Below are 116,728 nucleotides of genomic sequence, written 5' to 3'. Positions count from 1 at the left end.
GTAATTAGCTTAAAATTTCTAGTGAAGAAACGGGGGCTAACAGTTCAAAAAGGATGAAAGTCTCATGTCCAGAAGCATATATTTCCTAAAGTGACAAGTTTAATGCTTCTTATCTATGGCTATGTGTACCTACGGGATTGTGAGCCAGTATTGTCAAAGATGCTGAGGACACGTGGCATGTATCTTAGTTTTGAACTGCCTTTGGTCTTGAAGCATGTCCAGGTCTGTACTGGGGGCACCGGCAGCAGGGTTTTGCTTCTTTCATCTTACCTTTACCTCACCCTCCTCCTTAGCAATCACTTTGTTTTCTCAACATGTCACTTTGATAGATCATCCTTTTCTTATATGCTGGATTTTTCTGGTGGGGGGTGGGGTGTTCTTAAAGAATGTCCTCCTTTGAGATATTTATGGTGGTTTTGAGATATTCAGGGTGGGAAGAGGTTTACTTAGGTCTGAGTAGAATAAAAGAGCAAGCTGTCAGTTGTACTTTTCTGGAAATGTTATCTAATTAGAGTTTACATTGTTGGGAGTAAATGAGCATTTTACCCCTCTTTAAAAAGGTGCTTTATCCTATTGAAACCAAAAAGATTTTGTCAAAAATGCCATCGTTTCAGAAGCTACTAGAAGTGACTCCTTTCCAAAGTCAGAGTCTGAGAAATATTGCGAGGCCTCTAACTAATTGGTGGGGGCAGCAAACATAATTTAAGATGGCCTGGATAATGGAAAGTGGGAGAGCGCTGCATTGTAGCTTTTAAATTAAGCACCTACTGTAATAACCCCTGAATACAGAAATGTTCTACATCTCTGAACAACAACCTCTGGCTTAAAACAGTTTTTATTTGCATGGCTGTAGTTACATTAACACTGATATTTTCTTCTCTTCCTACCCCTTGGGGTTTGGTAGAAAACACACAAAGGAAACTGAAGCATGTACCATTCGATACTATCATTCCAGAGCCTCATGGACTATTGCCTGTTCTGAAAAATATTTGAAACTGCGCTGAAAGCTGCATCTGTCTGTATCTTCTTTTGTAAATGACCTCACATGTAAATTCACCAAATAAATATTACATTCAAGCTTTTCAATCTATTCTTTAAATAGAAGGATAGGCAGTTTATTCATTTACCATAGTATTTGGTAAATTCATTCTCTTGTGGGCTCAAGCTAACTTTGACATATTGGACATGTTTGTATATGAAACACAGTAAGTCTTGGGTTATTAACGATGGAGTTTCCCATTCTTCCTCCTGGTGAAACAAAAGTTCTAAGGAACAGCTAGTAGAACCAACTTCCTGTATTCCTACCTTTACCTTACTTGTACTGCACAACAGCCTGGAAGGTTACCAGGCAGACCTGAGCCCTGTGGCTCAGCTTATCCTCAAACTGGTTTCACCAGTAAGGGCTTTTTTTTCCCCCCCCCCAGTGAGTTTTGATCAGTCTTCAGACACTTGGTCTTGTAGTCTGAAAAATCCTACCATCCTTAGGTATTTGTGGTATGAATAAGAGATCTCAGTGCAGTACTAAGCAGCTTTGGCTTTATAACACAATTCAGGTAGATGGAAATTCAAATTGTAAATAGTCGTTTTTCCCAGGAGAGCTCAACTAATTGTCATCTTCTTAAGGCTGTTTATAAACAGGAAGACTGCATAATTACCCCCAAAATTTTTTAGTAATAATGAAAGTAGTAATTACCCAAGACTGTCCTGGGTAAATTGAATTGTATGGTCTTTGTATTTATAAAGAAACGATATGGTAATGGGAGAGCTAATAACTAATCAACCATAGCTTTAATTCTCTGCATAACTGTTTGAACAGTTGGGTCAGTTCAGTTCAGTTGCTCAGTCGTGTCCTGCTCTTTCTGACCCCATGAGCTGCAGCACTCCAGGCCTCCCTGTCCAAAACCAACTCCCGGAGCCTACCCAAACTCATGTCCATTGAGTCGGTGATGCCATCCAACCATCTCATCCTCTGTCGTTCCCTTCTCCTCCTGCCTTCAATCTTTCCCAGCATCAGGGTCTTTTCAAATGAGTCAGCCCTTCACATCAGGTGGCCAAAATATTGGAGTTCCAGCTTCAACATCAGACCTTCCAGTGAACACCCAGGACTGATCTCCTTTAGGATGAACTGGTTGGATCTCCTTGCAGTCCATGGGACTCTCAGGAGTCTTCTCCAACACCACAGTTCAAAAGCATCAATTCTTAGGCGCTCAGCTTTCTTTATAGTCCAAACCTCACATCCATACATGACTACTGGAAAAACCATAGCCTTGACTAGACGGACCTTCATTGGCAAAGTAATGTCTCTGCTTTTTAATATGCTGTCTAGGTTGGTCATAACTTTCCTTCCAAGGAGTAAGCATCTTTTAATTTCATAGCTGCAGTCACCATTTGCAGTGATTTTGGAGCCCCCCAAAATAGTCTCTCACTGTTTCCACTGTTTCCCCATCTATTTGCCATGAAGTGATGGGATCAGATGCCATGATCTTAGTTTTCTGAATGTTATTAACTTGTTCTATTTTTAAGGCTTTACACACAGTGACAGAATGAATAGTGGTCCTCCAGAAGATATTCATGTGATCCCTGGAACCTGTGTTACCTTATAGGGCAAAAATGGACTAACGGGTGTTATTCAGTTAATCTCGTGATTGGGAAAATATCCTGGGTTATCTAGGTTGACCCCAGATACAGTTACAAATGTCTCTGTAAAAGAGATTTCAGAAGAGAAGATGGTATGACAACAAACAGAGATCAGAGTCCTGGGCCCCAGGCCAAGGAATGCTGGCAGCCACCAGGAGCTCAAAAAGCAAGAATGGATTCTGCCCTAGAGCAGAGCGTGGCCCTGCTGACACCCTGATTTCAGTCCAGTGAAACCGATTTTGGACTTCTGGCCTTCAGAACTATGAGAAAGTAAGTTTCTGTTGTTTTAAGTCACCAAGTACGTGGCAATTTGTTATGACAGCCATAGGAAACCAATTCTCCTTTTGCTATTCTGTACAAGGCAGCCTATAGTTGAATTATTTTTTGAGTATTGCAAAGTTCAGCATGACCTCACATGCACTTAAAACTTTGGCCAAAGGCATTTCAGGCAGAGTGAAGATTTAGTCAAAAAATGGGGCACTTGTGATGGAAAATCCATGTGATCATGGTAAAATCACCAGGCCAAAGCCTGTTCTTCATGAGGCAAAAAAACTGAGATGCCTCTGCCAGTACCAAGAAATATCAAAAGAAGGATGCTATTTCCAAATGTTTTCATTTACTTTAAGGAGACGGTACACAAATTCTGTTGGGGGTTGAGAGCTTGACCCTTATAGACTACCTTCCTGCCAGCCGGGACTTAAGGGACAGGAACTGTGCCAACCAAAGGAGCGGGGCGGGGGGGGGGGGGGGGGGGGGGGGGGGGGAATTCAAGGTGAGAAGAGGCTGCAGGCAAATATGATAGCTGCCTTTTGGGGGCCAGGAACATGACTCGGTTTCTCCAGTTTTTGTTTTTTTTTTTTTTTTGCTAGCACTGGAATATACCATGAATCTGCAAGTGCTGTCCTAGAGTCCACGGGAGGGTTTGGCAGATAAGGTTTCTATAGCCTAGAGGGGAGGAAGACCACAGTGGAAACAGACTCCTGGATACCATTTGGGGGACTAGAAACTTTAAAGCAAGGGGGGACCGGGTAGAGCAGGTTGGAGTCTCTGCACAGATGACTCATGGTCTAAATTATCCATGAAGCTGCTATATTAGCAAATTTTATCCAATTTTAATTCTCAGAATACCTGCTTTATATCAAGAACTGGAAAGGGTCAGATTTTGCCCTACTAAGTAGTTTCATGAATGCTAGCGAAAGATGTGAGACCCTAGGTCAGAGATGATGGATCTACTTAGAGCACGCTAAGCAGCACAAGCTTCATGTTCGCTTTGCTCCCGCGCCTCATGGAGGTAACCTGGAGTGACCTAGGCGGAGGTCACACGCGGAGTGGGTCTGTGTCACAGCTGAGAAACTCTGAGCTTAGGAAACCGAAATCTTAATGAACTGACCACTTGAAAACCTGCCTAACTTTTGCATCAGTGGGAAACATTATTGTTGTGCTGATTCATAAACAGACCTAATTGTATGCTCCAGAAAGAGACAGTTTCTGTCTTCTAAAGCTGTTTACTTTATACAGACATCTTTGAAAGGGCAGTCTGGAAGAAAAGCTATCAGTGCCTCTGTTTGCAAGGCATGCAGAAACTAAAGAGACCTGTGGAGAATGGACTACTCATCTCTACATGTTTTTAGCTTTTATGACTTCATCTCAAGCTTAACTTTCATGAGTTTAGAGGATTACAGCATCTATTCTCGGCTTCAGCGTAGTGCAAGTAAAAGTATTATTGGCCTGAGCATCCGGTGACTGGTTCTAACTAACACAGCTTTCCACTGGCTGTGTGATCTTAAGTAAATGAAGGTCTAATCCAGCTCTAAATTAGATGAAGCTACCCTATGTCCTGGATCTTCCCAGATTAGAATCTCTTAAATAAGGGGACCACTCCAGAATATGTAGAAGTTACTTCACCCGAAAACTTGTACATGTCATGTACAAGTATAAACTGTAGGAATGAATTCACTTCAACTCAGCACTTACTGAGAACCCATCAGGTGGCTCAAGGAGCTCCAACACTGAGCTCCTTTTATGGCCCAAAGTTTTGGTGCCATAAAATTAGATAAAGTTAAATACACTACAGTATGGAAACACAGGACAGTAATAACTTCTGCTAAGCCTCGAGTAATAATGAAGATTTAGGTCATGAACTTGGAAGATGAGGACACTACAAAACAACACGAAAAACTAAGTGAAGGGATATTAGTCTGAGCTGAAAATAAGTCATCCAAGTTAAAGTTGAGTCCAACAAGATGAAGCTGTTTTTTCTAAACTGGTGAGGAGACACCAATAGTAAAACTACATATGAGGATTATCAGCGTATGGTCTTGAATAGACCATGTATGTAAATGAGATTACATCAGGACAAAAAGTACTAAAACTGGGAAACATTAACATCTAAGGGACAAAGATGACGATGAAAAAGTGGTCAGAGAGATGGTAAGACCAAGGTCACATTGATGGTGTTTTATTTCAAGAGGCCAAATGGACAGGTCTGCAAAGAGATCACCAGTAATCTGACAGAGAAGTGTCACTAGAATGGTGAGGGGGAGAATGTGGCTTCAAGGATCTGAAAAGAAACTGAAAGATAATTAGTGAGTAGAAATGACTCCTTTAAGTAACTAGGTAAAGAACAATGAGTTTTTTACAGATGGCATGGTTTTTGTTTTCAGTGAGAAACTTTGAGAATGATCCTACAGACAGAATATTAAGAGTAACAGCACACAAAGGAATACATTTGAAAAATTAGGTCAAAAAGAGCTAGGATCACAACACTGCCCCTTGCCCACCATATTCCATTCTTCCAGATCCATACTCATTTGGTGAATTATGAACTAGCTACCAAGTAATCATTGAACAGGAGGTAGTGTTCTCACATGTATGTGTTTTAGTAATTTGACTGTAGATCTGGGGCCAAATTTTCTAGTTCCTGATTTTAACAAGACCATTTTATCCCTAAAGTGAATCTTCAACAACTACCTTTTACTTTTCCTCCACTCTCCACTCAAGAAGAAATGAAGGTAATTTGACAAGACATTGGGACACAAAGATAAACAGCATAAAAGGTAAAAGCCCTATTAAGCCTGCTGCCCTGGCAATATGTTTTGGTCAATGCAGACATCACAGAACACATTTCTTTTCCCTTTTCATCTCTTGGCTTATCAAACCCACTCATGACCAAAACCTATATAGCAGTGCTTAAGGAGCAGCATAAAAGACTTAAAAAAAACCCTAGTGCCAGTGTAGCAGAACATTCATTCAGAAACCTTTTTCACTTAGTGTACTTTGCACAGACCTAACCTGTGGCAGCAAGGAGTCCTTCCCTAAATACCCATTTGATGTCACAATATGACTACTATTCAGTCATTTTAAAACATGGGATGTTAGTAATTTATTAATTTGTAACCAATGCAACACCTATTATCTGTTAGCTCTCAACTTCAAACACCTTGGCTAGAGTCAAGTCACATTTGCATGACCGACTGCACATCCTGATTTCAGCATCTGTTATCAAGCTTGTGAGGCAATCAGTTCCATTAGCTAATGTATTGCCTTAACTAAACTTCAAGTGACAGATGTCCAAAATGTGATAGCATACTTCAAAGTATTAACATAAAAAAAGCATCACTGCCTTAACTCATTGAAAGTCAGGGAGTGAAGGAATGACAGTTAACACCTTTTTCATGGCCTTATATTGCAATGTTTTTCCAATTCAGGTGGACCAAGTTCAAGGTTCATTTTGGTCAGATATTTTCTTCAAGGGGAAATCAGAGACTATATTGCCACTTAGTTTCTAAAAATACAAACAATATTACTTCCTAATAGGAGATGCCTACTTCATTCATTTCCTTTCATAGTCTTCAAATGCACCAGAAGGCAAGATGACCTGATAATAATAAAAGGACGATACACGCATTTAGTAATGAAATACAAAATCAAGTTTCAGGATCCATCTGCTACTATCTGTTGTAGGAATCCTATATAAAGGGAAAATGTCTTTTCAAAGAGGAAATCAAGAATACTTCAAGACATATAAAAATAAAAACACAACATTCCAAAATCTATGTGATGCAGCAAGCAAAACAGTTTTGTGAGGGAAGTTTATAGCAAAACAGGCCTACCTCAAGAAGCAAGAAAAATTTCAACCTACATCTAAAAGAATTACAAAAGAACATACAAAGCCCAAAGTCAGCAGAAAGAAGGAATAAAGATCAAAAACAAAACAGAGACCAAAAAAAAAAAAAAATCAATATGCCAAGAGTTAGCTTTTTTTTAAAAGAAAATTGACAAGCCTTTACCCAGGCTCTTTAAGAAAACAGAACCCAAATGAAAGAAACCGAAGAGGAGAAATTAGAACCAGTATCACAGATAAAAAAAATTACATGCAAGAAAACAAAAACAATTATATGCCAAAAGGAAAACCTAGTAGAAACATACATTTCTAGAAATGTACAATCTTTCAAGAATGAATCAAGAAGAAACTGATAATCTAAACAGACTAATCATTACTAGTAAAATTTAATTAGTTATCAAAACTCTCAGCAAAAGTCCAGGACTGGTCAGTTTTACAGGGGAATTCTACCAAACATAAAAAAGAGCTAATATCTATCCACTTAATTTTAAAAAATTTTATGTTTAAATTGAAAAGGAGGGAACAGTCCTCTAAATTCATTCTATAATACCAGCATCACCCTGATACCAAAATCAGACAAACAACACACAAAAAGGGAATTCCCTGGCAGTTCAGTGGCTAGAATTCCACTCTTCCAATGTGGGGTCACAGGTTCGATCCCCGGTCAGGGAACTGAGACCCTACAGGCAACACAGCACAGTCAGCCAAAAAAAGAAAAAAGATATCACATAAAAATTTTGAGGCCAATGTCTCTGATGAATATAGATTAAAAACCCTCAACAAAATATTAGCAGACTGAATTCAACAATATATAAAAAGATCATACATTGTGATCAAGTGGGATTTATTCCAAGGACATGAATTGTTAATTTCATTATGAATAAAAGTGACATTCAACAAGATGACATAACAGCCCTAAATATGCACCTAATAAGAGAGCTTCAGCATACCTGAAGCAAAATGAAAGAACTGTAATGAGAAATTGACAAATCCACAATTATGCTCCAAGATATCAACACCCCTCTGTTAATAACTGACAGAAAAATTAAGACAAAAAACAACTAAAGATACAGAAGACTTAAAAACACTATCACCCAATGTGACTTAATTGACATTAATAGAACACTCTACGTATAACAGCCCCCAAATACACATTCTTTTCAAGGGCACATGGAACATTTACTACGATAGAACGTCGTATGGGCCATAAAACAATCTCATAAAACCTGGAAGTATTTAAATTATACAATGTATGTTATCTGGCCACAATGGGATCAAATTAGAAAGCAAAGATCTGGAAAATCTCAAATATTTCAAAGTTAACATAAATAATCCTTAGATCAAAGAAAACATTAAAAGGGAAATAGGACAGTATTTCAAACTAAATGAAAATATATCAAAGATTTTGAATGCAGCTAAAGCAATACTTAGAGGGAAATTTATAGCACTAAAACAACTCTTAGAAAGGACGAAAGGTCTTCAATAAACCTAAGCCCCACTTTAAAAAACTAGAAAAGTAAAAGTAAATGAAACGCAAAGTAAACAGAAGAAAAAAGAATAAGAGCAAACCTTAATATACTATGGTCAAGTGAAGTTTATCCCAGAAATGCAAGGTTGGTTTACCATTCCAAAATGAATATAATTCACAAAGTATAAACATAGACTAAAGAAGGAAAAAGATGTTTGTCTCAATAAAAGCAGGAAAAGCATCTGAAAAAAAATCCAACATCCTTCCCAGAGAAAAACTCTCAGCACACTAGGAACAGAAAGGAATTTCCCCAGAGGGCATCTTTGAAAGACTAAATGCTTTCTCTAAATCAGAACCAACACAAGTATGTCCATTCATGAGTCTACTCAGAACTGTACTAGAGGTTCTAGACCATGTTACAGGCCAGAAAAAAAAAAAAAACAGATTGGAAAGGAAGGAGCTTATTTATTTTGTATACTGTATTTGCAGACATGATCATCTATGTGAAAAATCATATAGAATACAAATATAAAATGCTGCTAGAATGAGTTTAGCAAAGTTTCAGGATAAAAGAGCACATATAAAAATAAATTCTATTTTATATACTAGCAATGAAAAAACAAGAAATAAGTTTACAAAACAATAGTCCAGCATTATAAAACTTGGAGGCTTTAGGGATAAAATGGACAAAAGATTTGCATTACCTTTACTCTGGAATTAACAAACACTGTTGAGAGAAATTAAGGAAGGCCTAAATAATTGAGGGGTTATCTCATATTTCTGAGTCAGTGATTCAATACTGGTAAGATGTCAACTTTCCATAGATTTAATGCAATTCCAATGAAAACCTGGACAGGCTTATGTTCTATAGAAATTTACAATCTAATTCTGAAGTTTGTTTGGAGATAGAAAGGACTTAGTCTAAACCATTTTGAAAAATAAGCTGAAGGACTAACACTGACTTCAAGACTTAGATTACTAAGTTATAGTAACCAACACAGTAAGTTAGTTCATGTATATATAAGAATATATATGGCCAATTCATTTTAATAAAGATGCCAAGACAATTCAATGGAACAACTGGATAGCTAGAGGCAAAAAAAAAAAAAAACTGGACTCTTACACCATATACAAAAAATTACCATTCAAAATGGGTCATACCTCAAATAGCCAAAGCAATCTTGAGAAAGAAAACAGAGCTGGAGGAATCAGGCTCTCTGACTTCAGGCTATACTACAGAGCTACATTAAGCAAAACAGCATGTTACTGACAAAACACAGAAATATAGATCAATGGAACAGGACAGAAAGCCCAGAAATAAACCCATGCACTTAGTCAATAATCTATGACAAAGGAGGCAGAGGAGAAAAGATAGTCTCTTCAGTAAGTGGTGCTGGGAAAACTGGACAGCCACATATAAAAGAGTGAAATTAGGACATCATAAGGACATTTATTTTGTATACTGTATTTGCAGACATGATCATCTATGTGAAAAATCATATAGAATACAAACATAAAATGCTGCTAGAATGAGTTTAGCAAAGTTTCAGGATAAAAGAGCACATATAAAAATAAATTCTATTTTATATACTAGCAATGAAAAAACAAGAAATAAGTTTACAAAACAATAGTGCAGCATTATAAAACTTGTAGGCTTTAGGGACAGAATGGACATTAGGACATTAGGACATTCTCTTAACATCATAAACAAAAATAAACTCAAAATGGATTGAAGACCTAAATGTAAGACCAGATACTATAAAACTCTTAAAACAGGCACAATACTCTGACATAAATCACTGCAATATTTTCACCTCCTGATGCTGCTGCTGCTAAGTCGCTTTAGTTGTGTCCGACTCTGTGCGACCCCATAGACGGCAGCCCACCAGGCTCCCCCGTCCCTGGGATTCTCCAGGCAAGAACACTGGAGTGGGTTGCCATTTCCTTCTCCAGTGCGTGAAAGTGAAAAGGGAAAGTGAAGTCGCTCAGACGTGTCCAACTCTTTGCGACCTCATGGACTGCAGCCCACCAGACTCCTCTGTCCATGGGATTTTCCAGGCAAGAGTACTGGAGTGGGGTGCCATTGCCTTCACCTCCTAGAGTAATGAAAATAAAAACAAAAATAAACAAATGGGACCTAAATTAAACTTAAAAGCTTTTGTACAGCAAAGGAAACCAAGAACAAAACAAAGAGACAACTCACAAAATGGGAGAAAATACTTGTAAACAATGTGACCAACAAGAGATTAAACTCCAAAATAAGGACCTAATACAACTCAGTATCAAAACACAAACAACTCAAACCACCCAATTTTAAAAAATGAGAAGACCTGAATAGACATTTTCCCAAAGACATACAGATAGCCAAAAGGCACATGAAAAGATCTTCAACATTGCTAATAGAAAAATGCAAATCAGAACCAGTCAGAAGGGCCATCAAAAAGGCTACAGATAATAAAAGCTGGAGAGGGTGCAGAGAAAGGGGAACCTCCTACACTGTTAGTGGAAATGTAAATTGGTGGAGCCACTAGGGAGAACTGTATGGATGGTTCTTTAAAAAACTACATTTGTAATTTACCATATGATTCAAGAGTCCCTTGGACTGCAAGGAGATCAAACCAGTCAATTCTAAAGGAAATCAATCTTGAATATTCATTGGAGGGACTGATGCTGAGGCTGAAACTCCAGTACTTTTGTCAACTGATGCGAAGAGCCGACTCATTGGAAAAGACCCTGATGCCAGGAAACACTGAAGGCAGGAGGAGAAGGGGACGACAGAGGACAAGATGGTTGGATGGCATCACCAACTCCATGGACATGAGTTTGAGCAAGCTCCAGATGGTGAAGGACAGGGAAGCCTGGCATACTGCAGTCCGTGGGGTCCCGAAGAGTCGGACACGACTGAACAATATGATCTTACAATTCCACTCTTGGGCATATACCCAGACAAAACTAGAATTCAAAAAAATACATGCACCCTATTATAACACTACTTACAACAGCCAAGACATGGCAGCAACCTAAATGTCCATGAACAGATATATGGATAAAGACGTGGTACCTATATACAATGGAATATTACTCAGCCATAAAGAAGGATGAAATAAAGCCATCTGCAGTAACATGGATGGACCTAGAGATTATCATACAATGGAAGTCAAAGACAAATGTCACATGGTATCAGTTATATGTGGAATCTAAAAAAAAGATACAAATGAACTTATTTACAAAACAGACAAAAAACTACAGTATGATTCCACTTGTAGATAATTTTTCACTAGTCTGTAGTGACAAAGCTGATCAGTAATCACCTGGGGATAAGAGGAGCAGCCAGAGAGATTATAAAATAGTACAAGGAAGCTTTTAGGGGTGGTGGGTATATTCATTATCTTGACTAATGTAGTTTCATGGACATATACATGTCAGATTTTTCCAAATTGTACACTTATTTTTAAATAGTCATTTGACTTTTTCACTATTGAACCCTTCTCAGTATATACTGCTGGTTTTTCAAAGGTTAAATTGCACTCGATAATGTCAAGTTATTCGTTATTCTTACAGCTAAAGGGATGTGTATTCATGTATTCTTTTGTTTTAAAATCTTACTTTCCAATATGGCAAATATCTCTATACATGTAAACAGCAGTGTGCTAGAGAAGACTTACACCAGCTCACAAGAGCTAATTAGACTTCCAGCACTGTTTCAAAGTGTTAGATTGATAGCTTGAATTTGGCAGTAAGTACACCTTGGAAATTGGGAAATGCTTCCACAAAATCAACTTTCTCAGACTGCTGGTTGTTAAACATCTACCAACCCATCACCAGCTATAACATACATAAAGAAAAGCTCAATGGAATTCTTCAATTTTAATTGTGTAAAAGGATTCTAAAAACCACTAAGCTAAAAACTTGACTTTATCAAGCTAAAAGTGTTCCTAGCTGCTAAGTCACTTCAGTCGTGTCCGACTGTGCGAACCCATAGACGGCAGCCTACCAGGCTCCCCCATCCCTGGGATTCTCCAGGCAAGAACACTGCAGTGGGTTGCCATTTGACTTTCAGACACTCACCCATATTAAGAGAATCTTTTGCAGCTCACACTTCAGTTGCCTTGACCAAATTATGCCACTGCCAGGGGGCTCATGTTTGAAACATTTCCCTTAAAACTGGGGAGGGGTCTTAAATCCTTAGCTCCTCTCTGAATTTGAAGAGCCCTAAGGGTGCCAGGGAGGGCAGAGCTGCCATCTTCTCTAGCAAACACCAAGGATCCATCCCACAGTTACTCACAGACCAAAAAGTGACATTAAGATAACGGCTCAAAGACCACTCACAGACCAAAATGTGACATTAAGATGCTGCTCAAAGACCAAGGTTTCTGCATAATGTATTCCAACTCCAGCAATCAAGTAAGAGGTTCACCACACAAATATACAGGTGGATCAACCATCAAGAATACCAGGATCTGATATTTTAATAACTGCTTGAGACAACTTGAATATGGAAGATTTAGAGCCACACCCACCCTCCTCCTGTTCTTCAGTGCCAGCCCTTTTTGACCATTTTATATGGTGTGGAGAATACCAGCATCAGCCCCATCATCCCAACAGAGCTTCCCTTTTCAGGAAGGGAAAAGACTGAAATTATTTAAAAAAAAAAAATTCCATTAAAGAATTCATAAGATTGTTGATTATCCTGTAGAAACATATCTTCCTGTTTCATGACATGTCGGAAACATCAGGATTTTTTGGCTTCCACTGCATAGAGGTCTGATCGCTTCTGGCTAAAAATGGGGATTTGCTGGCGAATTTCAGCCAACTTCTTCAGGTCTGCAAAAACAGAAAAGTATACTATTAGTAGATGTGATTCCTTACTTGCCAACAGGAACTTCTTCCCCAAACAGCAGAGAAACAACCAGAGCCCCAGCCAGTAATTTACTCATGGGCCTTGTCTGGAGGCACATTCAGCTTGGCACTGCCCCTGGTGTCATTTCAAACCAAACCAAGAAAACTCAGGCTGAGACAGAGCCCAGGGCTTAGCCAGAGAACCAAGGATAAATGAGGAGGGCGGGGCATAAAGGAGTCCCTCCCGGTGTTCTACAGCTGTAGAATCTGGCCTCAGGGCACTTAGGGACACCAGACACCTAAACTGGGCCAGAGTGAATCTTACCTATATCTGCATACACGATCGTCTCTTCAGTGCCAGCTTTGGCAAGGACCTCCCCCCTGAAAAACACGTGGGGAGAATGAGTCAATTCCCTGATGCTTGCTGTTATTTACTATCTCTGTTCTTCCGCCCTATCTCACAGGCCAAATGGGAAGGAATCTGTTTTTAAAACAAGAAAATACGGGCATAAATTCCTATGATGCTTTTGAACTATGGTGTTGGAGAAGACTCTTCAGAGTCCCTTGGACTGCAAGGAGATCCAACCAGTCCATTCTAAAGGAGATCAGTCCTGGGTGTTTATTGGAAGGAATGATGCTAAAGCTGAAACTCCAATACTTTGGCTACCTCATGCAAAAAGCTGACTCATTGGAAAAGACCCTGATGCTGGGAAAGATTGAAGGCAGGAGGAGAAGGGGATGACAGAGGATGAGATGGTTGGATGGCATCACTGACTTGATGGACCTGAGTTTGAGTAAACTCTGGGAGTTGGTGATGAACAGGGAGGCCTGGCATGCTGCAATCCATGGGGTAGCAGAGTCAGACACAACTGATCAACTGTACTGAACTGAACCACTTAAGTAGCTGTGTGGTCTTCTGGCAAGCCATGTCGAATCTCTACTTCCTAATCTATAAAGTGGAAATATGAGCTCTGTGAGGACATAGTGAGAAAATACCTTTTATTTTTTTTTTTTTTGAAATCTTGAAGGAAGGTACCTGTTGTGTTTGATGTTCCTTGCTCTGATAAGATATAAAACTGCTGCAAACAATGCTTCTTCAGAACAATTCCTCATAGCTATCTGAGAAGCTGTCTCTTAGGCTACAGTCCTCAGTTTGGCTTGAATAAAACTTTCCTATTCCTACTATAGATTATTTATTACTTCCACCCTGTCGTGAGTACATTCAAGAGCCCTTTCCAAGGGCAGTCTAGCTCTGTTTCTTCACACCTCCCAAGGCTGCTACATAACCCTGGAGATGGAGAGGGAAGGCTTGGGTCTGCCTGGATCTCTGGCCTCAAGTCTGTGATCCTTGGATCCCTGTGTTAATGGCTTTTGGGTTTGGAGGGAGAGATTTCAACCTTTGAGGCCTGAGTAGAAGTGGTAGAACCATGCCCCAGCAGGAACCCCACACTGGAAACAAAAACACTCCACAAAATCTGAGGAAAAGCTGACTTGGAAAACTATTTCCAGTGCTGAGTGAGTCTCTTGGCCCAAAACAGGCCTTCAAAAACATAGCTGTGGGACTTCCCTGATGGTCCACTGGTTAAGAAACTGCCTGCCAATGTGGGGAATTCGGGTTAAATCCCTGGTCCAGGAAGATCCCCGCTGCTGCAGGGCAACTAAGCCCAGGTGCCACAATTACTAAGCCTGTGCTCCACAACACGAGAGCAGCCCCCACCTGCCGCAACTAGAGAAAGCCTGTGTGCAGCAACGAAGACCCAGCACAGCCAAAAATTAATCATTAATTTAAAAAAACCTTATCTGTGAAATTTTTCCAAAGTACAAAACAAAATGATCCAATACAACAAACAATCTGATATAATAATTGGTTCCATCTAGGGCCACAGATTTTTGGCACAGTAAGCTACAGGCATCATCATTAATGACGTTTAACTGAATCCTTTTCTAGTCTCTTCTATTTTTCCCCCATTTGCCCCGGCATGCAAAGATCTCTATGTTAACCCTAGGCACCTATCACAATGACAAAAAAGCCACACAGCTCCCAACCAAATGGGGGAAATTCTGCAAAGGAAGAAATACAGGCAAATCTTAGGTAACCAACTGTGTCAAAAGCAGCCAGCCTGATGAGTAAGAGTTCACCAGGAGAACCAGCTGGGTGAGCAGAGCTACCCACAAGGTCAGTAAGCTGATCACTAATGTCTACAGAGGAACCCAAGTCAAGTTTGAGAAAATTTTGAAGCCAACTCGATCCTTCCAGCCTTCCAATGCACCCCAGATCCTGATGTACAGGAGGCTCACTGAGAATCTCCCACGGGCCATATCTCCCAAGGCCTTCTCCACCACACACGTTCATCTGTGAGTCCTACAAAGTCAGAAGAGAGGAACTCTGGGAATCCCACAGTGACATGTAAGCCTTTGCAGCCTTGTTACTGATATGTTTATCCTGAAATTTTAGAAACACATATGTGTGTGTGTGTGTCGTAATCATACAGACATACTGAGAAGTAGTATGGAATAAATCTAAGTTCTGAATTCAAAAGTCTTGGATCCAAACACCAATTCTGGCCACTTCATCCTGTGAACTTCAAGTCTACCATCTATTAACTGGGTTAAATAAAGATAAGTCCTTGAGAGCTCAAATTGAGACAATGTGTGTGAAAGTACCATGTGAACTGTACAAATGCTGGTAAGACGTGTCTATTACCATCCGGCTGTGTATGTATCTGGGCAGACTTCCCTGCTGGTTTCCCTAAGTAATAGAATGCTTTACCCTCTCACAGAGGACAAGTTCACAGTTCCTCTTAATTCAACCCATCCTCCACTCTCCTCTAAGTGTTATGCAGGGAGCAAAATCCTTACCCTCAACTCATTCCAGCCGTAGGTCCAGTGACCCAGTCTAAATTTTAACCCAAAGCCAAGAGTTTGGGAGCCTCTTTTACTAAAAAACCACCCACCTGTGACTTCTGCCTCGTTTCCAAGTTTGGTTGACAATGAACGTCACTCAGAAACTCAGAACAAGGCTGAGGCCAATCACTCAGTCAGGAGAGCTGAGCCATTTCTCTCTCGCATGGCTTTCAAGTGGAAGCTCCTCCCACAGAGAGAGCCAGTGACCTGGCAGGCCTGAGGGGAGACGGCAGCGGAGGGAGGCGCAGGACCACCCGGGAATCAGACAACCCACCTGCCCAAGCACCACCTCTCTCAGCTCAGTGAGCCTGTCCCTGCAGAGCCAACTCACCAAGGATTCACAACAGTGCTGTGTCCCCAGGCAACATAGGAGGCCTTTTCATCCCGGGCGGGAGATGCTGTGGCCACGTACACCTGATTATCAACAGCCCTGTAGTCAATGGAGAGAAAAGAGGTAAGTCATACAGTACAGATCTGAGACGTTTTTACCCTAAGTGTCCAGACCCTTCTTTCAAAAACTAGGACAGGACAGGCTAGCTCGGACATGGAAGAAACATTCAAAGCCACAGAACCCTTTCTTCAAAAAAGACCTTGCTGCACAAGCTAGTTCTCCACTGGGGCAATTTTGCCCAGCAGGGGACTTCTGCCAGTGTCTGGAGACATTTCTGACCAAGGGATAGCTACTGACATCGAGGAGTAGAAGTCAGGGGTGCGCAAACATCCTGCAACACAGAGGACGGCGCCCACAACAAAGAGCCATTTCCTCCAAAGTGTCAATAGCACCACAGTGAGAAACGCTGGCCTGAGCCAACCTGTAACAGGTAAAGAGCAGAGCTTCTCTGGTGCATGCAACCCAGGTGACCAGAGAGAATGGGCTGGCCTCGCTGGAACAACACCCCGGGCAGGGCTACAGGGCCCTTCCATGCCAATGGGGCAGTCCCATCACCTCAAATTAGGCAAGAACTAGGAACCGGATGGTAGCACGGCTACACCAAGCCACCTGACCCACAGCCCTCTGGGCTCAAACAACAGATTCGTGCCAGGTCATCCCAGGCTCTCTCCAGCTTTTCCTGCTTTCAACAAAGCAGCATTTATTAATACTCATGGGATCACATACCCCTACCACCTTCCATCATGCAACCAGCCAAACACTCCTACATCCCCTTCCAATAAAAATCACTGTCATCTCCAGATGTGAGCACAGTGGCCATCCCTGGGCAGAGAGAGGAGAGTACTGACTGAGAAGGAGAAAAGGGGAGCATTCCAAGGGGCTAGAAATGTTCTAGATTTGATCCTGATCAGAGGTGAATCCATATGTAAAAATTCACTGATCTGTAAACTTAAAACTAGTACACTTTTCTGTAAGTATATAATACCGCAATTAAAAAAATCTTTTCATGAACAACCCGTCATTTCTGAGCAGCATTTCATGGTTTGCAGAGCACTTCACAGTCATATTCCTGTTCCCTTCTATGTTACACCCACCTCTGCTATTTGCCCTTCACCACTCCTCGGGCGACTAAGGAAAAGTAACTGTCCCATGCGCAGCGCTCAGAACTTAGACGTTAGAAGAACAAGAACTTATCACAAGTGTCTTGGCAGAGTACCAAGACTAGCAGGAAACTCTGGAGGATGGAGGAGGGTAAGCACCCATCTACACAGCACAAGGACTGCTGAGCGTGACCACAAGTCTCTCCGGGCGTCAGACTCAGGAACCCTTGCCTTTGCCTTGGCTCCAGCCATGTACACTCCATGGCTCTCCAATTCTCTGTAAAACCTTCTGGCAACTCTACCAGAGACAGAAATTCTTATCTGAACACAGGAAAACCAAATCACTGCCCACCTGATGGGTGAATGCTCCTGGAAATGCAGACATCAGTCCTCAAAATCCACAAGGCTGGTGCTGGGGCTTCTGAGGAGCCCACAGCAGAAGCCCTCCTTTCGGACTGGAAGACAAAGAGTCACCTTTGGGAACTGCCTCTGGGTGCCAGGGCAGCCTGAGTCAGAGGCAGCATTCCATACGGGGAAGGCTGATGCTTCCACCAAACCGCAAACGTTTTCGCAGAGAAACACGGAGATGCTTTCTTACCGGCCTCGCTGAAGCAACTCCCAGTGGGCTGGCCCGGTGGTCAGATTAAAAGCTCCAGGATATACCAATAGCTGGCAGCCTTGGGGCAAGAAAAGCCAAAGAAGAGGGATGCAGGTGGACACCCAACCACATTAGCCCTCCCTCTGCTCCTTACCTAGTGGGGACCAAACTCAAACTCCCCCAACGTGAATAGATTCATCAGTGTTACAGATGGCTGTGAATTCCTCTAGAGACACACACGCAACACACACACACAAGTACAGTGATCCTGACAACCACTTTTCAAGCAAAGGTGACTTTGCTTGAAAAACATGGAAAATCTGTCATTCAGACTTCTCTCAGCACCATGTGGACAGCTCCCAGGGTCAAGGACCATGTTTTGTGATGTTCATCAACTGAAAGGAGGAGAAGACTAATTGCTCTACTTCTTCCAGCTAAGACTCAACTGAAACAGCCAACCTGGAGCCCTTGCGCCTCCACCTTTTGCTGAGCAGGGTGTCAAACCGTCTGCACCCAGTTCACTTTATAGTGACAGACAAACTAGAGTCAGAGTACCTCTGGCAGTCTAGTAAGGATGCTAGTATTGTTGAGTATCATAAGAGGACCTTCGTAAGTTCTCTGTCTGTAATCCTCACACCTTTCCTATGAGAAAACTGAGACCCACAGTTCTCCAGAGATTAATTTACCCAAAGCACTGTGCCAATTAAGGGGCAGAGCTGGAACCAGAACCCAGGGCTTCTCATCTGACTTGTGCTTCTCGGTTGGCAGGATGGTCCTCTGGACCACAGTGGCGCTGACTGCCTTTTTGCTGTTCCCAACATCTAGGGCTAGTGAGTGGTGCAAGCCACGTGCAGGCAGACCTACTACTGGGGCCCCAGTGCCTCTCCAAACACAGCGGCCGGAAGGGCTCCAACGGCAGAGCAGACGTTTAGTTTAGGAATGTGGCTCCTGCCTTAGCTGTGTGGTGTGTTAAACTACAACCTCCAGAAAACCACACTGCCCATTCCCAGAAGTAGTCTGAGAACTCACACAGACGCGGAGCTTAAGACCTCCTCCAGGTTTTCTGACCAATGATCCCCTCCACCCACAAAGCCCAGAGCCAATCAATCTCCGAGCATCTACATGACCTAACCCAAGGCGGCCTCACCTCTCTGTGCATAGATCTGCGCCAGCTCTGCGAAGCGGATGTCATAGCAGATACCCAGGCCCACCCTGCAGTAAGCTGTTCTCCAAACAGAAAATGTACAAAGTTAATCTCCTGAAGCAGGTGTGGCCAGGCAAAGTCTCCAAGATCCAATGGTCACAGGACACTGACGGGAGTACATTCACGCAGGGCCCGTGGACAGAGAACATGTAAGTTTGCTCCTGCGTGGATTCTGCCTCGTGAGAACATCATTTACATCAGTAGAGCAGAAATGAGAAATTCACTCTAATTATTAATAAATGTTTCTTATCTAAGTGGGAGGTGTTCAGTCATGGCCTAATAGGTATAGGCTGGAAGCTATCACACTAATAAAGGCTGTGACCACTGGAAAAGCACAATCATGTCAAACCCTTAGTTCTCCATTAAATCCCCCACTTTCTAGATCTCTGACCGTTCTCCGCCCTTCTCCCCCTGGCCTTCCAGACAGGTTTTGTAAAGAAGTTGGAAAGCAACATCATGAAAAACAAAGGACTACCTGATCCTCCTCTACTGGTACTGCTAGAAGAGGTGAATTTATCTGGTACGTACGAGTATCAAACGAGGAGAAACTATCACCAGGACTCAATGTTTCAGATTCTTGAAATGTGATTTTCCCAGGAACATCAATGTCAAACAGATGGAGCTGCATCACAAAGAAAGGATTTGGTTACCTCCTTTCCAGCAGGGCTCATGGCAGTAATAACACACACCTTTCCATGGCCAGCCAAGGGGGTGTTCTAAGATCACTTGTACAAAGGGCAGCGCCAACCTGCCCACAACCCACCCCACAAGATGCTGACATCCTATGAAAATGACTTCTAACACAGGGAACTGGAGAAATGCTGCTATAGTTTGTACGATCCTTCTTCCCTTGGTGGTGTGCAGATCAACGTCTAGATTTCTTATGGAAAGTAATTTATATGCCGCTTTTTTTACTCAATATAAATGCTAAATGAAGACTTCTCAGAATCAGAATCAAACTGACACATTGGCAAGGAGAGGTAGAGAGTGGGCGAGTGATCAAAAATAGGTAGTTCTCCAAACCCAATGCAGCAATATATTAAAAAGTAACTTCCAAATTGGATTTATTCAAAGAAAACAAATGTGTCTGAACATTTGAAAAACCAAAGTGACTTACCACATGAACATAATAAGGGAGAAAAGTCACATGATCATCCTAAGAGGTGTATAATGAGCATTTGGTAAATTTCTACATCCATTCTTATTTAAGCCTGGCACACTGCAGTCTATGGGGTCAGAGAGTTGGACACGACTGAGTCACTGAACAACATTCTAATTTAAAAAATAAAAGAGAAAAACTCTTCTAGGATGGGAACCCCTTTAATAAAGAGAATCTGCAAAAAAAAAAAAAAATCTAAAGAAACCTATTTAAAGGTGAAACATTAAAACCCTTCTCCTGTTGAGATCAGAAACAAGGTAAGTATACCTGCTATTCAACACTGTACCAGAGGTCCTAACCAAAGCAATAAGGCAAAGGAAAAGAATACAAAGGGTAAAGATTAGAAAGAAAAAATTAAAAGCCATTATTCTCAGATAATTGTGTACCTAAGGAATGTCAAAGGACATACACAGGTGAATTATTAGAATGAATGAGTTTAAGCAAAGGTATTATATACAAGGTCAATATTTTAAAAATGTGCTGTACGTCTATATACTAGCAAGCATCAGAAAATGAAAGGACATCAGAAATACCATATAGGAATAAATCTAGTAAATGATATAAGACTATATCCAAAAAACTATCTAAAAAACTTTGAGAGAAATTAAAGAAAGCCTAAGAAAATGCAAAGAGAAATATATTCATGAACTGGAAAACTCAATTGTCATAGCCCAGTGCTGGGTCTGTTTCCAGTCACGGCAGAGTGGCTCCTAAAGGACCAGCTTTCTCACAGGTAACCCTGAGCTCTGGACAAAACAAAACAAAAAATACAACTACTTAAAAGCACTTGACAATAATCAAAATCAGGCAAAAATTAGAGAGAAGTCAACTTCCGGAAGACAGGACCTAGTGCTGGGTGTTTCCCACTTGTTTACAACCTTCACTTGGAAGCAAGGCCCAGCTGTGGCTGCGACTGGTGGTCACAACTACCCACCAACACACCAGCCAAGGAATCAAAGGACAGAGCTTCACAGCAGCTGGAGAGTGAGGGGGACACTGAAAAGGAGAAAGCAGAAGAAGGGCCCTACATTTTACATAGAAAACCTGTCCAAATCCCTGACTAAGCAATGCACTAAAGATGTGTGGGGCAGACTCTGAGCAGCCCAGCTAAAGCTAAACTTTGCAACAGGCAGAGCAGCTGCAGTTGCCACCCACCTCACCAAGGAAGGGTCTGGTCTGTGAGTATGCCCCAACTACCTACCTGCTCAAATAAAACACTCAACACTTTTCGGGCGAACGCAACAGAAGTTAGAGTCTCAACAACATATAATCCAATATACAATCCAAAAAACTGGACACACAAAGGTATGACCCGAACTCTTGGAGAAAAAGCAGCAATGGAGCAGACCCAGGAAGACCCAGATGTGATCACTACCAAAGACAATAAAGCAGCTACTGAAACTAACCTCAGGAGAGTAAAGAAATAGATGCTCTTAACAAATAAACAAAGAGGAAACACAGTAGAGAATAAAAGCTGTAAAAAGAGAATGAAATAAAAATTTGAGAAATGAAAAATCCAACATCTGAAATTTTTAAAAATTCCACTGGATTACAGAAGGGAGATTACAGAAGCCTCAGTGAACATAAAAAATCAATGGAAAACATGCAATCTGAAAAAGACAAAATTTTTGTTTGAAAAATAAAAATAAAAAACCACAGCCTTGGTGACCGCGTTTGGTGAACAGTATCCAAATTGGAGTCCCATAAGAAGAGAATGGGACAGAAAAATATTTAATATTTCTTGAATATTTCATTCTAACAATCTCTGCCTTTTAACTAGAGTGGTCACTCTATATTTAATGCTCCCAAGTTTCCCAAATACAGCGAGAAACTAAATTTACAGATTAAAGAAACACAAAGCAGGACAAATACAAAAAAAAAAAACCTCGTATCAGGAATATAAGAGTCAAAATTCTGAGAACCAAAGATTATGAAAAAACCTTGAAGGCAGGGAGAGAAAAACATGAATTACATGCAGGAGAACAATACAAATTACCACTTACTTCATGAGTGTGTGCATGCTCGGTTGCTTCAGTCATATCTGACTCTTTGTAGCCCCATGGACTGCAGCCCACCAGGCTCCTCTGTCCATGGGATTCTCCAGGCAAGAGTACTGGAGTCGGTCACCATGCCCTCCTCTGGGGGATCTTCCCAACCCAGGGATCAAACCAACATCTCCTGCACTGGCAAGCGGATTCTTTTACCCACTGAGCCACCTGGGAACCCCTACTAACTTTGTATCAGGGGGGAAAAAAGAGGCTAGAAGATAACTGAATAATGAATAATGTCTCTCAAACATCTGAGGAAAAAAAGAAAAGTGTCAACCCAGAATTCTATTCCACCAAAAACATCTTTTAAGAATGAAGGCAGAGACTCCCTGCCGGTCCAGTGACTAAGACTGCCCCTTCCACTGCAGGGGGCAGGGGTTCGACCCCTGGTCAGGGAGCTAAAACCCCACATGCCTTTTGGCCAAAAGACCAAAACATAAGCAACAGAAGCTATACTGCAACAAATTCAAAAAGATTTTAAAAAACAGTCCACATCAAAAATATCTTTTTAAAAATGGCAAAGTAAAGATATATTCATAAATAAAGCTAAGAGAATTCATATCTAGCAGATGCTCACTTCAAAATGCTAAAGGAGGTCTTTTTGTTTGATGGTAAACATACCAGACAGAACTAAGGTCTTCAGGAAGAAAAGAAAATAACCAGAAATGGTAAACGGTGAGGTAAACATGAAATATTTCTCTTAATTTCTTTAAAATACAAGTGACTACTGAAATTAAAAATTAGTATTTTGTGGTATTTATAATGTATATAGATGCAATATGCATGACAACCACAGCATAAAGAATGGACCGATACAACTGCAAGGTTCTTAAATTTCACATGAAGAAACAGAGTATTAACTAAGAAGCCTATGACAAGATAAAGTGTGTATACTGTAATTCTTAGGGCAACAACTTAGGGGAAAAAAAGCAAACTACTACTCAACTCAAAAGAATGCAGGCAAGAGGAACAAAGGGAAACAGTAATTCAATGTCCACGTGCTTAAAATCCAATCATAGCAATAATTACATTAAATATAGAGTGAACACTCTAGTGAAAAGGCAAAGATTGTCAGAATGAAAAAAAGCAAGACCCAACTACATGCTATCTGCAAAAGAGGCATTTATATATAAAGAGACATACAGACTGAAAATAAAAGATTAGAAAAAGATGTACCAAACAGTAATTAGAAGAAGGCTACAGTGGCTTTACTAATATCAGAGATAAACGTCAAGACAATCAGTATACCAGAAAAAAAGGACATATCATAATGAGAAAAGGATCAATTTACCAAGAAGACTTAACAATCCTAAGTGTATATGCATGCATTACCACTGCAAAGATATCAACTCTCCCCAAAGTGATCACTATATGTTTGAAGTGAAGTGAAGTCGCTCAGTGGTGTCCGACTCTTTGCGACCCCATGGACTATAGCATACTATGCTCCTCTGTCCATGAGATTTTCCAGGCAAGAGTACTGGAGTGGGTTGCCATTTCATTCTCCAGAGGATCTTCCTAACCCAGGGATCGAACCCAGGTCTCCCACACTGTAGGCAGACACTTACCATCTGAGCCACCAGGGATACCATCCTAATCCAAATTCTTGTAGGTTTTTCCTTGACCAAAATTGATAGGCTGAGTCTACAATTTATATCAGCAGGCCAACAGCCAGGTATAACCACCTGTGCCAACTAATCCAATGCCTGGTGTGTGTACCACAGGATGGGTACTGGGAACTTCAGAGCGAATTCTCAAGAGGCAGTGAGAATTGCCACATTCTCTACTGACCTTTCTGTGCTTTACCAGTAAAGTTCCATCAGGCCCAAACACGGCGCAGGTGTTATATAATTTCCCAGCATCCTTTTCAGGAATGGACCCTTTTGTTGAGAAAGAAACACAGAAAGAGACACAGAGAGACAAAGAAAACATTCTGAATGAAGCATTCTTTTATAACAGGACAAAGGCTTGTTACAGTTTACCATCTTCTCGGGTCCAACAGTAAAGTTTACTGTCTCCTAAGGGTTATTTAATCATGATTCTTTTCTTCTTGAATACAATTTTTCAGAGACCAATTTCAGAGTGTGGGTGAAATGTAATTAAGTCAGAGGCCAAAGAAAGGTTTCAAAACTAATCAAACTATTTTTCAATTCAGCTTTGCTCTTGAGCAACACTTAACCTGAAGCATTAGTGCAACACAGGGAATTCACAGTTGCGCAACTTAAATCCGCCAGGTCCTGCAACATAACTGTATCCAAAAAGGCCTTGAGGTGGGAAGGTATGCCAGTCTTTCCATCACTAAATATGGTGCCTGTAGTTCTATCTCTGCTCTGTCCTCTTTTCTCCACCCCTTATTTATTTCTAATTCTCACTGTATCAGAATACAGAAATAATTTTATTGCATTAAAGAGTTTTACTGTATTTTTATGTAAACAAATAAAACATTTTTATTTAAACAAGCCACATAAATAAAGCTACTTTTAAAAAATTATAGTTGATTTATAATATTACACTAGTTTCAGACATGCAACATGATTCAATCTTTTTTTAGGTTGCACTCAATTTAAGATTATTACAAAACAATGGTTTTATTTCTCTGTGCTGCACAATATATCCTTGTTACTTATTTATTTTATACACAGTTGTTTCGATCTCGTCCCATCCCTAACTCCCCCTCCCCTCGTCCCTCTCCCCACAGTAGCCACGAGTTTGTTCTGTGAGTCTGTTTCTCTTTTATTACATACATTCGTTTGTTTTCTTGTTTTAGATCCTACATGTAAATGACAGCATAAAGAATTTGTCTTTCTCTGACTTACTTCACTAAGCCTAAAACTCTAAGCTACCTTTGATGTCAGCGGTCTCTTTCTGGGGGAAATAAAAAGAAAGTCTTAACACTGTATTAAAGACTTTCAGATATAGTTTCTCCTTCCACATTTCCACCTGCCCTTGTACCCCCAGATAAAATTTTCAGCAATTTGGTGTGTGTCCTTGTACAATATTCACTATGCCTTAATATATAAATACATATAAAAATATACATATAAAATATATAAACATATAAACATATAAAAATACACAGTCTTTTATGTGGATCATTAATCTATAGGGAAGGACCTGTTCATTTCATACCAAACTTGCTCTTCTTCCACCAAAGTGTGTCTTGAAGATCCTTCCACAATCCTGCATAGACAGATCTACCTCATTGTTTTCTATAGCTAATTTGTATTCCATGGTTCAAATGTAACAATAGTTTCTCAGATGTTTTTAATGTTTAGGCCATTATACCTTGCGGGTAGGAAGTTACCTCCAATGACATATACGCTGCACTCCTTTGCCACTTCAGAAAGCTTCTGTGTGGAGTCACCAGGAATTTTCTCTGCATAATCAGGAAAATATTTTGTGCCATATGGAGAATTAAAGCATTCCTAGAATAATGTTGGAAGAGAAAAAAGATGGGGGGGGGAACCCGACTTATTTTAAAGTTCTGCTGTAAAAAGACATAGTTCTCAAAGAGGTAAAAAAATACAACTGATAAGAAAAACACAGACATCTTAGGCTAAAGAGCCTGTGGCCACAGACAGGATTCGGCCCCAGGCTCAGATGGGGCTGGAGTCAGTGTGCTCAACCGGATGCTGGTCACCTTGGCAAAAAGCTGCACTTGTCTCTCCCTGAGTCCACAGAACCACGCCTCCACAGCGTCGGGCACCTGGGACCCACTACCACTGGGCTTGCTCACAGGATTGGGGGTGTTAAGATGAATCCAGACTCTCAAAACTATATTATTAGCTATGTAAAGCAATAAAGCCTATGTTTTTCAAAAATACAGAAGCCGTGAAACCCACCGAGGTTAAGACATTTCCTCACGTATACGGGATACACGAGGGATGTTTCTAAGCTCCCTTCCAGTGCCACCATTCTGATCCTGCAAACTCTCTCACTCCCCTGAATGTGTCTCAACAGCTCTGTGATAAAAGAAAACTCATGCATTTCACCTCCAGTTCATTCATTTACATTCACTGAGACTGCTTGTCTGTGCTAGGAAACTCAAGATCGAGGATCACCAACTTGTAGAAGATACTTTAGCAGGGGACACATGCAGAATTCAAGTGCTTTTGCTCCTGGCTTTTAGGCTCTGACCCCCAGCAGCCTAAACCGACAAGAGGCCATGACTGGATACAAGGAGAGATGAGTCCCATGACTGGAGCGACATTAAGATCTCAAGTGCCCCTGCTGAAGACTCCTACTCACTGGCCTCCCTGGTAAATAGCCCAGAGCCTAGAATATCAATACAAGCTAGCCCTGAAGAGTCTCCAGGGCTTGCTGAGGGCTGCCCCCACCCCACCGCGAGGTCGGGGACGGTCAGGAATAGTTCCACCACTCACCCCTGCAGGCCTCTGCCAGCAGAAGGGGCCGATAGGTGCCTCTTCTGACCAATGTGGGACTGTCCGTGGGGCTGACCCTGTACTTGTTGACAAACAAATGTGGCCCCATCTTCAGCTGATTCTGTCTTAAACAGGTCACCTAGCACACTGATGCAGCATCCTTTGGCTCACTACATACTACAGGCTTCCTAAGTGTTTAACAATTTTCAACAATGTTTTTAAAATGTCGGAAGCTCAGCGCTAAAATCAATGTTCTGGTCTCGTGAAGACTAGACTATGCAAGCAGAGAAGGTAAGTGCCTGAGGCACTGAGTATTTTGGATTTAGGTAAGTCCCTCTGACTCCTGGGCTTCTGAACCGAGCAGGTGAACTAAAGTTAAAGACCTGTCACCAAGCTGGCACGTCCTATCACAAAGATCCTTGCTAGGTCATCTTCCATACAGATGAGGAACCATCCTGGGGTCCAAAGGGACCCTGCTGGCCCCTAAGACCCAGAATGAGCAGACACCACACTACCGGGACAACAGTGCTCAGAAAGGGGTGGCCACCCCAGACTTACTGGCAGGGAGACTATCTGGGCTCCTTGCTTCGATGCCTCCCGGATGAGGCCACAGGCTCGAGTGAGGTTCTCTGACTTGATGGAAGAAACCTGAAGCTGGATGAGGGCCAAGCGGAAAGCTGAGGAGGAAGATAAAAGAGAGGAGCGGTCAGAAGATCTGACTGCTGACTCAGATAGAGCAGCTGTTTTTAATGGAGGGTAAGTCGGACCCCCAAGACACGTGGCAGCGTCTAGAGACACTACTAATGGTCACGACTGCTGGTGTGCTACTGGCATTTAGTGGGCAGAGGTCAGGGACACTGCCAAACATGCCACAAGGCATACGACAGTCCCTGATGACAAAGAATTATCCACCCCGGGTTGGAAAGATTCCTTGGAGGAGGGCGGGGCATCTCACTCCAGTATTCTTGCCTGGAGAATCCCATGAACAGAGGAGCCTGGCAGGCTACGGTCCATAGGGTTGCAAGGAGTCAGACACAACTTACTGACTAAAACAACAGCAGCAAATGTCAACAATGCTGGGGTTGAACAACCTTGAGACAGAGCCATAGTGTGAGCAAAGCCTGCTCCAGGCACAAGAATCTGAAGTGAAGCCAGCAGGGCCAGCCTCTCCCTTAGGAGAGAGGAGACTGGGCTTGACTAGGGAACTACCTCTTATCATGCGACCTCAGGCCCCAGTCCATTCTCAGCCAGGTGCTGAGCACCTTCCAGCACAGCAGGTGAAGTCTCTCTGGCAGTCCCCGCCCCACCGTGAGCCAGAAGGAAGCAGACACACCTAGCTCAGCTTCCCCATCGCCAGCTGGGACACAGTGCACTGGTCCAGCCACTGGGGGACGGGGAGGCTGGCAGCCGATGGGCTGCACATGTGCCACAGAGAGGAACCCTGGGAGGACCTGCACTCACCCCACGAATCTCCTGGTGCCCAGAGGAGCACACCATTAAGTAGCAAATGAAACATACCACGAGAGACTGAAACACTGTGGAAGGAAAACCAAACAGCACTTCTTCCTGCTGTCTGAACAAGGGGCCCCACATTTTCATTGGAGACTGAGTCCCACAAATCACACAACCAGCCCCGCCAAGCAAACCTGCTGTCAGCCTTGGGGCAAGAAGGTCACCGGTTCCTCCAGGCTTATTTCTTTCTTGAGGTTGTCACCACATCCGACACTTGCTTTTCCTGTAGAGCTCTCTTAGCCCTTGCCATAATCATCTTTACTGGTTAATAGTCCTCTAGATAAATTTTTTCCTGTTCAACTGACTAGTGTGGTTTCCAAGTCCCGCCTGGACACTTACTGACACAGTTTCTGCTTGTGGTCTTGATAGAAGGCTACATTAAAGGTTCCCAACCATGTCATAACCCACAAAGCTCTGCAAAACTTCTGAAATTATCTGGAAGTTAATTGGCCTGGCCTTGCTTCCCTACCCCAACTCTGCTGTAGAGTCTAAAATTCCACCCTTAGTGACTTCTCTCTCTGGGTGTTTCTCCTGCACCTGTAAAAACGTCCCCAGAGAAGCAACATTGACAGACCCTGGCCTTTGATGAAGACCTGTTTGGCTCGGGGTTAATCCTAAAAATAGGAAAACTAGATGTCCATTCCTTCTTGTTGTTGTTGTCATTCAGTCGCTCAGTCTTGTCCAACTCTTTGCAAACCCATGCACTGCAGCACGCCAGGCTTCTCTGTCCATCACCAACTCCCAGAGCTTGCTCAAACTCATGTCCATTGAGTCAGTGATGCCACCCAGCCATCTCATCCTCTGTCGTCCCCTTCTCCTCCTGCCTTCAATCTTTTCCAGCACCAGGGTCTTTTCCAGTGAGTCAGCTCTTCACATCAGGTGGCCAAAGTATTAGAGCTTCAGCCTCAGCATCAGTCCTTCCAATGAATATTCAGGATTGATTTCCTTTAGGATGGACTGGTTTGATCTCCTTGTAGTCCACAGGACTCTCAAGAGTCTTCTTCAAAACCACAGTTCACAAGCATCAATTCTTAGGCACTCAGCCTTCTTTATGGTCCAACTATCAAATCCATGCATAACTACTGGAAAAACCATAACTCTGACTATTTGGATGTTTGTTGGCAAAGTAATGTCTCTGTTTTTTAACATGCTAAGTTTGTCATACCTTTTTTTCCAAGGAGCAAGCGTCTTTTAATTTCATGGCTGCAGTCACCATCTGTGGTGCTTTTGCAGCCCAAGAAAATAAAGTCTGTCACTGTTTCCATTGTTTCCCCATTTATTTGCCATGAACTGATGGGGCTGGATGCCATGATCATAGTTTTTTGAATGCTGAGTTTTAAATCAATTTTTTCACTCTCCTCTTTCACCTTCATCAACAGGCTCTTTAGTTTCTCTTCGCTTTCTGCCATAAGGGTGTTATCATCTGCACATCTGAGGTTATTGATACTTCTCCCAGCAATCTTGATTCCAACTTCTGCTTCATCCAGCCCAGCATTTTGCATGAGGTACTCTGCATAGAAGTTAAATAAGCAGGGTGACAATATACAGCCTTGATGTCCATTCCTTGGTTTCTCCTAAATACAATGAGAAGAACTAAACTGAACCTGGAACGCAGCTTGTCAAATAGTTTTAAAGAATGGATGAAAACAAAAGCTGGGATGATTACTTTGGGGCAAACAGCCTGAGCTGTCACCAGAACATCACAGAACATCCCATCAAGTCTCCACTGTAACGGAGAGGTGGGGCTTTGTCTCCGCTTCTGAGGGAGGGTAAGCTGAGATCCCCCAAGGCTCTCTGATGGCTTCCTCTCCCCGCTCCCACCCGGGAAGGAAGCTGTCCAGGACCAGGGTGGGGACTGGCTGACATCGTGCAAAACACCCACTCCATAGAGGGGCCGAGGCAGGACAGTTCCACGGCTGGGGAGTTCCTTGAGGCAGAGGATGAGATACAAGTCACTTCATCTCAACTGCAAATGAACACACTTCTCATTTTCAGGTCCCTAGTGGTAGGTAGTCACTCAGTAGTGCCCATCTCTTTGCGACACCCACAGACTATAGCCCGCCAGGGTCCTCTGTCTGTGGGATTTTCCAGGCAACAATACTGGAGTGGGTTGCCATTTCCTTCTCCAGAGGATCTTCCCACCCCGGGACTGAACCCAAGTTTCCTGCATTACAAGCAGATACTTTACCATCTGAGCTACAGGGAAGTCATCAGGCCCCTGGCTATACTATACTAATCCTTGATTGTTAGATTACAATGAATAGTTCATGTCCCTGGCTATACTAATATTCACTGTAATCTAACAATCAAGGACTCACCAAGGGGAAGGATAAATATCTTAAGCGAAGAGACCAACAGGGAAACAGCATAGGGAACGTGCAGGTCTTTTACACATATAAGCATCTGTGGGTTATCGTTAGCAGTATTTTGTAGATGAATAAATAAGAGGCTTGCAGACGGAAAGGTGCAAGAAACCAGTCCAAAAAGTAACTGGCACAGCCACAATCAAGCCAAAATCTGGACTGCAGACAAGAGGGGCACCATGTTTGTTTCTGGGTGGGTGGGGGAAGTCAGGTAACTTGAAAACACTCCTCAACGGAGTCAGATCAACGCTGCCCTCAACCCTACCAAGAACCACACCTCTTAAGTTCATTAGTCTCTTCTGAAAGATACAGTCACACTCAGAAGGAGGTGTGTAAAAGGACTTCTATACTCCAATCCTGGAGGTTCACTCAGGTACCAGCTTGCACTGCACTCCAGGATGTTGAAATGAAAAACAGAGAGCACTTCCACAAACACTATCACCTTGAGAGAGCCTCACAAGACCTCAGTAGGAACAGTTTATGTTCATTTTAAAGAAGGGAAACTGAGGTCCAAAGCGATCAAATGACCTGTTGACATGGGCTGCGCCAACCCTGTAATAATCCAGGTCTCCAGACTTTTTAAGCCCAGAGCACTCTACTGCCTCGTGTAAAAGAATCAGGCACAGACTTGGGAACACAGCCAGAACCTCATCCCTGGGGCTGATCCTGAGTGGGGATGTGGAAGCAGCACGTGACACATGCGTGCTCAGCTGTGTCCGACCCTATGGACCCCATGGACTGTAGCCCACAAGGCTCCTCTGTCCCTGGGATTTCCCAGGCAAGAATACTGAAGTGAGTTGCCATTTCCTTCTCCAGGGGATCTTTTCCACCCAGGGATCAAACCTGCTTCTCCTACATAGGCAGGTGGATTCTTTTACCACTGAGCCACCTGGGAAGCCCCCAAGAAACATGGTAATACCTAACCTGAAAGTTCAAGGTCCAGGTGCAGAAACAAACTGCCCGTTTTTGTTGTTGTTCAAGAGAAGGCAGCATTTCCCAGTGGGTGTGAGGGGGGCGCACTGTGGAGCAAATTAACGAGTTCACTTACCACACAAGCCCCAGTCAAAGAAAACACGTGCTTCATTTTCACCTGACAGGGCTCAAACCACAAATAATCAGGGTTGGTACCTTTGCAAAACCCAAGTTCAAACCAATCTAAAACTAGCAGCAACCTCCAAGAATCCCACGGGACAGACTCTCACACTTGAGGTATCATAAATACTGAAAGCTTTACTGAAAATGCACAGTCTTCGGGTAGTGGAGCGGGGGTGGCGGTAGGGAATAGGAAAGACCACCAGGGAGGGTGCGGAATTTGCATTTGAAATAAGCACCCTTCCCGCGCCGATGAATCTAGAGCGGAGCGGACCGGCCCGGAATGCTCGTGGAATCTGCCTCACGTATTACAAGAGCCCGCGGGGCGGGGAGCAAGGAGCCGGCGCTTCCGGCGCGCTGACCCGGTGCTCCCGCGACCCCGCTGGCCCGTTCGGAAGCCCAGAGTCCCCGGCGTGCGCCGCGCTGCGCTCCGCGGCCTTCTCCTCCCCGCCCCGCCCGCGCCCACCGCCCTCGCCGCTTGGGCCCACAGCCCCACGACCACCGGAGCAGAGAAGGCCAAGGGCGCGGCGGGGAGAGGAGATGGAGAGAGAGGCTGAACGGGCGAGACGCTCCGCTGGCGTCGCACCCGAAGCCTCTACTCCGGCCCGAACTTGGGCCGCGGCGCTACTTACTGGCCATGGCTCTGCCGGGAAGCACCATAGGTACTGTTGGCGTAGCCCAGGTCTCTGGGCCAAGGCGGCGGCGCCGCGAGGGGCGGGGCAAAGCGGCGCGTCCGGGGGCGGGGCATCATCGCCCGATGCTCCGCCTCTCGCCCCGCCCCGCCCCTGGGCCTCTTGGCAGGGCTCAAAGGTTGTTTTTTTTCTGCTGCTGCTAAGTCGCTTCAGTCGTGTCCGACTCTGTGCGACCCCATAGACGACCTCCTACCAGGCTCCCCCGTCCCTGGGATTCTCCAGGCAAGAACACTGGAGTGGGTTGCCATTTCCTTCTCCAATACATGAAAGTGAAAAGTGAAAGTGAAGTCGCTTAGTCGTGTCCGACTCTTAGCGACCTCATGGACTGCAGCCTACCAGGCTCCTACATCCATGGTATTTTCCAGGCGAGTACTGGAGTGGGGTGCCATTGCCTTCTCCATGTCCTCTTTCAAGCGGGCCTCAAATACCTGTTAATCTCTTGCTGTTTCAGTAACATCCTTGTAGTCAGATACCGAAAGGCAAGGGACAACCTAAATCGGGGTGGTGTGCTAGTAATTATTTAACAACCTATCTCTCCGAGTCTAAACGAAAGGATTGAACCTCTTGCTAGTTGAATCACCTCTGTGGCCAGGGGAGATTACCTTACCTTATACTGATTGTTGTTCGGTCGCTCAGTTGTTCGTGGCCGATTCTGTGACCCCATGGACTGCCGCAGGCCACGTTCCACTGTCCCCTGATCCTGTGACCCCACGGACTGGAGCAGGCCAAGTTCCACTTGTCCCCATCTCTCCTGGAGTTTGTTCAAATTCATGTCTAATGAGTTGGTGATGCTATCTAACCAGATTGCCTTGGGGGATTTGAACAAGTCCCCAAAAGGAGTATAGAATTATCTTGGTTGATTTAGGCACTCTGGGTTTGGAGTACAAGGCTGCTATGAGATCCTGCTGCTGCTGCTAAGTCGCTTCAGTCGTGTCCGACTCTGTGCGACCCCATAGACAGCAGCCCACTAGGCTCTGCCGTCCCTGGGATTCTCCAGGCAAGAACATTGGAGTAGGTTGCCATTTCCTTCTCCATGCATGAAAATGAAAAGTGAAAGTGAAGTCTCTCAGTTGTGTCCGACTCTTCGGGACTCCATGGACTGCAGCCTACCAGGCTCCTCCTTCCATGGCATTTTCCAGGCAAGAGTACTGGAGTGGGTTGCTATTGCCTTCTCCGCTATGTGATGAGAAGAGGGGAAAAGAGAAACTAGGTTCAGACAGAATATCGTCAACAGCAGTTCAGTCCTGCAAGGAGAGCCAACCAGTCCATCCTAAAAGATCAGTCCTGAGTGTTCATTGGAAGGACTGATGTTGAAGCTGAAACTCCAGTACTTGGCCACCTGATGAGAAGAGCTGACTCATTTGAAAAGACCCTGATGCTGGCAAAGACTGAAGGGAGAAGGAGAAGGGGACGACAGAGGATGAGATGGTTGGATGGCATCACCGACTCAATGGACATGGATTTGGGTGGACTCCGGGAGTTGGTGATGGACAGGGAGGCCTGGCATGCTGCAGCCCATGGTGTCGCAGAGTCAGATATGATGGCGCGACCAAACTGAATATGCTGAAATCTGCTAATACTGTTTTAGGATATTTGCTTTTATTAGAATTGATTTTTAATTTGTGCTTTTGTCAAATTCGGGGAATCAAAAAGTAATAAAACAAAAATTTGCTACCTTTTAAAAAATTTTTTAAATAATTTATTTTTGGCTGTCCTGGATCTTAGTTGCTGCACAGGCTTTTCTCTAGTTGCAGCGAGTGGGGCTACTCACTTGTTTCGGTGTGCTGGCTTCTCATTGTCCTGGCTTCTCTTGTTGTGGAGCACTGGCTCTAGGGTGCAGGGTCTTCAGTAGCTGTGGGTCCCAGGCTTTAAGGCTCAATAATTATGGCACACAGCTCAGTTGCCCCATGGCATGTGGGATCTTCCCAGATCAGGGATTGAACAGGTGTCCCCTGCACTGGCAGGTGGACTCTTCACCACTGAGCCACCAGAGAAGCCCAATTTGCTACCCTTTGTGGTCTGGAATAGTTCAAATTATATTGAAATATATCTTAGTTTTTAAAAGGATACTATAAAAAACATTTTGAGGACAATTAAGGGACATTTATTTCAGTATGAACTGGATATTTGTTGCTTTAATGACTTTTATGTGAAAACTGTGATTATGCCGAACAGTCTTCATCTGAGAACATGCATGCTGAAGTATTTAGGGATGAAGTGTCAGAATGTCTGACTTGAAAATGATCAGCAAAAAAGAAAATATGTTCTTAGTAACTATGGGGTTTTTGAAGCTTTAACAGACTAACTGGACTTGGCTTTGCAGCAGGAAGATCTTTAATAACCTTCTAACTCTATGTGCTGTGTGTTTAGTCGCTCAATCGTGTCTCTTTGTGATCCCATGAACTGTAGCCCGCCAGGCTCCTCTGACCATGGGGATTCTCCAGGTAAGAATACTGGAGTAGATTGCCATGCCCTCTTCCTGGAGATCTTTCCAACCCAGGGATAGAACCCAGGAATCCCACATTGCAGGCAGATTCTTTACCATCTGAGCCGCCAGGGAAGCCCAAACATATTGCAGTGGGAAGCCCATCCCTTCTCCAGGGGAACTTCCCAACCCAGGAATCGAACTGGGTCTCCGATTGCAAATGGGTTCTTTACCAGCTGAACTACCAACCACCAAATTCTGCTATTCTTATGGTCTACTGAGGCTCCTTATCGATAACCTCAAGATACACAGATGACACAACCATTATGGCAGAAAGTGAAGAGGGACTGAAGAGCCACTTGATGAAAGTGAAAGAGGAGAGTGAAAAAGCTGGCTTAAAAAATCAACATTCAAAAAACTAAGATCATGGCATCTAGTCCCATCAATTCATGGCAAATAGATGGGGAAAAAATAGAAAGTGACAAACTTTATTTTCTTGGGCTCCAAAATCACTGCAGATGGTGACTGCAGCCATGAAATTAAAAGATGCTTGCTCTTTGGAAGAAAAGTTATGACTAAACTAGACAGCACATTAAAAAGCGGAGATATTACTTTGCCGACAAAGGTCTGTCTGGTCAAAGCTATGGTTTTCCAGTAGTCATGTATGCATGTGAGAGTTGGACTATAAAGAAAGCTGAGTGCTGAAGAATTGATGCTTTTGAACTGCAGTGTTCGAGAAGACTCTCAATTGAGAGTCCCTTGGACTGCAAGGAGATCCAGCCATCCTAAAGGCAATCAGTCCTTAATATTCATTGGAAGGACTGATGCTGAAGCTGAAAACTCCAATACCTTGGCCACCTGATGCGAAGAACTGACTCAATTTGAAAAGACCCTGATGCTGGGAAAGATTGAAGGCAGGAGGAGAAGGGGATAACAGAGGATGAGATGGTTGGATGACATCACCGACTCAAAAGACATGAGTTTAAGCAAGCTTCAGGAGTTGGTGATGGACAGAGAAGCCTGGGGTGCTGCAGTCCGTGGGGTTGCAGAGTCAAGGCATGACTGAGCAACTGAACTGAACTCAGTATTAGCTATTACAATCTGATGAAATGTCCTGGAGTTCAACAGTAGTGATGGTTGCACAACTGTGAATACACTAAAACCCACTGAACTGTAGGTAAACCTAATGCTACACAGACTACATTTCAATAAAGATGCAATTTTTCAAGTTGAAGCTGTTAATGGTATAGGTGAAATATTACTTTCATTACACATTCAACCTGTGGAGTTGAGTCTTCCCTAAGTCAAACTGTCAATTTTAAGTAGAACTGCCAATCTATGGCTCTAAATTTAGTATGTTAGAATATCATGTTAAGAAGTTTTAAAGGTACTGTGTGAAACATATCAGTGGCAAAAAGTGGTTGAATAACCATCAGTAAAAATTTATCATCCCTACTAGAAACATGTGTTATTAATGGTGGGCAAGTGACATCAAATCTTAAGAGGATTGATTTTACACCTTAATAAGCAATACTAATTCCCAGGGATCTGGGAGAGAAGAGGGGTACTCTTTCTTTGCACTAAATTTCTTTGAGCCTTGGTTTTCTCATCTTGAAAAATACAGTAAATACCAAGCTCAAGAGAAATGCTGGGCTGGAGGAAGCACAAACTGGAATCAAGATTGCTGGGAGAAATATCAATAACCTCAGATATGCAGATGACACCATCTGCAGAAAGTGAAGAACTACAGAGCCTCTTGATGAAAGTGATAGAGGAGAATGAAACAGTTGGCTTAAAGATCAACATTCAGAAAACGAAGATCATGGCATCCAGTCCCATCACGTCATGGCAAATAGATGGGGAATTAGTGGAAACAGTGGCTAACTTTATTTTTCTGGGCTCCAAAATCACTGCAGATGGTGATTGCAGCCATGAAATTAAAAGACGCCTACTCCTTGGAAGGAAAGTTATGACCAACCTAGACAGCATATTAAAAAGCAGACATTACTTTGTCAACAAAGGTCCATCTAGTCAAGACTATGGTTTTTCCAGTGGTCACGTATGGATATGAGAGTTGGACAATAAAGAAAGCTGAGTGCAGAATTGATGCTTTTGAACTGTGGTATTGGAGAAGACTCTTGAGAGTCCCTTGGACTGCAAGGAGATCCAACCAGTCCATCCTAAAGGAGATCAGTCCTGGGTGTTCATTGGAGGGACTGATGCTGAAGCTGAAACTCCAGGAGTTTGGCCACCTGATGCAAAGAGCTGACTCATTCGAAAAGACCTTGATGGTGGGGAAGATTGAAGGCAGGAGGAGAAGGGGATGATAGAGGATGAGATGGTTGGATGGCATCACCGACTCAATGGACATGGATTTGGGTGGACTCCGGGAGTTGGTGATGGACAGGGAGGCCTGACGTGCTGCGGTTCATGAGGTCACAAAGAGTCAGACACGACTGAGCGACTGAACTGAACTGAACCAAACTCATAATACTGCAACCCCTGCAATTCTGGAGGGTACACAGATATGGGTATCCCAGAGTGAATTCTAGTTCTCTGGGTATCAGACCAGTGCAGAGAGGATACAGCTACATAAGTGCCTGGTGCAATCAGTGACAAGTATTTTCATTTGATATGCATGAATAATAACTGGGCTATTAAGATGAGCAAATAATTTTAGACAAGTAGTTCAAGGGAGTAATTTACTACACATAGAATGTAATGTCATTAAACTCCCTCTTTCCTCTTACCCATCTGGATGAACACAAAGAGGAATCTAATACTTTCAAACCTGAAATTGGAACACTACAATCCACTGTAAGGATAGCCCTCAATCTCCTAATTTTGTGGTATCTGTAGAGATTTACAATTGGGTGGAAATGGATAAAGAGAGAGAGATACTGTCATTAAGAACAAAGTTTTGAGGACTTCCCTGGTGGTCCAGTGGTTAAGAGGCTGCACTCTCAATGCCTCCAATGCCGAGGGTACAGGTTCTATCCCTGTTGGGGAACTAAGATCCTATGTGCATGTTGGCATGGCCAAACACAAAAACAAAAACCACAAAGTTTTGAGCAAATTGTACTGATTTATTTACAACTGTAATTTATAAAGAGTAACACAAACATCTTTACATTAATATTATGAAAAAAGTCCCATGGCTGAAATGGGCAAAAAATGAGACTTCAGGACGTTTCTAAAAGGGGCACCAAAAGAAGGGGAAAAATGCAATACAACAGTCGTGGGGAGTTATAAATATCAAGTATTGTACCAGGTGCAGTTTCATGCAAATGTCTTCAACCACTCAAACTGTTTTTATTTAGATACGAGAATAAAATATCTTGAACTATGTTGCCTTTTATTCACTTGATTTCCTTTAAGTAAATTAAAATAACTGGCTGTAAACAGGATACATCTGAATATTTCTATCAACCCCTAGAGATAATCCATGACATTTTAGGACATGGCAGGTTGTGAGGACTTGTTACTTCCCAAACAGATTTTTGTAAGCAGTCATTCCATGGCCCCAAATGTGTTCCTGGATTTCTTTCACCAAATGTGTCTAACACAAAACTCAATGAATTAAACTGAGAAAGCTGCAAAATAAAGCAGACCACTTGCAGTTTTGTCATATTAAGAGAATAAAAATCATTTCAAACCACTAGAACTTTAATAAGAAAACAAAAAAACAAGAGAAAAATATTTCATGAAGTGATGATAAAAACTAGTTTATACAGCTCTCCGATCATCTAGCTTTTCTTTAAGTCAGTATTAGTGTGGTCACAGACATAATCTCACAGAAGATAAATCCATGTGTGCTCAGCACCTGTTTTGAAATATCCTAAATCAAATACTCCTCTTGTAATAGAGGCCAATGACACTTGTAAAGGTACAATTTTGTCCCCCAAGTGTTAATTTTAATCTTAACATGCCTACCTACTTATTATAATGCTTTTAACTGCTCCTTAGATACAATTAAGATGAAGTGTAGTATCTAAAGCACTCAGTGTTAAGATTATTAGCTAATGGTACAAAGACGACTTAGAAACTGATGTTTCAACATTTTACTAGCTGGTCTGAATTTGAATTGGCTGGAATCTTCATCCATTTTATTAAAAAGATTTCACTCTTTTCAAGAACAGAAATGGCAAACTAATTATTGATCTATATAATACTTTTTAGTTTCTGATACTGCTCAGTGGGTAAAACTAAATGTAGCAATTAAAGGGGTCTCTTCAGTGAATTCTATCTCTAATTTTCAGTGAAGACATTGCAAATACACATGTGTATGGTTGTTTTTAAATCTGAAACTGATGCATGTTCTCTTAAAACAGCTCTTCAAAACAGAACTGCATTCTGCACCCTTAGTTTATAAGGGCACAGGGTCAGCTACTTTCAAGTCATTTGATAACTGACCTTTATAAGAAATCATTTTACAAAACCAAAAATGCAAAAGAAAATTAAAAAAAAATTTAACTGTCCAGAGATTGATTATAATAATTTATACTTTCTTAGACTTGCTATTTAAGCACCCCCATAAGCAAATGAAAGTCTCCAATTAGTATTCAGTCAGGAAAATATGTCCATATTTCTCTTGGTTGCCTTAATTTCTTTTGAAATAATTTTCGTTTATATTAACTTTCCAAAGCATCCAAAACTTTCATGATCTGTTGTTTTATGGCTTTGGTAGCATCTCCTGCATTTGGAATCAAATACCTATGGGGAGAAAAATATATGTTAATAACACTGCCTTCTGTTGAGGACTCAGATTCCACTTCCAGTGGGGAAGTGACCCACAAACCCAGCACAGACGCCCTCCCATGTACTCCCCCCGTCACTTCTCTCAACATATACTCAAAAGTGCTATTTTGAAAGAAAGAAAATCCAAGTGCAAAATGATTTTTCTTATTGTGTAGAGCAAGGTGGAATAAACTGGAGATCAGGAGTCAGGAGGGCTATATTTGTTTCTAACACAAGCTAAGTGTGAAGATCTGGAAGTCACTCAATCCCTCTGGGCTTCACACTGTTACCTGTAAGATTAAAGATGATTTAGCTTCAACAGCAATGTGGCTACAGCCCTGATGCCAGTCCAAGAACTGTTTGTCACTGGTCCGCAAGAAGGCAAGGAGGAGCCTGTATCAGACTGTTAACTAACTACATCATCCAGCACACTGCTTAGTTCACTGAGACTTTTCAAAACAAGAACTTTTTGATGAAGGAAAATAAAAACAGTGACTTACATTCTGAGAAAAGCTCATTTAATTGCAAAGCAGCATGTAGTGCAGCACTGATGTAGGGTATTCCTAAAGACCCTTCTGTCAAAGTCTGTGAAGTTAGCTATGGCACTTAATGAAATCATGTGCTAATGCCTAATCCATATATTACAACAAATTTGTAAGGAAAAGATAGCAAGAATACCAATAAAAGTGATTCAGGTATCTATTCCACCATCCATTTCCCCAAAGTGAGAAACAAATCATGTTTAATCATGAACTAATTCAGTAATTCAGATAATATCATCCTAAGAAAATCTTACCTTTCGATTGCCAAGATTTCTATTCCTGAAGCGCTACTGTTTCCATACTTGAAGGTAATTAGCTCAGGATGTTTTTTTTTGGATGTTATTTTAACTACAGAATTTAGTGCTTGTCGAGACTGTATATAGGCCAATCCTTTTCGTGAAAGAATCTCCCTTAAACAGTACATATGTGTTGCAGTAACCAACAGATGACTTGAGAGAGACAAAAGATTAAAAAAAGCAAAAAGAAATGTCATTCAGAACAGCTGTTACTTCAACAGTCCCAATTAAAAACATTTTCAACTCCAGATGAAACTACTTTTGAAGGCAAAGGATCACTATTGATTTAAATAAGCTACTTAATAACAGCTTTTAATTTGCCTTTAGTTGTAGGCAAAATTAGTGTTTTATTGACAGATAAATTCTGTAACTATTTAAGAGTAAAGTTTATATTTAATATAATAAAAACTATAATTAGAAATTATTAAAATAATGGATTTTTGGAATCTATTCTACATGTAGTATATTTGAAATATACTACCTTTCAGACTTTTAACAGCAAACTATCCTCATGTGACATACCACAGCATATACTTTATATCAAAGCAATACCTGGACTGCCTTACATATTTAGTAATATTCTGAAACGGGCCCCAAAGACAAAATAAGGATAGAATTATTAACACCCACACCATGCCTTGTGTCTCAGCTCACTTTTAGTATAGTAATAGTACTCACACACTTTTATGAAATACAATAAGACAGATATCCAGAATGAGGGACATTCTGCAGAACACCTGACCTAGACTCAAAGGATTCACTCATCATGAAGAAAAGCGGGCAGTATGATGAGGGGAGCACTACTGTTGTTCAAGGGATGAGACTAAGGAGAGAGAAGGCAAATGCGATGTGTAAAACAGGACTAGACCCTGGATCAGGAAAAAAGGATAAAGACTATAAAAGATACCTTGGAGATACTGTGAAAAATGTACATGTGGTCTGCATGTTACATGATGCTCATTTTTAAGGTTTTTAAAGATGTGACAGTGTTATTGGAATTGTGGAGGAGACTATTCATATTCTTGAGAGATTTATGCTAAAGCACTTGTCATATTTATAAGCTGCTTCTGAGTGGTTTGACAACGGAAAAATGTGTATATGTGTATGTATTTACAAAGATATTTACACAGAGAGATGGGATACTGTGAAAAAAAGTTAAAAGTAGCTGAGTTTGAGAGAGGCTTATATTCTATGTACTATTCAACTTATCTGTTTAAATTTTTCCCAAAAAATTACCTAAAAAATATTTTTTTAAAAACCAAGATATATAATACAAGCTGACAGAAGAAATTCTATCTTACTGTACTTAGATACATAGAATTTCTTTCGCACTTAACCTTCATATCACGACTTCCCTAAATTCAATCTTACTTCTGAAGAAGGCATTTTAAGAAGTACCGAGGGACTTACCTGGGGGCACAGTGGGTAAGAATCCGCCTGCCAATGCAGAGGACACAGGTTTGGTCCCTGGTCCAGGAAGATTCCATATGCCATCAAGCAACTAAGCCCATGCGCCACAACTACTGAAGCCTGTGAGCTCTACCGCTCCAGCAGTTTCCAACTACTACTAAGCCTACATACTCCAACTACTAGAGCCTGTGCTCCACAGAAGAGAAACCACCGCAATGCGAAGCCTGTGCACAGCAACAAAGAGCAGCCCCCACGCCCAGAAAGTCCATGCACAGCAACGAAGACCCAGTGCAACCAAAAATGACATTTAGAAAAAATTCAACTTAAATAAAAAGTACCTAGGAAACATGTGTCCACTTTCTTTCACTTCTTTACAAGGAAAATGATGCTTGACATCTGGCTTGTTTATCCAAGTCTGAATGTTCACAACCTCTTTTCTATCATCATCTGACATTGAAGAACTGTCGATTTCATCTGTAAAGAATTTAAGATGTTAAAAGTGGGTATCACCAACTTTAAAAATGATAGCCTGAAAAAATTTCAGTAGTATTTTAAACAGACAGGTTGAAAAACAAAACAATCGATTCTAACCCAGCTACTGTATTTCCTGTGCCAATGATACTAATATAAAAGTATTATGATGAAACATCACTACATATGGTAAGAAAATCAAGTGAAAATATAACATATATACTTTTATTACAATATTAAACTACCTGAGGAATTTCAACTTCTTTGATTTATACAACGTAACTCTAATCTATGACTAGTCTGTAGGGAGATGGTGGAATTGTCCAATCATTATATTACCACCTATCTTGAGGGCAAAAATGGCTGAGTTCTTTTTCTCTTGCTGGTTTCTTTTCCTTTTTTGTTTATTGAAGTACAGTTGATTTACATAATTAAATCAGTTTCAGGTGTATAACATAGTGATTCAATATTTTTATAGATTACACTCCATCTACAGAATTACTGGCTTCTGATTCTGGGGGAAAATAACAACTAAATAATCCTGGGATAAGTAAGTCTATTTAGTGGGGTTTTATGTGAGAGAAATGTAAGGCATTCCTGTTATTCTGTTTTTCTAATTTAAGAAAGGGAATTACACTCCCTAGAGTTAATTGCAGATGTTCTTCTCTTCACTTTTCAAAAAATCAAAATACAAGAGACATAGTAAAAAAAATGAAATCTCACGTATCTATTCACTTCTAGCTTAAATAAAAATTAAGCCCTCATGGATTTCTGCCCAATCACATCCCCATTTCTTTTCCACCAAGAAACAGTGACTATCTGAATTTGGTGTCACATCTTTAATCAAACAAGAATATTATTAAATAATATACTGTTTTGCATTCTAAGTTAACATAAATAATAGACTGCTCAACTGTATTCTTCTCCAACTGCTACCCTATTCCCAACATTATAAATTTTACCCATGTTGACAATCATAGCTCCAGTTTTCTTATTTTCATTTCTGTGTAATTTTCCAGAGCATAAATACATATGTATAGATATAAAAACATGATATGTGAAAATACACCAACATTTCTTCATCCATTTCCTTCTTTTGTTAATGGAATAACAAATATTTAGGGAAAGACAGACTGATAGGTAACAGGAAAATGACAGAAGAGACAGAGCAAAAAGGAGAAAGGGAAACAATTACAAATAGCATACAGAAGTTTATGAAACAGAAGGTAAGAATAGCTAGAGAAGGTGTTGGGGAAAAGCTATAAAGAAATAAAAGTACAATGTACTGATTATTGTGTTATACTATAAAAGAGAAAATGTACTTTTAGAGTTTTTATACAGGGATATAAAAATATTATATAGAAGAAAAATAAAAATTCTGTGTATTTGCTTCAAAAAAATTACATATAGAAAATTATTTTCCCTTCAATGCAGTTTTCAGGAAGGTGACTGTAATATACACTAAACTGTCAAATGTGAGTCCCTCTAATCTGGCAATCTTACTGGGAATTATTTACCCTCTAGATACACTTGCAAAAGTTCACCTAGATATATGTGAATATACATTCATGTACGCACACACACACACACAAAGATAGCCACTGCTATTTGCAATAGTAAAAAGAACTGGAAAACTACCAGGGTCAACTGGGAGAAGACTGATTTAATTATGGTGCATTTGTATAACAGGAAGTCAGCTGTGGGCTGAGGTGGAAAATACACAATATGTATTACTAAGTGAAAAAAGCAAGATGAGATTTGGGAGTATTCTTCTTGTTTTGTACTTTTATATACAACATATATTTAATATATAGTATATATATTTATGTATTTTTTCTAACTCAACACACATTAATACTAATTATGATCACTTAGGGTAATCTGAGCAGTGGGATTATGAACAAAAACAATAATTTTTTAAAACATAAAGACAATCACGAATTTCCCTGGCACAATATCCCCATCTTGTGGCCCTTTAGGATATTGCCTCCAGTTTCAAAAGGCTCTTTTCAGAGGTCTCAATTTTGAGATTTCCTGAACTTGAGTCCCACAACTCTTAATCCCCTACATGGCTGAATCAAGGGGATTTACGTCCAATCCCATGGACTTAAATACTATTTATACACTGATAATTCCCAGATTATCACTGGCTTCGACATCTCTCCTCAACTAGACTCCTGTAATTATTGCCTACTCAGCATTTCTACTGCATAATTTAAGGCATCTAAAACCAAACTCTTAACAGAAAAACCACAGACTCTCCAATCTCCTCAACAGAATCACTGTGTCTTGCTGGTCCCAGAACGATCTCTACAATCACTCCTGATGCCTGAGGAAAGCAGTCTGTATACAGAGAAGTGTAGTACCACACCTGTGTCGTATTCTTCCTCATCCCCGATGCTGAAAACAGGCTTCACACCACGATAAGGCTTACCCACTCTGTCACTGCTGCTCACATGCCTATAATTCAGAGAATTGTAAGAGGGAAATCATCACTTAAGTTTCTAAAGATTTTCCCCAAGTATCATCTGAATATTAAAATACAAATGTTCTTTGTCCACCCCCTACCTCACCAAGTACCACCCAGTTTCAGGCCAGCTATGTTAAGGAAATTGAAACAAGATAAGGAAATCATGTTAGCAAAAGTGGCACAAGGGCTTGGTGTGCAGAATGCTTTCAAATCTGTAAAAATTATGTTTTAAACAATTTTAATGTTCACATAAACCAATGCACTGGGACATTCCTTAACCTCTGAGCTCTGTGTCCTCAGCTGTAAAACGGTAATGACAATATCTACTCTTCCTGGCTACTGTGAAAATTAAATCAGTTAATATCTGGTAAAGCTCTTGAAATAATGTCTGGCATACAGCAAGTGCTACATACATGTTTCTTAGACACAACAGTTTATGAAACCAAATATTCAAATTCTAGTAGGAGTGCCTAAGGGCTTCTCATTTGGGTACAGATGTCTTAAGGCTTTTCCTCCCATTTTTTGTAATTTCTGTTACTTCTGTCTCAATAGAAACTAAGATGCTACTTCTTTTACATAAATAAACCATGAAAATTCTCAAGTGAGAATAAACCACTTCATTCTCAAGTGGCAGAAACAAACAACATGTAAACTCAAACTTAATTAGTTCTGTAGGAAGTTCTCTTTTTTATATAAAAATCAATACCTTGTTACTTTTCAGGTAATCTCCAATAAACCAAGAAATACAATTAAAATATTTAGACAAAATATTACATGTTTCTGGAGAAAGAGTACTATTTGTAGGATAAAGTTCAGCTAAGATAATCTATGATGAAGGAAAATTGTGACTTGCTTTTTCCCTTGTCATGTTAAGATAGAGTTCAATTAAGTTGTCTTAGAATTCAATTTTTCCCAAAAAACAGAGATCAAATCTATATTTTAAATAATTTCTTAATACATAGCATCAATAAAAATAATGACCTAATTTGGTTAAAATAAGCTTAAATCTTTACTTCTCCCAAAACAATATTCCTTAACAGAAAACCAACAAGAGTTGAGTGTATGACAGAATTGTAAATTAATCAATACACTGCTTACAGTTTAAGTTAAAATCATAAAATCATTTGATTTTTATGCTAAAACATATCTAATGTAAAGTTATCCTATAAATTAGCAAATTTTACTCATTAAAGACAAAAATATGAAAGAAATAATTAAAATAAATCTATGCACTCAGATTCAGCTCTCTAACAAAAGGCAAAGACAAACACAGCTTTATGTAACAATACATTTGTGTCATCTAGAATATAAAATTGTATGAGATTGTGTTATTGGTTCTCTCCTGATATTAAAGCATAATTAAACTTCTATAATATAGAAAATAACGAAGATAATGTTTACAGTAAATGCTTGTACCAGAATGTTTGTATGAATAAAGTGACATCCAAAAAAAAGATACCAAGCTATACATTATTGAGCAAAATGTATAATACAATGCAGTTTTTATAAACAAGATGGCTAAAGATAACTAACAAAGTTCTTAAAAGACTATCAAAAACTGAAACTCAATATCTGGACTCTTTAAAAAGCAGTCTATCTATGCTTTTTTGCAGAAACAAAATCTACAAAATAGTCTGAATAGATTTTAACTTTACTTACTGGGCTCAAAAACAAACCACATTTATTCTAACTTTTCATTAAATTCTATTTTCAAAATGGATATAATCTCTAGGGACCAGAAAAGATAATTTTTAATTTTTTAAAAATTATTTGGGATAAAATTTGGAAGTTAAAAAAAAAATCAGAATAATTTGATGGTCCTGTAACAAGAGAAAACAGAAACATGATTCACAAGTACATTATAATTTTAAAAGAAGCCATCCCCTTTAAAATTATAAAATTCTAATAGAAGCTCTGTAACTGGCATCATACAGGAGCAGTCACAGTAAATAAAATCTCTTATACGTAAGTTGAAAGTAAACTATTGCTAAAAATGCTCCTTCTAATTCACTGAAAACACTGAAATGATCTGCCAAAAAAGTCAACCTCATTATTCCAGAGCTTAACTTACTTTTCAAAGTATGACTAGAACTTCTTTTTAAATGTTCATAGGTATTCCTATAATTGATATTCAAATTAAAATCGTAGAAAAGTCGTGCATATAAAAATGTAAAGCCATATATATAAGGTTCTATTGTTTATCCTAATTGAAGATCCAGTAGATTTCTAAACTTTAAACCTATGGAATTTAATAAACACCCCAATTTTACTGGGATAAGAGAAGAGATGGATTATATATTAACATGTCCACTGTGGCCTAATTTCTTTCAAGGAAAAGCAAAGGCAGAACCCTAGAACTGGAGTTCTTTGGAACTGATTTATATAATGTTGTCTCTCTAACTTAAACACATACATCTTATTAAGAAAATTCTAGCAATATTATCAAATGACATAGTGTACGTGAAATAACAAAAAATTTGAACCGCAAACTATGCTTTTTTTCAGGTGCTACAATTTTCTCCACTGTTAGGGCATGAGACAGAAGTAAATGATCTCCAAAGCTAATAGCCTCCCAACTCTGAGACTATGTATTTTCTTTGTTTCATCTTCCTCTGTCTTAGAATAAAAACATGAAATTTGTTTTATAAAATTGTGTTTGAATGTATGTGATTTTCTGAGGAACAGGAGATATAAAAGGAGAGGCAAGGAAAAAAATTTAAATGATCAAGCAAAAAAAACAAAAGGAAAGCATAACAGCATCACACACTCCTAAAAGCAGAATGAGAAGAGTTCAGCATTTGAGACAGCTGCATGAAATCTGAGCCAAGACAGCAACAGGCTTAGAGACAGCGTGATGCATGCCAAAGGAAAAGGATGGTCCAGTAAAGCTGTGCTACTCGTTGGCTTACCGCTCGGTACATGTTCTGTCTGGCCAAGGAAGATTGAAAGACATTCTACAGCAAATTGAGGCAGAGGACAGAACAATATGATTATTAAAAACACAACAGCTTTAAAACAAAAATATAGTATAATCAGTTCTTCTAATTGTGTATATTAAAAAGAAAATGTTTTGATGATCCCAAGTACAAAGAAAAATGAAGAAAAGCCAGTTTCAAGTGATTATTTAACAAAGAGAATAGTCTTTTCAACTTAGTATTATCACCAGTTCATTTTAAAATAAAATTTTAAGTGTTCATGCTACAAAATGTAGCAATAATAGTACCCTAATTGAGAATGCACTAATTAAAAGTATTTTTAAAAATAAAGCTTTTGAAAGCAGACAGAATTTTAATGAGCAAAAAAAACTTTCAGCCTTGATAAAAAAACTTTTAACATTATTTATCAGTTGCCCATTTTAGACAAAGCATCGTTTTTTGGATTAATGAAAATAACCTACATCTTGTTATTTACTAAACGAAAAAATATATATACCTCTGTATGCATATGTACTTTATTTAATAAAATGAAAAATAGTACATTCCTTATATTCAGTTCTTCAAGTCAAATACTTCAACTCTCCTAGTATACTGCAAGTAAGACATGAGATGAAATTAAATACTATAATACATTTCCAAGATGAGGCCTGCTTAGAAACGAATTTCACACTGGAATTATTAGGTTAGCTTTGAACTCTAAGAACAAGAAAGATCAGTGAAACTAACGTGGAGAAAAAGAAAACATATTGTGCACTCACAGTCCCAGTGAGAAACAATATAATAGACATTCTTAAACTTCCTTATCATTTGTTAGCTGGTTACTTCATTTGTAATTCATGGGAGAAGTGAGGTCACACATGCCGTGAACAAAATTCTATGAAGATCTGAATTCTTGAACTTAAGAAAACGGGGTTCTGCTTTATTTAGTATGACTCAATTTTCTAGGTTTTAAATTCCTGAAGCCAAGAAAGAGATTACTGCTATGACATTACTGCACTTAACAGATGATTCCAACCACGTGACAGGTGGGATTATACATAATAGTGCTGGAATATTTTTTTCTAATGAATGGCTTGAAGGGGCAGAATTATTATTTGCCACCTATTCCGGGCAGTGGAAGAAGAGAGTAATCTTCATAGTCAACCTTTACAGCAATAAAGAACATCTCTGTGATGACAATGAAAACTGGAATCATCTAATAAAAAAATATAATTTACAATCTTTTTTTAAAGCACATTCTATTCAACTAACATTTACTGTAAGATACTTTTCTTCAGCTTGAATTACTCATCACAAATTCATACTGTATAAGTAACTCACCGGTCCACAGGAGTTGATGTATTCTCAATAAAGCTGATAACTTTTTCCCTGACATTAACAGATTTTGTCTTCAAAGCAACAGTCATTTTATTAACTAATGATTTCATTCCTCTATCATTTGAACCATTAGAAGATTCACCCTAGGGGGGGAAAAAAAGAATTTACTGATGAATTAACTGCTCTCCAAATAACTAGCAAGACACACTACTGCTGAAGGTTGTCTCGATGTTATGCACTGAACTGGGTGCACCTCCTACCACAAAATCATATTTTAAAGTCCTAATTACCCAGTATACCTCAGAAAATGACTGTAGGTGGAGACAGGGCCTTTAAAGAGTAAATTAAGGTTAAATGAGGTCATGTAATAGGTAGGCCCGATCCAAAATGACAGATGTCCTTACAGGATAATGGGGAGACATCAGGGACTTACCAGCCCAGAAAAAAGGCCATGTCATCTGCAAGCTGAAGACAGGTGCTTCTGGAGAAATTAAACCTGTCACCCCTTTGATCCCAGACCTTTAGCCTCCAGGACAATGAGGAAATAAATTTATGTTGTTTAAGTCACCTAATCGGTTGTGTTTTGTTAAGGCAACCCGAGTAGACTGACACACTGGGTGAAACCATTTTAGGAACGGAAGGTAGAAATGAAAACTGAGGATATGTACTACACACATAAATGTGTGCGACCTGAAACTACCTTTTATTCAGTAAGAAATGAAGTTATTGACCTCTTAACTCAGATAACTCTATAAAAATAAGTAAAATTACAATCACAGTATCATTCATATAGCTAAATTTTGAAACATTTATTCTTTATAAATTTTTGCTGTTTAAGACATTATTACTTAGGTCTTTATTTCTCAAGAAAAGTCATCTTTATGCACCTAGTGTAACAGATTTGAGTATAATTCTTAGATTGTATATAACTGTTCCTTTACATCCTACTGCAGCGGTTCCCAGTCCTTGTGGCACTAGGAACCAGCTTTGTGGAAGACAGTTTTTCCACAGATGGGGGCTGGGGAATAGTTCAGGCATTAGGGAGTGGCAGAGGAAGCTGCTTTGCTCATTCACCTCCCGCCACTCACCTCCTGCTGTGCTGCACAGTGGGTTTCTAAGAGGCCTTGGACCTCTCTGCCCTACAGGCAAGTTGGTTGCAGATGTCACAAGTTTAAAAATTTGCCTATCTTCTGCCCATTAATTCCTCTTCAGGATTTATGGGAAGGAAATAATCAGAAAATGCCCTAGGATTTAGTCACTAAACTATTTTTTAAAAAGTTTAAAAAACAACCATTTAAAAATATTAGAAAATGCTCAAACGTTCAGTGAAAAAGCAGAAAATAAACCTATTTGTACACTCTGAGCACTACTTTTAAAATATAATACTACAAAAAAGCATTATAAAAGATGTGAAGAAAATATTTCAAAATATGAACAGCTGTTATCCATGGTTAGGTAACAATTAATTTTGCTTTCTTTGTATTTTTAATATTTACATATGATGCTATAATGAAATGTATTATTTTTATTTTTAAAACAAGTCATTAATTAAAATGTATTATTTTTACTTTTAAAACAAGTAAGTCATTAACTAAAATATGTTACTTTTATTTTTAAAACAAGTAAGGCATTAACTAAATAACATAAAAATCATGTTTCCATTTCCATATCCAACTTCAAAACCAAATTATACTGACCATGGAATTCTTTGGTACTTTAGAAGATAACACATCTTTAAGAGTTTCTTTAATAGCCTCACTCATTGCTTTTCAAATCTGAAGATAAAAACTTCAATAGAGAGACTATCCAATGCTGTGGGCGGGAATATAAATTAGAATGATGTTTTTTAGAGGGCAATTTGATAATAATGCAGAATTCTAAGGATTCTGACATGTCATCTTTTGATCAAGTTATTTCATTTCTAGGACAAAATAATGTCATATGCAAACATTAGTACAAAAATTAACAGTAGTGTGCACAACAGAAAAAGACTGGAAGCAATGTAAATATTCAATAATAAGGGACTAACAAAACAAATTATAATATATCCATAGTATTTAGATATTAAAAACGAAAACAGCAAATATTTATTAAATAAATGGTGAGCTCCTAAATATCTAAAAGATCATGCTGAAAACCTAATTCTCAGAGAAGCTTTATCTGCACGATTTGACAATAATTTGCTTTGACTTACAAGACTGAAGATAAGCCTCAATTCATCATCTACTGAGTTACAAAGTTTATCTGAGCCACCAGTGAAGTATAAAGTATGTAAGTGACACTATATAGTATGCAAGTGACAGGTACTACACTTTACGTTCACTTGTACATTTAATTCTCATGTCATTATTATGAAGAAAGTTCTGGTATTATCACCCCTATTTGCACAGATGGAGAAACCAGAGCGGAAATGATCTTGCTGGAGATCATGAAGAAAATAAGTTCTGGAGATAAAACCTGAGTACCCAGGTAAGTCTGATTGGTAAGCTCAGGACTGTATTGGAATTTTCCTTCTATTTCTGATTTAGAGAATGATCATCAGGTAGATAGGGATCATTACTTGTGAAGAAAACAATTTAATGACAGAGCCAGGCTTCAGCAATATGTGAACCATGAACTTCCAGATGTTCAAGTTGGAGGAACCAGAAATCAAATTGCCAACATCCGCTGGATCATGGAAAAAGCAAGAGAGTTCCAGAAAAACATCTATTTCTGCTTTATTGACTATGCCAAAGCCTTTGACTGTGTGGATCACAACAAACTGTAGAAAATTTCAAGAGATGGGAATAATAGACCACCTGACCTGCCTCTTGAGAAATCTGCATGCAGGTCAAGAAGCAACAGTTAGAACTGGACATGGAACATCAGACTGGTTCCAAATAGGAAAAGAAATATGTCAAGGCTGTATATTGTCATGTCAAGGCTGTTTATTGTCACCCTGCTTATTTAACGTATATGCAGAGTACATCATGAGAAACGCTGGACTGGATGAAGCACAAGCTGGAATCAAGATTGCTGGGAGAAATATCAATAACCTCAAATATGCAGATGACACCACCCTTATGGCAGAAAGTGAAGAATTCTTGATGAAAGTGAAAGAGGAGAGTGAAGAAGCTGGCTTAAAGCTCAACATTCATAAAATGAAGATCATGGCATCCAGTCTCATCACTTCATGGGAAATAGATGGGGAAACAGTGGAAACAGTGGCTGACTTTATTTTACGGGGCTCCAGAATCACTGCAGATGGTGACTGCAGCCATGAAATTAAAAGACGCTTACTCCTTGGAAGGAAAGTTATGACCAACCTAGATAGCATATTAAAAAGCAGAGACATTACTTTGCCAACAAAGGTCCATCTAGTCAAGGCTAGATGGTTTTTTCAGTGGTCATGTATGGATGTGAGAGTTGGACTGTGAAGAAAGCTGAGCACCGAAGAATTGATGCTTTTGAACTGTGGAGTTGGAGAAGACTCTTCAGAGTCCCTTGGACTGCAAGGAGATCCAACCAGTCCATCCTAATGGAGATCAGTCCTGGGTGTTCATTGGAAGGACTGATGTTGAAGCTGAAACTCCAATAACTACTGCCACCTGATATGAAGAGCTGACTCATTTGAAAAGACCCTGATGCTGGGAGGGATTGGGGGCAGGAGGAGAAGGGGATGACAGAGGATGAGATGGCTGGATGGCATCACCGACTCGATGGACATGGGTTTGAGTGAACTCCAGGAGTTGGTGATGGACAGGGAAGCCTGGTGTACTGCAGTCCATGGGGTCACAAAGAGTCAGACACAACTGAGCGACTGAACTGAATGCAGATGATACAAAGTACAGAAAACACATAAAAGACTTATTGCCCAAATATTTCCAAAGAAGAACAGAATGGATTTACTCTCACTATTCTCCTGGAACAAACTAATTGGGAGAGTCCTGAGAATCAACTCACTTTAAAGTCCAAGTTAATCACAGGAGTCAGAATTATCTCCGTTGATATTTAAACAGAAGTAGAAAATTGTCACTAAGTGATACCAAGTTGCAGCTGGGGAGGGAGAAGTCTGAATTCAGCAAGGAGACCACCAGAACTCCTGACTAGTTTAACTATGCAGGTTGGCTCCTGTGATTCCATTAACCTCACGACAATATGTGTCCTCATTGTACTTGTTTGAAATATTTTGACTCCATTTCTTTTATGGTGAGTATTTAGATGTTAATCATCATTTCTGAGCATTCATCCAAATCTGGTGACATATTCTACATACACACTTACATCCACAGAAGAATTGATGCTGCTCCTTGAACCTGAGGTGCTAGCAATCCAATGGCCATATCCGTTTTCTGGTCCATCCACATTGATGTCTGCCAGGTGCTGCTGCAGTGCTTAAAGATAAAGAGGAAGAAGGAAAAAAAGTCCTGACATATCAACCCCCCTTAGAAGTCTGATAAACATGTCAGACATGACTTAGCAACTGAACAACAACAGAAGCTGAACGAAAAAGACCCAAGGGCATAATCACAGGTATTTCTTTCACAGCACCTTTGTAAAGAATAAAAGATGCCAGGCTACAGAAAGTTTTCCTTTCCCTCCTCTTTCTTCTAAAGCCCTCTCTCTACACACATATAACTTTTCTTAATTGACCCTAAGGGTGACAGTAACCATATACACAGATTTGATGTCTTCCTCTTTGGAAGGCAATCTTTCAAGTATTAATAAATAATTTTAGCAACATTTTGATGATATAAAGGATTAATGGAAAACCTATGATGGCTTTTGTTTACCATAAAGAGACATCAGTTAATCCTTCCAGTAATAAAGAAGCAGTCTTAGGCATTAACTGCTGTGGAAAGAGAGATTATTCTTGGAAAAGAAATAATTCATGGTTTAAAAAAATTTTCCTAAAACCTAGCCTATCTGTGCTATATAAAATAATGCTTTTCAGACACTTTTGAGAACAATAACCAAGTTTTGTGTTATGCTGTCAGAACTTCCAATAAATAACACTAGGACTTAGGCCAATACTTGCTTAACACCAGTACTCATTAAAAGAAGCCCTTTTTTTATATCACTCTGGGTATGAGCCTCAAGGGTAGTTAGTTATCAGGCCATGATACAAATTATATCCATGATAGGAGATAAAAATTCTTGCCAATATCAACAAAGACCAAGTTGAAATAAACCCTAACCTATCGAAACTTCTAATTTATAACATAAGATCATATTAAGTCAGAACTTAAGCCTGATAAGACTCTTTATGATTCAAACTCAGGATTCTACTGCCTCCAACAAATATTAATTTGATTTTACTATTAATTTTCCTAGTAATTACAGATTCAATATTTGTATATCTCTTTTACTAATGAAAGGCTTTCTTTTAATTTAAATACATTTGACATGCAATACTGTGTAAGTTAAAGGTATACAAAAAGTTGATCTGATACATTTATATACTGTAGCAACAGGGGCACCTCTATCATGTCACACAGTTACCATTTCTTTTTTTGTGGAGCAAATAATTAAGATCTAGATTCTCTGCCCAAGTTTGGTGATTATAATACAATATTGTTGTCCACATTCACTATATTATGCATTAAGTACTCCAGGACTTATTTACCTACTAGTTGCAAGTCTGTACCCTTAAGTAACAGAATTTGTTTAAAAAAAAAAAAAAAAGACAGTCTCTATTTAGAATCTTACCATCCTGACCTACTCCTTTATAAATTCTCAAATATTTGCTGTAGCAACTCTGTCATTTTTCTATCCTGAATTACCAGATTATCTGCAGTTGAAAACATCAGCTTATTTCTTATGCCATTCAGTCAACGTTTTTCATCAGCTAATACTTTCAAGTAATTAAAAAATGAGAACAAAACAAAAAAGCAAATAGTAAGAAGAGTTTACAGTGAAAAATAACCCCTCCTACTCTTGTCTCCCAGTCTTATCTACCCCTCCTTCTTCATAAAAACAAATCATGTGGGCAGTTTTTCACCCATCTTTACAAAAACATTTTTTACAAATTCAAGCTAATTGGGGCTTGTATTTGTAAATATACAATTAGCTTGAATTTGTAAAAAATGTTTTTGTAAAGATGGGTGGCTCAGACAGTAAAGAATCTGCCTGCAATGCAGGAGACCGGGGTTGGATCCCTGGCTTGGGAAGATCCCCTGGAGAAGGGCATGGCAACCCACTCCAGTATTCTTGCCTGGAGAATCCCATGGACAGAGGAGCCTGGTGGGCTACAGACCATGGGGTCGCAAAGAGTTGGACACAACTGAGCAACTGAGCACAGCACAAGTTAAAGACATCCATTTTAACAGTCTTCTAAATATTTTCTCATTGCAACTGCCTATTGTATTTGTCTTTATCTATCTGTTCTGCTGGCCTTGCCTTTTCTGAAAACAGTGATGACTGAAAAGAAAGTGTACCCAATTACTAATTTGGTCACTCCAAATCAGCTCCAGTGATCATATAATTTCCTCTGAAAAGTAGGGTCAAAGGAATTAATAAATTAAAATCTTACCCATAAATCCTCCACTGGCAATGCTCACGTATTCTTTGTTTTTCTAAAGTGGAAAATAAAATTTAAATTACTTCAAAATGCAATTCAATTAAAATATCTTATAGTTCTATAAGCACTGACAAATGTAATAAAAGGTTATATACTAAATTTCTGGATTTTTTTTACATTTAGACTTTGGCACAGAGACGTGCATACATTTATCTTGTATACTGTAAGATCTGGGGCTTGCACAGGAACAAGTGGACAACTTTGCGGCTACTAATGAGACTGTACTACAGTCCCAACGGTGCAAGAAGTCAAACCAAAATCAGTTACACTGTATTTTCCAATGTAATGAAAAAAGCTTTCAAAAATATTTGGGGTTCTTTATTAAAAAGGAAATACAAAAGCAAGTAACACAGCTAATTATGAACAAATGACAGAATGTCAACATTTTACAAACTATTAAAAATTAATGAATCCAAGTAATGATAAAGACACAAGAAAGGTATCTGGGCAGTATTTACTGCCTGAGGAAGTACACACTATCCAAGACTTCCTGCTCCCCCACCCTCCAAAGTCATCTAACAAGACTCTAGGTCTAACCACCAGCTTACGGGAAATACCAGAGATAGAACCTGATAAACACCACTATGTGAATGCAACCAGCAAAATCCAGATTGTGGGTTTTTCCAAATAAACAGATGCAAGGAAAAAAAACTGGAAACAGAGCCGATAAAAAGAGACTTAAAAGATATTAACCAAGTGCAATGTCTTGTTTTAGATCTTGAGAAAATTAGGAAACTTGAATACTCATTAGATTTTTTATAATCAAGTATAGTAGTTATAATGTGATTATATCTTTACAAAGAATTTACAGTTCAATTCTCCCTACTTTTGAATTTGTTTGAAATTTCCACGTTAAAAATTGGGGAGGGAGACGGATTTCTAAATCCATATCAAGAACTCAAATTATTAAAAGAAGTCCACAATATTCCAAATTCTTGCCATCTGACATCCTTTGTAATATATAGCTTGTTTCAGAGCATTTTTAGAATAGCTCAATTAAATTTATAAGTAAAATGAATTTGAGTCCCTATTTCTGTTATTCTGTTTAAAGTAATAAAATATCTTTACTCCAGTAAAGCATAAAATTACTGTATAATCCCTCTCCCAAATACTTTGTTCCCTTTCTGATTTTGTGTTTCAAGGATTGTCCTTTCGACTAATTTTCTCAAACCAGAGTCCCATTGAAGTGGATACAAATTGAGTGGCCTGTGTCTCCTCTCTTCCTGATTTCATAGTTCAGGGTCACACAAAATGAGGACTTTAATATATAAACTCCAAGGAATAACTAATAAACAACTATTTTTATAAAGAGCGAGCTGTCAGTGAGTGAGGCTTTGTAGAAAAGGTAGATGGACAGGGTGCATGAAATCAGTGATACAAATTAGTGTGTTAAAGACAACACTGGAACTCAAAAGGGAAAGGTGGTTAAGTGTCATAGACATATTCATGTATATTTATTCGATTTCAAAGTAAAGATATTAAAAGGAATTATATAGCAACTGTAAAAAGTATTAAGGCATGAATACGCACAGAGAACAAACAAAAGAATAATCCAGAAATGGACCCTGATGCATTGAAGAATTTAGTCTATTGAAGAGGTGGTACTTCAAATTGATAGCATAACTGGTTAGCTATTCAGGGAAATTTTTTTTTTTATTCCTACCTCATTTCTTACAGAAAAATAATTCTAGATGGTCCAGAAGATTTAAACATAAAAAATAAACCATAAAAGCATGTGCGAAAAAAATTAAGGAGACGACTTCTTGGCAAGACACAAACCAATCAAGTGTTTAAAAAAAAAAAGAAATTTAACAAGGTAGACAACAGCACAAAATTGCCTAGGAGAATTTCTTAAAAGTGACAGCAAAAACCAAAGAAAAACTGCAGTAATCTGTCAGCATACCTGTAAAAAGTGTGCAAGGACCATGTTCATATACATGTCTTCTTCCTCTCTGCCACTGCCCATGAAGCAGAGGTGCTCCCCACCAGCGATGGAGCCAGACTCAATGGACTGCTTCTGTGCTTCCAGCAGAGATTTTACAGACTGTGCAAACTCGGATGGATTTTGGAGCATCTGGACAATTAAAAAAATTTAATATGGCAAGCCTGTGTTTTTTATACATCTGCAAAACTTGAAATATTTTCCCCGCAGGCTGGGGAGAGAACAATTTTATACTTCCACCATGAAATTAAAAAAAAAAAAAAAAAAAAGGCTCTTTTTTTTTTTGGCTGCGCTACACAGCTTGTGGGATCTTAGTTTTCTGACCAGAGATTGAACCCAAGCCCTCTGCAGTGAAAGCTCTTAAGTCTTAACCACTGAATAGCCAGGGAATTCCTAAAATAAAGGCTCTTATAAATAAAATCCCTGGGATAAAAGAAATGTATATTAAATGTACCTATAATACATCAGAAAACAAAAGTTGACAATTCATGGAAAGATTAAATTATGCAAAGAAAATACCAAGATAAAAAATGTTTTTGCTGTTTGTTGTCTAAATTTCAGTGTCTTCATGGTATCATGACAAGAAAAGTTTAACAATGAGTGGAAGGGTCCATGACAAAAAATTCATTGAAACAAGCTATATTTTTTAGTCTCCACTTACATGGCAAACCATGTTATTTCTTAGAAGACAGTTAGAAATAGTGGAAGCATTTATCAGTACTTATTCTAGGTACTAGAGATATGACAATGAAAAAATTCATTTCTTACCCTCAAGAAAATAAGCATGCCAATAAATACAAAAATTTGTTAAAACTGTTTTAATAAAAAGCACAGTGAAAATTCAAAAGAAAAATGGACAAACCACAGAAAAGCACTTTGTAAAAAAAAAATTACAAATTAACAGCACACTCAAAAACATATGTGCAGTATCACTAGTAATGACCACTGCTTTCCACTCATGATTCTTGTAAAATAGAAAATTAGTGATGTCTAATAATGCTTATGGTATAAAACAATCATTCTCACAGTTGTAAAGTATAAGTTGATACAGCCTTTTTAAAGGGCAATATGGCAGACTCTAGTAACAATTCTATATACCCACATTCTATATGCCCACATTCTATAGTCTATATGCTATAACTCTTACCCCAACAATTTTACTTTTAGGAGTGTATTTTACAGAAATATTTGCACAAGTCCACAAATGTTAACTACATTAACTACATGTTAACTACAGCATTGTTTTATTACAAGAAAAATGAAAACATTCTAAATGTACATAAATCAGGCGATAAATTGTGGTATATCTATACCATGGATCACTATACACCATTAAAAGGAATGTACTAAAATGAAAAGATGTCCCAAGAAACTGTTAAGTGAAAAATCAAATAGACAAAAAACAGTGAATAAGAAATATGTAAATGTATGTTAAAGGTCTGGATGATTAAACAAGCTGACAGTAATTGTTAACTCTGGAGATACTCTTTGAGCTTTTTAAGAATAATCAAAGTTATTCACAAATGACTTGAATAATAAGCATAAAAGATGGACCATCTAGGTCCTCCAGGGCTTCCCACGTGGCTCAGAGGTAAAAAGCCTGTCTGCCAAGCAGGAGACATGGGTTTGATTTCTGGGTAGGGAAGATTCCCTGGAGAAGGAAATGGCAACCGGCTCCAGCATTTTTGCCTGGGAAATCCCAGGGATGGTTAAGCCTGGCAGGCTATAGTCCATGGGGTCACAAAAGAGTCGGACATGACTTAGCGACTAAACAACAACACATTTAGATCCTCCAAGATGAATTTCATGCAAAGATGGGCTCGATAAAGGACAGAAATGGTAGGGACCTAAGAGAAGCAGAAGATATTAAGAGGTAGCAAGAATATACAGAAGAACTGTACAAAAAAGATCTTCATGACCAAGATAATCACGATGGTGTGATCACTCAACTAGAGCCAGACATCCTGGAATGTGAAGTCAAGTGGGCCTTAGAAAGCATCACTACGAACAAAATTAGTGGAGGTGATGGAATTCCAGTTGAGCTATTTCAACTCCTGAAAGATGATGCTGTGAAAGTGCTGCACTCAATATGCCAGCAAATCAGGAAAACTCAGCAGTGGCCACAGGACTGGAAAAGGTCAGTTTTCATTCCAATCCCAAAGAAAGGCAATGCCAAAGAATGCTCAAAGTTACCGCACAATTGCACTCATCTCACACGCTAGTAAAGTAATGCTCAAAATTCTCCAAGCCAGGCTTCAGCAATACATGAACCGTGAGCTTCCAGATGTTCAAGCTGGTTTTAGAAAAGGCAGAGGAACCAGAGATCAAATTGCCAACATCTGCTGGATCTGCAAAAAAGCAAGAGAGTTCCAGAAAAACATCTATTTCTGCTTTATTGACTATGCCAAAGCCTTTGACTGTGTGGATCACAATGAACTGGAAAATTCTTCAAGAGATGGGAATACTAGACCACCTGACCTGCCTCTTGAGAAACCTATATACAGGTCAGGAAGCAACAGTTAGAACTGGACATGGAACAACAGACTGGTTCCAAATAGGAAAAGGAGTACGTCAAGGCTGTATACAGTCACCCTGCTTATTTAACGTATATGCAGAGTACATCATGAGAAACGCTGGGCTGGAAGAAGCACAAGTTGGAATCAAGACTGCTGGGAGAAGTATCAATAACCTCAGATATGTAGATGACACCAGCCTTATGGCAGAAAGTGAAGAGGAACTAAAAAGCCTCTTGATGAAAGTGAAAGAGGAGAGTGAAAAAGTTGGCTTAAAGCTCAACATTCAGAAAACTAAGACCATGGCATCTAGTCCCATCACTTCATGGGAAATAGATGGGGAAACAGTGGAAACAGTGGCTGACTTTATTTTGGGGGGTTCCAAAATCACTGTAGATAGTGACTACAGCCATGAAATTAAAAGACGCTTACTCCTTGGAAGGAAAGTTATGACCAATCTAGATAGCATATTCAAAAGCAGAGACATTACTTTGCCAACAAAGGTCCATCTAGTCAAGGCTATGGTTTTTCCAGTGGTCATGTATGGATGTGAGAGTTGGACTATGAAGAAAGCTGAGCACCAAAGAATTGATGCTTTTGAACTGTGGAGTTGGAGAAGACTCTTGAGAGTCCCTTGGACTGCAAGGAGATCCAATCAGTCCATTCTAAAGGAGATCAATCCTGGATGTTCTTTGGAAGGAATGATGCTAAAGCTGAAACTCTAATACTTTGGCCACCTCATGCAAAGAGTTGACTCTTAAAAGACTCTGATGCTGGGTGGGATTGGGGGCAGGAGGAGAAGGGGATGACAGAGGATGAGATGGCTGGATGGCATCACCGACTCGATGGACGTGAGTCTGAGTGGATTCCGGGAGTTGGTGATGGACAGGGAGGCCTGGCGTGCTGCAGTCCATGGGGTCACAAAGAGTCAGACACGACTGAGCTACTGAACTGAAGACGAATGAAGGATGAGAAAGGCACACAGTCTGCATTCAGGATGCAAACATGCGAGAATCGCCTTCTTCACCTATAGCACCTCAAACTCTCTGGGTTGTTTTACCTCCATTTTCCATGAACTTCCTCCTGACGCCACTGAGACCTTTCCACATGCCCTTTCAACCTTAGCATCAACTTTTTCAGATAAGTTAGGGACAAAGTTACTCCTCTTACTGTCTTCTCCATTCCTGAGGCTCTAAAAACCCCAGACGGGCTTAAATAATGCCAGTCCCAGTCTTACCAAATGCTCTAAGCATCTCTAACAATAATTACTTCATCTATTCCTTCAATTCAAGTGATCCTAGAACAGTAATTTTAACAACTGAGGCCCTATATGCCAGAGACTACCCTTATTACATATTACTTTATTATATGCACAAGTACTCATGAAAAGGAGGCTTACAGTAAAAACTTTTAGACTAACTACCCAATCATAATAAGAGCTAATATTCACAGAGTACTTACTAAATGCAAGGCACTATGCCGAGTGCTGTATGAGGCAGCTCACAGTAAGAAGTTTAGAATTTACTGACATAACAATGGTAAGCAACAGTAAACCATACATAACAGTGCTCTCATCTACCCTTTATGACGCCAAGGGGGTGTCCGTGGTTAAAAGGAAACCTGAGAGCTATACTTGTATAAAGGCAGACTCCCTCTTTAAGCAGAAAGAAAAACATCCCCAAATCTGGTACATGTATATTTATTCATGGATTAAAGAAAAAAATCCATTTTCTCCATATTTTTTAAAAGTTTAAATCACATTTATACTAACCAGATCTGAATCTAAATGGAAAGCAGTCGATAAATGCCCAGCATTATACTGTTCTGCAGGACGGCAATCCACCACAAAGAACCGGACTCCTTCCTAAAAGGGAAACATTTGACATAATAAAATTTGCCAGGAGGAGCACATTTTACACAATATAATATTAACAACCAAAAAGGGGGGAACAAATGGATTAAAAAATGGATCTCACGTATAGTTAGGAAGTCCCATACAGTACAGACTCAAGAAAATATCCTCAAGATCTTAAAGAGTTGTACTCATTTTAAACAGTAGTTAAAACAATTTGTATATACTGTCCTTGACAAAAAGTCTTAAAATATATAGCAGGAAGAATGTTAGTTTGGGCTATAAAACTAATTTGAATTTAGTAACTTAATGTGCATCATGTTAAACACTTTCAAAAACACTATACATGATATAAACACAGATGTAGATACAATTTCTATTTCTGAAAATAAGCCCACAAACTTATCAACAATGTAATTCACGTAAGGATTAAATAAATGTCTTCTGGGATGACAGCACGTTCTCCAATGCCAATCTGAATTGGAGTACACATGGGTCTCTTTAAACTGGATTACAAGCTATTTTTTTAATAATGGTTCTAATGAGAAAACCACACAAAATGCTTGTTTTAAAAGTATCTACTGTGAAAGGCCTATCTTCCCATGTTCTTTCCTCTTCTCTGCATCTTTGAAATACATCCCACCTTTCAAATATACACACGTAATTAACTGCTGCACTATTAATAATAAAGAACTTATACTGAAAAAACTGGCTCATCAGATTTTCATAAATACAAAAGAGAAAAAATTATGGTATATCCTCAATTCTCCTTTGTAAATGCCTTTTGGCATTAAACCATGTAATTCAATTATCTGCATGCTGCTGCTGTGCTGCTTCAGTCGTGTCCAACTCTGTGAGACCCCATAGATAGCAGCCAACCAGGCTCCCTCGTCCCTGGGATTCTCCAGGTAAGACACTGGAGTGGGTTGCCATTGCCTTCTCCGAATTATCTGTGTTAGTATCTAGAATTTAACTATGAAATAGTAAATTCACCCTTTCAAGTACTTTATATAACATTCAGTAGCCCTGTTAAAATTTAAAATAAGATTTTGCAATTTACAAAAACTAGTGTCAAAAATAATTAGTTGTTTGACAAATAAAATAACACACAAGCTGGCAGCTTAAAAATGAGCATATGCACAGGAGATTTAACACATTAATCATTCAGAAAAAGCAAAACAACTACATTCTTATAGTAAATTAATTTTGCAATAATCAACAAACATGGAGGAGACATTCATTCCTTGCATTTAAAAGGGATCATCCTCTAACAAACAGTGGGGTTTTTTAACTTACCCCTTGAAGCTGATTTGCTTGAAGGATCTCTGACACTGAGATAGCCAGGCAAAGAGCCTGACTCAGATCTGCATCGTCGTCCTTAATTCCCAACAAAGTACTGCCAAACAGATGGTGATTATCCTGTGTGAAGAGGAATTTTTAAAACTTTATGAAGAAAAAAAATAAAATCAAGCTTCCCTCCTAAAACTATTCTCAACAGACCAGATAAAAGGTAAAATAATTATATAACATCTTTGAGTCATATGATTTAACTTATTATATCAAATTTCTAGGCTAAAAGCTATAAAAAGGCTACAAACAAAACCCATGTTTGAGTTCACACAAAATGATAGACTAATTAAAAAAATAACACATTCTACACAGCTATTTTCTATACTATCACATACAAATAGCAAATTTTTAAATGATTACTCACATTTTATGCTTAATTGAATAAAAATTAAAATATGGCATAAATTATGTAATATGCTGCTAATAAAACCTGCTCTAATTAGCAATTGCTAGTGCAGTTTATTTACTATGTCTGAAGAATAAAAATTATTCTCTTAAAAGGCTGGGAAGAAAAGGATAAAAGTTCTTTTTCATCTAGTATCATAACCACTACCTTGCCATCTAACTTAGTCAACACTGTTGGGAACTGAGGTAATCTACATAAGGCAATTATTAAAATAACTGAAATTAGTCCTGAGAAACAAATTTCTTTTATAATTAGTTTTGAGGGAAATGTTCTTAAAAAGTTTCCATCACCTGCCTCCTGGACACACTATACTGAACATAATTTAATCTCATCTTAATATTTCAGGGACATGATAACTTCCAACTAACAATCATGATGGTAGAATGCCTTAAAAATAAAAAAAAACAATAATGTTCTCATGAGCACTTGAGGTCACAAATAGTTTATAAATGGTAATTCCATGCTGCCTCCATTACTAGCTTTAGAATCTAGAGTTTTAGTTTCTAGAAGTTCACAGCACTTGGACTTCTAATCTGATGTCATTTCTCTTGAAAGCACTTGTCTGATCTGAGAAAGGTTCAAGGTCTCCAGGGAGCTTAAGATACCCTTTTTTTGTGTAAAAGACAGCTCAGCATCATTAAAAGTTGGAGTTTTAACTTTAACTCCAGATAAAGAAGGCATAATGATACCTCCTCAGTCAGATTTCTATAACACAATTTTTAAAGTAAGGAAGCGTTAATTTAAGAAATACCTTATAGTCAATTTTCTCATGATCAGAAATAATAATCAGAGGAGAGGTAAAATGGCTCCTAGCATATTTGTATACTATCTTTTTAAAATGTCTATTCCTCTACTAGGGAGAATATTTATAGTGAAAAAAATCACACAAAACTGTACAACACAGAAAGAATGACAACCTAGAGTATTTTAACTGAAGTGGATACAACATAAACAAAAAACAATGCACAAAATGTGAAATACTGAAGCAGGTCATTCCTTGTCTGATACCTTTCTAAATGAAGCTGGTGTTTTACTGCAATAATACTGAGCCAGAGAGAAAAGGTCTTCTATATCTTCTAGATTCAAACTGGATGGAGTATTTTCCAAGAACTCTGAAATAGGATTATACATATATTATAATATTTTCAAGAAATTTTGCTTGTAAAGTATACAACATTAAACATTATATATCAAAGCTGGTTTATCTTAAACATTATAGTTTTATACATGAAATCTCAACAGTGATGCACAGAAAACTGCTTGAAGAGATGTGGATTTTCCTCAAAGGAGCTGAAACTCTTAATATAATCCTGCTATTAGTGACTGATAGTATCTGGCAATCAAATCAAATTCATTAGCCTTGATTGTAATACTGTGATTTATTTAACAAACACAAATGCCAGGGCCCCTGCAAATAAAAAATAACCAAGAAATGATTCCTGACTTAAGGAACTTTGTCTTGCTTGAGAAATATAAAGATAAATCATATAATGTAGTGAAGTAAACACTGTAACACAGACAGTACAGTGTGCTGGGTACTACAGAAAAGAAGTAAATCTGTGAGGGCTGGAGTGGAGAAACCAAAAGGAGGATCAACATTTCAACAATGGAGATACTTACAAGAGTCGGGGATTCAAAGGAAAATTAAGGAAGGAGGGGAAAGGGAGAGAGAGAGGAGACCAGTTTATTTAAACCAAATAAACAGTGTACAGAAAAGAACTGAATGAGTGAAAAAAACATGTAAGGATGAATGAAGGTAGCAAATCCGGGGAGACCATATTTAAGGCCTGTATGTGGACAGTGTGTAAGATTTGAAGGGAACCTCAGATCTTCTAGACTAATCTTCTAAATTCACATAATGGATGAGAAAACTTGAGTTTTAGAAAATAAAGTGACTTGAAAAATGTTTTCTCCACATTAAGTGATACTTACGGATAACTTCTTCTTTGCTGTCAGACTCCTGCCCTAAAATGACTTCTCTGTAAAAGAGAATCACATGAATTTGAGTTAAATATTAACAGAGCACCCTGAGAACAAAGAAGAGAAAAATCCAGCCACCTTGATACTTACTTTGCATTAACAAGGATTATTAACATTAAGAAATAAATAAAAAATGGATCTGCCTGTTGTAGATATCCATCCCATATTGCCTGAGTGACTTCAATGGAACAGTAACAGGCAAAAAGGCTTCCAAGCTGTAATCAGGAAATGAAATGAGAAATATAAACCACTGGAAATGACTTGCTCTTTTTAAAGTATTGAGGCAAATGCATAAGTAACATTATAACAAACTGTCTGTACCTGATATTTACCGTGGACCTTAATTTGACTGTACGTAATCCAAAGGAAGACTATGTGGATCCAAGGCACAATGAAGCCACTGACCAGCTGTGTGCCTTAGGGCATGTCACTTATCCTCAGGAGCTTTACATTTCTACTTTTTTTTTTTTTAAAGGAATATTACCCATGCTCTACCACTACTGTGGTAAAGAGAAAGATAACTAACCCTTAATATCTAAAGTAACTTAAGTTAGCATGTATCTGCCACAGCATAATAACTAGCATAATTACCCATGAGCTCTATAAGGTAACTACTACAGTACTTAACTTGCTAAGAAATTGTGAAGATCAAGCATGGTAATTTCAGTTAAGAGCACCAAATGAAATTGTAATAACAATTTAAAGGCCAACTGTGCCCCAAGCTTACTTGTACATAATTTGAAACACATGAGACAACACTGATGTCCTGCAAAACGTTTCAAGAGCTCTATGGTTTTCTATGTCAATTAAAGAATTGTTAATGTATGTAAGTTTCTCTAGAGCCCAACTGTATTTTAAATTGCATGAATTTAGGGATATTTTTAGATTATTCCATTTTTCTTGGATACAGAAACAATTTCATCTAGAGGTTTAAATTTAAAACATTTTTAATGAATAAAGGAAGCTAACAAGACACATACATTTAGTGAATATTTTGTGCCAGGTACTAAACTACTGCTACATATCTTTCATTAAACGTCTCTTATTTTAAATATTCTCATGACAGGCTTTCAAAATAGACATTTTCCTCCCTGTATTATAGGTAGGAAAATAAACCTGTAAGAAATAACCTTCCTAACATCACAGAGCTAGTGAGTGGTGATACCTGGACTAAAAAAAAGGCCTGAGACTCCACAGCTGAGGTAACTGCTATTACAGTTGACCACAAACTTTTAAAGTATAATACATAATGCTTCTAATGTTTTTTGTAGTTGTTTAAAATTTACTATTAGAAATAAGGAAGATGCAAATACAAACAGACAAGGTACGGTCAACATTAACCTCACTTAGCCAAACTAAAGCTACCTCTGCATCATTTTCAGTGATGAGTTCTCAAATCACAGGAACTGGTTTTTCTTTATCTCATGATTGGAAAAGAAAGACTCCATTCCATAGACAAGATACTGGTAGCAAGAATGAACTACTTGGGAAACTGACAAAGAGAAACTCGTTGTTTCCATAACCAGTTAAAATCTACAACCAGCACTGAGTACTAATCCAGAGTTCTGGCCACAGAAACGGCATTTCTCGGCCATGATGTGACCAGAAAGACGTCTATGAAAATATTCAAATTCTTAAAAGAAAATTTCTTACTTCGATACAAATAAGTAGACTTAATAGCAACATATGAATCTCAGAGAACCTACAATTTTATTTTTATCAAAGTGACTAGACTGTAGCCAAGAAGGAACGAAAGAGCAGGTTCTTGAGGTTTAGTATGCTAGAGCTGAAACCAATTAGGGTCTCTAGGGTCTCACTGTCTACTCATCCCATCACCCTCTGAGATAGATCCTATTATTAGTCCCATTTTACAGATGAAGAAATAAAAGTTCAGAGGCTAAGTGTATTAAATAACACAGTTAATAAATGGCAGAAATGGAATCCTTTCTGAAGAAAAGTTAGGTAAGACATCATCGAGAAACATGTTAAAATTTTTGAATATACATATATTTTCTTCTGGAACCTAAACACTGTTTTAAAAAGACCTTCAAGCTACCCTATAAGAGCAGTTCTCAAAGTATGGTCTGAGGAGCCTTGGACATCTCCAAGAGTATTTACAGGGCAGTTTGTGAGATCAAAGCTATTTTCATACTAATACTCATATTTTGCCCTTTTCATATTCATTCTCTCACAAATGAACAACACAATTTTCCAAAGGTTACATGAAATATGGTATTATCACTGACTGAATAAAGAAATAAATATGAGAATGTACTTGCCTGTGATCTACCCAAACATCATGAGATCTGCAAACTTAAAAATGCCACTATTCTTCCTTTTTGGGAAATAGTTCATTTTCATTTAAAATATTTATGCTAACATGTATTGGATTTATCACTACTTCTAAACGAATACCTAAAATTTCTTAATTTCTAACCAATGTGATCCACATAAATTATGGATCCTCAAAAAATGTTGAGTGTAAAAGGTCCTGAGACCAAAAGGCTTGAGAACCACAGACCTAAAATAATAAAACTTCCCATTTAAAATATAAATATAGAATGACAGAGGACTGAGATGTATTTTATATTCTTTTGTATCAATCATTTGATAATCTTAAGTTATTTTCTTCGTGACTGTAGATCAATTCTCAAACACATTATCAACAATTTAATTACACGGTTTTAAAGTGAACTGATACATACCATATATATTTACATATATTTCTAAAACAACAAAGGCTAAACTTCGTATTAAATAATTTAAATGAAGAGCAAAAAAAAATCTTTGAAGTGCTAATAATTTTAATCATTTGTCTTAAATAATAATGGTCTATAATTTAACACTTTTCTTTCTTTTGCTTTGGGGGGGAACTAACTATAGTTTCACAGAAAACTATTTTTCATTAAGTGTTCCTACTTTCACTTTATTACCCAGTTGAGTGCATAGGAGTCTGGAGTAATTTTCTTTGTATCAAGAAAAGAACAAAGCTCAGGTTCATGGTATTGGATGAGTAATCGGAAAAGATGAAATGGTCTCCCCTTCAGGGAACAATCCCTAAAAGACAAGAGAAGCAAAGTTTCTTGCATTAATAGGTCAAAACTGATCATATCAGTAACCAGTCTTCGTGCAATACCCTCCTCCCCTCCTTACCCCAGAGCATCCGACTTAAGAGCATTGATAGCAAGCCTACCTGACGCAACAGGGGACAGACCTCTCTTGCTTACACCTAACATACCTGACCTGATAGGAAGAAATGGCACGTCTACAGCCAACTCTAGGAAGATTCTTTCCAGGTGAACCCAGGCAGCACTCAGGAGAAAGGACTACAGGGACCAATGAAAACAGAGGGACCACTTAGGTTATTTTGATAAGCTTTGGATCCCAAAGGGAGATCTGGAGAGCCCTGAGGAAGTCCAGCTCCCTTCTTTTTCTGCCAAATAAGAAAGATCTCCCAGGAAGGCTTCAGGATAGCTCCATAGTTAACGTACTCAATTAAGAATCCCTTCAGCAAAGCTCCAAGTCTGAAATGGCCACAGACGAACATTCCAAAAGAGTGGACCCAGAGCTGTGACTGGAAGTGGCCTGGATACCAGATGCTCAGAGAAAATCCCAGGAGGTGCCAAACACTGACCCTACTGAGTAACTATAATACTTCTTGCCTTGTTCCCTGGTGTCTAATAAATCTGTCTAATAAACCATTAAAAATATACACAGCTCAAATTGCAGGCCATCTTAATAAAAGTCAGTATTTACTGAGGAAACACCATGTGCCAGACACTACAATACAGTTTACAATGTTATCTTACTTTATCTTTACCAGCAACTCTATGAAAGATACTATTATCACCCTCAATTTACAGATGAGAAAACGGAGGCTTAGCTGTGGTCAAGCAGGTCAACCAAGGTCACGTAGCTAAGAAGTGATGGCATTAAGACTTGTACACAGAAACTGGGTATTAAACCATTATACCAAGCTACCCTCCCATATATGCAATTTAATATTTGAACTAGTGGTATTTTGGTAGATTTAGTCTTTAAAAAGCAAACTGTAAAAAAAAAAAAACCTGAAATAAGGTGAAAGATTTCATGTAAAAACATTAATGAAAAGCATTGATAAAGAATGTTTCAAAATGCTATTCAAGTGGGAATAATGAAAACTAATCTCTGCAAAACTAAGATCTAAGGTCAATGTCAGGATTTGGTATAACCATTCATCTACCATTTTTAATACTGCAGATAACAGGGAAGTTTTGTAGAAAAGGCCCTAATTTGCTAATTCAGATGTCCAAAGATAGAACTGGATTCATACTGACAAGACTACCTCCTCCTCTGTCTGAACACTTTCCCCACTCTATAAAGGCAAAACAGTAGATTGCTAAAACAAAACACAGAGACACAGTGGTAACGAAGACTAGGAACATACACTGTAAGGACAATTGCCTAGTTTGTGGGTCTCATCCTCGGAAAAAGTGGGACATCTCAGGGAATCAGCCATTGCAACAGCATCTATTCATTTAATAGCTGTGTACTGAAAGTTACTCTCCACTGCAAAGCAGTGTGCTTGACAGAATTCTACTCATGTTACATCTGACTCTCTAATAAGATATATTATAGTGGAGTTGTTTGAGCAACATTTTGTGGGGCTGAGCCCTATGCGGGGGTATTAACACTGACTCTGGCTGGAGTACAGTGTTACATGTGGAATTCATGGAAACAGTAACTGGAGTAACCTGGCAAAGTATGTTACACAGCTCAGTGCAAACCTCTACTAGTAAACCTCTACAATACAGCCTGTACTAGTATCTGCCACCACCAACTTCCTGTAGAGACAAAGCTGGATCATCATGTCCCTTGCTATTACTAGTTTTGTTACACTGAGAGGTGGTAAAAATATAAGCAGTTGAGAGATTTAGTATAACACAGTCGCTCAGTTGTGTCCGACTCTTGGCAGCCCTGTGGACTGCAGCCCGCCAGGCTCCTCTGTCCACAGGATTTTCCTGACAGGAATACTGGAGTGGGTTGCCATTTCCTCCTCCATCAGTATAACAGAATGACTCCCAAATGTGAATTCTAGCCTCTGATTTACCATTAGCATAGCCCTGTATTCTGGCATCTCTAGGTCTGCTTTCCTTACATGAAGCCCTATCGCTTCAAGGTCGCACCCAGGTTCTCCACTCTGGTATGTATTAGAATTGCCTGGGAATTTAAAAATCGACAGGGCTCTACACAGTCTACTTATATTTGAAACATCAAGGGTCAGTATGTTTTAAAAGTTCTTTGGCCGAACAGACATTTCTCCAAAGAGGACATACAAACTGCATCTAGGCACATGAAAAAAAATGCTCAAAGTCATTAGCTGTCAGGGAAATGCAAACAAAAACCATAATGAGACACCACTTCACACTCAGTCTGGCCATAATTAAAAAAAAAAAAAAGTTGGCAAGAATTTAGAGAAACTGGGATCTTTATTTACTGCTGGTGGGATTGTAAAATGCTGCAATTATTGTGGAAAAGTCTGGCAATTCCTCAAAAGGTTAAACACAGATTTACCGTATGATCCAAGAATCCCACTCCTAGGTACATATCCCAAAGCAATGTCCACACAAATATTTGTACACAAATGTTCATAGTTGCATTATTCATAACAGTCAAAAAGAATCCAGATGTCCAGCAACTATTACATGAGTAAATAAAATGTGCTATTTTATTTCATTGTACATACAATGAAATGTTACTCAGCAATAAAAAGAAATAAAGTAATGGTATTAATATATGCTATAAATACATACAGATGAATCTTTAAAAGACAATGCTAAGTGAACAAAGGTAGTCACAAAAGACCATATATTATAAGGTTCTATTTATATGAAATACCCATAATAGGCAAATCCACAGAGAAAGATGAGTAGGTGCCTAGGGCTGAGAGTACTGGGGGAAAAAGCAGTTGACTGCTAGTGAGTTCAGGGTTTCTTTCGGGGGTGACAGAAACATTCTAAAAAGGATTGTAGCTATGGCTGCACAGTTCTGTGACTATACTAAAACCCATGGAATTGTACATATTAAAGGATGAATTTTATATTATGTGAATGATATCTAAAGCTGTAAAAGAAAAAGAAAACAAAAACCAAAAAAAGTTGTTTAGTTGATTCTAATAAGCAACCAGGGTGGAGAAACTTGTAAGGTAAAGCACAAGTGTCCAATCAAACTTAGGTTCAAATCCTGACTCAGTCATACACCAGAAGTATAATGCTGAATAAGTCATTTAACATCTGTCTTTGCTTCAGTTTCTGTAGCTGTAAATCAGACATATCTGCTTTATAGTGGTCACTGTTTAAGTGAGAAAATACAAAAAGCACCCAAAGCTAACCCAGTGCTTTTCACACGAAAAGCAGGGGGGAGGAATGGCAGTCATTTAACTATCAAGCTCTAGAATAGCAGTCCTCTTACCTTAGGTGCATGCTGCAATCAACCAAGAAGCTCTAAATCTAAACAAACCTCACTGCATGGCTGGCCTCCTCAGAGATCTGATTTAATTAGTCAGGTATGTAAAAGGGCATCAGGATTTTTTAACCCCACCCCCAATGACTCTCCAGTACTCTTGCCTGGAGAATCCCATGGACAGAGGAGCCTGGTAGGCTGCAGTCCATGGGGTCTCGAAGAGTCGGACACGACTGAGCGACTTCACTTCACTTCCAATGACTCCAATGTGTATCCAAGGTTCACTGCGCAGCCCAACCACTGCTCTAGATTATGTCAAAAGTTCCTTTTGGCACTAAAGTTCTGACTATCTGATCCATACCTGAGAACTACAAGAATTCTTTCTGAATTCCACCCCTCCTCCTACCCACCTCCCTTCTTCCCTGTACCTCTTCCATTCCCCCAAAACAACCCACCCATCTGTCTAGACTCAATTTAAGTGTCACTTTCCCAGAAAAGACCTTCCTGACCTCCAGGGTAAGTCAGGTCACCCCCACTGTACATTCCCATAGCACTCTGCATTTCACCTTCCTAACACTCAGTGCACTTCCAATTCCTTCTTCAACATTTGTATTTCTAGGACTATATTCCAGGCTGTAACCCCAGCACTGAAGACAGCAGCACTCCAAAACTTTTAGACACTATAATGTTATTTTTATAAGTAAAGAAATCAAAATAAGAGATATCATCCAAAAAGTATGAAAAGTTATACTGCATACATAAACCCTACAAGCACAAATTCTTAACTAAAGAATCCTTTAAAAAATATTTATAACCACAAAAATAAAGTCAATAACAATTATGATTCAAACAACCTTAAAAATTACTTGAACCTTTTACTTTACCATCAAAATAAATCTAACAACTTTACTTCAAAACAAACTAGAGCTTCCTTTATTTTACAGCTATAATAAAAAATCGTGTCTTACCTGGGAATGTACTTATTCATGATTGCATAAAAGCAGTTGTATAAATCACTGCGTGGCAGCTGAAGATGCACCAACGGTTTGAGGAGATGTATCCAGCTAAGGGTTGAGCTATACTTAATGTTACGGGATTTACAATAAAAGGTAATTACAGATTCAATATCCAAAAGTAATTGTGCTGCCTTCTCTTCTGGCACTGAAAGGTGATCTAAAAAATAAGAGTCAAAATTACCAAGGGGCTGCTAGACGCTCAGCTATTGGACAAAATACTTGTTTACAAAATATATGATACTATCTTACTGCATTTAGAGCATGTAAAGGACAAAATAAAACTACATAAAAATACATTTTTCCTTATACCTATTCATATTCACTAGCTATTCAGGATTTATTAGCTTAATATTGGACCTTCATATATGTTTCATATATATATATATATCATATGTGTGTACACATGAAAGTAGTGAAAAGTAAAAGTGTTAGTCACTCAGTCATGTCTGACTCTATGCGACCTATGGACTGTGGCCCATCAGGTTTCTATGTCTATGGGATTCTCCAGGCAAGAATACTGGGATGGGTAGCCATTCCCTTCCTCAGGGGATCTTCCCCACCCAGGGACAGAACCTGGGTCTCCTGCATTGAAGGCAGACTCTTTACCATCTGAACCACCAGGGAAGAGGGGGGTGTGTGTGTGTGTGTGTGTGTCTGTGTGTGTGTCTGTGTGTGTGTGTGTGTGTGTGTGTGTCTGTGTGTGTGTGTGTAAAAGAATGCACAATGTGAAGCAGGAAAGTAGGTATCACCCACATTTCCGGAAAGCAAAAAAGCGTTTTCCAAATAACAGATTATAAAGACTATCCTCTGCCCCAGGAAGGGCAGCTGCCACTATGGCTTTGTTGAAGCGAGGGGAAGTGATTCATTCTCCACCACCCAATTCCCTATCCTTCGCCTAGCAATAATGTTTCTCTTGAGGTCGGCCCATAAAAAAGTCTATTTAGCCAATAATCTAACTAAAAAATGACAGAGAAACAAAAAGACACCAATGGACTATAGATGAATTAAAAAAGAGAACTATAAACCAAAATAATTTAATCTTCAAAAGACAGTGTGAGGGATTTGAAACCTATTCACCCATGATCTGTAACACGTTTTCTATAGCAGATCATGACTTATGACTTACAAAGAAACTTTTGGAATACCTCCTTTTAATCTGAGAGCTGTATACAATCATACAGATGGTCAATAATACAAAAAACAATTTAAAAATACTAAAAATCAGACACTCTTTCTTAAATGTTGACATTATTTCATAAGAATTGCCAAAGAGATGTTCTAAAACTATGCCCTTTCAATATATTCCAAATTCAACAAATCGCCAATTATAACAAGTTCATTCTACTAAACAGTGACTCCTCCATCCAAAAATTATTATTTGCAGAATTTATCACTGTTTGAAAACAATTATTAAACTTACCAATGAACTCCAGACAATCTTTGTGAATAGTGTTCTGTTCTGGCAGGTCTAAAATACCATCCCATGATGCCAAACTATCACCTTTTCCTGCAACATTTAGAGCAATCTGGAAGAAAGAGGAAAAAAAGCAGCTGGCTCCTTATGTTATTTCTCACTCTTGAAAAATACGTTATAATAATAATAGAGGCCTGGATTTAGGGATAATAATGTATACTTCAAAAATTACAAGTAAAATGTCTATATCAAATTTTACTATTTTATGTTAAACCAGTGAATAAAATGAATTACACAAAGTATTTACATAATATTTTACACATGTAAGCTTATTTCAAGCAAATATCATTAACGCTATAGAAAGAACCTTTGTGTCCCCTCCCCCAAATTCAGGTATGTTGAACAAATTCCCAATGTTCTGGTATTTACAGGTGGGGCCTGTGATAGGTGATCAAGTCTTGAGGGTAGAGCACTACATGAATGGGATTGGCCTCCTTATACAGAAGACCCTACTTAGCGCCCTTGTCCCCTCAACCATGTGAGAACACATTAAAGAATTACAATTCTTTTCAATTTAATAGTGTTATGGTTATTTTTAAAGTCTTTAGACTTTCATATTAAATATTTTAGTGCCCTGCCAAGGATTTGCTTTAAAATAATACAGTGCGTAGGGTGGGGAGAAAAGGATAGAATACTAATCAAATAAGATCAGCCAAATGTTCAGTTCAGTCACTCAGTCATGTCCAACTCTTTGCAACCCCATGGACTGCAGCACGCCAGCTTTCCATATCCATCACCAACTCCCAGAGCTTGCTCAAACTCATGTCCATCGAGCTGGTGATGCTATCCAACCATCTCATCCTCTGTCGTCCCCTTCTCTTCCTGCCTTCAATCTTTCCCAGCATCAGGGTCTTTTCTAAGGAGTCAATTATTTGCCTCAGGTAGCCAAAGTACTGGAGGTTCAGCAACATGGCCAAATGTTGACAACAGTTACAACTCAGTGATGGGTGCGTGGGGGTTCACTAAACAAGTGTTTTTACATGAGTTTTAAATTTCTGTAACATTTAGAATACTAAGCACAGGTATAATTCCATTTCTGTTACATATATATATGTGCAGAGGGGAAAAGATAAGATGTGACACCGAGATATTACTATGTGTTTTACTTGTAAGTGGTAGATAACAGACGATTTTTTTTTTATGTTATCCTTTGCTTACACGTTTTAACAATGGGAACTACTTAATAGTAACAAAATCTTAATTTAAAATTAAAAAATTATAATACACATGTACTAGAGAACAGCTGAAGCAGAAAATAGAGCAAAGGAAAATCTCCTATAATTCTAACACCCAGAGACCTATTTCCTCTCCCACCTTTTTAATTTGTTTTTTAAATATAGCCGTATCTGCAATTATATATCCTATTTTACTCATTGGTTGCACTTTCCCATTTCACTGAATAATCTTCATAAACATAAATTCTAATGGTTACAAAAGGAAGCACTGCCTTTCAAAACCTAAATTATTAAATATACCAAACACTACAGGCACACGGGCTTTCCCTGGTGGTTCAGACGGTAAAATATCTGCCCGCAATGAAGGAGACCCAGGTTCGATTCCTGGGTCAGGAAGATCCCTTGGAGAAGGAAATGGCAACCCACTCCAGTATTCTTGCCTGGAAAATGCTATGGACAGAGGAGCCTGGCAGACAACAGTCCACAGGGTCTCAAAGTGTCAGACACTAAAACTTTCCACTTGCACAGAAACACACACTTTAGCAAGCTGCTCTATTTGATTAATTTTCTAAATGTGGAATGCGCATAACAGTATAAAGTCCTCTGCAACTAAGACAGCTGAAAATCAAAATTCTAAAATATTGTTCTTAAGTGATTACATTTTACTTGTTTTAGTTTCCAGTTACCTTCCAAACTTTAGCCCTCAGATCAGCAGGCAGTGGCCTCCCTTGAATTATATTTCTCAAAGTTTCAAGATCACAACCTCCTGCTTCCAGAGCTTCTTCAAGATCTTTTTCCCTGAAAAACAAGTCCTCTTTATTAAGATAAATTTTTGGTTTTTTTCCTTCCTCAGTACTTCCTCAATAAATATGGCCTATTAAAGGTTAGCCTGCATGCAATGCAGGAGATGCAGGTTCAATCCCTGGGTCGGGAAGATTCCCTGGAGAAGGAAATGGCATCTCACTGCAGTACTTTTGCCTGGAGAATCTTATGGACAGAGGAGCCTGGGGGCTACCGTCCACAGTGTCACAGAGAGTTGGACACAACTGAGCGACAGTACAGACTAAGAAAAAACGGTTCTCAGCAGCCAAAATGCAATATACTGCATGTTGTTTTCTTGAAAGGAAATCTCAGGTTTCATATAGTCAATCTACTCTTATTTTACACTTAGTTCTAGCAAGCTTATTTATCTGTTTTCTAAGATTAAAGAAATTTAAAAATAGTATACAGGACAAACAGTACTAAGAATTCACAGTAACAGTAATATTCATAGCAGTGATAATGACTAATACTTTCTGTAGGACTAACCTTGTGCCAGGCACTGTTCCAAACATTTCGTGTGTGTGTGTGTGTGTGTGTGTGTGTGTGTGTGTGTTTAATTCTTACAGTAACCCTATGAAGTAGGTTATATTACTGGTCCCAGTTTACAGATGCAAAAACTGAGGTAAAGGGAGGTTGTGTAGCTTATAGTTAAACATCTAGTAATAGCAGAGCCAGGATACAAATTTTAACAGCCTAGTTCTAGAATTTATGCTCTTAACGTTATGCTCAGATTGAGGCAGGAAGGAGAAGCCATAAAATCGGGCCAAGAATTCAAGGTATGGGAATACTAGCACAAAACTATAGAGATACCATGCCCAGAACAGTGCCTGGCTTATAGTGAATAGTCAATAAAGGTTAGAGGAACAAAAAAATAATCTAATGGCATCCCTGTATTTATTATATATCAAAGCAAACTACAACCACATCAAGTACATTATCAAGTAAATAATCAAGCAGTTACATTTAGTCTACTATGTTTAAGGAGAAAAGCACGAAATAAATTTTATTTCATATATATATGGTCAAAATTTGTAAAATTATTTGTAAGTTGAAATAATAACTTAAAAACCTTCACAAGGGTATGGATTATTTTTTAGCTGGGAAATAACTACTTAAAATAGCTAATCCCTCAGAATTCTCAAAAGCTAAGGTTCCAGTCATTATTTATAATTTTAGTACACAATGCACAAGAAATGTATATAAATAAAAATCCCTGAGCCAGGCAATTTCTAAAATTCTTTGGAGCAGGCTAAAAGGCAGAGCATTCCACTAGGATCAGGAAACCAGGATTTTGTCACATGTTTCTGGTTCTTGAAGAAAATAAATTACACCCATTACATATTCTCTCAGTAAGATAATGTAAATCTCCTCTATTCATAGGATTCCAAGAATATTAGTTTAAATATATAACTTTCCTAAAGTGCTGTCCCATTAATGGAAAGGAATTAAATGAAAATGTAATCACTTGGGATCATATCTGACAGAAAAGCTGGGATCAAATCTGAAAGATTTTCTTAACAAAGCTACTACAAATTTGTATGTTTAAGAATGTTCATATGTTAACCACATGTTTGTATGTTAACATTCGTATGTTAACCACACAAGAAACATTTCATTCTTTTGTTATTTGGTCACCAAAGTGTTAGACCAGAAAATGAAAGAAAGAGACTTCATTCAGTCCACAGTTGAGAAATAGTTAAGGCCTATAAGTGATAAAGACCGGGCTTCATCTATTCTGTTTGGCCAAAGTGTACGAGACAGCCTGTCAGAATCTGAAGGACTGTTTGTAACCATTAAACAGACAAAATTTAGTGGGATCTTTGATGAACAAATACAATTAATTTTAAATGATTAAATGTGTAAGTGAACTGAAAATACCATTTAATGAGATGAAATTATTTTTATCAAATTAATGAAGAACTAAATTTTTTTTCATTTTTCAGTGAAAAATCTTTGGTTTCTTTTTAAACTTTGCCAAATTCCTTACTACTGCAGACAACAAAGTCAGTACTTTGGGGCAAAATGTCCAACCCTCAATATACTTGATGATGATAACCTCTCTGTTGATACAGCTGCTATTGGATTCTCTGATGCTGTTCCCAGAGGACCACAAATGTGGTTTCCTGGAGCACAACCATAAGCAAGAAACCAGAATATGCTCCACTGTAAGTAGTCAAAGGCACTTCTCACAACTAAATAATTAAAAGTAATGTTATCTTCTGAACAAGGAGTTCAAAGGCTCAGTTATCAGAACTTCAACATTACAAATGTACTTATAAATGTAGTAAAAAAGCTGAAAACAGTGAAGCTAAATAATTCATGTAAGAGTCAATTTCCTATCAAGAGAGTATTTAGCTCTCAGAATTTTCCTTCCCCCAGAGCAAGTTTCTTTTCATTTTTGAACAAGCAACACCTAACATTCAAATAAAAAATGCATGTCTGGTGGAGTATGACTGAGAGGGTTGTGCTTTTTAAAGTCTTCTTCGGTTATGGTGGCTTCCCACCATCTCTATAAGCTAGAAGTTGACAGAAATGTACTAGACAGTCTGACAGGCCTTAAAAATAGACAAGAACGGGCCATGTTTAATTATCTTAGTAAATATAAAAAATAAGTAATTATCTTCTCTGCTCAGAAGGTCTAAGACAAAACAAATCCAAACATTTGGGGTTGCAAAGAAACAGGAATGTACGTCTTCCTGCCTCTGTGATCTTGAAACTATAGTATTTATTTGCATAATAGTTTAGGGCTTCCCAGATGGAGCTTGTGGTAAAGAACCCACCTGCCAATGCAGGAGACATAGGAAACACGGGTTCAATTCCTGGGTCGGGAAGGTTCCTTAGAGGAGGGTATGGCAACCCACTCCAGTATACTGTCAATGATCTATCAATGATATATTTTTGAAACTTAAATACAATCTAACAAAATTTCTCCAGAGTTGATGTTCTGTAGCAAAATCACCCAATCTAATTTAAGCACTGTAACCCAAGCTGCTTTAGAATTATAGCAAGGCGAACAGTATATGATAAACTTTAAAGGAAGTTAAAATATGTAAAAATATTTGGTTCTATTTTTGAGCATGGAAGAAAATTAATTTTGGTGAAGGGGTGTCCTCCCCATGTCCTCCTTCCTGTGTAAGGAGTTAAAAGTAGAGGGTGAAAGGTGGCTCAGACTTGTCAGAAGAACTTTCATATGGCTTCGTCAGTATTAATTTCATGGCCTAAGACTTCAAGCACATTCTTAACGCCCTGAAGTTCACCCCTTCACACTCCTAACACATTCAGAAAGCTGCAAACTCCTAACACGGGGTTATTCGAACCAGTTCTGCCGTCTCTGTTCCCATACTTTGCTCTAGGAGGACTCATCGGGAAACAGAGACAACTTCATGATGCTATCATGAAGATTCACCACCGTTTGTTTCTTTTGGGCATCAATCTACCTGAAAATCTCCTATCCACCACTTTCTTCAGACTCCCCTACCCAGTCACTTTACTTCAGGTGACATTATTTCTGATTTCAAAGAGAAAATACAGGCCAGCAGGCTTCTCTTCCCTTTGATCTCAGCCACTCTCCAAAATAAAATGAGTAACTGATCTTTATCCCAGATACCATTTCCTTCTTTTCTACATGCATAGATGTCTAGGGATGCTTTCTCTAGTCTAATACTGATAACTTCATGTGAGTCTTATATCCCTGACCCACCCACCCCCCCACCTCCCTATGCTGACTCCTCCGGAGCCACGAGCCACCAGTTATCCTCTCTCTTCTATCTTCCACTTCTCTTTTGCTATTGCTCTTTCCTCTGAGCCAACATGCTCAAGGATTGCTATTAGAAACAACATCAATAACAAGCACAAAAACTCCTCCAAACTTTCCTGTCCTTCCACACTCCTGGTTGTTCCTGTCCCAGCAAAGCTTTTGGAAAGTATTCTTGACAACACATGTGACCACGTCTCCCTCATCTCCCACTCACCTCCTCCTCTTACACACCCAACCATCCCTCTTCCTTCTCTACTGCCCACAACTCCAGGGCCACTCTCCCTATGTTACTTCAAATGATCAAATCTTTACCTTGATTTGACCTTCCCAAAACATCAGACTACTTTTCTTTCTCCAAAAAAATAAAAACGATAACAACTAGCCAATAAGCACCCGAGAGGCACATGTCGTCATTAGCCATTAGGGAAACTCAAATCAAAACCACAATGAGGGATTCCTTGGTGGCCCAGTGGTTAAGAACTCATCCGCCAATGCAGGAGACACAGGTCAGTCTCTAGTCTGGCAAGATCCCACATGCCCTGAAGCAACCAACCCAGTGCTCTAGAACCCAGAAGTCACAACTACTGAGCCTGTGCACGCTAGTGCTATGGTCTGCAGCAAAAGAAGCTACCACAAGGAGAAGCCCACACACCACAGCTACAGAAAAGCCAGAGCACAGCAATGAAGATCCAGCACGGCCAAAGATTAACCATTAAAAAAAAATGTTTTTAACCCACAGTGAAAAACAACAACAACAAAAAACAACCCACAATGACACACCACTGCACGCTCAGAAGGACGGCTAGTATCAAACTGTCCTAATGGAAACTGGAAGCATCATACATCGCTGGTAGGAATGTAAAACGGTACAGCTACTTTTGAAACTGGTTTGACAGATCCTCAAAATGTTAAACCTGCATTTTTAACATGTTGATACAGCCACTATTAGATTCTTTGATGTGGCCCCCAAGGGAACCACAAATGTGGTTTCCAGGAGCACATCTGTAAGCAAGAAACCAGAAAATGCTCCACTGTAGGTAATCAAAGGCACTTCTCACAAACTAAATAGTTAAAAGTATAACCCTCTCATAATTAAAAATACGACCCAGCAGTTCTACTCCTAGGTTTGCAGTATACCAAAGAGAATACAAAACATACACCAAAAACTCATACATAAATCACAAGATACTATATAACACATCTGTTAGAATAGCTAATATCCAAAAAAGGGGAGGAGGGCAAGAATATGAAGAAATTAGAATTCTTGTGCATTGCCAGTGGAAGTGATGCAAAATGGTGCAGTCAACTGTGGAAAAGTTTGGCAGTTCTTTAAGAAGTTAAACAGAATTACCATATAACCTAGCAATTCCACTTCAGGGGGATATACCCAAAAGAACTGAAAGCAAGAACTGAAACAGGAATTTGTACATCCATATTCACAGAAATATTATTCACAACACCAAAAACTGGAAACAACCCAAATAAGCATCAGCGTATGAATGGATGAGTAAAATGTGGTATATATAGACAATGAAATGTTATCAGTCTTAAAAAGGAAGGAAATTCTGACACATGCTACAAGATGCATAAACTCTGAAGACAAATACTAAGGAGGTGAGGGGGAAGAAGTCACAAAAGGGCAAACAGCGTATGATTCCACTCACATAAGGTAACTAAAATAGGGAAATTCAAAGAGACAGAAAGTAGAACAGAGGTTACCAGAGGCCGGAGGTAGGGGCAATGGGGAACTACTGCTTAGTAGGCAGAGTTCTTGTTTGGGATGATGATGGCTGCACAACACTGTAAATGTACGGAATGTCACTTGACTGTACCTGTTAAAATGGTGAATTTTATGTTATGTATGCTTTACCACATTAAAAAGGGCAACGACAAAAAACTTTAAAAAAATATCTGTAACATTAGTTCTATGTATTCTTCATAATAGCCAAAAAGTAGAACCTAAATGTATGCATTATTCATAAAAGCCAAAAAGTAGAAACATCATCATCTTATGAATGTGTGTTCATACACTGGAATACTAAGCAATAAAAAGGAATGAAGTGCTGACAACATGCAACGCGTGCATGGACCTTGAGAATTATGCTCAGTGAAAGAAAACAGACACAAAGGCCACACATTGTAAGATCTCATTTACATGCAATGTCTAAAATAGCAAATGTATACAGACAGAAGGTGGATCATCAGGACCCGAAGTGACAGGGGAATAAGAGGGATACTAATGGGTATGGGGTTTCTTTGGGGGTAATGAAAATACTCTAAACTTAGATCATGGGTGATGATTGCTTAACTCTGGAAATATACTAAAACCACTGAACTGTACACTTGAAATATGTATTTCATGATTCATAAATTACATCTCAATAAAAATGTAATAAAAGAGTAAAAAATAATAATAAAAGAGAAAAGTTTCAGTTCAGTTCAGTCGCTCAGTTGTGTCCGACTCTTTGCGACCCCATGAATCACAGCATGCCAGGCCTCCCTGTCCATCACCAACTCCCGGAGTTCACTCAAACTCACGTCCATCAAGTCTGTGATGCCATCCAGCCATCTCATCTTCTGTTGTCCCCTTCTCCTCCTGCCCCCAATCCCTCCTAGCATCAGGGTCTTTTCCAATGAATCAACTCTTCACATGAGGTGGCCAAAGTATTGGAGCTTCAGCATCAGTCCTTCCAAAGAACACCCAGGACTGATCTTGCAGTCCAAGGGACTCTCAAGAGTCTTCTCCAACACCACAGTTCAAAAGCATCAATTCTTCAGCACTCAGCTTTCTTCACAGTTCAACTCTCACATCCATACATGACCACTGGAAAAACCATAGCCTTGACTAGACAGACCTTTGTTGGCAAAGTAATATCTGCTTTTCAATATGCTATCTAGGTTGGTCATAACTTTCCTTCTAAGGAGTAAGCGTCTTTTAATTTCATGGCTGCAATCACCATCTGCAGTGATTTTGGAGCCCAACAAAATAAAGTCTGACACTGTTTCCACTGTTTCCCCATCTATTTCCCATGAAGTGATGGGACTGGATGCCATGATCTTTGTTTTCTGAATGTTGAGCTTTAAGCCAACTTTTTCACTCTCCTCTTTCACTTTCATCAAGAGGCTTTTGAGTTCCTCTTCACTTTCTGCCATAAAGGTGGTGTCATCTGCATATCTGAGGTTATTGATATTTCTTCTGCAATCATGATTCCATCTTGTGCTTCTTCCAGCCCAGCGTTTCTCAGGATGTACTCTGCATATAAGTTAAATAAGCAGGGTGACAATATATAGCCTTGACGTACTCCTTTTCCTATTTGGAACCAGTCTGTTGTTCCATGTCCAGTTCTAACTGTTGCTTCCTGAACTGCATATAGGTTTCTCAAGAGGCAGGTCAGGTGGTCTGGTATTCCCATCTCTTTCAGAATTTTCCACAATTTATTGTGATCCACACAGTCAAAGGCTTTGGCATAGTCAATAAAGCAGAAATAGATGTTTTTCTGGAACTCTCTTGCTTTTTCCATGATCCAGCAGATGTTGGCAATTTGATCTCCGGTTCCTCTGCCTCAATAAAAATGTAATAAAAGAGTAACAGAAAAAGTTTAGAGACTCTTTAATTTAGGGCTTTAAGAGGAAGCTTGTATGTCAACCTTCATTTACCATTTCAGTGATGTGAGCACATCACTATGAAGGGTCCAAACCATATACCCTAGGGTTGCTGAGGGAAAGAGTTTGCCTTGCCTCTTTAATTTCTCAAATTGATACTACTTGTTAAATAACTATCAGAAAGGAACAGACTCCTAAACAGTTGCCATGGCAGCTCAGTAGCAAAAGCATCAAGAATCATGAATATAGTGGCTTAGAGACAGTGTGTTACAGAGAAAATTGTATAAAATTTAAAGTCAGAAAACGTGACATCAGATTCCACACACCTTTAACAGCTGTGTGACCTAAGATACAAACTCAGTTTCTTCACCTATAAAACGGCGTAGAATCAGATACCATCTAATCAAAAGACGTGGAGAGTATTTATACAGCACATGAATTATCTTCTTTTCTACTAGAATATCACTCCCACTCTCTGCTTTCTATTTCATCTTAATAACTACACCTTACCTGACTTTGTCTTTCCCAACTTTCTTGCTCAGTCTTGTACAAGACTCCAAAGGCAGTGCAGACTCACTGTTCCCCAAAAAGAAGAGCGTCGGACAGTGAGCTGCTGCTCACATGAGCCACTGCGGGGCGCTTGTGTCAGCACTCATGAGGCGCAAGTGAGGCAACAGTGAAATGTGGGAAACACTAAAATTAGAGGTAAGAGCAAACCTGAGTGTAGGGACATAAGTCACTCTTCATTTAGTCAAGATTAAATCTTCAGAGACAAAATAAGCATTCAAGAAGCGTGGGTTTTTTTATATAGAAAGCATACGTATGAAGTAGCTCTAGAATTAAGCAGTCATTCCCAGCAGCCTATCAGGCCTCTATGATTTCCTATGGCCTATTTAACTTCAGAATAGACTGTCCCCCGAGCATACTAAGATAAGTTGCTGAAACACTTAAGAGTATTTTCTAGGTTGGAAACCAATTGTCTTAATTCTCAGTCTATCAAGTAAATAATGTCAACTTTACTAGCTTTCAAAATTCTTTAAAATCACACCCTTTTCTATTATTATTTTAAAAATCAAAGAGTAGAGTAGTTAAAAAAAAAAAACCACTTAGGACCTAGAACGTATATAGTCACCTAAGCTTAGCAGCAGCAGCAGCAAGCTTAAATGCAGAGTACAGAGAAACTAGAGAAAACCCAAATGACAAATTAAAAAAAAAAAAAAATTAGTTTTGTGTCCAAAGTGGTCAAGATCTAAGATACATTATTATTTGATTAAAATAAAAAGACAAAAACTGCATTACTGGGGAAATCAATAAAAGCCAACACTTGCTTGTAAACACCAAGCATGTTATTTCTACTGCATAGGCTACCGTTCAAACCTGACTGCCAGCAGTGCTATGGCCGTCCCTTGGTGTGCTTAGAACATAAGCCACTATGAGCACAGGTTAAGCAATGTGCGGCCAGCTTCTCCATGCATACATGGCACAAGCTTCTGATCAGTTATTCAAAACTAAAAAAATAGCCAGCTAACTACTTGTGAGCACCAGCAAATTGTGTAACAGTGGCAAGTTGCACATACTGAGTTGTGGCTGCAAGATTTCACTTGTGCTGTCATACTTCCGGTTGTTTCCTAATGCCCAGGTCATGAGACATCAGCACCGAAGATCTGTCTGAACTTATTTTGCGTGACATTTGTTAGAAGTGAAGATAAGAGAACGTTGTTACAGATTCAATTGTACAGTAGATATGGATGGAATTGACCATAATATGTAATATGCAACATGTTTTTAAATACCAATCTCAAACTACCAAAGCATTCCAAGAACAAATAGTATGACGACACATTTGGAAATGACCATGACACCTTACAGTCCATGACAGCAAAATTTGTTAATTGTGAAATCTTGAATTTATCTGGATTCTTGTCAGAGTCAGCCACACTTATTACAGCATTTTAACAAAATGTATATTTGTTAAAATAGACATATGGGAAAAACAACACTCCACCAGCTTGAAAGAAGAAACAGTGAAACTATTATCAGGATCAGATCTACCAAAGCAGTTTCAGGAGATTCCCCTATCAAATACTGTAATCATCTGCAGAATTTAACTAGGAGCTTTGCCAAGTAGACAAAGTGCTAAATCTAGTCCTCCTTGTCTAAGAGGACAAGCATACACGATAGCTGCAATATTTCAGCACTGTGTTGCTCTGTAAACTACTAAAATTAGCTACATTACAAATGGAGCAGATGCTTTAAATTTTTATAAACTTATTTTTGACCCATAATCCATGTAGATCAAATTGCACCAATGGTATACCAATGGTGCCCCTTCCTCTGCTAACAATGAACTCAGGAATTTTTGTGCAAGCATTGAAAGAAAAAAGTGCTCACAACTTTACCGTACGTGTAACGCTGCAATGCATTCACTGTAAGACTTGGTGCACAAAAGGGAGAACTCTCTCTCCACTAATGAAAAGTTAACCTTAGAGAGTGCTCTAAACCTTTTCCTCTTCTATGCTTCCTCAAAGCAAAAAGTCCCCAACAGTCTGTTCTTTTCTATACACATAAGGTGATTTTCTAGCACATTTAGTGCACAAAGAAATGCATCACAGTCTTTCCCCAACCCAACAACCAAAGCACTAGTCCATCTGGAAACTGAAAATAGTGAACCTCTTTTACCTCAGAGAAAGAAGGCGATGAAAACAGCACAAGTCAACACAAAACAGCACTTTACCTGTTTCTAATACAAATTTCCACTTTACTCAAACTGGAATGAGAGAAAGACAACAGTATCCCATTGTTCACTGCAGCACTATTTACAATACTTAGAACAGAGAAGCAACCTAGATGTCCATCAACAGATGAATGGATAAAGAAGTTGTGGTACATATACACAATAGAATATTACTCAGCCATAAACACGAACACATTTGAGTCAGTTCTAATGAGGTGGATGAACCTAAAGCCTATTATACAGAGTGAAGTAAGTCAGAAAGAGAAAGATAAATATCGTATACTAATGCATATATACAGAACCTAGAAAAATGGTACTGAAGAATGTATCTGCAGGGCAACAATGGACAAACACACATACAAAATAGACTTATGGACATGGGGAGACAGGAGGAGAGGGTGAGATGTATGGAAGGAGTAACATGGAAACTTACATTACCATATGTAAAATAGACAGCCAATGGGAAATTGCTGTATGTCTCAGGAAACCCAAACAGGGGTTCCACATCCACCTAGAGGGGTGGGGTGGGGAGGGAGATGGGAGGCAGTTCAAAAGGGAGGGGATATATAATACCAATGGATGATTCATGTTGAGGTCTGACAGAAAACAACAAAATTCTGTAAAGCAATTCTCCTTCAATTAAAAAACAAACAAACAGAAAAAAAAAACTGGAATGAGAATAGAAAGATCACCAATATTCCTTTTCATGAAACCACTATTTTGGAAGATAAAGAAACAGTTATTGCAAATGAGGTGACAATATTTTGCAACATTTAGGCAGTTCTTCCCAAAGATATTTTACCAATGGAGATCAGAGATGGACAAAGAAACACATAATGGACTTATTTTTTTAACCTGAATTCCATCTATCAGTGATAACTTATTCAACAAAAAAGGAACTCAATTTATTTTCATGTCAGTGGTTAGATCTAAATGGAATCTACAAAATAAGTTCAAGAATGTTTGGTATTCAACTGCTCATAAGATGAATACATCCTCTGTGTCACTTTTATATCTCAAAACAGAGACTAGAAACTATTTAAAGGGGACAGTGACCACAAGAAAGCTATTTTAAAAGCAAGTTTCTTATTTCCCTAACATCACTGAATATAAACAATGAAAAAATTACTGAGGTGATAGTAATTAAAACTGTATAATTATTTATATGTTCTTATTAAATATCACTATACGTTCTCACAGACTAAATAAGTAAATCAAAATAAATTATGACTTTATTTCCAAATGATATAGATACATATATATTACTTATGTATTCACATATAATTAATATATAATTACATAAATACATGTAGTTAAATATATAAAATATTAGATATATAATCTAGATGATATTTGTAACCACAGTATCTCAACATAAAAAAACTGATCTATTTAAGTGATTTTTGCCAAGAGGCATGAGAACAGATTATGAAAACCAAAGAGATATGAAATGATAGTACATAACGCTCTGTATCCCATCCCACCACAACAGTCATGAATTACCCCTTCTTGTGGATTCAAGAAAGGCAATGTGGCCTGTGCACAAAGCCTGTGCATAGCCTCAGAGCCTTATAGGTTCCACAGATAATGCACACATGTGGTCAACAAAGCACATCTTTAAATACCGTATGTTCAGAACACATGGTGATTTAATGTAAGATTAGCATATTTTTAACTGGGTTCTCTCTATCTGTTAAAGTATCTGCAAACTATACACAGTGTATGCAATCAACTTTAGAAAGAAAGGGCTTAGAGAGCCATGAGTTTAAGTCCCAGATTTTCCACTCACTGGGTATATTGTCTAAACTCCCTATGCCTATCTTCTCAGCCCTAACAAGAAAAGGACAATAACTCATAATTTCCCTTTCTCATAGAATTTGTTCTAAGAGCCAAAATGAGACAGTATATATAAGCATGTTATCCTTTGTATAACAAAGGATAAAGTTCTATACAAACATATAGTATTTTCTTACATGTTTTCTTCTTACTAAAATCATTAAACACCACAACAACTAGTTTTACGTAACAACTGCTTGAAAGTAAGGAAAGGACACATTACAGCATTCAGTTTGGAATGAAAAATCCAATAAAATGCTATGTCAGCTTAAAGACAAGAACAAACTCCTTTAATCTTCAAGAAGAAGGAAGATGTAAAACACATTATTTAATTAGTCATCCTTTTCTCAACTCAGGTGAAAAAGGTGAGACAGACCCTTAAAAATAAATGTACATTAAATTTCAGGAAATAGGTTTTCTTTTAACTGGTTCCTACTGCTCTTGCATTCCCAACAAACAACAATTTGCTCTTATGAACTTAATATATGAGGCTGATTTGCTTTCTGTATGTAATTCTCAATATCTAAATAAGTCACTTCAAGCACTGCTTCTTTAAATGATGAAAAAATTGAAATGCCAAAGCAAATCAGAACAATGCACAGTTTTGGTTTTAAATGTTTCAATTTTTTTTAAACACTACATAGCAGCTTGAATATAACCAGTATTTAGTTAATGTTAGCTGAATGAATTAAGAATGCTTTGCTAACCTCTATTTTGCTTTTTAATAGATGGTGTGGGAGGACTGGACTGCCTTTGATTTATACCAAGTAGAATCCACATTTCACCATAAGCAGCAGAAATGACTTGTAGGCATACTTTATCAATTCTGCTCAGAAGACACCTACCCGTGAGTTGGCTGTGTACCGGAGTACACTCAGTAGTGCAGAATTACCTGAACCGCCTCCCTATACTTACAGGGATGCACCTGTACTCCTAGCAGTGAGTACAAGTACATGGAAAGAAATTCACTGAGTACATTTCTTTAGCATGCAAAAACCAATTACTAACTCTTACCTGTGAGTATTAAAACATCCACAGGAACAAGGAACAAGTGAATTCTTATTTAGGAATTACCTCCAAAAACAGTAAAACCCAAATTATAATAACATTCATATAAATAGCATAAACAAAGTAAGTCTTCTTAATTTCTAACTTCTGTCTGCCCTCACAAAATCAAACAGTTGTCAACATAAAAACTCCTAATTCACACCAATATGGTTCACTTTCTCTTCATTTTATGTAAGATAATATCTAGTCTTCCCAGAACTACAAGCTATCAATATTCTAAGCAACAGGTTTCATTCTCTTTCATAGTAAATGTATTTCTTTATTGATTATATCATTCTGAAATTGCTACTACCTAATAATCCCTGAGTGATAATTTAAATCTCTATTTCCATGCTTATGAAATGGAAAGCACAGAATACTATTTACAAAGTGCACAAAATTTCGAAAAAGACCTCATTATTCTCAAAACAATTCCTATTCACATCTCAAATTAACAATAGAAGCCTCTTTATGAAACTGATATTTCTACAATTTTAACAAAAGCTTAGCAACAAATTTAAGAAAAGCTCTACAAAAAATATTAACTTAGCAAACTCAAAATACCAACAGTTGTTGCACAATGTCTTTACCAAAACAAAAATTTTTAATCAAGACTTTAGATTTTAAGGAGTTATTTCAGAAAGAAAGTCTCAGAAAATGAAAGCCACAATCGCAAACCTGGTTTCTTCAATACCCAGAAGAATGACCAATCATTGAACTACAATAATTTAACACTTGTTATTTTCAGATCTGTAGCTTATATTATTTAATTAAATTTATTTCAAACTGTAAACAATTTTACAAGGACTTCTCCATGCTCTCTGAGTTTACATGGCTGCAATTTCAGAAAGTTTGGGAGCTGAGGCAGTTTCTGATAACCCTAGATTTCCATAAAAATATAAGTATTACACCAGCAAATAATCACGCAGCTTACAAAAACACTGGAGTCAGAAAATTTATATGAAATGACATCTTGGTATATTACTGCACATGATTTTACAAAAATCTGTATCTTTATTCAGACAATAAACATTTGAGCCACCTGCCATCAGCACTGCCCTTGGGAAGTTCACTATCTAAAGAACAACAACAGGACTTCCATGGTTTTGTCGTGGATAAGAATCCATCTGCCAATGCAGAGGACATGGGTTCGGTCCCTTGTTCAAGAAGATTTCACAGGACACAGAGCAACTAAGCCCCAAAACCCCCAAGCACCTAGAGCCGGTACTCTGCAACAAGAGAAGTCACCGCGATGAGACGCCCAAGCACCACAACGAAGAGTAGTGCCCGCTTGCCACAACTAGACAAAGTTCTCCCAAAGCAATGATAAAGAAATAAATAAAATACCGAACAGTGGTAAAACATGCAATCAGATTAAAACTAAAGTATAATTATGTAATATATACAGTATAATGTGTTAGATGATACAATATAAATAGTAAAGAGAAAAATTCTCCTGACCAACTCATTGGAGATATACATCACCTAGAACTATGAACAAGAAATGCCATCGCCCAGTAGTGGTCGGTCAGAAATATGGAATTCCAGGTCCCAAGCAAACTTACTGAACCAGAATCTGAAATTTAACAAGCTCTCCAGGTAATCCCAATGCACATTTAAATTCTGAAAAGCACCGATCCAGAGCATAACTAAAAACAGTAAATAAGTAAAAGTGACATCTTGTACTTTTAAGTTCTTCAGGCCCCATCCTGAGCCTCTTTACAAATGAACAGATAATTTAACAAGTTCAGCTACCGAGTTTCACAGATCAGGATCAAAGAGTGAGATACCACTGACAACAAAGAAAGCACACAGGAAAAACTAATGAAAAGCAAACTCAAAAAGGGATGGCTATAGAGGGGCATTTAAGCAGCAACAGTCTACGCTTTCTGCCTAGATAGGCCTTAAAGGTCTCAATGTATTACAGAAGTATAACAGTAAATGATGTCTTTAAACCTGCCTCCTCTAACTAGACCACAAATTCCTTAAGGACGGGGACCTAGTTTTATTCTTATACACTCACATTTGTAAACTGAATGACCCTAAATCTTTAAGATGAGTTCAGTTACACAACAAGATGTTTAACACATTTCAGAAATTTTTCTATCTAAAAAGATTACAATAAATATGTCACAATATTTCTTTTTTTAAAGAATAAAGCTGCTCCAGTGTATACAAGAAGCACTCTAAGGACAGAGGCTTTACTGAACTTGTGGCTCCAGATGCGAATGTCTTTTCTGACTCTATTCAAATTCACTTCTAGGGGACCAGTGAGTGGAATGAGTACAGAAAAAGGATAAAGATTAGAAGACAATGGAGGTTTTTTTGTTTTACCTAGTTAGATAATAGGTAACTAAGGAGACAGGTACATGCATACATCTCTAAATATATGTATAAGTTCACATTATTTTTTTTTAATTTTATTTTATTTTTAAAATTTACATAATTGTATTAGTTTTGCCAAATATCAAAATGAATCCGCTCTGGAGGGTACATATCATATTTAAGTAGGTGTGTGAACAGAAGAGGCTTGGAGAGACTTTTCATTGATTACTTAAAATTTTATTATTATAGGGTTTACAAATGATGTGTATTAGTGTTTTCTTTCTTTTTTTTTTTTTTAAGGAGGAGAAATTAGTGAATAAAAAGCTAATTCACTTCAGTCAGCTTTCTGTCTCTGTACAAACATACCCAAGCACACACTCACATATTCACACACTACTTCGTAGTAAAATGAACATCTTGAATTTAGACTATAGAAGCCATAGATTTGGAGAAGGAAATGGCAACCCACTCCAGTGTTCTTGCCTGGATGGGGGAGCCTGGTGGGCTGCCTTCTATGGGATTGAACAGAGTCGGACATGAATGAAGCGACTTAGCAGCAGCAGCAGCAGCAGCAGCCATAGATTATTATAAACAGCTATTCCTTTAACTGTTTTCAAAAATCAAAATCTGTAATTTTAATCTGAAATGTATTTTTCTTAAAGAAAAACTATTAAAATAAGCAATAAAATATATACAAATAATAAAAAAAAAAAAAGGAGAGAATGGAGGGAGAATAAAAATCAAGAGAACACTCAGGGTTCTTCCACTCATGAAAATAAAAAGAGCAAAAACGGGAAGCCTCACCAAAGAAACAGCAACGCTACAAGAAAACAAATGCCACCACCAGCAACCATTCACTCCACGGTCCTTGCCCCTCTGAACCAGACACAAGTTCACAATCTGCCCAACCTAAGAACTCCCCAAAGACACCTTTTCTCTAGAAATACTTTCCCTCCTGGCCTTCAATCAGTTGATGACAGCCAGTTTACACTACAACAAATTCACTCTTCCAAAACAGCAAACTTTATGACATCCTAGTCATTACTCTCCAAACAAATCATCAATTTTCTTGTCTATGTCCTTGCTCATGCTATTACTTCATTCAGAGACCTTTCTGCTCTGTTAATTTGACCCTGCACCTTAGCTGCCAGCCACGAGTGGCTATTTAACATTTGAAACACGGCTAGACCGGACTGAGATGAGCAGTAAAGTGTAAAATACACATCGAGTTTTGAAGACCTGGTACAAAAAAGATGTGAAAGTATTGTTTGTTTGTTTTTTAACAATGATTACATGTTGAAAGGTTTTGGATATATTCAATTAAAGAAGATACATAATTAAAATTATTTTCACCTGTTTCTTTTTAGTTTTTAACATGGCTACTAGAAAATTTTAAATTACTATGTGGTTCACATTGCATTTCTATTGGACAGCACTGGTCTAAATCCTACTCATTCTTCAAGGCCTAATTCAAACACCCCCGCCCCCATACAGCTTTCCCCAATGACTCCAAATGGACGTGGTTTCTGTCTCCCAGAACTTTGACAACACTTTTATTAATACGTCCAAAGAACTAGGGCAATTTTATCTTCTTACCGAGTGTACCTCTACAGCTCCCCAACTCCAAGGTAAGTCAATTGAGAAAAGAAAGTACATCTAGGTAAGTTTTTATCTTACACCTTCATCAATAGTACATATATTGATGCTAAGGTGATGCCTGATGTCTGCTAAGTGAGAGCTGAATTTCTCAATTACTATTACTATATTATCTATCCCTTTCAACGATTTCCAGTTCTTTCAGAAGGATTAAACTCCATGTCTACAAATGTCCTGGATTATTATTATTAGACAAATAGAGTGCTAGTGAGCTATACATATATGATGAACAGGCAAATTCAAAACTATCTAATACCTGTGGTCAATGCACTTAGATCAATTGTAAAAATTCGACAAGCCTCTAAAGGTTCCATTTTTTAAATGATGTTATCTCTAAAAGTGTACTGTGAAGATCAACTATTTCAAAAATAGGAGATTTTCCCAGAGAGTAACAACACTAGGTGACTAAAGCCTACCAAAAATTGTCAGAAGTCCTCCCCACAACCCTGACTGTAAATCAGGTAAGCGCGCAAAGCCTTGAGGACAGCAACAGCGGTGTCCTACGTCGCATCCAACGCTCTGAAATAGAGTTGTGAGCAAAATAGCAGGAAGGAAAAAGATGTGTGAAAAGAGACGAAAGGTGGAAACTGTTGGAACGCTAAATGAGAAATGAAAACTAGGACAAAAAATGTCTCAGTTATGTGGGAGGGAGTCATCCCTAGGTGTACCGCTCAACCTCTGAACCAAGCAAAGGCTACGGCAGTCATTTCAAGTGGTCTTTTCTTCAAAGAGTATTCCAGTGCCTGAGATCTGCATCCGCGAAACTTCCTTCCTAACCAACAGCCTACTCTGACTCCCCGGGCCAGGGACTCCGGCCAAACCCAGCCCCGAAGCCACCCTTCTCCAGCACATTTTGGAAGCCGGCGGATGAAGCTGGAAGGGTCAACTGAGGCCCAGCACCTGGACGAGACCCCTCTCCCTCCGAGTCTGGCTTTAGCCCCTAGGGCAGGACCGTGCTGGCAGAGGGGAACCCGGCAGGCAGAGGGGGCGGGGCAGGGCTCCGGGCTTCGAGCACCGGTCTTCCCGTTCCATGCCGGCGCCTGCCGGGGACGCGGGGACGGGCAGGGTGGTGACAACGCAGAAAAGAAGGGCAGTGCGAAGCAGCCCGGGGCTTCTACTCACCAGCCTTCGTCGCCCGACGTCGGCAGTGGCAGGACCTCTTCTCCTTCCGCCATTGCTGTTGACGTCCACGTCACTTTGCCGAAAAGTGGACCCGGCGCCGAGACCAATTTATACCCAACGTCGTAAAAGGTCCTCGGAAGTCTGGGACCAAGCTTCTGGAGGGGGAAAGGAAGAGAGAGGGAGGAGGCGAAGGACGGGAAGAACGCGACGTCACGACGTCCCGAGGGCGAAAGGCAACTTGGAGGAGGAGACTTGGAGAGCCGCTGCCCTTCCAAAGACTACACGTCCCAGGATGCCGCGGGCCCTGGGCCGGACGCAGTGGGTGGGGTTTGGCAAGAGTGTGGGTCCCAGAAAGAGGCCCTTGTAAGCGTCCCTTTTTGGCGTCCAGTTAGCGTCTTCTTTGCGTCTTAGCGTCCTGCTTAGAGTCATATTTGACAGTTTTAAGTAGTGGAGGGAGGAGCGAAGGGGAAATGCCATAGGGAAGATGGAGCGGTCAAAAGTACAAGTGGAGGCCATATACTTTATGTCTGAATGCTTTAAAAGTTGTTTTTCAAAAAGCTAAACAGTAAAGGAGAAGGAAATGGAAGCCCACTCCAGTGTTCTTGCCTGGAGAATCCCAGGGACGGGGGAGCCTGGTGGGCTGCCGTCTATGGGGTTGCACAGAGTCGGACACGACTGAAGCGACTTAGCAGTAGCAGCGAAGAAGGTGTGTTCTAGGCTCCCACCTTTATAAACATCTTTCATATATAAACATGGAAGTGAAAGTGAAAAGTGGCTCAGTCCTATTCGACTCTTTACGACCCCATGGACTGTAGCCCTCCAGGATCCTCTATCCATGGAATACTCCAGGCAAGAATACTAGAGTAGGTTGCCATTCCTTTCCCTAGGGGATCTTCTCTACATGGGGATCGAACCCTGGTCTCCTGCATTGCAGGAGGATTCTTTACCGCCTGAGCCACCAAGGCTAGAATTATAAATTTGGACTTGACATTGCATGTTTATAAACATATTTCATATGTAAACACAGAAAGTCAAGTCCAAATTTAGAATCTAGAACTCTGGAGTTCCAAGCAGAGAGAGCTGCTACGTTTTATCTCTTCCCACCCTACTTCCCCTTCACTCCACATTGGTGGCCACCTCTGCCTGCACGTCCAAGCTCGGTTCCCACCATCACCACAAAAGCAGGGACTTTTTGTTCTACTTTGACCATCCATGGGCCTAGGGGTGGGCAGAGGCTCCGGAGGATGGACCTAGGGAAATGCTTTTGCCAACCTGGACACAGTGCTGATGTACCACATGTAACAATACAGATAAGTCTGGAAAATATGATGTTAAATGAACAAGGGTAGGTAAAGTATGGTGTCATTTATATTTGATTTTAAAAATAGGCAGCACAGTATATTTTTTATTAATAGATACATGTCTGCTTTTTAAAAAAATGTAGCAGAATGATACACAGAAAACTTGGAATGGCAGTTCTCAAAGATAAACACTGACAGCCTTTAGTTAAAGCAGTGAAAACACATGTTTTTCGGAAACTACTGGCAGTAGGGAAAGGGCTGAGTTCCATTGTGATTTTTGCAGAAGTGATTAGGGGTTTTAAAGGGAGAATGAGGGAGCAGGGAGAGCTGGACTCATTAGAGTCAGACAAGTGAAAAATCACAAAACATCCGTCAGTGTCATTGTGATTAGACCAGCAGTGTCTGCTAGCTGGCAATTTTCAAGGTTAGGATTCTTCCCTCCCACAGAGATTGGGAGACAGAGACCCTGTTCTTCTTGATGATTACATTTCAAAGGAATGGCTCTCAGGCCTTGAGAAGGACACTTCTAAGTTGTAGAGGTACAGATTCACAACTGTGAGTCTTTTCTCTCTCCAAGAGAGATCAGCAGCCTAACATCAGGTGTTGGCTTGATCAAACAGTAAATTCTCCTGTCAGCCATCGCACTTCCTCAGTCAGACATTTTAATGGGGTTTGGTGGGGGCCCAGGTCATCCTAGGGACACAGCCTTAAGTTGCTAAAAAATGATGGTAGTCTTTAATCAGGTCTCTAGTGCAAGGGTTTGGACAGAGCTGTTAAGTTCTGTGGTTCTCACAGTTACATTTGTGGGAGGAGAGAAAATGGCTTCAATTATATTTTTAATATTTTGTTTCTAAAGAGCTGAAAAGAGGCTATGTAGGTGTTCTGTATTCTTTATAGAGTCTATACTTGGTATCTAAAATGTTTCATAATTTTTAAAACTATTTGATTAAATAAGCTCTTTCATTTCTAAGCAAAAACATGTTCATTCTCTTCCCCAAAGGAAAGATAACACAGAGCCACATTATTGCATCCACTTCTAAGTCCAGGATGTCTGCATGATGATCAGTCCTATGGGGAAAATTTCTTTTAATGTGGAATGAGAATCTAGATGGCAGCTATCAAAAAGAATAAAAGGCATGGATCTGGGTCAAATTACCATTCCAATATTCAGGATGTCTACTGGGTCTCTTCAGTTGTTGTCAGGGGGTTTTCAGAAGCTTTTCCAAAAAAAATTTTTTTTAACTGTTTAGCCAGTGACATGACAAACAGTTGTTCATCGGTTAAGGTGATCCTACCCCTCAACTGTAATTCATCTTGAGAGTAATTAAGCCAGTGACTGCTTTATACTCCATGTGGTAAAAATATTATTCCACTAGAAATGTATCACTTGACATTTTCAAGCATTTTTTTTCATTCTGTAGAAGATGAAACTTCCAACTTCCATTCTCTTTAATAGGGCCAGGGTCAGCTTCAGGGGCGTGTAGTCTGTGCAACAGCACAGGACTCCATGCCATCTGGAAATGCTTTTTTTTTCCATTTGATTTATGTATTGACTGATTTTTGGCTGTGCTGGGTCTTCGTTGCTGTGTGGGCTTTTCTTTAGTGGTGAGTGGGGGCTACTCTCTGGTTACCATGCACAGGCTTCTCACTGCAGAGGCTTCTTGCAGAGCCTGGGCTCCAGGACAAGCAGGATTCAGTAGTTGCACCTCCCCGACCCCAGAGCACAGGTGGCTCATGGGCTTAGTTGCTCTGAGGCATGTACAATCTGCCCGGATCAGGAATCAAACCCATGTCTCCTGCATTGGCAGGTGGATTCTTTACCACTGAGCTGTCAGGGAAGCCCTGGAAATTCTTAATAATTTTGGAACAGGAGGCCCCTCATTTTTATTTTGCACTAGGCACCCCCACAAATTATGTAGCCATTCTCAATAGGATCAATATGACATTGATATATACCCCGTGGGGACAAGATTTCAATAGAAATTAGTGATGGTATCTTCTGAAGTATTTATATCATCTGTTCCTTACTCGTCAAACCTTTCAGTGTCATACCGAGTACTCTGAATTCATGGTATCCACCAAGATGACATCCTCTTCCTCCAGTGGTAATTCTAGGAATCTGCTTGTTAGCTAAAGTCTTTCAAACTTAGTATGCCTTGGGTTCCTCTTGCTTGAACATGTTGCACTGGCTGCACCACACTCTCTGCAGTGTTTGCTTGTGTTTGGCTTGTTGATATCCAGGCTGCTGAATTCTCCAAGCGAGGCTTCAAAGGTACATGAACCGAGAACTTCCAGATGTTCAAGCTGGATTTAGAAAAGGCAGAGGAACCAGAGATCAAATTGCCAACATCCACTGGATCATAGAAAAAGCAGTTCCAGAAAAACATCTGCTTTATTGACTATGCCAAAGCTTTTGACTGTGTGGATCACAACAAACTGTGGAAAAGTCTTAAAGAGATGGGAATACCAGACCACCTTACCTGCCTCCTGAGAAATCTGTATGCAGGTCAAGAAGCAACAATTAGAACCAGACATCCTCTCATGGAACAACAGACTGGTTCCAAATAGGGAAAGGAGTACATGAAGGCTGTGTATTGTCACCCTGCTTATTTAACTTATATGCAGAGTACATCATGTGAAATGCCGGGCTGGATGAAGCACAAGCTGGAATCAAGACTGCCGAGAGAAATATCAATAACCTCAGATACGCAGATGACACCACCCTTATGGCAGAAAGTGAAGAGGAACTAAAGTGCCTCTTGATGAAGGTGAAAGAGGAGAGCAAAAAAGCTGGCTTAAAACTCAACATTCAAAAAACAAAGATCATGGCATCCCATTCCATCACTTCATGGCAAATAGATGGGGAAACAATGGAAACAATGACAGAGTTTATTTTCTTGGGCTCCAAAATCACTGCAGATGGTGACTGCAGCCATGAAATTAAAAGACGCTTTCTCCTTGGAGGAAAAGCTATTTCCAACCTAGACAGCATACTAAAAAGCAGAGACAATACTTTGCCAACAAAGGTCTGTCTAGTCAAAGCTATGTTTTTCCCAGTAGTCATGTATGGTTGTGAGAGCTGGACCATAAAGAAAGCTGAGCACCAAAGAATTGATGCTTTTGAACTGTGGTGTTGGAGAAGACTCTTTAGAGTCCCTAGGGCTGCAAGGAGATCAAACCAGTCAAAAAAAAAAAACAAAACAGTCCTGAATGTTTATCGGAAGGACTGATGCTGAAGCTGAAGCTCCAATACTTTGGCCACCTGATGCGAAGAACTGACTCATTTGAAAAGACCCTGATGCTGGGAAAGATTGAAGGCAGGAGGAGAAGTATCACCGACTTGATGGACATGAGTTTGAGCAAGCCCTGGAAGTTGGTGATGGACAGGGAAGCCTGGTGTGCTATAGTCCATGGGACCGCAGAGTCAGACATGACTGAGCGACTGAACTGAACTGAACTGAGTTATTGCAGATCTCAGTGGTGGTTGAGTCTTCTGCTCATAAGCCCTTTTTCCTTTTTCTCTTGCTCTGGATCAGGGTCATCCACTCTTCCCCTTCACCTTGTCTTGTCTTCTGAAAGGACAAACACCACATTGGGTTGTTGATCTCCAGTCTGCTAAGTTAGTTTTCTAACTCATGAGTTAGAGAAAATGAGAAAATTCATTTTCATGAGTTTTCTGATCTTTCCTCTTGATCTGGATCCAGTTTATCTACATTTTCCCCAACATGCCTCACTTCCTGCGATGACAACAATATTACTATGCCCAAAGAACATTCCCTAGCTGGCTACAAGTTTTTATGCTTGTAAGTTTCCTAGTATTTTTGTGCTTTTAAAAAAATCTCAAAGTCCTACCTTTTACCTGGATGGTTGTGAACTTAAAAGATATATAAGCATGAGATTACAGTAAAATTTGTTAAATTCTAGTAGTAAATCTCTGCTTAAATCTTTTTCAAGAGCTAGAGAAGATTTTATTATGAAATTATCTAAATGTATTTTCTCACATTACTCTTTTCTCCTAATTATAAGAAGATTCCATCAATGATACTAGGAGCTCTCTCTGCTTTTATACATCTTTGGTATCCTTTTGGAACAGAAGGAGTTGGAATTTCTTTTTTCATAGACCTGCTAATGCTAATAGTTGTGACCACCTGGCACACAATGGAGCCATTCCAAGATACGCCTTCAAGAAATGTGTATCCAGTCATCTACATAGAGTGTATTATCTGCCCGTGCTTCACAGTTATTTGTATTTTCATCCCCAAATAGGAAGGGTAGTAGTATTCTATAGTATCTTTGGATAAAACCAAATTGCATTTTTACAAAGGGAAAATTAAAGTTTGTTGTTTTGAATGAAACTGTAAAAACCAAAAATATGTTTAATCTTTTACTGGTGTTCTGTGCCATATAATTATGTAATTCCTATTGTATTAGATGTACAAAAGTCATATTATGACACATAGCCTATTCTCAATACATACTTGTGAAATGAACTGAAGAATGTTTTTAAAATATTTTGGAATGGATGAAGTCATTCACCAATATAGAAACAGCTGGTTGGGACTAGAGGCAGGTGAGGGATTATTACCTCATCTGTGTGGTCAATCTTTATGTTAGGGGTAATAGCGTTTATTTCAGCTTTTATTATAGTATTATCATAGCATTTCTTTTAAAAGGGTAGACAGAAGCAGTCATAGCTCTTTTCTTCCTTCTCAAGCAATCTTTTCTAAATTCTCATGCATTCTTAGGTGAAGATGAACACCTACTAATGTGTATTAATCTATTGCTATATAAAAAATTATCCCCAAACTCAACATCTCTAAACTGTAAGCATTTATTTATCATGATTTCTGTGGGTCAGGAGTTTAGAAGCCACCTAGCTAGATGTTCTGACTCAGGGTCTCTTGAGGTTATAATCGAGATATTGGCCAGGATTGCAGTCATGCAATCATCTGAAGGCTTCCCTGGGCTACAGAGTCTACTTGGACAGTGGCTCAATCACATGCCTGACAAGTTGGTGTTGGCTGTTGGCAGGATTCCTATGGTGCTCTCCAAATGAGACTTTCCATGGGCTACTTGAATGTCCTTTCAACATGGAGGCGGGCTTCCCCTAGAGTGAGAGTTAAGAGAGACCAAGATCAAAGTCACAGTATTTTTTTTATTACCCAGCCTCAAAAGTCATACTCTATCATTTCTGCCATATCATTGTTTACCCAGGTCTGCCCTGTTCAGTGTGGGAGGAAACTACAAAAAGGCCTGAAGACTCAAAGGCAAGAATTATTTACGGCCATCTTGGAGGCTGGATGCAAATGAGGTAACATTAGACTCTATAGATTCTTCATTGGCCAATCAACTTACCCCTGAGATTCCTGCCTATATTATCTCAGCTCTCCTCAAGTTCTACCTCGTCTGAACTTGTAAAGGACTAGCAGCAGGCTCTCTTATCTGGGCACTGGTTCATACAGTATCTTATTTTCTTTAACTCTGAGAATGACAACTAGTTCATTTTCTGAGTTCTTTTGTGTCCTCCACCACACCAAATGCAGAGCTGAAAATGTAGATGGTGTCCAAAAATTCCTGCTGAATAACAAAAGATTGATTTTTGTCCCTTCACGTATCATGTGAGAGTTTCAGAATTCTAAACTTTCCCAGGAATTTTCCTTGTCTTACAAGGACAAATGTTTTCACAATTTTCAAAATTACTTTAGTTATTTGTAATTTTAAAACCCCATCAGGAACAGCATTCCAAGACTCTTTAAACTACTGAAGCCTAACATTTAATTTAACGATGAACAAAACCAAGTTAATTCCCTTTCACAGATGACAAGTGTACAGTTGGCAGCAATTTCAACATCTGCTTTTAATTCATTTAAAAGTGTTGAGCAAACAGTGATTAAAAAAAAGAGCTGGAAACTATAATATTTCACCATTATCCTTCTAGTAGTTGTCTTTGCTAATTGAAGTTGACTCTTAATAGGCTATATGGATGGACTCAAACTAAACATTTGGACAGGGATTGACCCATTCTTGGGTTTGGGATGGTTATGCTTTAAAGTGGGAGCCTGTTTTACTCTTTTCTCTTTTCAAATTTGTTCCCAGATGTTCCAGATAAAAGGTTTTTATTAGGGTTGAGACACTGCTGGTTAGAAACAGAGATAGTAAACAATATGTTAGCTGAAATAAGCCTTTATTTTAAAGACTTAACTTCCTGCTTTTTGTGAGTCCACCCATTCACAATATGTAAACAATATCCTTAGATAATGACTGTGCTGTTCTTTATGTATCATCTGTCTCCATTCTCCTCATACACTTATACTCACCCTTCCTTTTAGGCATATGTCTTTTCAAATAAAAGAGTTAGCAAGTAACCATATAAGGTACATGAAATTACATTATAAATGCTTTTAACAATATGTGTAAAAATACAGGTATGTATCACAATTTTTATGAATATATTATTTGTAGACTGATTTCTCTAATACCCATGCTAACTTGTACAAAGCTTATCTCACTCCTGGGCATATACCCAGACAAAACTATAATTCAAAAAGATATGTTCATAGCAGCACTATTCAAAATTGCCAAAATATGGAAATAATCTAAATGTCTATCAACAGATTAATGGATAAAGAAGACGTGGTACATATACACAATGGAATACTACGTGCCAAGTTGCTTCAGTTGTGTCTGACTCTTTGTGACACTATGGACTGTAGCCCACCAGTCTCCTCTGTCCATGGGATTCTCCAGGCAACAATACTGGAGAGGGTTGCCATGCCCTTCTCCAGGGGATCTTCCCAATGCGGGGATCGAACCCGTATCTCCTGAAGCTTCTGCATTGCAGGTGGACTCTTTACTGCTGAGCCACCAGGGAATACTACTCAGCTATAAAAAAGAATGAAATAATGTCACCTGCAGCAGAGATTATCATACTGAGTGAAGTCAGACAGAGAAAGACAAATACCATATGATATCACTCGTGTGGAATCTAAAATATGGCACAAATGAGACCTCCGTGGTGGTGCAATGGGTAAGAATCCACTTTGCAATGCAAGAGACACCAGCTTGCCTAGGGCTCCGTGCTCCACAACAGGAAAAGCCACTGCACTGAGAAGCCCATGCACTGCAACAAACAGTCTCTGCTCACTGCAGCCACAGAAAGCCTCGGGCAGCAACACCACCACCGGTGAAAGCCGCTCAGTCGTGTCCAGCTCTTTGTGACCCCATGGACTATACAGTCCACGGAATTCTCCAGGCCAGAATACTGGAGTGGGTAGCCTCTCTCTTCTCCAGGGGAATCTTCCCAACCCAGGGATCGAACCCACGTCTTCCGCATTGCAGGCAGATTCTTTACCAGCGGAGCCACAAGGGAAGCCCAACAACCACAGCCAAGATAAATAAATACATCTTTTAAAAATATAAATAAAATATGGCACAAATGAATCTATCTACAAAATAGACTCACTGACACAGAGCTCAGACTTGTGATTGCCAGGGGAAGGAGGGCAGGGAGAGGGAATTTGGAGTTGGTAGATGCAAAACATTATGTTTAGAAAGGATAAACAACAAGCTCCTACTCTATAGCAAGGGAACTATATCCAATCTCTGGGATAAACCATAGTGGAAAAAGAATACTTTAAAAAAGAAAGTATATATATACATACGTATGTATAACTGAGTCACTTTGCTGTACAGCAGAGATTGGCATAACACTGAAGTCAACTGTACTACAATTTAAAAATGAAAAAAATAAAAAAGAAATTGCACAGCTTATCACTGTCATTTCTGCATTCCAAATTCACACAAGAATTTAAAAATTAAATAAAAAGAATTCTTAGGATGTAATGAATGAACTCCAGGAGTTGGTGATGGTCAGGGAGGCCTGGCGTGCTGCGATTCATGGGGTCGCAGAGTCGGACATGACTGAGTCGGACATGACTGAACTGAATGAATGTGAAAATTACCACAGAAACAAAAGCATTTAAAATATTTAGATAAAGAATTTCTTCTCTATAATTTTGCTCATGCTTCCTGGACAATATCAACTAGTTCTCTGTTGTTAATTACCATCTGTAACCTGATAACTCCTAGGTCTGTATTTCCAACACTGGCCTTTTATAGTTTGCATCGTAAATCTAGCCATCTACTGGAGCTTGCACTTGGATGACCCACAAACACTCCAAACTCAGTATTTCTAAACCTAAATTATTATGTCTACCTACTCCCCAGTCCATATCATTTCTATAGAGGTAAATGGTTTTGTTACGTTTATTCATCCAGTCAGCTAAGCCAGAAACTTGGGAGTTATTCTAGCCTTCTTCCCTTCTTCCTCCCCATAGGTCATCATGGGCCTAGGCAGATTTTCCTCCCTAGATTTGAAGCCAGCTAGCAGAGTTGGACACGACTGAGGTGACTTAGCAGCAGCAACAGCAGCAGTCCTTCACCACGCTCGTTCTTCCCTTGTTTTTGTTCCTCATTATGTTTTACATGAACGGATTCCTTAATTAGCTTCCAAACTTCTTCCACTGTCTTCCCCAAACAGTCAACAGGGACTCTATAGCCAGAGTTCATCCTGACAGTCCTCAGATTTGCTTAGCAGCTTTTATTCTGTCATCTTTAATCGCTTGAATATCTTTATATACTTTCAGTTTGTCTCTTCCACCACTTTGGACCAGCCCCCAATTTATACATTTGTCATTTGCTTGGTCCTCTTGAGTGACTTCACTTTCACTTTTCACTTTCCTGCATTGGAGAAGGAAATGGCAAGCCACTCCAGTGTTCTTGCCTGGAGAATCCCAGGGACGGGGGGGCCTGGTGGGCTGCCGTCAATGGGGTTGCACAAAGTCGGACACGACTGAAGTGAGTTAGCAGCAGCAGCAGCAGCAGAAGTATTTGAATTTGTGGCCCTCCCTGCATTTTCTAAAATGGAAATCTACCTAAAATCCTCCAATTGCTCATTATTCCCTATAGAGAATGTCTAAGTTCTTTATATCATGGATACAGTACTCTCAGAACCTCAAGTATTTTCCCTTCTTCCCTTTCAGCATATGCTTCAGCCATTCTATATTTACAGGCCCCCAATATGCCCTGCTGCTTCATGACTTTATGTCTGTTAAAACTTACTTCCTCTGCTTTGTTACCTCTAACTTCCTTCAACTGGTTACACTTAGCCACATGGTTTGAGCAACATTTTCTTTGTAACCCTCTCTCTCAAGAAGAATTATTCACCCCTGCCTTTTGCTACCACTTCCCCTTAAATATACCTCAAAATTTATATGCTTATGTATTTGTTTCTCTGCTAGACATGATATCCTTAGGACCAGCTTAGTATGTCTTTACACTGCTAATGCCTAGCATAGTATTTTATACATAGCTGTAATCTGTTGTATGAGTAAATGGACGAATGGATTGTGTGTGTGTGTGTGTGTGTGTGTGTGTGTGTAACCTTGTTACTGCAAACACTTAAAGAGTATTTGCTATGTGTTGGCATTGTTCTGATTTCCCAGGTGGCACAGTAGTAAAGAATCTGCCTGCCAATGCAGAAGATGCAAAAGATGCAAGTTCAATCCTGGGTCTGGAAGATACTCTGGAGAAGGAAATGGCAACCTGATCTAATATTCTTGCCTGGAAAATTCCATGGACAGAGGAGCCTGGTACAGTCCATGGGGTCGCAAAAGACAACCCCAGAACTGAGTGCTGAGCACGCGCACACACACACACACACACACACACACACTCACACAGAGGCGTTGTTCTAAGCCCTTCTAACTGATTTAATCCTCCCAACAACCTTATGAATTAGTAATGAATAAATATGAAACCAGATACAAGTTAGATCAAATAGGAGAGTAGTTTTATTACAATTTAAGAAGCATTTCTTTAGAAGTAGAAACGATTGTCATGTTTGTATGAAATAAAAAAAAATAAGCTAATGAAGACACACAAAAGATGAAGAAGAGGTAGGCCATTACATCAGGGTCCTTATGTATCACAAGTAGGTGCTGTTGCTCAATTGGATGTTCTTGCTTCTGCTTAATGAAATCTTTCCTGGGAGAGGCAAAAATCTTGTGTCATCGTTTTTAACCTGAAGAAAAATAATTTCTCCTTGCCATAAAAACTTTATTATTTTTTTAAATCATCGATTTGTATAAAGCACTTGGTGACAATCTATCAGCAGAGATAAAGCCTACATTCACAGATAATGATAATGCTTAAATTTTATCTAGTCACAGTGTTGACAATGTCCTACCAAGCTCTACATAATCTGCAACTCCAGTGCTCCCTCCATCTAGAAAGCTCTTTCCCCAGATATGTTTATGGCTCACTGGGTAGACAGCGCCCGGGTAGGCAGAGATATGGAAAAGAACTTCAGGGAGGGACTGACACTATCAAATACAGAAAAGCCCCAGGCATGTTGGCAGTTCCGAGAGTAGGCCAGTGACAGGAGAGACAGCTCAGCTAAGATCTGGCAGGAATGAAGAGTAACTGGAAGTTCTCAAATAGGAGAGGTCTCTACGACCCAAGGAGAGTTTTACAAAGATGTCCAGGGGATTGAGTTCAGTTGGACTGAAGGTAAAAGAGATCAGAGATAGGGTGGTCAGCCTGGAGCTGATAAGATCCTAAACTGGGATATGAGCCACAGAGCCACAAGAAAAGTAATGGGTGAGAAAGATTGTGGGAAGAGAAAGATGATGAGAGACCGAGTTCCTGATCAGATATGAGAGACAAGAGAAGGGGGATGTGGTCCAGAGGCTAGCGGCCACAGCAGGAGCAGATCCCTCAGGAGGGATCTGTTGGGGATAGAGATTTGATGGAATTTGGGTATATTAGGCAGCTGGAAATAATGCTGTGGCCCAAAATGTGGATTAGGTCTAAGGATACAAATTCTGTGAAATTCTGATTCTGGTTCTTTCTGTAGGATGAGAGGTAACGAATCAAGAGACAGAGATGGAAATGGGCACTCTCACGTGCCACTATGGGAGGTGAACTGATGCAAAGTTTTTGGGTTAGAACTTGGAAATACTCATCAATATCTAAAATATGCATGCCCTAAATATTCTCTGTAGAATTTATCTTATAGAGATATTTGTACAGTTGAGCAAGAGTATGGACAAGGATGGACTTTCCAAGTGGTGCTAGTGGTGAAGAACCTGCCTGCCAGTGTAGGAGACACAAGAGACATGGGTTCAATCCTTGGGTTGACAAGATTTCTTGGACCCACTCCAGTATTCTTGCCTGAAGAATCCCATGGACAGAGGAGACTGGTGATCTACAGTTTCAGGGTTACAAGTAGTCAGACACAACTGAAGCCTCTTAGCATGCATGCATATACAAGGATGCTCATTGATGTATTGTCTGGCTTGTAATGGCAAAAAAAAAAAAATAAGTCAATCTAATTGTCCATCATCAGATGGTACTTGTATATGAGAAATACCATGTTGCTGCTAAACAAAATGAGGTAAAACTATGTATAATGATACAGAAAGATGTCTGTCATATATTAAGTTAAAAAAAAAAGCAAGTTGTAAGTTATAGACATGTTAAATAACTAGGTATGAGGAATCTTTTTTCTTTTTATGATGTGGACCATTTTTAAAGTCTTTATTGAATTTGTGTCAATATTGTTTCCGTTGTATGCTTTGGTTTTTTGGCCTCGAGGCATGTGAGATCTTAGCTCCCCAGCCAGGGATCGAACCTGCACCCCCTGTATAAGAAGGCAAGGTTAAACACTGAACCACCAGGGAAGTCCCAGGAAGAAGCTTTTCACAATGAATGAAGTGAAGTCACTCAGTTGTGTCCGACTCTTTGAGACCCCATGGACTGTAGCCTACCGGGCTCCTCCATCCATGGGATTTTTCCAGGCAAGAGTACTGGAGTGGGTTGCCATTTCCTTTTCCAGGGGATCTTCCCAACCCAAGGATGGAACCCAGGTCTCCTGCATTGTGGGCAGACGCTTTACCATTTGAGCCACAAAAGAAGCCCTCACAATGAATATGTATATCATATTATCACCACGTACACTACTTTTTCATGTACATTTTAAGTATCTTTCCATTTTACTTGTCAATTACACCTCAATAAAGCTAAAAATAAAGCTAAAAAAAAAACCCTCTTAAAGTCCTCACAGCCACCACTAACAGAACAGTTCACTGGTGTCTGTTCTGGTTCTACCTAACCTTAAAAAGCTGGGTCCAATAGCGAGTCACTTCTCCATCCCCCAGGAATCGTGTTAACCATTTTATTTATTTTTAAGTAAAACAAAAGGGTGGGGGAAAAGCAAGTTGCAAAATGATGTGTCTAGTGCAATTCTGCTTTTCAAAACAACAGTAAGATGTGTATTTGGACATGCACCTAGGAAGGTCTGAGAGAATATGTGGAATTGTTAACTGTGACAATTTAGGTTGGGCACAACTTGAGGGGGTATTGACCTTCCACAGCTATACATTGTTAGACTTTCTTCCACTAACCATGCATGATGCTTGGAATAAGAATAGGAGTTTGGAATGTTAGGAAAACCATTTTCAGACTTTCTTAAGGAGGTGATTCAGTCACTGTCACTAAAGGTGAGATGAAAGTAGGTCAGAGCAAAGCAGGAGAAGGTGAGGTGAACTGACTGTGCGCAAGGCACGTGGGGTGTATGTATGCAAACAAGTGGACAGGGCCCTACCCGTCCAGCCTCCTCTCCCAGCACCTTCCCCGTCCCCTCACACTTGCCTCCTCTGTGTTCCTGGACTAAGCCTTTCAACACATGGCCTCTGCACATTCTGTCTCTGCCTTGAAAACACCCCCAAGCCCCGAACACACACAGCCTCCAGCATGCACACACTGTGCTCTTACTTCACATACCAGCTCAGCTTTCACTTCCCCCAGAGAAGTGAAAGGATAGGACAGGCTTTCAGAATGTAATAGCAAGCCCCTTTGTTATATGAGTTCTTGGATACGTCACACACGATTTGAATGGGGAAACAAGAAATTTAAAATGGGAAAAGAGAAGGAAGGCAGAGAGTGCCTTCCTTTAATAGTGTTCATGTTTTGAAACCTTTCTTCTTTCAAAAGATCCACATTGTTTTTTGGATAATAAAGTAAAATCCAATAAAAGTAGATCCGTATTGTTTACTCTGCCTGCTTCTCCTACTTTTAAGTGTACTTGTGGTTCTTCGTAGATATTTCCTATGACGGGCAGCAAGAGAACCCAGAAATTGTTAGTAGATTGTTAGTTCCTGCAGCATCATTTACAATTTCTCTGTGGACAAGTTCTTTCTGTGGTTGTTTATTGAGCACTTTAGCATGCATCAATATTAACTTCTGTTTGAGACCCTGGGTGAAAATGACCTTATCTATCTCCCATCTTCCTATTTATACCTCTTCTACTCTCTTATGCAGTGCAAGCTCAGCCCATCGCTGTAATTGTCAATCTTCTGAGCAGTGGAATAACCCGAAGCGAAAGGGAAAGTGTTTTTTCAGTCGTGTTTGACTCTTTACGACCCCGTGGACTGTCTCTGTCCATGGAATTCTCCAGGTGAGAATTCTGGAGTGGGTAACCATTCCCTTCTCCAGGAGAGCTTCCTGACCAAGGAACTGAACATGTGTCTCTTGCATTGCAGGCACATTCTTTACCATCTGAGCCACCAAGGAAGCCCAAGGAGTTTTTTAAAGTTTGGGAATATACCCTCAGGGATTCTGACTCTGCTGGTTTAGGGTCAGACCCAAGCACAGGGTGTTCTGAAAGTTCCTTGGGTGATGCTAATGTGCAATCAGCATTAAGTACCATTGGCCAAGATTAATCTTGAAACAGAAACTCTACTTAGAGAACTGCAGAACACCTGACTTCTGGAAATCAAAGCCTGGGTGGTTTCAGTGGCCCTTGTCTCTTAGATGGTGTCTGAGTTGCTTTGTTCACAAAGATAGAAGCTGAAGGCAGACATCATAAAAGGTGATGGCTGAAGCATCACCCTGAATCAAGGCTGATTACTTTGGACCCTAGCACTTGCTTGTAGGAAATAGCTTGATCACTTGTACAGCTGGAGTAGGGCAGGTGTTCATGGACGAGCAGACTAAACGCTTCTGGGGACCTATACTAACTTTCAGATTCTGTTCTCTGTCACTCATGTGTCTCAAAGACTTTCAGAACAAGCAAGTATGCTTTTAGGAGTTTAATGCATGGGGCACCTGAGGCCCTGGAAGGTTTCTGCTTTATGCTGAAGGTTTATGATTTATGCTGAAGAATATTCTTCAGCACAGTCCAGCTCCCTGGACTCTTGACTCCCAAACTCCAGAGGTTATCACCAGCTGTGCTACCTGAAGCAGGGCCTGAGTCCTAGTCCTGGCTCAGCCACTGAGCAGATAGATGTGGGCCGCTTAAATCACCTCTTCACTCAGGGTTTTCCTTCCCTCGTTCCCTCGGATGAGGTCAGTTAAACCGCATCCAAACCCCCTTCAGCATGAGCAAGTGACACTAGGTGGCGCTCACGTAACTCCAATGGGGAACGCTTGGACCACGCTGGCTGCCAGGCTCCTGCCCCTGAAAAGATCCGAGGACATGCTAAGCGCAACTTGGGAAATGATGCACTTTTATGAGGACTTCTTGGGCCTCCTTTCCCCAAGAATTTTTGAATCTGTGAATGTCTGTTGTGTTTCACCAGATACTTTTTACTAATGTACTTCAGATTTCATATCCCTCTCCTTTTCATCATCTCAAATTTTTAAATGCTGTAGAGAAAACTATTTCCCATGGCTTAGCTACACATACATGCTTGTGTGACATAAAAGTATGTGCTATTACCTTAGCAAGTGCCAAGTTCTCCCCAGGGACGGGGGAGCCTGGTGGGCTCTACACTAGTAACTTCTAGGAGAGAGACTCGCTATCCCAGCACTGAACTTCAAGCAAATGGGATTCTTCCCTGCAATGAGTCGCCACTGGACAGGGTGACCCAGACGTGGCTTTTGTTTGAAGCCTTGCTCCCCACAGCTGGTTCTCATGTTTCTAAGATGTTCATTCTGGTCCAGGTTCATTTCAAGTATGCAGTCTGGCTCAGCTTGAATTCAGGCCTTGAGCTTTACGATCAGGATATTATCTCAAACATGATGCTTTCTTCACTGATAAAAGTCACCTAAAACATCTTTCAGATGCCTCTTCATTCAAGGACCAGAGTAGTAGTATGCAAGGATAAAAGTGAAAGTGTTAGTTGGTCAATCGTGTCCAACTCTTAGCGACCCCATGGACTGTAGAAACAACAGCTGCTGCTGCTGCTGCTGCTAAGTCGCTTCAGTCGTGTCCGACTCTGTGCGACCCCATAGACGGCAGCCCACCAGGCTCCCCCATCCCTGGGATTCTCCAGGCAAGAACACTGGAGTGGGTTGCCATTGCCTTCTCTGAGAAACAACAGACTGGTTCCAAATAGGAAAAGGAGTACGTCAAGGCTGTATATTGTCACCCTGCTTATTTAACTTCTATGCAGAGTACATCATACAAAATGCCAGGCTGGATGAAGCACAAGCTGGAATCAAGATTGCCAGGAGAAATATCAATAACCTCAGATATGCAGATGACACCACCCTTATGGCAGAAAGTGAAGAACTAAAGAGCTTCTTGATGAAAGTGAAAGAGGAGAATGAAAAATTTGGCTTAAAGCTCAACATTCAGAAAACTAAGATCATGGCATCCGGTTCCATCACTTCATGGCAAATAGATGGGGAAACAGTGGCTGACTTTATTTTGGGGGGGCTCCAAAATCACTGCAGATGGTGACTGAAGCCATGAAATTAAAAGACACTTACTCCTTGGAAGGAAAGTTATGACCAATCTAGACAGCATATTAAAAAGCAGAGACTACTTTGTCAATAAAGGTCCATCTAGTCAAGGCTATGGTTTTTCCAGTAGTCATGTATGGATGTGAGAGTTGTACTATAAAGAAAGCTGAGCATTGAAGAATTGATGCTTTTGAACTGTGGTGTTGGAGAAGACTCTTGAGAGTCCCTTGGACTACAAGGAGATCCAACCAGTCCATCCTAAAGGAGATCAGTCCTGAGTATTCACTGGAAGGACTGATGTTGAAGCTGAAACTCCAATACTTGGGCCACCTCCTGTGAAGAGCTGACTCATTGGAAAAGACCCTGATGCTGGGAAAGATTGAGGGCAGGAGGAGAAGGGGACGACAGAGGATGAGATGGTTGGATGGCATCACCGACTCAATGGACGTGAGTTTGGGTGAACTCCGGGAGTTGGTGATGGACAGGGAGGGATGCCTGGCGTGCTGCGGTTCACGGGGTCACAAAGAGTCGGACACGACTGAGTGACTGAACTGGACTGTAGGCTGCCAGGTTCCCTCTGTCCATGAGATTTCCTAAGCAAGAATACTGGAGTGAGTTGCCATTTCCTTCTCCAATCCAAGGGTATAGCAACAAAAATAAACATGGAGTAACTAAGTTTGGCATCCAAACCTGTGAGATCTGAGATTTAAGAAGTTTCATATTGTTAATTTATGTTGGGAGTAATAGGTAGATTTCAGTGACTTCATCATCAATATAAGGGATCTTGGACTTGCATGAATGTCCTGGGTGAATTATAGTCACGACTTCCCAATGTAGCACGGTGTTAGAGCCAGAGTAAGGAAGTGAAGGTACATATGTATGCACACTGGTAGACTATAAAGATCTAAAGCCAAAATACTAATAGCAGTGGGGTTATGGGTAACTTATACTGTCATCTGTATACATTTCTGTATTTCTCAAATTTCATTTAATGACTATGAAACTGTTTTTGCATTTCATTATTTCAAAGTTCAAGAGAAAAAAGAGGGAAAGAGAAAAGAATGATCAAGCAGGTTTCAGTAAAGAAACTGCTATTTGTAACTTACCTTGTTTGTGTGTTTTTGTTTTTTTTTTTAAAGCTAATGATAGTATGATTTCAAAAGGGGATTGTACTATTTCACTGCTGCTGCTGCTGCTAAGTCGCTTCAGTTGTGTCCGACTCTGTGCAACCCCATAGATGTCAGCCCACCAGGTTCCCCCATCCCTGGGATTCTCCAGGCAAGAACACTGGAGTGGGCTGCCATTTCCTTCTCCAATGCATGAAAGTGAAAAGTGAAAATGAAGTCGCTCAGTGGTGTCCAACTCTTAATGACCCCATGGATTGCAGCCTACCATACTCCTCCATCCATAGGATTTTCCAGACAAGAGTACTGGAGTGGGATGCCATTGCCTTCTCCAGTACTATTTCCCTAGGATGTAGAAATTACTTGACTCTGGTGTGATCCACTGATAGTGAAGTAACACCAGAAAACACCTCACATTAACATTACAATTTTCCTAAACATACATGAAAGGAACTGTTAAAATGAATACAAGTATTTAGAATAATTTATAATTCTCCTCTTGTTTAGACAATATGTACTATGTTAAGGGTGAAACTGTTTTCAACTATGATGTTTTACTTTTCTACTTTATGCTAATTCTACAAAGCTTGGCAGATCCCCAATTGTGACTTCTTTTAGGACTTTTGTTGCTACTCATTAGTCTGCTTAACATCCCCCGAAGTAAAGAGCACCAAGCTTGGAAACGATTTGGAGCAAGGTTCTAATCCACCTTTGGTACAGCCCAGGAGTGTAAGCACGGTCAGCTTACTTAAGTGTCCTGGGTTTCAGTTTTTCCATTTGTAAAGTGAAGCATGGTTGTTCCTACTATCTCTACTATCTCAGTTATTATAGGTATAAAATAAGATAATGGACGTGACAGGAGTCAAAATCTATAGTGAGTTCTTTTGTAAACAGACGGTGAGATAAAGTTAGGAGTAAAAAAGGTTTTCTGAGGGTGTGACCCTTGTAAAAGCAAAGGGGAGTGAACAGGATTGAGGAGGGGAGTGGTCAGAGTGCAATGCTTTCTCAGCAGCCCAACAGGGAGCACAGAGCTCTGATGGCCAGTTCTAAGAGTCCGTGTTGGATGGGAATGGCCAGTTCTTACACCACTGCCTTGCTCAGTCATTGCCTCAGGGGCTAATCGCATGAAGAGAGTGACTTCGGCTCCAACACAGAGCAGGTTGTGGAAGGAGCTAACAGCTAGAGGCTGTCAGCTAACCACACTTCTTGAAGCTGAATAGCAAGTCCTTTCTGGAAAGGAGGATGTGAGCAATAGATCTCACGTCTGCCACACTGGGCCCTAATACAATTCTACTTAGGGTCACCACTTGAGACAGGTGTACATTATATGTCAAGATTATGAGTTCCCTTTCTCTGACCACAGACTTCTGTCCTTTGATACTGTCTGCTCCTTCTCTGAGCATTGAGCATGCCCCTCCACCTTCTGTGACCCCTCTCCTTCTCTCCCTCCCTATCTTGACAGTCATCTTCTGATTTCCCTGACCTCTCTAGCAAGGTTCACCAGCTTGGATTCAAGGATCTGGCATTTTTAACATTGCCTTCTCTTGCTCTTCTAGAACCTTTGATTGTCTCTCCTGCTTGCCAGACTGATTTCTAATTCTGAGTCACCCCACAGTGTTCTGTCCTCTGAAACTTGAGTGCCAAAACTTACTGGAAAAATTCATGTAGGGAATTCCCTAGAGGTCCAGTGGTTAGGACTCCAAGGTTCCACTGCCTGGGGCCAAGTTCCATCCCTCGTTGTCAGGGAACTAAGATCCCACAAGCTGCATGGTGCAGCCAAAAACAAACAAAAATAATTCATGTAAATCTACTGAGTGGTAAACTACACTTCAATGACAGCCAATTTCACCAACACATTTACTGTAGCAATCCTTTTATCCAATTCTAGTTGTCTTCCTGTGTCTAACTTGTAAGACACAATTGACACTTCTTCAATTCCACCTTATGCAGAAAGTATCTATGGAATTGACCTACTCCCTTCCACTCTTCTCCCTTCGTTGGCTGTGCTGGGTCTTCGATGCTGTGCAGGCTTTCTCTGCTTGTGGTGAGCAGGGGATGCTCCTCCTCGAGGTGTGCAGGGCTCTCACTGCCGCAGCTCTTCTTGCTGCAGAGCATGGGCTCCAGGGCGAGTGTTGTCAATGGCCCAGTAGTTGTGGCGAACCAGCTTAGTTGCCCCGAGGCATGTGGGATCTTCCTGCGGACGAGGGATTGAAACCCATGTCCGCTGCATTGGCAGGCGGATTCTTAACCACTGGTCAACCAGGGAAGTCCCTATACGGTGACTCTTGAGGGTTGAGCTATGACCTGTACTACCTTGACTCTTGTGTATCACCCAGAACAGTGCCATAAGCTTCACTGGCACTGAAAAAAATTGTTGAATGAATAGTTGAATGAAGAAGAACAATTAAAGTTGTTTTGTTATATGCCCATTACAAGTTAAGGACAACGTCAAGTATTTTATGTACGTCGTCTCAGTCTGCACAGGACTCCCATTTTGTAGGTTTTATAGATTGGTTTGTTGCCTATCTCGTGCTGCTAATATAAATTTCTTGAGGGCAAATAACAAGTCTGATTTGTTTCTTTGAGCTCCACTTTCCAGGTGATGCCTGACACAAAGATGATGCTCAATAAAAGTTAGATGAGGGATCAGATAAATGACAGGATGACAAATGAAGGGTCAGTGTTAAGACTGCTCAACATCAAAGCCTGTACACTTTGTGCCAGGTCATGTGGCTCTGTCTGTTTTAAGTGGTGTCAACTGCCCAAAGCTTCACAACAATTTCATGACCAAATATGAATTAGAAGAAAATGATCCTCCATACCATACTTCAATCAAAATGGTGACAGAAATTATAGTTGTCACTTGCTTTATTTACTTCTAAAGAATGTACCTAATAATGCAGGAAGGATAATGGGCCAGTTCATGAATTTTCTGTTTCTACCTCAAACATCTGACTATAATTGTTTCTTTACCTTGGTCTGAGGTCATCCATGACTCAGTGTATGTTTGGATATTATTTGGGAGCCATTTGAATTCATAAGTCTTCTATTTCTTACCATGAGAATAAGAATGGACAATATTTGCATATGCTAACCTTAGTGAGAAAATCATAAAGAATGACTTAAACAAAATGGTACTTAGCAGATAGTGATAATTAAGTTCTTAATCTTTCTGCCAGAATTTGGCTTTTAGTCAACCATTTGATAATAGTGCACATAATGTGGCAAGCACCAGAAAGATGGTTCTAGACAGCTCATGGATCCTAAAAGTATGCAAATCTTTGAACCTATTGTTGGAAATTGAACAACAATAGAGGTGAGATTCTAGAATTTCCATTCTTACTACTACTTATAATGGAACCAAACAACTGTGAACACATTTTAGAGATTACTGAGGCCTTCATTCATAAAGCATTTTATGAACATTTTAGTGTAAATACCAACTATTTTTAAATCTTATGATTCCATAAGGAAAATGTTTTCCTAAACAATTTGGACCACTCCATAACAGTTCTAATGGTTTCCCTATTAAGTATCTTTCAAAAATAGCCACAACATGTCTTTTTTAAATAGATGAGTATTAACCAAATGGAAGCATGCATTGACAGATTCTGCTAAAGCAATGAAACCAAAATAGTCTATAGAATAAGGAACTCAAACTAAATGACCCTAAGTTTGCTATTAGTCATGGGGAAAAGAAATCTATGGCTGTAACCCTGAAAAAGTTTAGTCAATGCTAAAACCTGAATACAATTCACATGCTCTGTTATTCATGCCTTACATGATAAATTCTTGCCCATTTAACTCAAATCTGAAGGGAAGTTAGCAACTAT

General features: G+C 39.4%; 2 protein-coding genes across 3 annotated transcripts; both read right to left on the bottom strand.

Moving 5' to 3' along the window:
* Window positions 1-12,679: 12,679 nt before the first annotated feature.
* NIT2 (nitrilase family member 2) lies at window positions 12,680-32,561 on the bottom strand. Its single transcript, XM_019969860.2, has 10 exons — window positions 32,450-32,561; window positions 27,409-27,527; window positions 25,773-25,893; window positions 24,260-24,348; window positions 19,793-19,886; window positions 19,208-19,282; window positions 18,061-18,139; window positions 16,303-16,401; window positions 13,393-13,448; window positions 12,680-13,052 (listed from the first exon to the last, which is right to left on the bottom strand). The coding sequence occupies exons 1-10, from the start codon at window positions 32,475-32,477 to the stop codon at window positions 12,961-12,963; spliced, it is 852 nt and encodes a 283-aa protein (XP_019825419.2). The 5' UTR covers window positions 32,478-32,561; the 3' UTR covers window positions 12,680-12,960.
* A 5,438-nt stretch (window positions 32,562-37,999) lies between these two features.
* Window positions 38,000-95,000, bottom strand: TBC1D23 (TBC1 domain family member 23). 2 transcript variants are annotated; one of them, XM_019969675.2, is made up of 19 exons: window positions 94,724-95,000; window positions 76,508-76,619; window positions 74,593-74,698; window positions 73,125-73,329; window positions 68,649-68,772; window positions 65,806-65,930; window positions 65,668-65,714; window positions 64,744-64,847; window positions 63,276-63,398; window positions 61,899-61,991; window positions 57,576-57,746; window positions 55,625-55,667; window positions 53,377-53,486; window positions 49,117-49,256; window positions 47,770-47,814; window positions 44,762-44,850; window positions 42,258-42,393; window positions 40,468-40,662; window positions 38,000-39,647 (listed from the first exon to the last, which is right to left on the bottom strand). In XM_019969675.2, the coding sequence occupies exons 1-19, from the start codon at window positions 94,774-94,776 to the stop codon at window positions 39,566-39,568; spliced, it is 2,103 nt and encodes a 700-aa protein (XP_019825234.2). In that variant the 5' UTR covers window positions 94,777-95,000; the 3' UTR covers window positions 38,000-39,565. The 2 variants fall into 2 exon arrangements, with proteins under 2 accessions (XP_019825234.2, XP_019825307.2); XM_019969748.2 differs by lacking the exon at window positions 47,770-47,814 and having other exon boundaries at window positions 94,724-94,956.
* Between the last annotated feature and the right edge of the window lie 21,728 nt (window positions 95,001-116,728).

Source organism: Bos indicus, chromosome 1 (genome assembly GCF_029378745.1).
Source record: "Bos indicus isolate NIAB-ARS_2022 breed Sahiwal x Tharparkar chromosome 1, NIAB-ARS_B.indTharparkar_mat_pri_1.0, whole genome shotgun sequence".
Classification (NCBI taxonomy): Eukaryota; Metazoa; Chordata; class Mammalia; order Artiodactyla; family Bovidae; genus Bos; species Bos indicus.
Note: the sequence above shows the minus strand (reverse complement) of the source record. Positions and strands in the feature narration are given on the sequence as shown.

Bases quoted from the DNA above. Each gene is read 5' to 3' on its own strand.
- NIT2 (XM_019969860.2), bottom strand. From the start codon at position 32,477: ATGGTGCTTCCCGGCAGAGCCATGGCCA. The intron at 27,528-32,449 runs GTAAGTAGCGCC...CTTCCTCCTCAG, and splicing joins TCCCGGCAGAGCCATGGCCA to CTTTCCGCTTGGCCCTCATC. The intron at 19,283-19,792 runs GTACGTACCAGA...TTTGGAGAACAG, and splicing joins TTTCTCCTCGTTTGATACTC to CTTACTGCAGGGTGGGCCTG.
- TBC1D23 (XM_019969675.2), bottom strand. From the start codon at position 94,776: ATGGCGGAAGGAGAAGAGGTCCTGCCACTGCCGACGTCGGGCGACGAA. The intron at 64,848-65,667 runs GTAAGTATCACT...ATCCTATTTCAG, and splicing joins CAGCAAAGAAGAAGTTATCC to AGTTCTTGGAAAATACTCCA. The intron at 47,815-49,116 runs GTGAGTTACTTA...AATTTGCTGTAG, and splicing joins ACATCAACTCCTGTGGACCG to AATGTCTTTCAATCTTCCTT.